Raw genomic sequence first — 121,896 nt, 5'->3', positions numbered from 1 at the left:
AAACAAACAGAATTATAAATATATTTGCAGTGGAGGAACTTAAAGGAAAAACTTGAAGGATAAGCAATGAACCAAATAAGTTGTTTTCTTTTTGTCTGATTATTGACAACAGTAGAGTAATAGTAAGTATTAATGTCCGCCTAATTCCATCAATTTGTCATCATCGAATTGCATGTCCTTGAATTAAAGCTCCAAGGTTCAAGGGAACTAATGACGAACATTAGCTTACCAAGAATAAAAAGACATAATCTACGATGTTTAATTAATTACTGGACTAAACAATGATTTAATATTGATGTAATAAATATATTTTGACGACAAGAAAGAAAAAAAAGAACCTAAGTCGAATCGAATGATCTGGAATCACAAGGGATTAGCTCATAGCAAAAGGTTTTGTTGGTAACTTGAACATACAATGTAAGAAACAAAGAAGCCGACTAATTTTGTTTGTTTTTATGTAACCACGTGTCCCCAGGTGATGGATAGGTAGACCAGCAAGAATTGAATCATGGGAATAGCCGATTTGGATGATATAGAGATTTTGGTTTATGCATGAGCTGTTTGTGATTAGAAAGATAAGAGAGAGTATGGAGGGCAAGCAGAAGAAAATAGAAAGGGGTCACGCGTATATAGGAGTTAGCACGCCTGCATGTATAATCTAAACAGACTACATATGTGTGATTGTAATAATGAGGAAGCTATTTTCACATGACGATGTTGTTTTGTTTTTGTACCATATTTTTCGCATCAACTTCCTTGGAACTAAACCACTCAAGGAACTCTTCATCCACAGTATAGTATACAGTAGCTAGTTGGATTTCAAGTCTTTGGCACAGTCCTAAAGATATTCTGTCCTTGGAAGGGTATTATAAAAATATTGTAAGAACCCGATCAGCTTTCAACTTAATACTAGTTATGAGGCTAAGTAATGAAAAGTTGTCTTTCTATATACGTTCAGTCATTCTTAGTTTATTGATTTTATGATAAAAAGGTGAAGCAATAGTCCAGTAATGAACAATGAGAGGACAATGGAAAAAAGCGAAATTGCAGCTACAACACAATGAAGTTGTCGTGCATGATTTTGGTCAGTAACAGTTGTCGATTTAGTTTAATTTTTTCACTTGGGAATTTAGAAGAACTTAATTAGCAAAAGCAAAACAGGCCATTTAATTTCTCATAAACATTTTCCTAGAAACCATATTTTGAGAGAGAGAAAGAAAGAAAGGTTAAAGATCCCATGTTTAGAGAGAGACAAAGAAAGAGTTGTATGGATTAGCAAAGACAAACATGAAAGTTTCGCAGGTTCTCGGACACTGGCCCCCCACCCATTGAGCCAAGTGAACAATATAAACAAAAGACAGCTATGGAAATACACCAAATTAGACAAAATCACTGATGCTCTGCTCACTTATACATACAATACTCAAATATCTAAACCTTTTTTTTTTTTTTTGGATATATATATTTGGTGGATTGCTAAAACAAAGTAGCTGGAGATAAGTCAATGAGCATCAAGTCCAAGATCCTTATGCTTGCTTGCTTCATTTCTCTACTCTTTTACCTTCAAATCATCTCCTTAATCATCAAATAACTTAATCGGCATCAACCCCTAGATGCCCTTGATTCCAGTGTTTTACCGGCTATTCATACTCTTTCATGTCTAATTACTTTTTTTTTTCAAACATTTATTCATTTTTATATTTCTAGATATATATATGTAAAATCAACAGTGTAGTATATAATTTTTCCACAGGGACTTTCTGATAAATTTTTTTCTCCTCCTACTTCATCATAGATCTGACTTTCTTCATGATCCATTATATGGGTCCATCAAATGAATCTCTCAATGATCCATTATATGGGTCTATCAAATGAATCTCTCAATATTCTGTTTAATCAAACGACCTGCAAAATAAGAAAAAATGGTCAAGGGTTTACCAGAAATACCCCGGTGGAGACCCTCCGACGTTTAAGTCAAATTTTATGAATTAGAGTAGTATATTTAGGCAAGAGTTGCAGAGAGAAAATAAAAATGGAGTCTAGGAAGAGAAGGAAGAAGAAGAGAAGAGACCCCAGAAGAGAGATTCCCCCACGTCTATAGTGCTATTTGTCTGTGTCCTTCAGGCCCGTACGTACGGACGTGTCAGGCCTCTTCTCCACGCAGGCGGCCATTTAATTCACCCTGGCACGCATGTGAACAGGGTTGGTGAGTGATTGGGCCTACTCCCCTATTGGGCTTGTGCTCGTATCTAATCCGGATTGTCCTGGATCGCTGGCTTAGGCTCGTGAAGTCGAGCCGTCTTTCGAGCGTATGATCTGATGGGTTTTGAATATGTGACTTTCTTTTGGATCCGACCTTATTTCTGGACTAAGAAAGATATGAAGGTTATCACTTTCAAATAATAAAAATATCAAAATTTAATACCCGTTTCAATTTGTATGACTATCAATTCATTTCAATTTTTACTTGTTTTTTTTTATAAATATGCGATAATATTATTATTTTTATAATATAATAATTTAATTAAAAATAAAGAAAAAAATCAAACCCATTAACCCAAATCTATTTAATATAGAAAGCACTAAAAGAAAGAAGGCAGACGAGCACTTTTCGAGGTAGAGCTTAGCATGCTTCACCTGCAATATCAATGACGAAAAAGAGACTTTAAATTTTCCTTTTTCTATTACAGTCCCCAACCTCTTAATAAAGTTATGGAAGACAAAGAATAAGGAAAATTAAAGTTTATAAAAAGAGAATTGAAAGGAAATCAAAATTTGAAAGAAAACGATGAGAATGAGAATGAAAAACGACAATCACATTGAACATATGTGCCAGTCACGGGGACAGAATGCATATGTCTAAGGCTGAGACCCACAATATCTTCCCTTCTCAACACTTTATCGAGATAATATATCTGATGATCAACACAAATTTATAGTCAGAGAGGCTAACGTAAAATTTATATTTAGCAATCAAATATTTTAGATAATTTTAATTTATAATCACTCAATTTTTAGTATATTTTTAATTTAATTATTTAATTTTAATTATTTTCTTAAAACTCTTCAAATTTTAATTTGCCTTCTATTAAACTCCCCCTTACTTATAATTATAAGTTTTTATATTAATACGAACTAAAAATTCTTTTTCCTCTCTCCCCTATTGTTTATCTTCTAACTTTGGTCTCTCCTTACCTATAAAAAAAATTACCGATTATTCTCTTTTCTTTTTTTCCCTTTCCAAGAATACACAATTTCATTTTCACAATATATAAGAAAATAAAAAAATTTATGTGAGTTATCTAAAATTATTAAAACTACACATATCAACAAAAGCGAAAAAAAAAAAAAAGGTAATCAGCGTAATTTTTTCTTTTATTCTTGAATTAATATATACTCTTTATATATTAATTAAAAAAATTAAAATTAATATCACATTTTCAATAATGATCAGTTATATTTTTTATCAAAGAAATATATATATATAACTTTGATGTGATCAAAATGAAACTGTCCTATAATTGATTATTCTGCAAGAAAGACAGTATGAGGTCGATGACGTCTATAGCAGCCATTACAACACTCAATTTAGTAAAATAAAGAAAATGTCAAATGTAAGTAATTGTTTAGAATTCAAGAGTAGTTGTATAAAAATGTGTGTTTTGATTTTTGTGACCATTAGTTTTTATACTGTAAGAAAATGAAGTTAATTATAACATTTCTTAAAAATTTGGCTGGCACCGGTTTGTTGATAGGGAATCACACTAACTAATTGATCGGTAATCCCGTGATTACAGGCGTAATAAGGATTTGCTAGATTATATATGCTAACGGTAATTTTATGTGAAGACTCGATCTATTTAGGAGAAAGCGAGTCTATATGAAAAATCAGGTGCTATAGTGTTCGGGTCTTTCTTTTCACGGTGGGACCGCGCATTGGTTTATTAGACTCTTGCTACGTGGCCATGTTTTATGGCTTACTTTAGGCGATTGTTGTGTTATATCAGAGGTCCTCCGCCGGTTTTCGATTCTTCAGATTTGAAGATGGCAGTTGTCTTCACAATCTTGGCCACGTGGCATATCTAGATTGGCTTTCTATACTCGCATTGCTATGCTTGCCTCTAATCATAAATGATGGTTATTTTGTTCTTCGAGTCACATTCAAAACATGCCATCGAAACCATCATATAAAAATTCTACTTCTCCTCTAAATATCACTTTTACTCATAATTGACTTCTTTTCTTAAGAAAAGATTCGACTATGCACACTTAAGCTAATTCCTATTCACTTTCACTTTCACTTTCATGGCAATGAATAGAAACACTTCTTCTTTTGCATCTAGTGGAAGTTCAACTCCAGCTCCTCGTCTGATGGCCCCATCTATGCTCTTGCTCCCGTTGTCCCACTGAGGGCGGTCCATGACCATGAAAACGTCCTGGTAAACGATACTCCTTCCATGCTAACTGAGAAGGATGTAGATTATCTCTACGACCAATACCAAATTTCTCGAGAAATCTTCCATGTCTTTGCTCCATCTCCGAGCATTCGCGTGGATAACTGAATCCTTGCAAAGGATACCATCATAATCTACGAGGAGCAGCTGAAGGTGGGTCTTCGATTTTCAGTAGACCCGTTCTTCATTAAAGTCCTTTATTTCCATAAGTTGGCAGTCGCCCAACTGCACCCCAACAGTTGGAGGATCTTGGTGGCTTTCTGCTTCCTCTGCTTCAATAACAGGATCGAGCCGAATGTTGCTCTATTCTCCCAATTGTACTAGCTAGGAACCCGAAAGAACGAAGAGTTCTCATACTTCAACGGGAGAAAATGTCAAACCCTTTTTGACCGGATACTCTCATCCCTCAAACACTAGAAAAATAAGTTTTTCATCCTATATCACCGAGTATTCAGAGATTTTGGATGGCTCCAAATTGACTAGAATCTATATGTGAAGTTTCGAAAGGATAGGGTCCAGCCACGCATGATGAGGAGGAGTCTTTGAACTTCCTCCAGATGATAGCCTCGACATAGAGGATTGATATCACCATCGCAGTGAGGAACGTCTTTCTGTCCTGGCAAACCCATACTTAGGCTGACCAAGCTCAGGCTACCTCACTAGCCTAGCCTTCCAACTAGCTGGAAAAGCACGTCACATGCTAGTGTGCATGATATATTTCTTTCTAACCCTTTTATTTTTGAAACTACCTTTCTTACTCACCTCGTATTTTATGTAGATATGGTTGGGTCACGAAACAAGTTTGTCGAGACAGCACGCGCCGCTCGTAAGGGCAAAGCAGTTACTGGAACGACCAGTCCACTTCCTAAATGAGCTTGTCATACCAAGGAGATTATCATGCTTCCTCCTCCTCCACCCCTCCTGTAATAGAAGAATCAGTCCCTATTTAGCCCAAGTCTTCTACAAGTGGTGACTTTGCAGCACTCTCTGTCTCTGTTGAGCCGACAGTCGAGAATGCTGGTGTTGAATTCCAATGGCCTTGTAGCATCCAACACCTGGCATTAACGCTAACTTAGATGACATCTTTTCTTGAGGAACCCCGCCTATTAGTCCCCATAGCCAAGAATGCTTTAAGGCCTAAGGACCGTCATCACCTGAACACAGTTAAAATAGATAGCCTCTTCGACAATATTATGCATTATGCCGTGGAGAGTGCCCATTGTGCATACATGGTTAAGGAGCTGAACAAGGCTCTAAGGTGAGAATTTGGGGCCCAAGAGTCAAATAAAGGTCTACTAAAAAAGGAATGCCTGAAGCTGAAGGCTTAGGTTGAGAAAGTAGGGGGTATGATGAAGGGGACACTAGAGTCGGTGGATAAGCTCCAGACGGACCTAGACCATGAAAATACTTCAAAATCAGCCCTTGAGAATCGGACAAAAGTAGCTGATGATCAAGTAGCCATGCTTCAGCGCCAAGTCCAGAAGTTTCAATCTCAAATTAAGAAGAACCTAGTCGCCTCTACCAAGATCGTTGAATTAGAAGCAGAACTTTAAGAGATGGTGGTCCGAGGAGGGGAAATGTTCGCCGAGGGTCAAGACTCGGTCAAGAGGAAATGGTGAAATGGTTTCCTTCATAAGACTTTACCTAGATAGACAATATCTTCCCGGAGAAAGAGAAGATTGAAGACACAGGCCGAGTCTCTGTAGAAAATGTAAGGGACGGAGAAAATACCAATGTAATAGAGACTCGAGAGGAGGAACCTGAAGATATCTCTCCTCCTATATAATCTTTTATGAACAAAATATTTTCTCTCATATCTTGTCACTATTTTCACAGTTTATATGCTTTGTCTCCATTCATAACTCTCATTCAACCATCGTCAGACAAGACGTAAATAATCTCTTTAAAAGAATATTTAAGGGGTTAACACCCGACTAAAGAACTTAGTAATCATTGCCTTCACCAAAGAATAACTAAAATTTGCTCATTAATTGGACATAACACCTGGCCACTAGCCTAACTAGTAGCCATAAAATAAATAACTTGAAAAATTTGCAGAACGGGACCAACACTCAATCACGTGGCTTGGCAAAACCCACTCTGTGGCCTGGCATAAGATATCTTATTTAGCGGTGCTAACACTCAAATTATGGCTTGGCGGAACCTGCCTTGTGGATTGGCATAAGATGCCTTGTTTAGCGGGACTAACACTCAGATTATGGCCTAGTGGAATCTGACTTGTGGCCTGGTATAAGATGACTTATTTAGCAAGACTAACATCTGGGTTATGGCCTAGTGGAACCTACCTTGTAGCCTTTTTGAAGGAGGCAACTTCATAGTTTCTTGTCATTGAATAACACAACACATGAAAAATACATCGTTAACTGGTATTGATAAAATTTTCTCAAATTATAAATATTCAAGGAGTGGAGAATGACTCGGCTATTTAACTTGGCCAGCTTATAAGAGTCTAGACAAATAACCTTTGAGACCCTAAACAGTCATTTTCAGTTTTCGCCTAACTTACTAAACCCGTCATTACCTCCTGTTACATCTATTCTTTTAAGAACTAAGTCTCATTCATTAAAGATATGTGACCTGATTCTACCGTTGAACATTCAGGATATCTTCTACGACTCGTTTATTTTTTTTCTTACCATCGTTGGGTCCTCCTGCAAGTACATGAACAGCCCTACAAGTTCACTGTCAAGGTGATTTTGCGAGTTGTTGCCTCAGGTTCATGTCTCCTCTTTTTCCTACTCTTTCTGGTAAACTTTCAAAGTGTGTCGTCCCTTATTAACCTCTCAATCTCATCTTTCAGTTGTCGGTACTCCTCCATTGTATGTTTGTGGTCTTTATGAAAGCGGCAGTATTTAATCCTGTCTCGCCTTTTAGCTCTCTCAGGGTTGAGTTTGGGAGGCCCCCTAACCTCCTTGTTATTTTTCCTGATCCACATTAGAATACATGTTTATGAGTCGTTCAATGGAGTATAGTTCTTATACTTACTTTGATCATCTCTTCTTCGGGAGACTGAGTAACTTCTGCGGTCTCCTTCATATCTTTACCTCTCTGGCTTTTAGTTTTGCTTTTGACTCATACTTTTGTCTTCTCTCAACGCTTAGAATTTTTCGTCCAACCTAATATACTTTTAAGATTTGTCTATTAGTTGTTGGTACATAGCGGCTGAATTCATTCCTTCACTCGCCCTCTCCTTGGCAAACCTTTCGCAAGTCAGAAGAGAGCTTTTTAGGAGGTGCACAAGTAATAAATTTGAATTTAAATAACATGGCGAATTGCGTAAAGTTCCGAATTAAACCTAGGCTTAGATGTTGATACCATTTCTAAGCCAAATCTGTGAGTGTTGACAGAAACACTTGGCACAATACAAAGTTATTGACATCCTGAATCTATATAGTCGTCCTAAAGATCGCCAGGTAATTTTTGGGATTTACTATCCCGTCATAATTGTCCAAACTCAGCAGCTTAAACTTGGTTGGAAAAGTTTCTACTAAGATCTCCTCTAATAGGGACGAGGCATCGCCCAAGCCATAGTCCTCCTCCTGCTCCTTCTGGTACCTTTGAACAGCCTGTACCAACTTTCCTTTGGACCTTGTCTGAATTGCCTCTTTTTGAGTCCTTGGGGGTATCAACGGAGGCATCCTCCTCTCCTCTGGGAGCCATAAATGATGCCTCCTCCCGAGTCTTGTATTGCTCGAGAGTAGCCTGCAACCTTTTGATATATTGAAACATTTGTTCGTTATTCAGATTGTTGAGATCTGCTTCATTGACTATAGAGGGTGCGTTTTGTCTACTGCCAAGAGTGGGAGAAATGATAGCGCACTCATTAGTGGCAACTTTAGCAGCAGCTCGTGAACTGTCAGCCATTTCGAGAGCAAGAAAAGAAATATTTTTTTTTAAGAGAACGGATAAGAGATCGGTTTAAATCCAAATGAACAGAGAGAATTCAATGAATTTCTAGGCTACAAAACTAAATAATGTGATCGAAACGCAGCTGTGTCGCCATTGGTTACTCTGCAAGAAAGAGAACATGAGTGGATAACAACTATAACGGCCACTCCAATATTTAAATCAATAAATTTATAAAAAAAGCGAATCTAAGGAATTGTTTAGAATTTAAAAATGATTGTATAAGAAAGCGTACTTTGATCTTTACAATCATTAGTTTTTATACTATAAAAAAATGGAGTTAATTATAATATTTTTAAAAATTCGATTGGTACTAGCTAATTAATTGGGGATCTCATGGAGATCTGCTAGAGTATACCTGTTGACGGTAACTTTATGTGAAATATCAGGTGTTATGACATCGGGATCTTTCTTTTCACATGTAGAACTGTATATCGACTTATTAAAATCTTGTCACATAACCCTATTTTATAATACCAGTAACTTATTTTGAACTGTTGTTGCAGTAGAACACTTTTATTTTACTTTCTTATAACTTATTATATGAAAGTATTTTTAAATTTTAAATATTAAAATTTTATTTAATATAAAATAGAATAATAATTATCAAAAATTTATTTTTACTGTAAATTAATATACATTAAATTGTAAATTATAATTTAAAATTTATTCATTAACAATTTAAAATAAAATGATAACTAATAAATAATTTTATTATTAACAAAAGTTTATATTTTTATTTTAAAAATAAAATTATTAAATTATATTTAAAATAAAACTAATATATAATATGCAGACACGTGGCATCAACTTTTCTTTTTTATTTATAATTTAATATTTAAAAGTATTTTCAAATTTTAAATACTAAAATTTTGTCTTATATAAAATATAATACTGATAGTTACCTAAAATTCCTTTCAATGTATACAATTATATAAATTACTTAAAGTTCGTTTTAATATATAAAATTATATAAATTAATATCTAAGAATTATTTATTAATATATAAAATAAAATTATATTTAATTAATATTTTAATTTTTTTAAATGAAAAGACTAAAAGCAACCGTCTATTAAAAATAAATTTATATTCACTGAAAATTAAAATTTCAAGTGGTGATGTCCCTATTAACACTTTTGATCACTAAATATAAAACTATTACATGCTGCGATTAAAGAAATTGTATTTTATTAGTGAGTGTAAAATTATTATTTTAATATTATTAAAATAACTTTTTATTATAATAAAATAATATATTTTAATAAATGACTTCTCTTATATGCAATGATATTATAATTTTAGATGTAATTTTTATCTATTGTAAAAAGTAAAATGTTATTTTTATGTTATAATAATAAAAATAAATATAATTATTCGAAAATTATTTACCTTGTATTTATAATATATAGCAGCAAATTCAAGCAGTAATTATGCATTGTAATTTATTAAGATGAATTTTAATTTGATTTTCAGAGTGAGAGATCTTAAACCCAATGTTTAGTGTAATTAATGGCAAAATGAAGAAATAAATAAAAAATAAAAAATATATTAAAATATTTTCAAAAAACGTTTTGAATATTTTTATATATTTTTTAAAATTAAAATGAATTTTTTTATATTATATGGACCAAAAGGAAATGAAGTGCTGCTATGAACTCCGCTTGGAGAGACCCTAAAAGGAAAAAATATATATATTTTTCATGTTGTTGAAGATCACCGCGAAGACGTGGAAGCATCGTGGGTTAAAGAAAGCGATGTTCACCTCAGCTTAGTTGGGTTTCTACATTTACAAAATTCAGTGCACAAACTTAAAGTAATAGGTCAAAATGGCCCTCGCATCGCATCTTCAAGAATTCACAACAGAATATCTTCTTTACATGGTTTCAGCTTTCTTGATTTTCTTTATATATAGCATTAATTAGGACATATACGTATCTTATGGCAAAAAGATTTTTGGAAGCCATGCAAACTACATTAACCTATCTGTATACTGCTTGTCTCGAGACCTGATGACAATGGGTGGCTTCTCCTTTTGGGCCCCACCGACAGTACTTCACTGTTGAACTGCCGGTGACCGGCGCCAGTTACGCCCTCTCTCGGAGACCAAACACACCCATGTGGGGTGATGTGTTAAGTTGGAATGAGGGACTTAACCTAAACTAATCCTTATTTATTTATATATTACACAACACATTGTGTTGGACTTGTGCGAATGCTTTTATTTATTTATTTTTTGGTTTGGGTGGTGAATGAGGTGTGGAATCCAAAAGGGTATATGGATTTTGAAAGATAGAGAGATTGTATATTAGGAAGTTTGTGAAACGAAATCATCTTAGCCTCAAAACGAGGGATTTGATTAAAGGACATGTTTTATTCTTTCTTTTTAATTAGATTAAGAGATTTTTTACAATCATTGGGTTTAAAAATCCAAAAAAACCATGAAAAATTCTTTCCCTGTCTTTATAAATTAGAAATTCAATTTTATTAAATTTTATATTTAGTTGTGTAGTTATTTTGATACATGATCTATTAATATAGGCTTCAAAAAGGCTAATGCTCTTCATCAGAATGAGATCTTTACTTCAATGATTAGTGATTAATTAGGATAATATTAACTAAATTAAAAGATTAATTATTAATCGAATATAGCAATGGCACAGCTAATTTGTGATTTTTCTCTTTTAATAGATTATTATTTATCAACTACATGAAAACTGAGATACCCTTAAGTTTTGTCCCTTGAAACTGAGATTAGGTTAAAGGGGTTAGGTTTATATTCTAATGAACCAGATTTCCAGGGACCATGCCCTCTCCACTCGTGGGCACGACCCATTTGCTTTTAATCTCTAGCTACATTTTAAACTTTATTAGATTTCTGTATAGGTGAAGATTTGACACGTGTAATTAATAATATTAATCTTCCTCTAATATATTTATATATAAAATAAACAATATAAACGACATGGGTCACCATGTCCTGTGGGATTTATTTAAAGCCAAGCAAAACACGTAAAGTTGGTTTTTTATGGGGAACAAGAACATAATAAATTGGAGTTTGAATACCTAGGCTTAGGCTAGGCAGTAGGCATCTCTCTCTCTCAGTTCTTGCCTTCTGGACTTAGCTCTTAACTTCAAGCTGACATATGGGCTTACACTAGATATGATATTATAATATTTAATAATATATTTTTTTATGTACGAAATTATTAATACATTTATATTCAACGTTATAATTAATATGGCTCCATGACCTATAAAATCTTGAGAATACAGATTATATGAGAATCAAATTTATTAATTTTATAATTTGTGAATTGAATTAATACTATTCAATTCGTTTTGATTTAAATATGAATAAAAATTTTAAAGATAATGATTAAATTTAATTAATTAATTAATAATGGGTTTTTTAACATATGTTTTTTTTATTAAAAGGAAATTGTCTAAAATTTATATTTAAATTGAAATATAGTTGACAAAATATAATGAGAAAAAATGTGTTAGCTTAATCATAAATATTGCAAAATGGAGTTATAATATTATTATTTTTTAAGAAGCTAATCTGGAGTGTTTTAGGAGTGGCAGTAGCCAGTGGTTTCATGTGACCTCAGAAAAGACCTAAGACTCATTCTCATAGGCCATGAGATTCTATACGGGGTCGTTTCGCATTCCACTATAGGCCCATTATCTCAAAGCTGTAGTCCACAGGCTCCCATATTCAACTCCCTTTTTATTCTAAAAAATTTTGAACCCAAATGAATTTTTTTAATAAACGAAATGATTTTGTTAACTTAGATGTAACTTTAAAGATCAAACATGTCAATGAACTTAAATACTGATATATTTTTTTAAATTATTTAGCACAACAAGAAAGATAATTATCATAAATTATTATTTGGATCAATTTGATTAACCAAGGTTTCTTAATAGAAATAAGTGTAAATCTGTCCTATATATATATTTTTTATCAAGGACATATAAATCCATTTTATTTTTTAATTAAATAAATTCATAACTTTAAATTTAAAGTCGAATGTATCCTAATATATTAAAATATTAAATTTTTAGTAATCAAAATTATTTTTTTTTAATTTTAAAAAATAAAATTTATATATTTTTTTAATTAAAATAAGTATAAAATATGGAAAATAAAAAAATCGCTGTCAAAAAAATCTTTTAAATATTAATATTTAAATATGCCAAAATGTATTTAGGCTTAAATTTAAAACTATGGGCCTATTTAACTTTGAGAATTAAAATTGGCTTATCCAACTCAATAGAAAATACAGGGATGAATGTAAACTTTATTCCCGTCTCTTAATTTTAAAACGTTAAGCCATACTACACCACAAATGGCATTTTTCCCCCTACACCCTCTAAGAGCTGAAACGCCTCAAAAAAATTTGCTGATTAAGGAAATCTCTATGAATAATGCCTCCTTTGAAATAAATTACATGAAAAAGAAAATCTAACAAATCACACTCTTTTAAAAATAAACTTTGAAGTTCAACAATTAATTTATTTCACTTATCATATTTCGAACATAACAATTAATTAAAAAAAATTAAAATTAAACACATTATAGGTTTCAAACAGAGAAATTCAAAATCAAAGCCTGTACCGTATGTTGATGCTCTGTTCTATCAATTTCAGTTCTTCTCTTTTTTCCTTTTTTCAATTATAAAATTTGTTGACAATCAATCGAAAAAAAGAGAAAATAATAAGCAAAGTTGGTCTCGCGTTTATGGTACCTACATGGCTTTGCCGATTTAGCGGACATCTGCCCATTTCAATAAGAGCTACTGTGCTCCATGGAACCGAAAACCCTAAATCAAATTGAAGATTTAGGAAATCCGGTTTCCCGATTCCTGATTTTACGAAATCTAACCATTAAGTTCTGACGAAAAAAAACAAAAAAAACGATTTGAGTTGGAGCAAACTGAAAATGTCTGATCTGATTCTAATCCGGTTCAAGAGGCAGGGAAAAAGTTCTGGGCCTGAACCTGCGAAGTCTAATGAGACCGAAGACAACAAACGTACCCAAATATCCCACACAAATGAACATCCATCCAGACTGGAGCAGGAGCACAAGTAGGTATTTTAAGCAACATAAGATGACATTTAATTGGAACACATAAAGCTTATGTTGAATGGACATATTGGCACAGTTCCACCGTAATAATATCCATACATCAATTTGAAAGCAACAAATATATGTTGCTCTTTTAACTAGGGTTTTGTTATGGACTTCTTTAGCCCATTTAGATTGGAGATAAGACAAGCATTGATACACAACAGATAGACAAAAATTAAAATGAATAGGACAAAGGACTTCTCCTCAATTGCACCAGAGAGCATTTAGCCCATGGCATACTTCTGGGTCCAGCTTCTTGCAGTTGTCTCATACTTATTTCTGTCTGTCTTGTACATATGAGCAATCTCTGGCACTAAAGGATCATCAGGATTGGGATCTGTCAACAATGAGCAGATTGAAAGCAACACCTGCAAAATGAAAACAAAATTTACAAATTGAAACCTAGACATCAACCAGACAAGAAGGTAAATTAGCATCCGCATTTAGTTAAAACATGTGCTTCACATTTAGTTAAAAAACATGTGCTCCACATTTACAAAAGTTGAACTAAGCTGGATTTAGAATGGTAAAAATAAAGCAGTGAATGTGATGACTCTTATATGCAAAAAATCATAAATATCAATGCTAAGATAACCAATGTCCTTTCCTTTGAAAGAGTAAATTTCTCTTTTAAAGGGAGGTGTCTTTTGTTAGCTTAAGGTTTCACTGAACATTGACCGAGTGAATGATAAGAATGAAAAAGGAAACTACATCTATATCAGTTCTATAGGTTGCAAGAATTATATAACTCACTTAAAAAATTTAAAAGATAAGCAGAATAAATCACTGGTCCCTTTGTCTGAAAAACTATTACGTCATCCATAAATGAAAGAACAATGTCTTTTTCTAAGTTCCAGATCAAAGATTTTGGAGTTGCAGAATAAGAACCTTGGATATGGTTAATGCAGGGCTCCACTGCTCCTTCAATATGTCTAGGCAAATGCTTCCATTGCTATTTATATTTGGGTGGAATACCTTTGTTCTGAAAGCTACCTGGGAGATACATTTATATAAAATCAATAAATGAGAGTGCACATTGATATAAGAGCAGATAATAAGGCTTCCTTTAAGTTTTAAAACAGCGCATTTCTTCTTCAATGTCAGAAAATAGTGGAACAATGTATCATTGATGAGGTCCCATTTTTTACGAAGACCATAGATGAGGCACAGACTATCATATATGCACTAAATTTTCTCTCAGATCACATTGTATATTGGGGGCAGACAGATAACAGGAGGAGATTATATCTAATCAGAGTACATTAAATACGTTGATTAAATGAGAAAAATCTCGCAATACAGGTGAAAGAAGAAATTTCCGACTATCTTAAAAAAATTTGAAAGTTACGTTGCAAGAAGAGTTCAAAAACATACCTTGGGAGGCTTAAATGGATAATCTGGAGGGAAATGGATAGTGACCAGGAAAACACCGCCAGCATATGGACTATCTGGAGGACCCATGATTGTTGCTTGCCAATGGAACATGTCTTCAGCAACAGGACCTAAAACATTTCCAGGAACGAGCCCCCAACCCAAAAAAAAGGGTAAGAAGAACAGCAAATGAAGATCTTAATAGCAGTCTTTGTACCAAAAGATAATGGGTCCTGACAAAGCGATTTTTTTTTTTTGAATTACATTCAAAAATAAACAAGAAAATTTTGTTTGAATTGAACATGAATTTGGAATATGCATAGAGAACATGTAATTTCAAATGAACTCTTAAAATATAATTGACCAGTTTGCTTTCAATATGTCATAACCACGGAACCACCCCAACCCAAAATAAAAATTTCAATTTATATCAGAAAAAAACTAATATCCCCACCATGATGAGCTATGACTAATATTCGATGGAAATAGGCTTAAACAATCAACACAACCAAGTTAATTCCCCATAAAAGAAGCAACACCATGGACAATAAATACTTTTCCATTCTACAATAACATACTGCTTTTTTCTATACTTGTTGACTCCAGAGGAAGGCCATGCTGCTAATTTATACGACCAAAACAACTAAGAATTTCTTTTTTTTGAGGAAAAAAATCCATAAAGACCCAAGCATAGAACTTGCAAAACCAATCAGGTATAACAGGAGGGATCAAGTCAAACAAAAGAAAATCGAAAAATAAATAACAATAGTAATACCAGCACTGCATGATGTAGGAGGATCTTTCTGCAAATCCTTGAGTTCCTTCAAGATCCGCTTGGAAGCCATCTCAAACTCTGCGATTAAACGCATAGATCACCACATATCAGAGATCGAAACAAAAGAGATACATATATAGAGAGAGGAAATGGAAGATAAAATACCTGAGATGAAATTGATCCTCCCTCGGGGATTGTGGTAGCTTCTGGATGGGTAGGAGGAGGAGGAGGAGGAGGAGGATTTTTATTCGAGAGGACGCGGAGAGAACAATCAGCAAAAGGAAGAAAAGGAAATTGGGGGAGGAATTTAGGATTGGGTGAGGTAATGACCTTTTATAAATTCCTGGGACCGCCTTCTGGTTCGATGGTTTCGACCATCGGATTGAGTTATTTTCTTCTGTATTTGGTGGTCCCCAACTTGGCGTTTTCTGTACGTAAAACCCATTTTTTCGCCGAAAGCGGCCGTCGAATCAATACTGTTTTTATTTTTTGGTGGTGGAAAATGAAAATTACACAATAATAATATTAATTACTCAATATTTAAAAAATTTGCATTATTTTGGTGGTGAAAATTGAAATGAGTTCATTGTCCATCCATGGAAGCAACGGTGTCGTTTTAATTTGGGAATCTGCAAGCGAATGCCGCGTTGTCGCTTGCTTTGTTTTAGCCTGGACGTCGTCAATTGGATGTTGCTTGATTCCGTTTGTTTGCTTCTCTTTTATAAGTAAAATGTCGTCATTTGACCATTTCTTTTTATTTTAAACGTGTTTGACCAACGAAATTAATAAGATGGGTGTTTCACGCGATTTATTATTAGATATATTTAAAATATTAACATAAAAAATAAAAAAATTAATAAATTTTATTTTCTTATTAATAATGATGTGAATTTAATAATTAATTTTTTTATTAATGTATTATGATACGATTAATTCGATATATTACAGTTATATTTTTAAAATATTCAATAATCTCTCATTTATTATTATTATTTTAATATTATTTAGTAATTTTGTAGATTAGTTCGTGAGATTTTTTTAAAATTTTTTTAAAATTAATTATTTAATTATTTTTTTAATGAATTGAATAAAAATATTCTTTGCGTTTTATAAATCAAATTATTACTTTTTTTTTCAAATAAAACACTATCATATTTATTTCTTAACTGAATTAGATATTATTAATAATTAAATTAATCCTTGGAAAAATAGTTAAATTATATTCATTGAATATTATATATATAATTAAAATTAAATATTAAACAATATAATTGTTTATTTGTAAAAATTTTGACTAATTTATTTGAGTAAAATAACTAAGGATTTTTATTTTTATAAAACATATAATATTTTAATTAAATAACTAATTTTTCATACGTTTTAAAGATTAAATAATAGTTTATTTTTTATAAATTCATTATCAAATTTGGTTTATATTAATAAATTATTTATATTTATTATAAATATTAAATAAGTATAAAAATATTATAAATAATAAAATTAGTTATAATGTTTATTTATAATATTCCATTATGTGATTATGAATATAATATATTGATTATTCCAATTCAAATTTGATCAAACTAATTTCAAATCAAAACCAGACGTGGGTTTTATAAGCTACCAAAACCATTATGATGCTTATTTTTTTTAACATAACTAATCAATTACTACTTAAAATTAATAATGTAATAAAATACTGACTTTATTTTGAAATATTTTTAATAAAGATGGAATTTAATTAATTCCCAATCATATTTTATCTATATATATATATTAAAAATTTTAAAATTAATAAAAAAAACCCTTTCATTTAACTTAAAAATTGATTATGAAGAAATTAATTAAATAAAATGGTCGTAAAATTCGCCCATATGCCAGACTGACACGCAGCCACGAAGAATCAACAATTGGGGACGGGCCTTGCCTATGCCAACCCAAACGTGGGACCCAATAATCTGATGGGCTGGTGCTAGAATCCAGATCAACCATATGGTGCGCAATGAACACGGCAGAGCACGTTAGCCGCCACCAACCGCAGTTTCACTTCCCAAAATTCCAACTCCCTCGGCCAGTCTCCGATTCAGAGACTCGCTCTATTGTCCAGTAATAATGAGCAAGTACAAGTCTAATCGGCGAGTCCAAATCGACGACTTGCAGTTGCCCAAGTACGACGATGTGGATGGCGATGAGGGAGATGACAGTAGAATGCGGTTGAAACCATCGGGAAGCAATGTGAGTGAAGACCAAGAGCCCTTCATGGGTATCAAGGTTCGAAGAAAAGCATCCCTGCATAGAGATGTAAAAGGAGACTACATAGACGTGCCTTCGAATCCATATTTGATGAAGACTTTGCAAAAGCTAGGTTAGATTGAATTGGGTAATTTGATGATTATATTTCTTGTTTTTTTCTCTTTTGTTTGATAATCGACTGTGGATTTTTTTTTCTTCCTTTAATTAGTTGCTTTGAGGTGGTATTTATTTTGGAGGACTTGTTAGTATTGAGTTGCTTGTTCAAGTTCACAAGATTAGGCTAAAAATGATGGCACTTGATGAGATCATCGAAATTATCCTTGCCATCAAAGTACATATGAATTGAAACGATTTAGGAAATTGGGGTCACAGGAATCGGATAATTTCATTGCTTTTATTTTAGAATGACCAACTCAAAGTTGAAACATTTAGGACTGTTGTGTGAATGAACTATGAAATTATGGGTCTAATGCTTATTGTATTTCTCGTGCTACACTTTAACGTGAAGTATCTGGTGCATAAGCTTTGGTCCTTCTCATTTAGTTGTCCTAGGGTTGTGTCTTTCTAGTTAATCGGTCATTATTATAAGATGAATTCATTGCTAGAATAATGGATTATGAATCCTAAAAGTGTTAAATATTGTTACATTCTATATATATATAATCGTTCTAATGTCTCAGTTGAGAAGGAACAATTTTCTATTACATTAAACATGATGAGAGTTCCCCTTTGGTTTAGATGAGGTCTCTGGAGAAATTTAATTTTGATCCTAATTATTCTATTTGTGTGAGAGAGGATGATGGAGAGGAAATAGTGGTTGAGTGGGTCTTGTGGGATCACTGTGCTTATCCTACCTTTCTTTCACAACGCAAATTGAAACAAAAGTCATGCCAGATTGAAAGGAAAATAAACATAAAAAATATTTGGATTTTTCCTCTGTGACAATCTAATGCATCTGTGGCGGTACTTAGTAGAAGATTCCAATTCCATCCTTAGTGAGGAAGTAGATTTCGTGGACAATCTGAATATTTTTCTAATGTTCTCCATTTGAATTTTGCAGGTGACAACCAAATTCTCTTTGCTGATAAAGTATTGAAATTCACTGCATCAGGGAAGATGAAACGGCGTATATTATTAATAACAGACTTTGCCGTTTATATTGTTGACCCAGAGACTGATGCACTTAAACGGCGTATAGGATTGGCAGCTGTAGAGAACATATTTTTGAGTGAATTAAGTGATAATTTCTTTGCAGTTGTCATTCCAACGGAGTATGATATGCTTATGGCTAGTACACGAAAGACGGAAATTGTCACAGTGTTAGCTGAAGCTACAAAGAGTGCATCTAACTATGAACTTGCGGTGGTTTTCTCCAATAGGTAAAAGAAATCTGTTGATGTCAGTTGCCATTCTTATGTTATTATTAGAGGTGTTACTTCTTAGGGTTTTCAGAAGGGGCTACTCAGTAGCTGCTTTTTGCAAGGGTAAGGCTAGGTTTAATAATTATGATCCTTATGAGAACATTACATTCATAAATTATTTGTTAGTGCATGATGTAGTTGCCTTAAGAGTATAGGAATATTTGGTGTAAGGTTTTATAGGAGGCCTCTGTCACTGACTTTGTAGCCAGTTTGTTACATGTATATGTGATGAGCCTGTGCAGAACAGAGAATTAGTTATGGTCAGAAAGGGATAGAAAGGTTTTCTAAGATAAAAGGAAGTGAAAATTGTTGGCTTCAGGATCAATAATTCTTTAGCCTCAAACCACAAGTAGAATTATGATTATCTTTCAATATTATTACTTACATCGTTGTTACTTTTTTAGGAGAGTTACTGTCTAAATTTTTCCTGTGGATTCTTACTTAATTGATAGTCACTTATCTTTACAGTTTCGAGTATCATGCAGCTGCTGAATTGGTGAAGGAAGTTCAATTTGAGGAAGTTGAAGGTCAGTTATGCTTTGTAAATTTATCCCTTTTTTGGACAGAATTACCGCCCCAACTATCAACTAGGACGTAACTTTAACTTGTGTTATTAATTTATCATGTCTTAATTTATGGGTTGCATATGTCATTTCTACTCCTGAAGCCTTATTTTCATTATTATCATCTCTCTTTTTCTCCCTCTCTGATTTCAGCTGGTGTTAAAACTAGAATTTTAAGGAAGTGAGGTGCAGCTTGTACATCCATTCATATGTTTGTAGACTACGTGGGGAGCAGCATCTTTCATTGTAAAGACACTGGATTATTAAGATTTGTTGCATTGCGACGTACTACTCAGCATCAAGGCATTCCATTGAAAATTTCGTGGTGGTGTTGTCGTGTTTGTTTTTTTTAGTTGGGTGCTGGGGGGTGGTGTGGGGTGTAATTCTTACGGTAAAAGAATGATTATTTTTTCAATACAAAACGAACTCTTTACAAATATATTAATTGAGATTGTTTGTATGTTCAAAAGTAATATAAGGGTTGGTCTGCATGTGGATCTCTGGAATTTCAGTTTGGTCCTAGAAATTTCCTGGGGACTCTTTTACTCTTTAACAGTTTCTTTTTTTCCCTCAAAGTTATAGTGGTTATCATCGAAAGGAAAAGGCCAATGGCCCAAAGTACAACCTAAACTAGATCTCTAACCGTAAAGAAAAGATCGGAAAGGAGCTTCTACACAGTTGATTGTAAGTGGAGTTGATATTCAAATTATATAGCCCGTCTGGAACATGCTAGCTGAGGTCCTTATAAATCAGGTCGAGAAGGGCAGTTTTCATGGTTTCGAATTGATTAGGTAGATGTTGGCAGGTAATCATAAAATCCTCGCCATTCTTCACGTGCACGTGCAGCAAGGCGCAAAACAAGTAAACTCTACATGCTTAACGATCAATTCCTGACTAGATGATACAATGGCGACCTTTTGACTCTATGCCCTAAAAAGGTTAAAGAAAGGGGAAAAAAAACCTTGGCTTTTGACTAGAGTTGGGTTAGGTAGTGAAGTAGCTAATCACAGTACCTACTTTGTCTCTGTAATAAAATGATATGCAAACAGCTCAATTAATTAATTATAACCACCAGCACAACCGAATATCTATTGAAACTACAAAAACAAAAAATTTACATCACCACAACTAATAGCAGGACACGAATCTCACCTTGGAGGCGGAGCAGAAGTGGAAGCTACGTCTGCAACCTATGGTGTTGGGTTTGAAACTGAGATTTCTAAATTAGTTTCAGAGGATGGTGGGTTTTCAGTACTCCCTCGTCGAACGTCCTCCACCATTCTCACTACATCAGTCATTTTTGGTCTCTGCTCTGGCATCCTCACCACACAACTCATTCCTATTTTTAACATCTCTACTATTTCCTCCTCAATATTAGGATACCTCAAAAGGTCAACATCAAATACTTCAGCAGTCCATTCCTCCCTTACCACAGAATGCACCCACCTCGCCAAGTGAACAACCTCATCACCACCTGTGGAATGTATAGGGGATTTTCCAGTCAGAAGCTCAAGCAGCAAGACCCCATAACTATAGACATCGGATGCATGAGTTGCTTTCCTAGAGTCTGTTATTTCTGGGGCACGGTACCCTGCAGCCCTCATTACTGATGGCGGCACTGGGCTCATTAGGGCAGCCAATCCAATATCAGATATGCAACCATATCCCTCAGAATTGAGAAAAATGTTTGAGGCTTTAATATTTCCATGGACTAGTTTGCCACCATTCTGTGTGTGTATATGAGCAATGCCCCTTGCTGCACCGATTGCAATTCTCAGCCTGGTTTCCCAGTCCAAAGGAATCCTGCCTTCCCCTATTGTATCTGCAAAATTTGATATGCATTTTCAATCAGTAAAATTTCTGCAACCTGCAGCTTAGGTAATTTATCTATCATTAGCAACGTTAAATTGCACATTGGACATAAAACAAAATTAATTCTAGAATTGAAGACATGCAAACGAGTTCAATGCAAGAAAGACATTTATAAAAGAAAATAGTTAAACCAGCAGAGAAAGATTAAAGAAAAAGAAGTCTTTTGACATACCATGTAGCATTGCAGAAACACTCCTTTGCTCATAGTAATCAATAATCGTAAGCTTCTCATCCTTTGAACAGTAATATGCCCTAAGCGCACATATATTTGGATGCCTAATGCTTCCAATCACTTCCATATGTTGCTCAAATTCTTTTACCACAGGCACTTCTTTCAATCTCTTCACCACCACTGCCGTTGCATCATCAAAAGCAGCCTTGTAAGTTGTGCCAAAAGTTCCCTTTCCAAGCACTTCAGCAGATGCTCTCAGTAAGTCTTCCAAGTCGAATGCAAGACTACAACCTTCAAAGAACACAAACCTGTTGCTTTTTTCTTGGCTTTTCAAAGTATTTTTCTTCGAAGATCCCTCTCTCTTTTGTGACTTCGTTGGTAATCCACCTCTCCTGTCTTTCTTCAAGTAGCAGCAAACCATCAAAAGAGCAATAACTGCAAATCCTAGAACGCAGCCGCCTAGTACAATCCCCAATATTGCGGGTTCACTTAGTTTCTTGTTTTTCCTTGGTGGCTCAGGTGGGAAGGCTGGAGGAAGGGCAGTTTCTGATGAAAGGTTGTTACCAGAAAATACCCGACTTGGAAATCTTAGAAGAGATCGAGGCACACTTCCAGTGAGATTATTGTTGGTTAAATTTAGAGATTGCAAACTAGGAATTTCAATATTAGGAATAAAACCCGAAAGCAAGTTGTTAGCGAGGTTCAGAGAAGTGAGGTGTGTCAAATTTGAAAATGAATTTGGAATGCTTCCGTTAAACCCATTATTGGAGAGATCAATAATTGAAAGATTCTTCCATTCTGAGAAATCTGAAGGCAATGGGCCTGAGAAGTTGTTGAATTGAAGATGAAGGTCGATCAAGTTTCCAAGTTTGGAGAAATCGGAAGGGAAAGAACCTGATATACCATTCGATCTGAGACTCAAGATTTGAACTGCCGATAGGCGACTAAGAGTGTTTGGTGGGATGGGGCCTTGAATTCCTTCTCCTTGCAACCTCAGGGCTATAACTCTAGACTGATCACCATTGCAGGTAACGCCTGTCCATTCCCTGCATACTGAAGAGCTCTGCTTCCAATTGAGAGAATTGGACTGATGAATATTATGAAGGAAATCGAGTAAAGCTTGTTTATCTTCAACTGGCTCTGCAATGGCGGGCAAAGAAACTACTCCAAAGAAGAGAATTACAGATAAAGTGAACAAGCAGTTCATTTTCAATGCTTGTTTCCTTCTCAGCCAGAATGAAAAACCCGGCAATGGAACCAAAACGGAGATTGAAGAGGCTGGTAGTATCTAATAAAATTCCTGGTTACATCTACATGAATTTGGGTAAAAGATGGATCAGAACTGGGAACGGATCGACAGAAAAAGAAAAAAGGATTGCAGTATGGTTTCTAAAACGTAGTGATTCCTTTGACTTTATTAGGTGCCCGTGGTCAAAATTAGCAACTTAACCTCATTAGTGATTACGCAACCTGGACAGTTAGTAATTCGTTGACTTTTAACTGAGGAATTATATACTAAAATAGTGTTACTGTATCATCCAAGCCAGTAACCAATGAATAAGTTAATTTATTAATACCGGAGTCGATCTCGAATTCGAATATAAGAATATAATTTTATACATATATAAATATTAAATAAATTTTTATAAAATCATAAATAATTTTAACTTATTTCAAAATGAATCGCAATACCTGTAATTTTATAAGAAAAAAAAACTTGTATTTCCATAGACAGAGATGACTGCTTGTGGATCTTTGAATTATTCTGCATTTCGCACGTAAGTAGATGTTCTGTGCACAACCCTCCTGTAATTAGTTTTGCTTCTTTTCGTTCTTGTATTTCGCTTTCTGTTTGGTTTCTGTGAAAATGAAAGAATACTGTTGATGACTCGTGAGTAGGATTGAATTTAATTTCTAATATAATATTAACCGCCACCTATCTCAGGTAGAATAATTTATATGAAAATGGAAATACAAGTTTTTTTTTCTTATAAAATTACAGGTATTGCGATTCATTTTTGGAGAAAAAAGCAATAACATTCTTGAAAGACCCAAAAAGGATAGAACAGTGAGAGAATGGAATGATCGTTGTTGACAATGATAAGAGATTATTATAAATGGTGATTGATATATGAGGTGCTTTTGCTTAGGAGAGCAACATCACATGCAATAAACTATTAGATAATCATTCAAAACGTCAAACAATACTTAAAGAAAAGAAGATTATCACAGCTAGCGCACGAAACAGGAGGATTGCATGCGGAGACAAAAGAGCGACTGATGCATGTTATCAAAGTTAATTAATCATTTTACGGGCTCTAAAATTTCAGTTAATTTTAACTATACAATTATAAAAAAAATAAAAAAATATAATTAATAAAATATAAGCATTAATAAAAAATAACGTAAAATCATAATTAATTCAAATTTTTTGTAAACATTAAAATAGATTATATGATTGTTGGCTTTTTCAAATGAATATTTAAATATATTAACTTTAAATATAATTGTTTCAATTTTTATTCTCTATAAAAAAAATAATTGTTATAAAATTTATAATAATAAAATATATAAAAATATAATTTATAATAAAATATAATATTTATTTTAAAATTAATTAATATTAATTTTTTAATTGATTGAATTTATTTTTAAATTACATAATCGAATCAATAATTTTGTTATTAAAATTATAAATTATCGATAAAAATAATTTATACATTGATTATTATTATTTTTTTATATTAATAAGATGATCTAAAATTTAGCTATAAAAAATAATTAATACTAATAAATTAAAATATTATGTTAATATGATTCTTTTAAATATATGTAAAACAGTACAACAGAAGAAAAAAAAATAAAAACTTAGCATCGATCGGGACTCTTTCCATATAGAACCGCGAAAACCGGCTTCTACTTCATCCTTTTCTCCTTTGTCCGAGAAGGTTTCTCTCTCCTTTTTCCTTTTCTCACATAGTTAATACCCTTATTTATTTATTTATTCATTTATCTAATATTAATGTTAATGTACACATTTTTTAAGGCATTAAGAAGGGAAAGATTGACTTTTTGAAGTCTACTTTCCTTAACGTTAGGAGTAATTATATATTGTTCCGTGATTGCTTACAAATATGTTATGGGATAGCAAATTAATATTTAATAAGGAGTATACTTCATGCGTTTTATAATTTTTTTTATATATTTTTTAATTATTATTTATTGTTTTATATTATAATAATATATAAATTAAATATTATAATTTTATTTTATTTTATTTTTAATAAACTTTTCAAAATATTTATAAATATTTAATAAAATTTAATATTTTTAAAATAAATATAATAAAAAATTAATTTTTTGAGTGGGGCGTTGTGAGTTAAGCATGTATATTAAGAAGGCTGTATCTGCTATAATTGGTTAGTAAAGTTAGGCAAAGGAATAAACTAAATGAATATGGTGATCAATATTATTGAAATTGCATCATTCATTAATCAAGATGTGAAGACTACATTTTTAATGAGATAAATAAAATATTAAATGATGTGTATAATATAATTAATTAATAAAATATATAAATTTAAATAAAATTTTTATTCTATAATATATTCTGTTTCTTCAAAACTAACAAATCAGAGTGGCGCAGCGGAAGCGTGGTGGGCCCATAACCCACAGGTCCCTGGATCGAAACCAGGCTCTGATATATCAGTGAAGCTTCCTCTATTTGTTTTTTCTCCCACCTACGAGGCGCAAACGACGTCGCTCCTCATTTCTTTCACTCGTCACCACGTGTCTATATATGAGTGGGCTGCAGTTGCGCGATATATCGCCAAAAGAAAAGAAATATAAAAACCAAAATGAAAATTAAAAAGAAAAAATCTGAGGACGAGAAAAGAGAGGAGAAGGAAGGACGACACAGCAGAGTAGAGAAGAGAAAACAAAACCCTAAACCAAAAGCTCCAAAATCTCGCGATAAATAAAGAAAAGAAACTCCCAAATCTGCGACCTCCGATTATCTCTCCGTCGAGAAGACCAAAGCTTCTCTCTCTGACTGTAAGCTCCTCAAGTTTCTCACTAATTCTCTTCTTTTTGTTTCTGGCTCCTTTTACTCCTCTCTTTTGTTTTTTTCTCCAACAAAATTTATTTTTTAGTATTATCCATTACATACCTCAATTCTTAGTTTCATGGATGTGGCTTTCTCGTGTTGAAGATTATTCCTCTGTTTGCTTACCGAGAAAATGAGTGAAATTTTGAAACTGTACAATGCAAACAAGTCCACTGTAGATTTTACTTTTGTAGAGTGGGAAGCTGAACTAGTTATGAGTATACTTTCCAAAATATTTTCCTTCGAAACAAATAGAACTGATTGGAACTGTGATCTATTGGAGGACAATTGAAGCATCAATAAACAGAACTTTTGCAATCTCCTTTTGAATTGTGGAGAGAAATAGATCAGGAGACATTTAATGTGTTGCTCGAAGTCCTGGGTGTTCTGCCCTAAATTATACACTTCACATTTAATTAACTGTGCTTTTTAAAGAATGTTTGTTTGATGATGGAAAAATGGATTAAAATCTATATTAATTCATTTTTTTAATTGTAAGTTGAACAAGTAAGATACGATAAAAAGTTGTGGATTCATCCAATACCTTGCAAACTGTTATCAGTAAACTTTTGGAATATGTACAAATGTTTCACTAGCACCTGCACACCACCACTACTACTTCAGCAGTTCAGCTTTCTAACAAATGTGTTTCTTTTATATAGGTCAACGTTCAGAACCACAAAAGATCTTAAAAATCAGTAAGTTCAATTTATTATTGTGTTATGGTTACTGCTTTTTTCTTTGTTTTTTTCCTGAGATCATAGTTTACGAGTAATCTGTACAGGATATTATATACAACTCTGCTGTTGATTGTTTTATGTTGTTTATTTGTTTATAGTAAACTTATTTTCCTACTTTATGATGAACGCGAACATTTTCTTTCTTCCCTTTAAAATGTTAATCCCTTTCTGTTTATCATTTATGTATTTGGTCTACCATCTATTTAATGTGTCTTGATGAAAGATTAGCAAGAAAGTAAAACAAGGCAAGTGTTACATATAAATGCGCTGATTGTATGTTTATCTACTTTCAGTGGTTCGAGAAAAAGATGTTTGTTGGGAATATGCTGAGAAATTGGATGGAAACAAGGTGAAATGCAAATTTTGCCTCAGGGTTTTGAATGGTGGCATTAGTAGGTTGAAGCATCATCTATCCAGGCTTCCAAGTAAAGGTGTAAATCCATGCAGCAAGGTGAGAGATGATGTCACTGACAGGGTAAGGGCCATAATATCATCAAAGGAGGACATCAAGGAACCATCTAGTGCTAAAAAACAGAGGCCTGCAGAAGCCAAATCTCCTGGAAATATATCTACAAGTAAAGCTCTCATGGGTGTGGAGGCAGTATCTCCAGTTGCTAAAGTTTATCCTATTGTTACATCAATAGCCCCTTCCTCCTTAAGTAACCAAGAAAATGCTGAAAGAAGCATTGCACTTTTCTTTTTTGAGAATAAGTTGGACTTTAGTGTTGCACGTTCACCATCCTATCAGTTAATGATTGATGCAATAGGAAAATGCGGTTCTGGATTTACAGGCCCTTCAGTAGAAACGTTGAAGACTATGTGGTTGGAAAGGATCAAGTCTGAAGTGAGCTTGCAATTGAAAGATATTGAGAAAGAGTGGGCTACCACTGGTTGTACTGTCATTGCTGACACATGGACTGACAACAAATCTAGAGCTTTGATTAACTTTTTTGTTTCCTCACCATCCAGGACCTTCTTCCACAAGTCTGTAGATGCATCATCATACTTTAAGAATACCAAGTGCCTTGCTGATCTATTTGATTCTGTTATTCAAGACTTTGGTGCTGAAAATGTTGTGCAGGTAATTATGGATAGTAGTTTCAACTATACTGGTATTGCCAACCATATACTACAGAACTACGGAACGATCTTTGTGTCTCCCTGTGCTTCTCAATGTCTGAATTTAATTTTGGAGGAGTTCTCAAAAGTTGATTGGGTAAACAGATGTATCTTGCAAGCACAAACATTATCAAAGTTTATATACAATAATGCCTCAATGCTTGATTTGATGAAGAAATTTACTGGAGGGCAGGATTTAATCAAAACTGGTATCACAAAGTCTGTATCCAATTTTCTATCACTACAATCAATGTTGAAGCAAAGATCAAGGTTGAAGCTAATGTTCAGCAGCAATGAGTATTCTACAAACTCATCATATGCAAGTAAACCACAAAACATAACTTGTATTACCATTGTGGAGGATGGAGATTTCTGGAGAGCAGTGGAAGAAAGTGTGGCCATCTCTGAGCCCTTTCTCAAAGTGTTGAGGGAAGTATCTGGCGGTAAGCCTGCTGTGGGGTCTATATATGAGTTGATGACCAGGGCCAAAGAATCAATAAGGACTTATTACATAATGGATGAGAGCAAATGCAAAACTTTTTTAGATATAGTGGACAGAAAGTGGCGAGATCAGCTCCATTCTCCTCTTCATTCAGCTGCCGCTTTTTTGAACCCAAGTGTCCAGTATAATCCAGAGATAAAGTTTCTCGTTTCTATTAAAGAAGACTTTTTCAAGGTTATTGAGAAGCTGCTTCCTACTCCTGAAATGAGACGTGACATCACCAATCAGATTTTTATTTTTACGAGGGCAAGTGGAATGTTCGGTTGCAATTTAGCAATGGAGGCACGAGACACAGTTGCACCTGGTATGTCTATGATTGTGTGTTGCTTACTATGTCTCTCTCTCTACGCTTGTGCACTAATCTGGAGTCTACGCGAAATGCTTTTAAAAGTCACTAGCAGCATGTCATTGGAATGTAGGATTTGAGGAGCATATTACGTCATAATATCATGAGAACCATTTGTGACCAGTATTGTGTGTGAAAAGTCCTCATTTCCAGATTAACTTTGAGCTACCCCTAGTTGGAAGCAATCTTTTTCTTTTTCTTTTTCCTTTCTTTCTTTCTTTCTTTCTTTTTTTTTCTTTTGATGAGATAGTTGCAAGCAATCTGTTGTTATTCTGTCATAATTTAAATCATACATGAGATGGACGAAGTTTTTTTAGTTTTTTTTTCAAAATTCAATAGTAGCTAGTGTTATTTTCCTTGATTTTGGGTACCACTTTTATTTTGAGGCAATTAAAAGAACATTTGGTCTAATGATTCCTGGCCTTTGAAATCCCTTGAGAAAACTGTGGTGGTTTGTCTGTATTCATAAATAATTTTGGGTATGTTTTTTCAACACAGAATTTTTAGTACTTGTCCCCTTAATCATGCTTTAAAGTTTTCTATTTCATACATGCACCCTCACATGGATAATTATATATCTCTGTGGCTCTGCAACTTATGCTTTGTACAATTTGATTTGTGTACTTCCCTCCCATCGATAATTTTGTGCTTTAGACAAGTTTTTATCAGTACCATTTATTTATTGGTCTTGTAGACTTACTGCTGACTTTATTGTAGGGCTGTGGTGGGAGCAATTTGGTGACTCTGCACCAGTATTGCAACGAGTTGCCATCAGAATCCTGAGCCAGGTTTGCAGCACTTTTACTTTCGAGAGACATTGGAACACATTTCAGCAAATTCACTCTGAAAAGCGAAATAAGATCGATAAAGAATCATTGAATGACCTTGTTTATATAAACTATAATCTTAAGTTGACCAGACAAATGAGAACTAAATCGTTAGAAAGTGATCCTATCCAATTTGATGACATTGATATGACCTCAGAATGGGTAGAGGAGAGTGATAATCCAAGCCCAACTCAGTGGCTTGATCGATTTGGTTCTGCATTAGATGGGAGTGACTTGAATACACGGCAATTCAATGCGGCCATATTTGGTGCTAATGACCATATATTTGGTTTATGATATTGTAACTCTTTGTACACTTACTCACCTGGAAAATTAGCTCTTGTTATTTTAGTGGACTACTTGCTTCTTCTTGTCTCTGTTTCAATAGATCAATCATTGAAATTTAGAGGTAGCTATGGTTATTTGTATCTGTTCTCATAGGTCCTCGCTGGTGATGCTCTACAACTCATCTTTAGAGCTTTTAAGGAAAGAGGAAGTTATATATTTACCAAAACAAGAGCATAACGGCACAATTTGACCAAAACGGATCATCTCATATACGAGGAATGAGATCAAGGCGCATGAGATCAATTCAAGTGCTTTCTCACCAATTCCACGCTGAGAACTGGAATTAGAATATAATATCTTCCTTGAAAAATAAGTAAGGAAATTAACTACTATATCCTCTTTTTCCCCCTTATATTTAAAGAACAATTAATTAAATTTAATAAAAATAACACTCTATCCTCATATTTTCATTCATCCAATTTAATTTAAAGAAAATATTTTAAATTAATTTAAAATTTTAAAAATGTAAATGCTTTTATATTTTCTTATTTTTCTCATTAATTTGAATTAAAAACTTTAAAAATGTAAATTCTTTTATATTTTCTTATTTTTCTCATTAGCTTCCAAACATACACGCGGTCTCCAGAATCTGGAAGTTTCCTTTTTTCCTACCTTTCTTATTCTTCTTCTCTCTTCCATTTTTCCTCCCTTGCTGCGAAATCCATACTACGAATTTAGGAACAGGGCAAGCTCACCGTACGATCAACAATTCCCTATGTACAGGACGTCCTCTTCGTCGTCGGCGCCCTCAAGCCACCCTATGTATGGACACTCTTTCTATCCGAGAATCGGTCAACAAGAGCAGACCGCTGTCCCTCCCGTACCCCGCAACTCCTTATATCACCAGACCTCTGCTCCTTCGCCCTCTTCCTGTAAGTTGATCCAAACTGTTTCTCTTTGTCTCCCGATACTTTACTGGAGTCTGATGAGTACTCAGTCGTGATCATTTCAATTATCAAAACTAGACGCAGTGTTTTTTCTTTTCATTAACTTGTATATGCTCAAGAGGGAATTTCCCAAACTTTACCCTATATTTGGATCCTTAATTAGGCAAGAGAATTAGAGAGAAAATGGAAGAGAGGAAATGACGAGAAAATAACTGAAATCAAATTTGATTTGGAAGCTAAATCAAATTTCTCTCAGAAAGGAGGGCCATTAAGTGTTTTCTACCTATTTCCCACCATTTTGGAGAGAAAAATTTTGGATCATTTGCAGCAGATTGGGAAATATAATTTCCCTTTTTTTCCAGTCTTTTCTCTGCATTTCTCCTCCCTAATTCATGTCCAAACAAGAAAATTTTGAGAAATTTCATTTCTTTTCGTTTCTCTTATGTTTATTTCCCTCAAACCAAAGGGGAGCTAATTAGCGATTGATGAGAGGATAATTATGAGTCGGTTAGCTTTTACTTTGATTGCCATCACAACGATTACTAGAGGTTTTAGACTTATTTGTTTTGCAAAAGACCTATAGCATGTTTGTATAATTTTACTAAATTCAAAATTTGTGATTACTTGCACAACCTCTGCAGCTGGATTAGGCATACGAGTTGCTTTAAAGCCAGAGTATCGGATCACTCCTCTGGTATGATTTGATTGTTTATATTGTTGTTCTTTTCAATTTCAAAGAATTTTCTAGTAATTGACGTGCATTTAGCTTTAAGTCATCCTGATTTTTTACTATGCTTTGCACGGATCATTAGTCTGTTTTTGGTTTATGGATTGTGTTCTAGGGATAACTAAACCTACTCTATGCCCACCTCATTACTCGCAGTAATACTTTATTTGACTTCAAGTTTTCAAATATTTATGGTATGAATGATCTCATGGTGGAAAATTAACAAAAAAAAAAGGTCACATCGGTTTTGTGTGTTCTATGAATTACAGCGCATGCATCCAATTCTGCAGATCCCACTATCTTAAAGTCTTATTCTGCTTTTCTTCATCACTCTATTTTCTGCCTCTTACATTTCACTAACTTGAGATGTGATCCTTTTACCATCTTATGTGCAAGGAAGATGATGTTATGATAATAATTATAGCAGTCTTTCTGATTCTTTTTTATTGTTTTTGAGACTCAATTTCAATGACAAAATTAACTTCTTTTCTATTGTATTGTTTGGCCACTTATTTTTGGTTCCTATGATAGCCAAGTGCATATTCAAGGGGTTGTGTTTTTTTCTGGTCTCTTGGTCTCAATTTGGATAGTCCAACCTGAATTTCATTATCTATAATTGCCCTTGATGTAGCCTCAATTGTCACCACAACTGGGAGATATCCCGCGGAGTAACTTCCAGTTTGATTTTGAGTTTGAGCGAAAAGTTTTAGCTGAAGCTGAGAAGGAAACCCCGAGCTGGAGCAAGCTTGGTTTGGAAAGTCTTCCTTCTAAAACAACGGAATCAACTTCTTCATTGGTATACTATTTATGTTTTTCCCATTTTGTTTGTTTTTTCAAGTTTACTTTGGGGATGGAGGTGGAATTGGTTATTGAACACATGGGGAGCATTTTTAGGCTTGGGTATTTGGTGATTGTGTGTCATAAGCAAGACAGTGTCTGTTGCTTGGTTATGTGATGATTTAAATCCCATGAGAGCCTCTTGATTTTAAGTAATTATTGTCACGCTTTTGTGAACATAGCGGATTATTGACTGATTTCTTCTTTTCAAGAAAGAAGTCTCTTTTCATTATCAGTTGATATCTTTATCTTCCTGCTGTTGAATTATGAAATGAACTTTGTTTTGCAAAATGCAAATGCAGGGTCCAACTGTAGATCCTGTAGTGAGCAGATATGTCGCATCAGGACTCAATCGAGAAGCTGTTAGTCTTGCTGTTGCTAACTATGGCGACAATCCAACTAAGGTATCTTCTTTAAGCTTTTTTACTTGTTTTAATAATGGGATAGTGGGGAATTGGTAGTTGCTATGTTAGCATTTGCTAATAATTGCTAGGATCATTTCCTCCTGTAGTATATATATATATATATATATATATATATATATCATAATTCAAAGCTCAATATAAAGCTTTGTTGTTTCCTTGAATTGATTAAATGCCTGGTATGTGCCTTGACGTCAGGTTCAAGCATTTGTCAATGGTTACACCCTTCTAAGAGAAATGGGATTTTCGTCGAACAAGGTAACTGAGGCTTTACTCATGTATGACAATGACACAGACAAGGCATTGGCACATTTTCTTAACAGCTCATCGTAAACATATCAGACACATATGGCTGAATGTTGTTTGGCTGTATGCTACTATACAACATTATTCTGGCCTTGTACCCATTGTAAAAATATGTTTAACGGACTTAATGTTTACAATTGGTTTTGTCAATTGATTTCAATATATGCTCGACCCTTGTGGCTTAGAAATAAGCAAGGGGTAGAAAATAGAACTTGCTAGATGCCGTCATACAATTGCTCTTCAGGATACTATAGTCTCCTACAACTGAGGGGCATAACTAACTCATATCATTATTTTAATTTTCTGTTCGCACAAATGAAAGAATTATCAACATATATGTTTGTTTGTATTCATCAAAACTCCCTGCTGTAGTTATCCAAATGTAACCAAACGATTTTCCAGAGATAGGCAAATCAACTATTGAAGCTAGTAGCTCATTCTTCGATGAAGTTCACATGAAGAAATCAGGAAATTCCAGCCGTTGAACGAGTAAAGCTGTTATATTTTTCTATTTGCTCGTCATAATTATTCAAAAGCTTAATGGTGATGATGATATCCCATTTGACCTCATATGGCAAACAGTGTACTTAGATGGTGTGTTTAACATTGAGTTTCAGGATTATATTTATGTGCTATTAGAAAAATAATGTAAAATGACGTTCCCAGTGATACGCAGCCGTCTTTAATAAATTTCAACAAGTGCAATATTGAACTTGGTAAAAAAAACAAAAAACCATATAATAAATACTGCACTGCAATGCCTCAAGTTATTTCCCACTAGTAGCCACAACATATAATTAGCCACAATATACAATTAAGGTCGAAATTAAATTTAATTGAATAAATTAAAAATTAAAAATTAAAAATTTATTTATATTTAAAATTAAATTAAATTAAATTAAATAACATATTTAATTGAATTAAATTAAAGTAAATTATTTCAATTTAATTTAATTCTTTAATTCACTGATATCTTCAATTAGATATCCTCTTTATTGACTTTTGTAATTTAAGTCATCGTCACTAAATCTCAAAACTTAATTTATATTCAATATCAACTCAATCATCCATATCTATAATAAAACTTAATTTATATTCAATATCAACTCAATCATCCATATCTATAATAAAACTTAATTTATATTCAATATCAACTCAATCATCCATATCTGTAATAAACAAAACAAGGATACAATTGAAAAAAAAAAATGACAGCAATATTACAGAGGAGTAAAATTTGAAAATGATGGTGGTGTTGGGAGACGAAGGCATGACGCGAATCAATGTTTAACAATGTATCGAGAGGTAATTGGTCAGGCCATCTCGAACCGCACCATTTTTTGCACCATTTTGGTGTAACACTAAAAAGAATATTTTATTTATATTCTTCTCTCTTTAATATTATATTATTTATTTTATCTTAATTTTATTTATATATTTCACTCAAAAAATTCATATAATTTTATATATTCACTCTAAATATTTATATATTTTATATTTTCATCCAATATTTAAATATTTAATTATTTTATAAATAAATAAATAAAAATATATTAATTATAAAATTATATTAATTAAATAATAATTATAAAAAAACATTACTTAAACATTAATTATAAACATACATTAATTAAACATTAATTAGCAAACTAAAAATAAAATAAACTCATAAATATTAAATTATCAATAAAAAATTACAAACTAATTTGTATGATCATTTGAATTTGTATATTGCTCCCACAAATAAACTCATACATATTTATTTATATTATTCTATATAATATGTTATAAATAAATAAATTTATTATAAATATTATTTATAATTATGAATATATTAATTTAAATTAATTTTCAATAATTATAAAAATATAAAATAAATTAAAAATATAAAAAATTATAAAAATGAAAAAAATTAAACTTAATTGAAAATATATATAAATTTTGAATTATATTATAATTTTAAAAAATAGAAAAAAAAATAAAATTTAAATTATATTATAAATTAAAAAAAAAAAAAAAGAAATAGCGCTGCTACAGTGTCACGCCATATTTGGCGTGACACTGTAGCGGTGCGCCAAAATCCCGTAGGATTTTGGCGTGCGTTGGAGGGCCATCTCCAACGCCAAAATAGAAATTGGCGCAGCGTTGGAGATGGCCTCATGCCAGCCGGACTTTTCAATTGACCAAACAGCACGGTCTTCCTTGCTCTGGTAAAACCCCAAATCCATAAGCCAAGCCTCAATGCAAGGCAAGCTATGAGAGTATAAAGGCCTTTTCTCGTCAGGAAGTCTCTTGAGCTGCTCGTCTTCCGTGGATGACAATTCCTCCTCAGCCTCGGAGGACTTAGAGGGAACTACTGTTAGGGTTCTTCTTCGAATGTGGCAGAGATGGTGGGGACACGAAGGAGTTCTTGGAAAAGGGGAAGGGCATGGGTAGGGAAGAAGAAGAAGAAGAATCCTGAAGAAGATGAGAAATGTATAGAATATAGAGGTAAACATAGAGGCAAAAATGGTGGTTAATGGTTGATCTTACTGGGGTTTTATTGGGTTCATTTTAATTCTTGTTCTTGATGAATTTGGGAAGAGAAATTGGCCGATGGAAAATTTCAGTACGTGAGTGCAAAGAATCATCATTATCTTCAATGTTCATCTCCGAGTTCGGATGTAATTTTGCAGTGTGAGAAAGCAGACGCTGTTCTCTATATGGCTAAATATTATTGGTTATCAAGGAAATTAGTCAAACGACAGTCCTTTGACCAGAAACATCCCGCCAAATAAACACCAATTTCGCATTCCCCGCCGTCTTCCCAAAATTAGATCAAAACGACAGCGTGTTGTTTTTGACTCTCCCGCTTTACCTTTCCCTCCGTCGTGTAGCCTCCAAAATCGTCTGCAACTCAAAACTCTCCTTTCTCAGGGATTTTTCTCTTCAATGGCTGCAATAGACTCAATCACAGACTATAGTAAAACCCAACGTGTAGTTCTCCTGATAGACCTGAACCCAGTTCTCCACCTCAAAGACCCAAACCCATATATCACCTCTCTCCTTTCCGCTGCTAAAACCCTTCTTTCTTTCCCTCCACTCTCTTCCTCTCTCTTCTCCTTTAAGCCATTTTTTTCTTCCCTTTCTCCGCTTCTCTGCTCTTCTAAGCTGTCCATCCCTTCTTTGTCTCTCTGTTTCGACCACCCAAATTCCACCCTTGAGTCTCTCACCCAGACCCTCACTTCCCTTCTCTCTACCATCGATAGAGCTTCGATTCCGTCCCTCTCACCTCGGGCTTTCCATCTTGCGGCGTCAATGCGTCAGCTTGTTCATGATTACGCGTGGGATTCGGTGATCTGCGATTCACTTGCGGGTACGCTTTCAAATTGCGGCTCATTTGTAAAATCGAATTTAGTTGTTTTGTTTTCCCCAATTATTTCGTCTTTGAAAGGCTTGTCAGAATTCTTAAGTGTGGACACGAATGATGAGTGCTTGAGAAATGTGGACGGGCTGATAAAGAAGTTCCGTGAGTCCTTTGAGAGTGTCAATGAGGCGTTTGTTAGTAGAGACATTCATTTCAGTTGGGTTGGTGTGAAGTATGAGACCGCGTGTGGTGCATATGATCAAGGTTTTGAAGAACCCGAGTTGGAATGTGGGTTTTTCGAGAATGGGATTGGGGATTTAGGCTGGGGGTATTGTTCCAGCGAGTGTATTGTTTTGGGTTCTGCACTTGTTCCTTTTGGATTGATTTATCCAAGAATTGGGATTTCGCCTAGATTGATGACTTGCGATAGTTGCCAGGCTATCAACGCGCAACTGAGTCTGGAGATACTAGATGTGAGTGAAAAACCTTTGGAATGTAAGTGTTGTGATGTAGAATTGGTTAATTTCAACGGGTTTTCTGAAATTAGCTCAAAGTTCGTGGGTCCGCAAACTTATAGATTTGAACAAGAGAAAATGGATTGGGGAAATCTTAGTCATGGAATGACAAAACTACATGTTAAAGCAGTTAAAAAACATGTTAAGTGTGTAAAATTGGAGCGGTTCTTGTCTGATCCCATTCTTGTGCGTGAGCTTTCACGGGATTCTGAGAAAGGTCAAAGTGACAGTTGCAGTGAACTTTTTGAAGACAGGGTTCTTGAAATTCTAAGGATGGAGAAAGACAATTTGGTGCCAAGAAAATCTGTACCCATTTGGGAAATTCTTTTCAGTTTTCTATATAGAGAAGGTTATTGGGCTTTTGTGTCTCTTTCAAATGGCAATGGCAATTCACTTACAGGAATCCTGAAGCCTTTCACAGTTTCTTTAGCTCTCCTTTCGATTATAAGAGATCACTCTATAATAAATGAATTTGAGGGTGCAGGTATAGGTCAATTTGTTAATAAGACAGACTCTGAGATTTGCAAATCCCAGTTTGATTTGAGCCAGTCCTTTGGACTCGTTGGTCCCCATTCTGGCCCTTCACCTTCAGAGAAGTCTGCTGAAGTTGGAGATGGTATAAGGAAGAAGAAGAAAAGTTTAAATATGCTTCGGGAACTAACCTGGAGTGCCTTCTGTCAGGCAGCAGTGGAACAGTTGCAAATAGATTTGGAAGATATTTACTTTTCCAGGGGATGCAGCAAGTCAAAGAAGTTAAAATTTCTGAAATGCTGGATGAAACAGGTTAAGAAATCTAGCACTTGCAGCTTGACCATGCATGAGAAATCGAAACCGCATCAGCCTGTCCCTAAAGAAATGGACAACAGATTAACCAAGTTGCCTCAGGAATGTGAACAGCCAATTCCTTCATGTTCATCGGTGGGAGAGGATTCTTTGACTGGGGCTTCCAGAATACAGGATGAAGTTGCTCTTGATTTTTGTTCAGATGCTTCGGAAAGTTTCTTTAATGATCTTCCATGTAAAATCCAGCTAGGAATTGAATCTGAAGAAGTAGAATTAGGGCCCTTGGCAAATCGACTTGTTAAATCATCTATATATTGGTTATATCAGAAGCATGAAAAGGAAACCGTGTCAGAGAGCCAAATGCATGTTGTGAGATCTGATGATCCTTCTGGTAGAATAGTTGCAGATGAGCTAACAAAACTTACACTTAAAGATCCTAAGGACTTGGCTGCTATGTACAGAAATAGAGATCTATCCTCTCAGGTGTCTAATCCAAGTGCTGCTGAAGTTACCTCAGGACATATTTTTAGAGAGTATCCTCTTTTTTCTATTTTCCCCTTCTCCTTTTCTTTTTTTTTTTTTTTTTTGTTGGTGGTATATTGGGGACAGGGGGAGCAGGGTGGTATTTTTTTTTTCTGTCTTTATTTTCTTCTGTTGATTGCTTTATCAGGTTCTCATTGTTGGCAAATTGAGAAAGGCACTTTCCTTAATCAGCCCAAGATATGAATTACAGATTTTGTTTCGCATGGAGATACTCCAATCAGATGTTGGAGCAGGTTTTGGGGAGTCTGCAAAACAAAAGTTTGTGAAGCAAATTTGTTCGCTTTTAGAGACAGTTCAGTGCCATCTGCAGGGAGGCTTTTTTGGTGATTGGAGCCTTGAAAAATATATGGAAAAGATAATAAAAGACAGGTAATTTTAGCTACTTGAAGTTGCACATTTTCCTCTGAAACTACTGTGTACCTGGGACCGTTAGGAATTTCTTAGTTTCCTTATTGAGCTCTAGGATACACTTGGCTGTCGTTGACCTTAGAACAGTTTAAAATGGATGTGAGGTGCCTAATATTCCACCACTTATTTTTTGTTCTGTAGTCTGCACCATTGCCAGTCTTTTATCCTTAACTGGCATAGGAATACGTACAGGATATCTGATTATGCATTCATGATACATCTCTTGTTTCAGAGCATGAAGTGTGCAGTTGTACTCATATTATATGCACCCTAGGTACTCAGTGCTTGAGATGACTGTAGCATACACAAATTCAACTCAAACTCTACTAAGCTTTAATCCTATTCTAGGCAGGTTGGCTTGCTTGCCTTTATGTATCTTCTTTCCTTCTGTCCTCTATTATTAGAGCTGCTTCCTTGGATGAACATTGTTCTGATTAATATTTAATTATATGATTATAGTATATTTGAATATTACATTTTATTTATTGAAGTTTGTATGTGAGCATCAGCATCCCATTTTTGCTTAAGAGGAAATAATGTGAGCATAGCTTAATTATCCATCAAGAATACCTAATTTTCAGGTACTGTCAGAGTCTTGGGGATGTGGTTCAGAGAATTTATGCAAAAATGGATATGTTGATGTTCGAGGATGAGGATGAATCCCCAAATCCTTTGCAGAATAGTGAGGACATTAATCAATTCCCGAAGAAACACAGGGGAGATGAAATTGATGAAAACTGTACAAACAACAATCCGGTCTGTGCAGAAGATAAGTCCTTTCAATTGGTGGGAAATGAGCATGAAAGCCCCCAAGGAATAAAGAGGGAGGAGCATGCTCGTAAATTAATTGAAGCTCAGGAAAGAAGACAAAGAGCTCGTAGATTTGCATCTTTCACTAGCTGGGTTCCTGACTTGCAAAAAGTTTGGGCACCAAAGCAGCCAAAGGCAATGAAAGTGAGGTCAGATCCTCTTCGGAAGTTATTTAAGAGAAAGGAACGAAAAAGGGTAAGCTATGACGCAGTATGTGAGACCCCAATCACTGGGAAGAAACGTTCACAAGGGGGAGACAGCAGCGGTGAGGAAGATCGCCAAGATAATGGGACCCCATTTTGTGGTTCTGTTTCTAAGGCCTTGTTTCAAGATTACTGACAATGCAAGTCAGAGCAACAGTTCTTAGTATGCCCAGATGAGGTTCTTCTCCGAAAGTAAAAAAATATTTTCTTGATGAGAAGTTGCAACACCCATGTAACATCACAATAAGAGGATAACTCCCCCCCCCCCCTCTTACATATCTAATATTTGTCAGCAATTGTAAGATTGTCATATAACTTAACTTGAAATTATTGTATTTCTGGACAATAATACATTTTACTGAATAAAAGTAACCTTTCATTGTTGTTTTTGTTTGGTTTATGGATACGTATCTAACACCAAGAGCAGTGGGTTTTTTTTTCCTTCACCAATCTCAACAGTCGTATGCCGCTAATAATATTTGCAAATCAACCTTAGTGCACTGAAATTAGGTTTAGTTCCTCAATACTTGGCCATATCAGCCTGAGAGTGAAAAAAGGGCTTTTTACGGTTTTGTGTATGTAGAGTTAAATTGAAGTATTTTTTGTTGGAAATTACATTTCTTTATTTTTGTTTAGTTTTTAATTTAAAATTTTGGGTGAGTGCGCTAACTTTTGTTATGGGTTTGTTATTTATTTATTTATTAGGAGGAGGGATAAAATTGGAAACGTAAATTTTCACCGAGCTTGGTTCTCTACTATGATAAAATATTAAAATTAGGCTCGCAATTCATGTGCCCGCCTGAGCTGAAGAGAAGCCAAGCTGGTTCAGATTTCTATCACGGCTGTTAGGGTGGGACAAGCCCGAAGAATCCCCAACTTTCAACAGCAAGAGACCCTAGGGTTTTTCTCTCGTCTTCATCGGGTCATTGTTCGGCTGATTGGAGATGTCAAAGTCTTGCAAGGGCTTGGCAATGGAACTAGTCAAGTGTCTAAGCGAATCCGATTGTATTAAGGTTGAGAAGCGATCGTATAGGGAATGCGCAGGAGAGAAGAGCCCCTGTATACCAAGTGAGTGCGTTGGACTTAGGGAAACTTACTTCAATTGCAAACGAGGCCAGCTCGACATGAGGGCTAGGATCCGCGGTAACAAGGGCTATTGAATTTGAAATCTGCTGATATTAGCTATTTAGATTTTGGAAGTGATTACTCTGTTTCTAGGACCTAATTTTCTATCTTTTTGAGGAATTGTGTTAGCGCTTTTTATTGTATTCCCCATTTGTAAGCAGGTCGTCATCTGCCCCAGTTTGTTTTTTGAAATAAAAGTTCAATTTTATCCCTAACATTTTAAAAAGCTAGCTGTTTAAGTCCTCAAACTTCAAAACCCCCATCAAAATCTGTTCATGAAAGCGATCACTGCTCCTCTTTCACGCTACTTTTCCACTGCAAAACAACTAAAAATCTTTGGTTCATCTATCCAACAGCATGAATTTGTCCCTCAAATTGCAGCTTTCACTGAAGACTTGTGTGCTAGCATTTTGGATCAATACCCTGATATCAAGACGCTCAAAAGACTTCACTGCAAGGTTTTAACTGATGATTATCTTCGCTGGAACTCGTCCCTTGGCATCAAGTTGATGAGAGCTTATGCTGCTTGCGGTGAACCCGGGATAACACGCCACATATTTGATGAAATTACTGACAAGAACGTCGTTTTCTTTAATGTCATGATTAGAAGCTATGTTAACAACAATTTATACCGTGATGCTTTCTTCGTTTATAAAACCATGTCTAGCCAAGGATTTGATCCCGATATGTACACTTTCGTTTGCATCTTAAAGGCATCTTCAGGGTCTGATAATTTGTGGGCCGGTTTGCAAATTCATGGTGCTATATTGAAATTCGGGATGGACTCGAATCTATTTGTTGGGAATGGACTAGTTGCCATGTATGGGAAGTGTAAGTGTTTGAAGGAGGCTCGACAAATGTTTGATGAGATGCCTTGTAGAGATGTGGTTTCTTGGAATTCAATGGTTGCTGGGTATGCACAGAATGAACGGTTCAATGAAGCATTGGAGCTTTGTAGGGAAATGGAGGGGTCAAAGTTAAAACCTAATGCCTGCACAATGGCTAGCCTCTTGCCAGCTGCAGGAAACACATCCTCTGATAATGTTTTGTATGTGAAAGAAATGTTTTTGAAGCTGGCAAAGACGAGTGTAATTTCATGGAATGTGATGATTGCTGTTTATGTGAACAATACAATGCCTAAAGAAGCAGTGGACCTATATTTGCAGATGGAAGCAAATGGCATTGAATCTGATGTAGTCTCTATTGTCAGTGTTCTCCCTGCTTGTGGAGATCTTTCAGCTGTGACACAAGGAAGGCGAATTCATGAATATGCTAAGAGGAAGAGGCTCCTTCCAAATTTACTTTTGGAGAATGCACTGATTGATATGTATGCAAAATGTGGATGTTTGAAGGACGCAAGGGCAGTGTTTGATCAAATGCAGTTTCGAGACATTGTGTCATGGACTTCTATGATATCTGCTTACGGGATGTGCGGCCAGGGTCGTGATGCTGTGGCAGTATTTTCAAAAATGCAGGAGTCAGGTTTGAGACCAGATTCTATTGCTTTTGTTTCTGTTTTAGCAGCCTGCAGTCATGCAGGATTATTAGATAAGGGGCGATACATCTTTAATCTGATGTCTGAATATGGGATAATTCCAAGGCTAGAACACTTTGCTTGCATGGTAGATCTACTAGGACGTGCTGGAAATATAGATGAAGCCTATGATATTATCAGAGAGATGCCTCTGGAACCTAATGAAAGAGTTTGGGGGGCTTTGTTGAGTGCTTGTCGGATTTATTCCAACATGGATATTGGGCTTCTGGCTGCTGATCAACTTTTCCAATTAGTTCCTGAGCAGTCAGGTTATTATGTGTTGTTGTCCAACATTTATGCAAAGGCTGGAAGATGGCAAGATGTTGCAGCCATCAGATCAATCCTGCAGAAAAAAGGACTGAGGAAAATACCTGGTATTAGCAATGTCGAGCTGAATGATCAAGTTCACACCTTTCTTGCTGGTGACCAGTTCCATCCACTGTCAAAGGAGATCTACGAGGAGCTGGATGTATTAGTGGGGAAAATGAAAGAGTTTGGTTATATGCCTGAGAGTGGCTCTGCCCTTCATGATGTAGAAGAGGAGGATAAGGAATGCCATTTAGCAGTTCATAGTGAGAAGTTAGCTATTGCCTTTGCTATTATAAACACCAAACCTGGCACTCCAATTAGAGTTACCAAGAATCTTCGTGTTTGTGGAGACTGCCATGTTGCAGCCAAGCTTATATCCAAGATTACTAAACGTGAAATTGTCATCCGCGATACTCATCGTTTTCACCATTTTCATGATGGAGCTTGCTCTTGTGGTGACTATTGGTGATTGATTTAAGCACTTGCAAAATTTGATATGCCGCTATAACTACTGTGTCAATCAAGAGATGCATGAAGCTTAGGAATATCCAAGATTGTTTTTGCTCATCACCGCTTCCTCATGTTTAACAGAAGCCCAATGGGACAGAGGTAGAAGCAAAAAGGAAGAGGAAAGAAAAGAAGATGATGGACTCTGTTTATTTGGTCATGCATCTTGTCCACTTTGCCCAAGTATAGCAAGTCTGATAAAAGTCTGGGACCAAATCAAATCCATTTGGTTCAAATGCTAGTACTCGCCAATCCATTCACCTGTCGCAACAAGAGCCTTGTAAGTTCGATTCTAATTTCTCTGTGAAGTCTGATTTCAATTCTAAATCAGCTCTTTGTTGAGTCATACGTCAATTTGAGGCTTGGGTCAACGCTCGCTTCCCGGCCCATGAAGCAAGGCGCAGTGGTGGGACTCCATGTGCACCCAAATGGTTGACTTCAATGGATTATAGAAATTAAATAAGATTATATAGATAATAATGGATTAGCATTGAAAATTTGTCATGTTCTTTTGCTTAAGACGTGCTTGAGCAAATAATATTAATACTGTAGTGCATTATTTAAGCCGTAAAATCAAAGTCTTCTATCAGAGCCAGCCCATGCTTAGTTCCACATCAACATCCATCTTCTAGTACTAAATTCTTTAAGCTGTTTAACTGAATAGGCCTGCACTTCACAATTAACTTAAATCAAATTGGAAATGTTCAAACTTGTTACATAATTAGTTCTAGTTGATCATCCAATGATAACTTATTGTAGAAAATATCTAAGTTATTCAAGCCTTTCTTCAACTTAAAATGGTTTCTTAATTTTATGAAATCCAGGAACCTAGTAAGGCATAATCGGAGAAATTATTTAGTACTTGTACATTAAATACTTTCTTTTTCACTTTTACGTAAATATATTTTTTTCACATTTTAAAGTGTAATTGAAATTTTATGAGCATAAAGTACACTGTTTTACTGAGTATAATATAAATTTTGGACATAGTTTCTGTTTTCTAAGGTCAGTTTCTGTAGCTTTTTTTTATTTATTTACTTATTTATTATTATACTTTTTTCTTAAGGATTGTTGATTGAAATTAATATGTTTATTCAACATCTTTGTTTATTAATTTTGCATCTCTCGCATCAAAAATATAAAATTGCATCTGGCCTGTGAACATCCTGTGCATTGTATGTATATGTAAAGGGGCAGAGCTTGACATAGAGAAGCAAAGGTACGTAAGAGCCAGCAAAAATGGGCACAAAATTTCAAGTCGCACCCTTATACGTCTGCCTAGCAACACTGACGCTGGTAAGGATCATTGAAGCCGGTGGAATCGCCATCTACTGGGGCCAAAACGGCTTCGAGGGAACCCTCAACCAAACATGCGACACCGGCAGATATTCCTACGTAAACATAGCCTTCCTCATCAAATTTGGCAATGGCCAAACCCCCGAAATCAACCTTGCAGGGCATTGCAATCCAGCAACCAATGGTTGCATCATTCTTGCCAGTGAAATTAAGCATTGCCAAGAGTTAGGAATTAAGGTGATGCTCTCCATTGGCGGTGGCGTCGGAAACTACTCCATAGCTTCTCGAAAGGATGCCAAGCGAGTAGCACGTTATCTGTGGAGCAACTTCTTGGGTGGACATTCATCTTCTCGTCCCCTAGGCGATGCAGTATTGGACGGCATTGACTTTGACATAGAGCTTGGCTCAACGCAACACTGGGAAGATCTTGCTCGTTATTTGTTGGGTTACAGCAAGCGAGGAAGAAGAAAGGTGTATCTAACAGCAGCTCCTCAATGCCCATTCCCTGACAGGTTTCTTGGGACTGCCCTTAACACAGGGCTCTTTGACTACGTTTGGGTGCAATTCTATAATAATGCACCTTGTCAATATAGTTCAGGGAATGCCACCAACCTCATAAATTCTTGGAACCGATGGATTACGTCAGTAAAGGCAAGGAAAATATTTTTGGGGTTACCGGCGGCTCCGGATGCTGCCGGAAGTGGGTATATTCCTCCTGATGTGTTGACTTCTGAAATCCTTCCGGTGATTAAGAGGTCGCCGAAGTATGGAGGAGTAATGCTTTGGTCCAAGTTTTACGACGATGAGAGTGGGTATAGTTCATCCATTAAGCCAAGCGTATGATGTTTAAGGAAACTGGGTATTAGATATGTTTTGATAATAAAGTGAAACGTATGTCTCCTTTCATTTCATGATTTTCTGATTAGAGGTTAATTGTTTTTTTAAGTTTTTCCCTTAACTGGCTTACGTATGTAATTGTGATATGTTTAAATTAATATATATTATAATTTATGCTCATTAAAGTTTTTTTTTTTTTTTTTTAGAATAAGAATATATATTGAGGTTAATTTTTTGGGTTTGTAATATAAGTGATGGGTTTTTTTTCACTTCTTTAAAATTAATTTTTGAACAACAAAATGTCTATCTTTCTTTAATTATAATTTCTCTTAACAAAATATAGAAGTGATTAGTATCAATTAAGATGCTTGTTAATACTTATTATATGTATTTATATTTATTATATTTTTATATAAAATAAATTTTAAATAATTATTGGTATTATAAAGAATAAAAAATAAAATTGATAAAAATATAAGTATTAATATAAAATAACGTAAAATTATAATTAATTTAAAAATTTTTTGTAAACAATAAAATAAATTATAGAATTGTTTATTTGTTTAAAATGAATATTTAAATATAATTACTTTAATTTTTATTTTTTTTATAAAATAAAATTATTTGCTATTAAATTTATTTTAATTTAACTTTACTTTAATTTAATTAAAGTAACGTAAAATTAACTTATTTGATTAAACTCGTCTAAAAAACAAATTATAGAATTGTTTATTTGTTTAAAATGAATTTGTATTTAATTGAATTTTATTAATTATTAATTTATGAGAATTCAATCACATTTAAATAAATAATAATTATTTTCTATTAAATTTATTATTTAGTAATAATTGTAAATTTAAAATATTAAAAAATTAATTTTTAAATATTATAATTATTACTTAATTTAATATTAAAATCTATTTATTTTTTTAAAAAAAAGTTAAGTTTACGTTTATAAAAATTAAAAACCTTCATTTTTTAGACTATTTTAAGTTTTTTAACAATGTTAATTATAATAAAAAATTAACTAAAATAATTTACATATAAATCTTATTGTAATATTTTTTTAAATTCAAATCTATAATTGCATTTGAATTAAAAATCACAATAAAATTATATCCATTAAAAATTTTAAAATTTGAAGTTAAAATAAGAAATTTATTTAAAATAAAAATAATAAAAATAATAAAAATCTTATTAATAAATTTAAATTTAAATAAAAAAGTCACTTAATCAAATATAATTTAAATGTTAAAAAATATTCTCAATTAATTTGAAATTAAATAGAAATACTAATATAATTAAATTAAAAATTTTTAAATAATAAAAATATTATAATTATCAAATATTAGTAAAAATATTTTAAAAATTTTCCATTATTCTCCTTTTTTATTTTTATTGTAGTATAGATAAAGGTAACTTAAACATTTAATAATTCATAAATGACATGCAGGTAAGGGTAGTTGTAATATTAATAAATTTATTATTATTTTTATTTGTTTCAAAATGAAGGTGATGAACGATTCTCCTTGCAACTGGGCCTTTTAGTGGGCCTATGCCCTCTATGAATCAACTAAAATTTGATGTTCTAATTCTTGTTAGATCACATTTCCTGTTCTTGATCAAAGTTTTTTTTTTTTTTTTTTCTGAAAAATATATTTTGAATTTCAATACCGAACGGAAACTTCCAGAGAATTAAGTTGTGTAAACGGACAAGGGGCGACTCAAAAATTTCTAATCATAATTATTTCAAGTACAAAAAAAATTAAGATTAAATCTGAATTAATTCTGGAAATTGAATTTTTAGTTAATTCCAATGTTTAATTTTCTTTTTTTTTGAATTTTCTTTTTGGTCAATATCGAATTAATGATTTCTCTTTTGGTCCATTATAATTTCAGCCTTTTTGAGAATTATAAAAGATTATATTTTTTTTTTATTTTATTTTATTTATAGCGTAGATTTTACGATCAAAGTATATTAAATTTTTGAAATTATTATGATTAAGAATTAGTGTATTCTTAATATTGTTTGTTTGTCGTAATAAATTTTGCATGTGAAACAATGACTAAAAATAGGATGTGTAGACAACTGGAAACTACACAGCTATTTCCCGGCAAAGACCTGTTGGAATTTATTTTCTACCCACATGCTACTTTTCATTTTCTGCTTACACATTGGCCAGCCATTTATACTTTACCCCTTTGGACACTCACATCACATGGTCCAGGGGAAATCCTTTTTAAATTTTAAAAAAAAAATCAAATTTATTATGATTTAATTTTAATAATTATTAACTCAATTTCCCAATTGATACGTTTGAAATTAGGCACAGGCCACAGCTATAAATTGGCATCCCCTCCGCCATTGTTGAGACATGTCCAACAAAATGGCCTACCGTTTCTCCCTACTTCTCTCCCTTTTAGTTCTTACCTTATGCAAGCCATCTACTGGGGCAGGTATTGCCATCTACTGGGGCCAAAATGGCAATGAAGGCACCTTGGCCGAAACTTGTGCCTCGGGAAATTATCAATACGTGAACATAGCTTTCTTGTCTACTTTTGGGAATGGCCAAACTCCAGTGCTGAACCTAGCAGGTCATTGTAATCCTAGTTCTAATGGTTGCACTGGTTTGAGCTCTGATATTGCAGCTTGCCAAGGTCAGGGCATCAAAGTCCTACTGTCCCTTGGAGGAGGTGCAGGTAGCTACTCTCTTTCATCGGCGGATGATGCAAACCAAGTCGCTAATTATCTTTGGAATAACTTCCTTGGTGGGACGTCCGATTCACGTCCACTAGGAAATGCCGTTTTGGATGGTATTGATTTTGATATTGAGGGAGGTTCAGACCAATTCTGGGATGATCTTGCTAAGGCCCTTAATGGGTTTAGCCAACAAAGAAAGGTATACTTGTCAGCGGCTCCACAATGTCCATTCCCTGATGCTCATCTAAGCAACGCAATTAACACTGGCCATTTCGATTACGTGTGGGTCCAATTCTATAACAATCCTCAATGTCAATACAGCGGGAGTGCTGACAATCTCTTGAGTGCATGGAATCAGTGGAGCACAGTCCAAGCGAGCCAAGTGTTTTTGGGACTTCCTGCGGCAGAAGAAGCAGCCCCTAGTGGTGGATTCATCCCGGCCGATGTGTTGACTTCTCAAGTTCTTCCATCTATCAAGAGTTCCTCCAAGTATGGAGGAGTGATGCTGTGGAGCAAGTTTTATGACAATGGATATAGCTCATCTATAAAGAGTGCAGTGTGATTAAGTTATAATTAGCCAATAAAACATGATCATATGCACTACTTAATTTATATCTATATAGAATTATATAACAAAACTGAATAATGAAATGTTCCAAGTGGTTTAATTTCTTTTTCTTTCTCTCTTGAGTTTTTCAAGTGACATTCTAACACTTAATCCAGGAATTGGATTTTCACTCACCATGCCTGCATCATTCATCAACTTATTCTAATATTCCTTTCCATTGAACTTTCCTTGTATTTTGAATATACTCAAGAGAAGAGAGCCTATGCCATTGAAGTAGGCAACAAGCTCAAGCAGTGTTTATTTCCGATAAAACGGCAGAGTTTTTTGTTGGACTAAGATGGCTCATTGAGATTTTTCAATATTGATGGCTTTACACGACTTATTAAGCTAAACTCATTTGTCCATATTTTTCCTAATTAATTATATAGAGTTTATTATTTTTTTAAAAAATAATAGATACACATAAATATAAACAACACTGTTTTTTTTTTTTAATTACCATAGCACTTTTATATGTCCATTTTATGATCCACATAAAATTTATCTATTTGAAGTCAGGTTTTTATTTATTTATTTATTTATTATTATTATTGAAGGTGAGATAAATTCATTAATGAGGCCTCAAAGTTCAATTATAAACAAAAGAGATTAGACTGACTCATAAGCTTAGCGTGGTGGTAAGTGTATCTGAATAAATATAAGAGATCTCAAATTCTACTCCCAAATCTCCGATCTCCAATACCCATTTTTTAAAAAAGGAAAAAAACATAAGAGGTTAAAAAGAAAAGGCCACCTGAGGCCCAACCCAAAAGAATACAGAAATGAAGCCCAGACCACAAAATGTAATATGCAGGCATGCAGCTCTATGGGAATGGGAGAGGAAATAATGAGAATGCTCAAAATGCCTATGGTTTAGTTTTTTTTTTTTTCTTTATTTTAATTGATTAAAATTATTAATACTTAAAAACTTTTAATTGGATTTATTTAGTTAGATTAGCTTCTTATTTAAATTGCAGTTTGTTATACCAAGAATATATTTTATTTAAGTTTTACAATTTATTAATATATTTTAAAATTCTTAATTTTATTTAAAGTTTAATTCTAATTAATTTTGTCATTGATTAAAAACAATATTAAGAAAAGAGTAAAACACTTTAAATTAAAAATTTTATTTCTAATTTCTAAAGATTTTAAATTATTTCTTATAAAAATTATTTGAATATAAGAACTTTGGAAAATTAAATTAAAAATCTGGTTTTTATAAAATATTAATCTAACAAATAATATATTGAACAAAGAATTTATGATATTACAATAATAGCTTTTAACTATAATTTATTTTACCTGTTAGTAATGTAAAATATTTAAAATTTTATTAATATTTATTTTATTTTTATTAATTTTATCATATGAATTTTTAATTAACATAAAAATAAAATTTTAAATTTGTAAATAATCTAATAATGAAAAAAATCTAAGTAAATGTTATATTAAGTACAACATTATAAAATTTATTATTTTCAGAATCTAATTGATGATTTGCAATACATGTTTGAAAATTTCCCGATGACTCCCAATACTTGGTGATAAAAGATAATTTATAATATGATATTGGAATAATAGTAAAAAAATTTTAAAATTATTTATGTTTTAACACATGTATTTTCAACTAATAATTTAAATTTATTTATACTCTATTATTAAATTTGACCGTTCATAAATATTATATTATTATTTTAATTAATATAAAAAATTAATATTTTAATATAATCTAAATATATAATTATAAAAAAATTTCAAATTTTATCAATAAGTATACCGTCAATATTTTTAATAAATATATTCCAAATTAATTTTTAATTTATTTAAATTTTAATTTTAATTCGACTTACTTATTATTTTAAATAACATATTTTTAATGGTCAATAATTTTTTTTATTATTTTTTACATCAATAAATATAATATTTTACGCAATTATCAGTTATAAGTATTATACTAATAATACTATCAGTAAATTAAGAATCATCATTATCTGAAAATTAATTATATTTATTATATCTATTTTAATAAAATTAAAAGTAAACCATCATCTAATTAATAAAAAATTATAATGAAATTTTAATTTATAACTATATTTTATATATTATCTAATAAATTTATCTATTTTAAATTTATCAATTAAGATTATTGTCTTACAACATAATCAAAGTAAATATAATAAATATAATTAATTTTTTTAAATTAAGAGAATCATTATTTTTAATTTACTAGAATTAATGTTATTACAACCTTTATAACTTATAACTATATAAAAATTATATTTGTCTATATAAAAAAATTAAAATACAAATTATCGGATCAACGTATATCGTCCCAAATTATCAATAAATTAAATTAAAATTAACAATTAAATGAAATTAAAATATTAATTTGGGATATATTTATTAAAAAGAAAGTTTATGATATAATTATTAAAATTGATAAATTTTAAATGTTTTTAATAATTATTAATTATATTAAATTAATATAAATAAATATATCTTATTAGTTTAGAATATATTAGTTAATTTTTATAATTTGGAATATATTTATTAAAACACAAAAAAAAAATTTACGATATTTAAAATATAATAAATTTTATAATTAAGTCTCTAATATTTTAATAAAAAATTATTTTTATTTTTTAAAATGTTGTTTATAAAATACTCTTTCCTTAAAGCTTCATTGTTAAGACTATCACAGTTTAATCATTTAAATATTATTGATCCATTTAATTTTAATAATTTAATCATATTAAGCTTAATATTTATTTAATGTAATTCATTTAGATTCAATAAAAATTAATGTAATTCATTTAATTTAAGTTAATTTTTTTAATTAACTATTAATAGTAATAAATTTAAGAAAAAATATTTTATTAATAAAATAAAAATTTAAAGATAAAATTATTTAATATTAAAAGAGCAGTACCAAATTGCAAGTTCCAGTAATTTATCCAAAACAAAAAACAGCAAACACAATTAAAATATTTTATGTCGCCATTAACGTTTTAAATATGAATTTTTACTAAAATATTTTGTGAAATTATTAATTAAAATATCTAAAGTTAAAATATTTTATAAATCACTTTTCCTGTTTTTTAATCCTTTTTACAAAAAAGAAAATGATTAAAAATAGAAATTCATAATTCTAGTAAAAATTTATGGCTACTTAATATAGTAAGAATTAAAAATCTTTGTTATCTATTAAATATAAAAAATAAACTATATATTATTTAGTTAGATATTGCTTTTAATAATTATTAACTAATTAGTTAAGTTTACTTTAATAATTAATTTATAATATTTTATTGCATATTTTAAAATAATACTTTCAATTATTATGTAATTTAAAGAATTATTAAAGAACATATATCGTATAAATTTAATTATGAATTATATTAAATATTAAGTATTTTAATATAAATTAAATATCAAATATTAACTAAAATCATAAATTTTAAATTTAATTTTAATTATATATAATATGAAAATAGTACATAATTTTATTAAATATTATTAAAAATTAAAATAAATTATTTGTGAAAATATATATACACACAATAATATTAAAGTTAATTAATTGAAAAAATGTTAATATTTATATCATTTTACATTTTAATTCAAATATTTAAATTTTGAATAAATATTAACTTAACATTATATTTTGATATAATTTTAGTTAATTTTTAAAAATTAAAATATTAGAATATAAAAGACACGTCACATATAATATTTTATTTTTTAATATAAATTATTAATTCATATTTAATTATAATTAATTAATATATTTAATTATAAAAATAATAGTAATTTAACAACTGCTTTTTTAATAATAGATAAATTTTATAAAGATTTTATAATAAAAATATTATTTTTGATTATTTTATATAAACAACTATCTTAGATTAAATAATATATTTGTTATAAAATATTTATAATTATTATTGTAAAATAAAATTTATTTTGAAGGTATAAATTATATATTTAATAATTAATTATTTATTTTTAATTTTAATTTTAATTTTAAAAATTATTAAAATTACACTAAAATCAAACGTTAGGTTAAACATCTAAATTAAAATATAAAATGATGAAAACATTGAAATTTTTTCAGTGAATTGATTTACTATTAAAATTTTTGAGAATTATTAAATTACACATCCAAATTAATATTAGATCATTCAGAAAAGGATTATTAAAAATAATGATTATAATATGTTTAACGTGGATGATAATTCAATAGATAATTGTTATAATATTAAATTATTAGATTGTAATTTCTTTATCACAAGATATGGGGATGATGATATGTTTCAATAATATTTTTTCTAATTTCTTATAAATTTAGTTTATTAATCGTAATAAAGTTAAAATATATAAATATTTTAAACCATTGTTTTTAGTTATATTATTATAACAATAAAAAAATTTAAACAATAGAGGACCCAGAATAGAAAGCCAAAATTGAAATTTATTATGATTTAATTTCAATAATTATTAACACAATTTCCCAAAATGGTACGTTTGAAAGGCACAGGACAGGACAGGGCTCAACTATAAATTGGCTTCCACTCCGCCATTGTGGAGACATCGATCAAGGATGGCCTACCACTATTCACAGCCTCTCTCCCTACTTGTCTCCCTTTTAGATATTGCCTTATGGGAGCCCTCTTCTGGAGGAGGTATTGCCATCTACTGGGGCCAAAATGGCAATGAAGGCACCTTGGCCGAAACTTGTGCCTCGGGAAATTATCAATACGTGAACATAGCTTTCTTGTCTACTTTTGGGAATGGCCAAACTCCTATGTTGAACCTAGCAGGCCATTGTGATCCTACATCTTATGGTTGTACTGGTTTAAGCATTGATATTACAGCTTGCCAAAGTCGGGGCATCAAAGTCCTACTGTCCCTTGGAGGAGATGTAGGCAGCTACTCTCTTTCATCGGCTGATGATGCAAACCAAGTCGCTGATTATCTTTGGAACAACTTCCTTGGTGGGACGTCCGATTCACGTCCACTAGGAGATGCCATTTTGGATGGTATTGATTTTGATATTGAGAGCGGTTCAGGCCAATACTGGGATGATCTTGCCAAGGCCCTTAGTGAGTTTAGCCAAGAAAGTAATAAGGTATACTTGTCGGCAGCTCCTCAGTGTCCATTCCCTGATTATTATCTAGACAAGGCAATTCACACTGGCCTATTCGATTACTTGTGGGTTCAATTCTATAACAATCCTCCATGTCAATATAACGGTGATGATGTTGACAATCTCTTGAGGGCATGGAATGAATGGATAACTGTCCCAGCGGGCCACGTGTTTATGGGACTTCCCGCAGCAGTGGGGGCAGCCCCTAGTGGTGGATACATACCGTCCAATGTGCTTATTGATCAGGTTCTTCCAGTTATCAAGAGTTCCCCCAAGTATGGAGGAGTGATGCTCTGGAACAAGTTCTACGATAATGGATATAGTTCAGCTATAAAGGATGCAGTGTGATTAAGTTATTAATTAGCCAATAAGACATGATCATATGTCCTACTTAAATCATATGCATATAGAATTATCTAATAATGAAATGGATTAATAAAATATAAATAATCCATTATATCTTCCAAGTGGTTTAATTTCTCTTTAGCTTTTCTTTTTCAAGTGGCATTCTAATACTTTGGATTACAGGAAAACATTGTAGAATCAATTTACATTACTAATTCAAATCTTAAAATTATGTTCTACAATTAAATAATTTCTTCTGATCTCATAATTAAAAAATATATACTATTTCGATAAACTAAAAAACAAAAACAAAAAGAAAGAGCGAAGGCTGATTAAGCACTACAAAGTCTTGATTGAATTGGTCCAATATCTAGTCCCACTCCTAAATCAGCGGGGGAAAATTCAACCTTTGGACCTGACTTTGGGATTTCATACGTGAAGGTTTACTTGGTTACTTAAACTTGTTATCATTGGCAAGTTCTGTTTATTAGAGCTGGTGGATATGAGCTTAAGCTCCGTTGGAACAAATTTGACTCGGCGTACAACTCAGTAAATATAAGTTGAATATTTCTCGATAGAAATCAATTCCACCAACTATCATTCATTATTTTAAATTAATAATATTTTCAGTAAACCTCTCAATTTTAACTCTTTGTTAAATAATATTCTCTCATTCAATTTTATTCAAACTGAAATTGTATAATATAAATATGTAAAATTTTATATACACCATTATCGTTTTACATTATAAATTTATATAAATTCAATTTTTTGATAATTTTTTTTACAATATTTTTAAAATTTATAATAAATTTAAACTAGTCGGCCACTAAATTTCAAATATCATGTCTTGACCAGCAAGTCATCCTCCATCCTGATTCCTTTGTAGAAAAGTCGAAACCTATTGCTTGGCGGTGTTAAGATAATCATTACAACTCCTATTGGTCAACGCCAATGTCAAGCAAATCAAACCCTGTCTTCGTGGTTCCACACATATCCACAATCTAATTGCGCATTACATCACCATTAATTTCAAATTGACAATTTGCGTTGCTATTTTTCTCAAAGCAAATAATCTAAGTCAGCTAAAGCTATCAAAAGGAATCACAACTCAGTCCATTGCCTATTTTTTGCATTTATTTTTTTGGGTTTTGGTCGGTGATACTTTTATTTAATTTTCCCATACTACTCTATATAATGGACCTGGACAATCCATCTGCACCATAGCGCATAGAACCAATAACTAGTGTTCATTTGCTTGGCAATAATGTCCACAAAACCCCTAGCCGTTCTTCTCCCTCTCCTGCTAATCTCACTGTTTATACCCTCCTATGCCGGTGGGATTGCCATATACTGGGGCCAAAACGGCAATGAAGGAACTCTAGCAGAAACTTGTGCCACTGGGAAATATTCCTATGTGAACATAGCCTTCCTCAACAAATTTGGCAATGGTCAAACCCCTGAAATCAATCTTGCCGGTCATTGCAACCCAGCTACTAATGGTTGCACCACCGTCAGCAACGGCATCAAGAGTTGCCAAAAGCAAGGAATTAAGGTGCTGCTTTCTCTTGGCGGTGGCATTGGGAGCTACACCTTGGCCTCTCAAGCTGATGCAAGAAATGTAGCAGACTATTTGTGGAATAATTTCTTGGGTGGGAAATCGTCTTCACGTCCCTTAGGTGATGCTGTATTGGATGGTATTGATTTTGACATAGAGCAGGGTTCGACGCTGTACTGGGAGGATCTTGCACGCTACTTATCAGCATACAGCAAGCCAGGCAAGAAGGTGTATTTGGCTGCAGCTCCTCAATGTCCATTTCCTGACAGTAACTTAGGAACTGCCCTTAACACAGGTCTTTTTGACTATGTCTGGGTTCAGTTTTATAATAATCCTCCATGCCAATATAGCTCAGGTAACATTAACAACATTGTTAACTCGTGGAATCGATGGACCACATCAGTAAATGCGGGGAGAATATTCCTTGGGTTGCCGGCAGCTCCTGAGGCAGCCGGAAGCGGGTACGTTCCACCGAATGTGCTGACTTCTCAAATTCTTCCAGAAATAAAGAAGTCACCTAAGTATGGAGGTATCATGCTCTGGTCAAAGTTCTGGGATGATAAGAATGGATATAGTTCTTCAGTTCTGAGAAGCGTGTGAAATGCATGAAAAATTGCTTCACTTGTTCTAAGTTGTCGTCTTAAAGCAAACAATATGAAAACGATGTAACCATTAAAGAATTTGCTCGACAAATTCAATAAATTTCGTGCTCGTGTCTTTTTCCTATACCATTTCCTTTTTCTAATTCTTTTTTAATGATGAGGAATTCAATTATATAACCATCACAAGCTTCAAATAACTTTTAATTTCAATAAATATAAATGACTTTTTTATTTTAAATAATTCATTTAAATTATTTTAGGATAAGCTTTAGCATATACACATTATACAGAATTATGCTATTTCTAAATCATCAAATGGTATATTGAAAATAATATAATTTTAAAATTCAATGAGATATATATCATATCATTAGTGCTTAAGAGGAGAGAGAGAGATGTTAATTGAAATGGAGAAATTGGTGCTTAATTTGTCATTTTCATATTAATTTGTTAACTTATTATACTGGTTATTTATTGATTTATTCTAATATTATAATTTAATATTTATTTTTATATTTTAAGTTTCAAATTATACAATAAAACCTTGTTAATAATAAAATTTGTACGCATGCCATAATTTAAATTATAAAAATAAGTTTAAAGTAGTTTACAATTTAATATTTGTTTTTAGTAAGTTTAATATTTATTTTTGAGATATATAATATAAAGAACAAAATTTTATAGCATTCACATTTTAAATTAGAGGTTTTTAAAATTTCTAATACATATAACATAAATCGTTTTAAATAACTAATTCTCACATAAAAAAATATATTTTGATAGTTGAAAATTTTTTTTTAAAAAAAAAGTGTTTATATAAAATTAACTATTAATAAATTAAATTATTTTTAAATAAAAATATAAGAAAAGAATAAAAGAAATTTGTCATGCTGCTATTTTTAGAACACCCTTATTGAATCAAGTGACAAAATCTAGTAAAGCTTTTATACAAGATAAGATTTAAATTATATTCCATTTTGAGATATAAAAAATAAATAATTTCTAAAACTAATCTAAAATTAGCAAAAAGATAAAAAAAAAAAGTTAATTATAAAAAAGTTAAAAAAGTAAAATTTTCAACACAAATCTAAAAGTTGTATAAAACTGCAAAAAAAAATTATAACTATATAATATAAAATGATATTTTAAGGATTGAAAAATCATATAAAAAAATTTTATGCAGTTATAAAAATTAAATTATATTATTAAAATAACTAACAAATAATTTGTGCAATATATATGAGTAATAGTGAATGTATGCTATGATTGCAACAAATTTTTTGCAGCTGCGACTTTGTTATATAGCATCCTACAACACGTGGCTATCAGGAAAAAGAGAAGGCAAAATAAACCATTAACAAATTGTCCGGTTAAAACCTACGAAGCAGACACGGCGAGTGAATGATGCAAAATCTCACAACGGAAAGTCAATTTAGTGCTCAGATAAAAACTCCATATATTATCCTAATCTGAGAACATTCAATATGCTTATCATCTTTCTTCGACTCTACACTTTCCGGACCTGAATATTGTGCGTAGATTGGAACCGCCAGATTGGTTGTCTGCCACTCTGAACAAGAGCAACTTCCTCTCCTTCCTTCACCATCCCTTGATTCTGTAAATGGAAACCCAGAAAAAGAAATTAAGGAAAAAAAATCATTAGCCCAACAGATAAGCTGATAATTACACCTCAATTCCCAGCTAATTAAAAAGATTTTGATGGACTTTGCCCTTAACCTTGAGCACTGATAAAGCATTTGCAAAGGTTTCTTCTGCATCATCTGAAAACTGCATGTATATGGAACATACTCCTTGGTACAAAGCCAATCTCTGCTGTATTCTCTTCCTGCATGGTCATTAAAATCATGTGAGTAGTCAAACTCTAAAAACAGCTATAGCCTGTAAATGGCTGATCTGTGCAGTCCTAACAAATTCACAGCAGCAACTCATTAAGTCAGTAGTTTAATATATTTATGGGGGCTGAATATCAAAACTCAAATCCTATTATGTTTATTTTCATGCCATTAGTCCAAGATAAATGAGAAGATCATCAAAAGCACCATTGTTGATGTTTACACCTTAAGATCCAATATCAGTGTATCTTTAACTCAGGTAAGAGCCAGAGAAATTGAATGGTGACAAATTTGAAATCTAGGGGTATAAGAAACTAACTCGTTTGTGAAGGCAAAAATAGTGCCAGAAGGTCGATAGTGGCTCAGTAATATAGACATGAAACCAGTCCTGGTGAAGACAACAATTGAGGTTCCAAGAGTGTTTGACATCATGGTCGCATGATATGCAAACATCTCGCTCATGTGGTTCTGCAAGAAACAGCAAGTTATTAGTATTCAGGTTGAGCATCAAAAGGAACAAAAGAAATGACAAACATAAAATACAACAGACTTAATTCAGGTACCTTGAAAGCTTGACCAAGATTTGGTGGCATTGTACCACCAGCTATGGTTGCTTCAGTTCGTAAAGCAACTGTGTGCATCACTTTCACAGCTTTCAATGGGAATCTGCAAAGACATGAAATTTCTTCAATGAGAATTTCTTTTTCACATATAGTTTCATTGACAATGTACGCAATTGAAAAAAAATACTCACTTTCCATGAGCAGTTTCTCCAGAAAGCATTACTGCATCAGCACCCTCACGAACTGCAATGGCAATATCAGACACCTCCGCTCTGGTTGGAGTTGGATGGACAATCATGCTTTCCAGCATATTTGTTGCCACAATAACAGCTTTCCCCATGCTTCGGCACAGTCTGATTATTTCTTCCTATAATTTAAATAGAAAATCACTCAATTCCATGTCCATACTAATAAGTTAGCACCAATTATGATCCTGTCATCACTCTTGAAGAAACAGAATTACCTGCAAAAGAGGAACCTCCTCAATGGGGAGCTCTGCACCAAGGTCTCCTCTTGCAACCATTGCCTGTATAAGATGAGTACATACTACATTTAGAACATAAATTATGGAAGATTTACAGTGTTCCATATCCAAGCTGACCAAAAAGTACTTCGATATCAACATTGGACTAAGTGCATTCTTCAAAGCATCCATCTAGAAATGTCAGGTTCTTCTAAAAACACAAATCAAACTGTCATGCATAAACACACCAGGTATATAAATTATGTAATATTATGATACCATGTTGTCCTGAGCAGCAATAGCAAAAAGAAAACTTTCTTGTTCCTTATTCGCTTTCACTAATATGAGGGTTTAAAATATTTTTTTTTTTGGGTTAATTTGGCTCACACCAGGGTTCAAACTTGAGAACTCACTGAGCTAAAGCTAATTAAAACTGTTAAATTCCACACATACAAGGGACACCAAGCTCAATATTAAAACACTACTATTCACAAAATCAGCTTATAACTAAATTTGGAAGTTGTACTAGCAGCTAAAAGATGCTATGCAAAGATTCAGGTTGTTACCCCATCAGATGCTGTGATTATTGAATGCAAATTTGGGATAGAATCTGCACTTTCAATTTTTACAATCACATGTATATCTGCCCCACAGCCTGCCAAGATAACAAGAAAGCATCATGCATGTTAAACTTTGCTTGATTATCATGCAACTTAATTAACATTGTAATATAGCATGCAAATAGATTTTACTTTGAAGATAGTTCTTCAATTCATGAACTACTTGTGCATCTTTAACAAAAGAAACAGCATAGAAGTCAACTTTGTTGTCCACCCCAAATTTTATGTCATCCCAGTCCTTTTCTGCAAGAAAATATCATAAAAGTAAGTCCATGAGCAAAAACAACATTCCCTTCCTGGGGCCTAAAATGGAACTAAGAAGGTAAAGCTTCAAGGAATAAATGAATTGAAGCAGAGGTATTGATATCAAAGGCATTCAAGTCCCAACCAGTGATGGAAGGCAGTGTTGCGCTTTTTCCTCTAACATTTAGATGACGTCTAGACTTAAGTTCTCCACCATCAACAACTTCACATTTCACAGAGTCATCTGTCTTGGACTTCACCAATAGTGACATCATACCACCTACATCATGGATCAAGAGTAAGAAGATCATATAATTCACCACCAAAAAAGTATACATTTTGGAAAATCCAAACCCAAAGCACAAGGTAAGAAGCTAAGCTTTCCTTGATGATAGAAAAGTCGCATACCATCAACAAGAAGCATGTCACCAACTTCTACATCATTAACAAAGTCATCATAGTTAACACTGACACAGTCAGCAGTGCCAACTCCCCTACGAATTGTAAAAGTAAATTCCTGGCCGGGTGTTAACATGATTGGCTGAGGCAAGTCACCACTCCTAACTTCAGGACCCTGATAACAACAAAATTCAAATGAGCAAGAGAAGTACCAGTTACAAGAAAGAGAACATGTTATGTTGAAAGTTTGTTTCATATAATTTCATTTACTGAATATTTGCACATTTAAGTGTGTGTGTGTGCCTGTGTCATGTATTTAACTACAACATATTGAACACAATTTTAATAGTTGGGAGATTGCAGACCTGCATTTTGTATATAACAAATTTTCACCATTGTGATACCATGGCAAATATAGAAGCTTATTACTGCTTTTGCTTGCCAGGTCACTTATATAAAAGGATAGGTATGGCCACGACCTTCAACAGCTTCACAGACATGAGCATATGAGACACATGTAGCATCGATGTGTTCAAGACACAGGAAAAATTACTAGTAGTAATAGAAGGTTCACTATTCAAAAACAGGTGAATACTAATCACATTGACAGTTAATTCAGAGTAATGCTACTGGTAAGTGCCTAAGTGGCAACTCTATTTAAAGAAATGTTCCAAATGTCTGGTATATCACCAAGTAGAGCAAATTGCCAACTAAAGCAAAGACATATAGCCGTTCAAATATGAATCACAAAATTAATATGAAATGAACCTGCCTTGGTGTCAAGCATGATTGCAATGACATTGTCTTTGGACTGTGCATTATATTCTTTAACTAAATCAATAACTTTCTGGTGAGATGCATGGTCTCCATGAGACATATTCAATCGGGCAACATTCATTCCAGCCTCAGCCAGCTTCCAGATCATCTCCTTTGTGTTGGTTGAAGGACCAATAGTGCAAACAATCTTTGTCTTTCGTCTAACTGTGGGCTTGGACCACACACCCACTGATGTGTCGCCTAATTGCTGTAAATTCAAAACTTGCTCTTCTCTCTAAAAAAACAGGTGGTAAGCTAATTCATGAGTGACAGTTTCCAATCAAATTCTCACAAAGGAAAAAGAAAAAAAAAAAAAAAAAACTTAAGCACTTTTATTGTGAGAAAAAAAAATATAGACGCACACTATATATATGGCTGCGTGCCACTGGTAAACTGAGAATATATAGCAGTTACGCATTGTGAAAATTTACGCTGCTACAGAACAATCCTGGAAAACTCAGAGAAAACTCTCAGTCCCAGGTTATGTCGAAGGATTCGTTCCCATGTGCAAATGACTATTTGAAAAAGAAAAAAGTATATACTCAACATCACTTCTTTCTTTTCCTCCGTATACTCAGCGATGAAAGCAATTTGATCAATTGAGCTTATTATTATGCTTCCTCGGTTACCAGATGACGAAAAACATGGGAAATCTAGATCTCAACAAAAACAATGGAAATGATCAAGTGGTACAGATAATATGGACCTGCGGTACATCCTCGGGAGAGACAGGAATAACTTCAGGCTCAGCACGCACGGATCTCTTAGCAGCCGCTATTTGAGTACTTCTAGGGGCAATTCTGAGGCAGTTCTTCTCCCTCTTTTTCTCATCACTTGCCAATACTTTCGAAGCAAAACCTGAAGGCTTTAGCTTATCAACTCGCTCTTGTAGGGATCCAGAGCTAGGGCACAACAATGAACCATGGATCGATCCGGTAGCCACAACTTGGGCCATTGTGAAGACAGTACTCTAGAAATAAGTTTCCAAAGGGAGCTCTGGTGAGGGAGAGAATTCACTTATGAGGTTTAAAGGTCACAGGGAGGCTGTGTTAAAGAGGTTGGAGAAGTCGCCGCCAAATTTGGCGGAAATGGCAAAGGCTGAATTAGAGAGAAGAGAAGCGAGGCGAGGTAGAGAGCTTAGACTTGTTTATATCGAAGAAATGCAATGGGTTTTTCATTTCACTATTTGCGCTAAACATTTCTTATTTCAAAACAGTTTGCAATGTTATGATTAATTGACTACACTGGGAAGTGGCGTCGTTTCGGTAGCACAGTTTTAATTTTCTGCTTTTATTTTCATGGGAAACACATTCCTATCTAACTATTAACTACTCCCTCCTTAACTGCTTGCTTGTCGCTTCCTTTAATTCTTTTTTCTTCAAAGGCCTCCCTTAACTATTATTGATTAGTCATTTTATGGGCAATTTTTATCTAAAACTATATCAATATGAATGCTAAAAAATAAATATATAGATCGCCTTTATATAAAGAGTAAATGAAATCCACACGAATTTACATAAATGTGTATTATTTTCATGATGTAAAGTCTTTTCTTTTTTATTAAAATAAAAGAGATCTATTATTTAATTTTTAAATATTTTTATTATTAACAAAGTAAATTATTTATTTTTAAAATTTTATTAAAATATTTTTATATTTTTTTACTATTAATAAAATAATTATTTTTATTAAAAATAAATAAAAAATAAAAAAATAAACTCGTTGTTTAATCTCTAAATATTATCATTATTAATAAGTCAATTTCTATTTTTTTATTTTTTCACTCCATTAATAAAATAGTTTCAATTTTTTTTATTTTTCTCTTTAAAAAAGAATAATAAAAAAAAATAAAAAAAGGAAGAATGAGTAATTTAGTTTTTTTGCTATATTTTTTGTTAATAAAAATAAAAAATAATTACATTTTAATAAATTTTTTAAAATTGAAAAACTAATTTATTAATAATTACAATACTTAAAAGACTAAACAGTAAATATAGTATAGCCTAATTAATTAAATTATAAATTATATTAAAATATTTTTATCATTTATTTTCTTAGATGATGTTGCTTTATTTTGGACTATGGTGGATAATCTACCGTACCTACTACTAATTAAATCAGACATGGTCTTTATAGTCAATAAACTTATACAATTTACCTCTCGACTAATAGTAAATCGTTATTCTGCTGTGAAACAGTTGCTTTGTATCTCAATGGTATCTATGATATAGGTATGTTCTTGAAAAAAATATTCTTGTTATGTACTACATGCTTTTTCTATGCTGACTAGATTGACAATCAAAATGATTGGATATCAACTAGTGCACACATCATATTTTTGGATTGTAATCCTGTTGCATGATCGTCTAATAAGAAAAAGCAATGGCCAAATCCTTGATCGAGGCTAAATACCGCTCGATTGCATTAACATCTACCGAGTTATCTTGGGTATAAAACTTACTTTAGGAAATTCATGTCAAATATTTTGCCGCCCCAATCATTTATTGCGACAACTTAAGTGCCACATATGTTGCAGCAAATCTTGTGTTTCATTCGCAAATGAAACACATATACGTGGGCTATCACTTTATTTGTATTGAAAATCAAAATAGCAATTTTCCGATTGCACATGTCTTGTTCAAAGAATAACTTACAGATCTTTTAACAAAAACACTCTCTACTAAATACTTTGAACTTGGGAAGATTTTTTAACAAAAACACTCTCTACTCAATGCTTTGAACGTGAGAAGACCAAAATTGATATCTCTTGTTGATGGGTATTTAAAGAGATAAAATCTCGGCTTTTTAACGGTAAATAACTTGTAATTATCTCCTATAATTTAGTCATAAATTAGGTTTATATTAGTTATAGTTATTAATTAACCATAGCTTTTGTGTATATAAATATTGATGTAACCATTCTCAAAATAATAAAATTTCATTCTCTCAAAACATCACTAATAATGGCGAATATCATGATTTGTAGTTTTTACTATCGTTGTATATAATATTAGGTTTTGTCATCAGTATGATGATTTTTTACCTTGCCCATAAATTGTGTGAAGTCAATAGTAAGACAAACATTACTCTACAAGAGGAATCATTCAATATAATTGTCATTCAATTGATAAAAGGAAACAAAGATTTTAGCAGTAATTAAGATTCAGTCAAACAGCCTGTAATGGAACTTGAAGGTTCCAATGATATGTGTTTAAATTTGCAATTGAAGTTAGACCTCTTCATTTGGAATCTCAACACTCCTAATAGGTCCCTTGAACCATTTTCTTACATCTAATACCCACCAGAGCATTATCAAACTCAAAACAATTCGAACAGCCACGCGTGCATAGTTGAAAGTATCTTAAGAAATTGGGCAATAATTGGCAAAAGAAAATAAGAACAGGTATAACAAATCCACTAAAAGGCAATGAAGCATATTAGCATTCTGCTTTGCCCAAATAAAATGGCCCAGCTTTGAAATTTTTCTCAGCCATTACCATTCTAGAGAAAATTGGAACTGTATACTAATATAATTATACACTAATATGTAAAATAATAAAAATATAATAATATAAAAAGAAATAATATATAATAGTAGATAAATATAATAAATATAAAATAATAATAAAAAAAAAATTATCGCTACTTTCTTGCAAGTCTCCCCTCATGGTTTGACTTCCAAATGTTCTCCGAAGTTGTTTCTTTTGGGCTTCTATGACGCTTTCTACTTATCCATATAATTTTCCTTGCCGATGCATGCACTGTTACAACATGGACCTGATCCTAGCTGCTCATGAGAAGTTATTTTATTTAGTTCTTTTGAGTAATCGGAGGCTTGTGTATCTTCACAGTTCATTGCTCAAAGAACCATGCGATTTTTTTTGTCTCTCTTGGTTGCTTAGCGTCGCAAGTGATCTCCAATTGAGTCTTCTGTTATGGGTCAAGTACCCTTTTCCTTTTTAGAGTCGGTGTTGATTTGGTCCTTACTTTGGGCATGGATTTTTAATTTTAAATGTATTGGGCACATATAGTTATATCTCTTGATCTTTTGAACTTGTACCATCTTTATTGTAATGAATTTTTTTTTATAAAAGAAAATCGGAATAAATTATTGTGTGGAACCGCATACCTTTCTTTATATAGTGTCGAAAAATAAAAAACTTTTAATATGTACTAAACTCTATATATAATCAGCAAATATAAAATTATTAATTTAAATTTAAATATATAATTCACCATAATTTTAATAATATATTGTATATTTATTGACATGTTATATGTATTTGAATAAATGAGTGTAAAAATAAAAATAGATTATATATTTATGATGCAATTTTAAGATGGTAAATATGGTGTTTTTAGAATGGGATTGCCATGAGTTAGTTTTGTAGATGGGTTTTATTTAAATTGTGATTTTGTGGTGTTATCCAAATTTTGCCAAAAAGGAACCTTTAATACTTTTGCCACATTATGCTTATATGTGAAACAAATTACCCGAGAACATCAAGTTTGATTAAGTGTTATTGACAGAATCAGGAATGTGGTGGAAGAGTTCCATGCTATGATTAGTGTTCAATCAATAGAGGGTAGAATGGATGTTGAGCATGTCACCGGAGATGGCACGTTGAAGTGGTGTTTAGGGAAAGTGATCGACATTTTTGCTGGAACATCCATAATAACTTGTTTTTTGTTGTTGTTGTGAAAAGGTGAGATGTGAATGTGGCAGAATCTCAAAATTCGGAATATGGGTTAAGGCTATGTTTACTTATTCTCCGCTGTTCATTAATGATCAGATGCCCATCGAGTGATGTGTAAGTTAAGAATTTGGGAGCTGGTTGGAAACTGTAGGTATGGCCCTTACTAATTGTGTTTTTCATAAACAGAGGTTGTAGGCTTGTTGCGGAGTGAATGGTCCTTTTGTTTCCAGAGGTAGAAAAATTGTTACGCATGAAATGACAATGTTTATGGGGACCAGGTTGGTGAGTGTGTATGAGTTGAGGAGATCCCGGGTTTTGTTTATGCTATTGTTTAGTTTGAAGAGCAAGAGACATTCAAATTTGTTGTATTTATTTTTGTATGAGGAAAATTATTTATTTGTGTATTAATCTTCAGATACAGACAAATATTTTTTAGTTTGACAAAAATTTATTAATGCTAATAAATGTATTTATTTATTTTTTCAAACAAATAAATCACACAAATTATTATTCAATGTAAATATCAATTCATTTCAAAATAAAAAATTTATTTATGGAACTTATTACAACAAAATCAATGAAATTCTTTATTTAATACTATGTTATTAATTTACTATAATTATTTATAAATTAAATTTCCAATAAACAATTTTGTTTCATTGACTACTATAATTTTTTGAAATCACATATTTCACAATAATTAAATTAAATTTATTTATTTTCTAATAAATTTATTTTTTTAACTTATTAAATTTTTATTTAAAAAATAAAATAATTATTAAAGTTTATTTAAAATTATTTTTCACAAAAATAAATCATCGGAGATAAAAGGCAGCATCCAAGAAACTCGGGTTTTCTATGCACTTTTCTTTTTTCCTCAAAGGTTTTCTATGTATTTTTTTTCTTAAAATTTTTTATCAAAGTTTCTATGTACTTGAGTAAGCCAGATATCGTTTAGAATTCACAGACCGCCCAAGCCCTAAATTACATGCTCGCTAATTGTATTCTGCCACATCACAGGTTGCAACAATTGTTATCATATCCATAGCACCAAACCGCCGCCCCCCCCCCCCCCCCCCTTCTGCGGGTCCCAAAGGCGCCGAATTCACACTCACAAAGCGCGGGAAAAAAATTTTCATATCGATTCGCGCCAACGAAGCCCTAATCACATTCCTCAGCTGTTCACTCCCCCTCTCTCTCTCTCCCTCTCTGATTTCATCTTGCAGCAAGTCTAATTTCAGATCTGAATCCATCAAGTCTCTCGTTTCTACACTATTCGAAAGCCATACTCGAAGCCTACTCTAAACTCTGACGTTCACTCAAATTGGACATGGAAGACCTGTCGCTTGTCTGCGCTGGTCTTGGCGTCGCCGAAGAGGAAGAAACCGGCAACCGCATCGGCTACTCCAAGGGCGACAACTGCCTAGGTAAATATCAGCCACAGATCTCCATAATCAACTAATCATTTGTTTGGTTGGCGGGAAAAGAAATCCAGTATGAGCTGTAAATTAATTGGAACTTGGGAAGTTTTAACACCTTCGCTAATCGAAATTGTTTAAGATGTTCGCAGATAATCTAAGGGATTTGCTGAGATTTTTAAGGCGTGATGATCCACAAACGCGAGAAGTGTTTAAGGAAGTATGCAAATGGAAGATCGTGTCCAAGGATTTGATTCCGATTATTCAATTTTGCCGAGATGAGCGTAACTTGGTCTTAAATGCAGGTTAATGCGGCTTCTGTTCTTATTATACATACTTCGTTTTGTGTGTTTTTTTTTTCTTGGGTCTTGATGATTTCTTCATTTCAAATGTTTCAGTGAAGGTGTTGGTGTTTCTTACTATGCCAATTGAGCCTTCATCAGTTGATATCCCTCAGCAGATAGAGTACCTATGGGACTTGAAGTCTGCGATCACAAGTAGTGACACTGTTGGAGTGATTGTTTCGCTGCTTGAAGGCCCGCTTGAAAATTTGGAATGGTGAGAAGTTCCATAAGCATCACTGCGTGCTACTGTCAGTTCTCCATTTACTCGGAAAAGCCACTGGATTTTTCTATTATCCTTTTCCGTTTTGCTTGGTCTGAGTGTTTCCAATATTATATTCTCATATTTTCATCACACTTTTAATTTGCAGTTTCCACTGCACTGTTGCATATATGTTTTCTAATCATTTTATTATCAACAAACACCCTTTGATACAGTGAATCATTCACTGAGGATGACTGGAAATTGGTTCAGCTGGTACTCACACTATTTCGAAACGTTCTTGCCATCCAAGACATTTCATTGCCACAGAAAGTTGGGGGATCTGCTTGCCATCTTTTGTCACTAAGAGATAGATTTCTGGAACTTCTGTTCCGTGAGAATGTAATGGACCTAATTCTAATTATAACTCAGCATGTTCGTGTTTCTCACGGTTATCTTCGTCAGGATAACTTGCTTTTGTTAGAGATATTCCATTACATTTTTTTGGGTCAAGAGCCAGAGTTGATTGCCAAAGCACACCAAAATGATTTCCAGGTTGGTGTCTTCATTTTCTTTTTAATCATCATTATCTGATCGCAGTAAGTAGAGAAGTCCTTGAAAGAAACTTAAGCAGAGAGGGAAAATATGAAATTAGGTCAAGTACTAAAACTTTACTTTTTCTTATATATGATACTGTATCAATGAAATTATGGCGAATGACATCCTTTTAAATGAATGGCATGGTATCTATAGATGCTAAATTAGCAGTTTTACTAATCTTTTAATTTTCTTTTTTTTGAATTGTTAACCATATAGCCCCCCCCCCTCCCCCAATGTCTTTGTTTAGCTATTCTCTTGTTCAATACACAGTAATCAATGTATTATATGTTAATATGGTAGGTGAGCGGAGACACGAAGGCTTCTCTTGATAGTCTTAAGTCGATTATGGAAGAGGAAGAAGAGAAAAGAAAGCTTTCCAGAAATGTTGCACGTCATTCACAATTTAGTGGAACATTTACAAGGCTTACTATGGTAGGTAGTTGCAGTACAGGTGATGCTGTTGAAGGGTTTCATACTCTTTTCTATGACACTAATTGAGTAGTTATTCAACAGGATGGTTCTAAAGCAGTATGCAAAGGAAACCCTAGATCTGCTTCTCAGAATATCCTGCCCAAACCTCATAAAATTCAAAGGAGTTCGACTAAAAAGATTGTGTGGGATTATGGGAGATTTCCTTCAATGAAGGATAACATTTTGGTGTTGCTGCATGATTTTCTGAACCAGTTCTTATCAGGAGGTTACAATGGTATATTTTCTGAATTTAATGTGTTGTTTTATATATATATTTTTTGTTTTTATTTTTTTTTACTACACCATTAATATTTAACATCAATCAAATGCATATCAGTTCTGATGCAGACAATTTGTGAGGACATTGAAAAGGAGCATCATGCAATCCAGAAGAGTGACATTGTTGTTTTCTTCCAGGTTGCTCAGTTTGTTACTTCTTTCCAATATCACAAGTTTTTGACTTACGAGGTGAGATAGGGAGGCACTTATCTCTATTTGTGTAATAAACTATTGATATCCTCTATTCTCTGATGGACATTATGACTTCCTGCAATCACGCTGTATTTCCTTAACATGTTGTCCATGGATCATATATATACTGCTGTTTTGATACACATATATAGTCATCTCTTTATCAATTATATTAATCTGAATATTTCATCCATATTTTTGTTTAATTATAAGAGATTTTAAAGATTTTACCTGCACTTAACGTATTTGGTAATCTAAAAACACTGGTTAGCGGTACTGAACGTGTGAGCATAGAGTTGCTATGCACTTCACCTAGTGCATGATTAAGATTCTAGTACTCATGCAACAATGTGATTGATGGCTACTGCTAATATTTGGTTTATATTTCTCTCCATCTATTGCCATCTGGTAAATACTTGGTGTTGTAGTTGCTTATTTTGTTTTAATACATTTAGCTTCAATAAAATAATATTTGTTTGTCTCAATCTTGAATCAAACGAAATGGTGGTTTGATTGTTTAATAATTAACACTGGACATGAAAGGAAAAGAATTGGGCAAAAATTCAGAATCACGTACTTCTTATTTAGTCCAAAAGCTGAAATGCCTATGATATGGTGGCATAACCTCATATATTGGAATAGTAGAAGATGCATCAGATTGCTTTTCTTCTAGAGAGCCTGCCATGAAGGATTCAATGTAATTTCACTGAGATATATGTGTAGTTCAGCTCCAAAGAATTCATGCAATTGCTCAAAATGAAAAATTTATTAACAAAAGACTAATATTAAATTCTTTAAAATGGTGTTATTGGATCATTCTGAAAAAGCCAGTCCAAGTAATCATCTTTTTTTTCCATGAAAGCCTACATATGGTTTTCTATTCAAAGTTTTATAGTTTTTGTTTTTGCGCACAGTTCTACAGTCTTGATTACTATTGCTAGCTTGTCATTTTTCTCGTTCAAAAACTAGTTCATTTCATCACTCTTTCTCTCTTTTTCATTCTTTTTAGATCTTTTTGTTTCCATCTTAAACTATTTGCGGATGTTTTCTCATTAACAGCCGAACATGGAAAGGGACAATTCTCACAGCTTGTCCAATGAACTCGCTGATAGCACAATATTCAAGGGCGATATTTGTGGACCAATTGCAGCAACAATGAGCGAATCAATGTTTCTAATTGTCATTTCAAGGTGGCGCAATGCCTTTGATGGCTTGAAGGAAACAAACGACTATAAATTTCTATCAGCGGCGGGCTCACTTATGAAAATTATGGTAGACTATACTTATTGACTCTATCAGATGAATGCTTGTCATTTCCATGTGCTTTTTTCCTAAAAAAGGAGAGCTTATTTTCTGGAAATAATTCTAGACGCTTCTCAGATTTGAGAAGAAATTTTAAATGCTGTCTAAGAGTATGGTAGCATGAGCTTATCTATGAATAAAGCAAAGATTCCCAACAAAACCTTTTGGATTAGAGAGTTGATTGACAATGAGTAAAGGAGAAGGAAGAGATCAACTTATGATGCAAGATAGATTCTGAATCTCTCTGTAACACATGGCTTTTTCTGTAGTTGATTTACATATTGGAGTTGAAGATGTGTTTCATTTGCAGATGATAATTTCTGTTAAGACATCCAAATCCAAATTCTAAACATGGTAATGATTGAAAAGCTTTAGGTTCTCTCAAGTTAGTGCCTCTTCGTGGGCATAAAATTTTGGTGATATTATGGTTGTATCTTCTCTAAATCTCCTCTTCTATGCTAGATTTTAATGTTGCATAGTTGCTTAAGTTGTTGCTTTTCTTTCATGCAGATCCGCATTTTAGACTTGGTTCTTAAGTTATTGCCTGAAGATTCTAGGGAGCCTCAAACAGCTCGCATCCTGCTTTACAAGTTATTCTATGATCAAACTGATCTAGGAATGACCCAGTTCCTTTTGGGCCTGATCAAATCATTTAACATTCACAAACAATCCAAAAGGTTTTTCCCTTACAAACCCAAGAATATTTCCTCATGATAGCATGCATATTTTCTCTTTTTTGTGGCTCATTTCTATGCTACTATGTTTGCTCTCTACATTTATCTTAAAAGTCCATTTTTCACTAGATATGTAAAGGAAGCATATCTTTGACATCAATCATTAGTAAATGCATCTTTTAATCAAGCTTATCAATGAAATTGATTTATTTCATCTTTTTGCCTGAATCTCTATTAATGATTTATGTGATTTTTTCAAGATCTTGCTACTTGTATCATATTTTTTTTTTTCTTGTCAGTGATCTTGCAGATTTGGTGGAAACTATTCATGTAATTGTAAGACTGATGGAGAATCTCCAATCTCGTGGCACATTAAGGGTAAGAAAGGTCATCTCTGCCCTATTGTATTAGACCTGAATTCAATCAACGCATTATGCAGATCAGATGCAAAGAATGTTATCTTAGTAAAATAGATCCTATTAGAAGTGGACTAATTCATTCTTATGCATTAGAATTTTTTTTTTTTCAATTTTTCGTTATGCTACTCATTATGACTAAAATGTAGTAATGTATACAGCCACTGTAATTTAACAGGTACTTACTGTTGCAATATCAGCAATACTATTCTGCACGTATTTGTGAATAGATATATGCTTCTCCCGTGAACTCGAGCCTGTTCTTTTTGGAAAACAATTTTTATATTTTTATTTGATTCTTTATTGGAAAATGCCATTAGTCAGCACTGGACTTCATGCTTATATACCTTTTTTTTCCGCTGCTGCTTGAGATGTGATCCGTTTCATTGCATCTATGGTCTTCTAATTTAGAATTTAATATTTTTTGCTTCACCTTTTTCTATTATAGCGATCAATAGTAAAAATTTTGTTTCATGATTAAGGTTTCGAAGAAATCAAGGAAGGTTAGAAAGAAGAAAGTGTTGAGTGACAAGATGGAAACTAAAAATGAAATGTCTCGAGATGAAGTCACCAATCAGGATCTGAACCTTTCTTCTAATACTGAAGAACCAGCTGATTTGAGCACATTGCAAGAGAAAAGCCAAGGAAACGTGACTTCTGATAATCAAGAAAACATCTGCAATGCTATTCAGGTTGATAAGCCTGAAATAGTTTCACCAGAGATGGCGAATCTGCCTCCAGTGGGTAACAGAAAGAGTGATCACAAGGATTATAATCTTTCTTGCAGCTCTGATGATTCTTCTGGTGATGAGCTGCCTGCTGCAAATTATGAAGTTGACTTTAAGGTATCTACCTTCGTATCAGCTTTCGCAAACCACAACATCATTCAGAATTTGTGCTGGTTGCTTCGGTTCTACAAGAGTAATTCCATCAGTACAAATCACTACATCATATGCATGTTGCAGAAAATCACTGATGACCTGGATCTTTCTCCAATGCTTTATCAGGTTAGTCTAGAAGTCCGTTCATCCTCAAGATTTTCATATTGTAGCATACGATCCTCACATATGTAGAATCATGTTTGACAAATTTGTGCAGTTATCACTACTCACAACATTTTATGACATTCTGGATGAGCAAAAGACACGTCCGTGCAAGGAATATGCAAATATTGTTAATTTCCTGGCAAGTTTCATTAGAAGAATGTTAAGAAAAATGAAAAGTCAACCGCTTCTATTTGTGGAAGTTCTCTTTTGGAAGTCCCGCAAAGAGTGCCATTACATTAATGCTGAATACTTGTTACATGAGCTTGGCCATATAAGGAAGGAAACTAGTAGTTGGGGAGTCTTTGAAAAGGGAGAAATTGGGTCTTCACAGGCAAAAGGATGGGTTCCAAGAAACATAGCAGATGCATTGGGTGAGGATGAAGCAGATGTTGTGATCTCGCACGAGCCATATCAGAAGTGAGACATTTTTATTATCCCCTCCTCCACTATGACAATAAACAGTAATAGGAAGTTAAGAAATTTTTACCTTAGTTATTAAGAAATTTTTTATTTTGGTGCTTTTGAAATTTAATTTAAATTTTTAGGCAATTATCAGTAAGTCTTTTTGGAAAAGTGGCATCTTCTTCACTATATTGAGAATTTTTCTTGATTGGATGGAGTTGCTGACATCTTAATTGTGAGATTTATGTTGCCTTCTTTTGTCTAGGTTGAAAGAAAATTTTGGTGAAGTGCGGAGAGACATCTCACCTAATTCAAAGAGCAGCGACGATGGGAAAGGAAATTCTGAGTAGTACGATGTCCTGGAACAACCCCTATTTGTGATTTTAAGTTTTAGCTTTCCTAATCTTACTTTGTGCATTTGGCTGGTGCAGTGCAGAAAATACCATGGAACATGAAACTGAAGGGATTTCCAAAAGAAAGAGGAGATTTGTTCTCACTGATGAGTTGGAAATGCAAATAAGAGATCTCTATGAGAAGTAAGTGTTGCTTGGCAAAACTGAAAGAATTACAAGCATTTCCTTGCAAGAGTACATGATATGCATTCATAAGAGGTGCAGCAATGCATTATCGTTGGTCATGGTTCTTTTATGATGGATTGATTATGTAATTTTTTTCCTTCCCCATGAAGGCTGAGACATGATTGTCTTGTACACTTTTTTGGTTCATTAAATCTGTTTTAACTGATTGGATTTCTGCAGATTCAAGGACGATGGGAACTGTAGCCGTCTGATTGCAGAATCTCTAGATCCCACTTGTCATATTTCACCTGCACAAGTTTTCAACAAGCTCAAGCAACTAGGATTAAAAGTGGCATCAAAGAGAAGGATGAGAGGTGTTGATAAAACATCTTCTATTTCTAATCAACCTGGGGAGAAAGGAAGGACAACAGAAAAAGAAAGTGATCTTCGCAACTCAATTGATTTTGAAGGGACCATGCCGAGGCAAGCTTTGTAAGTATTGTTTGAGCATCCTGCTTTTGAACTTTCATAGTTCACAGATTTTGTTTTATTCAAGGTTTCAAATATCTTTATTTGCAAAACTGAGTTTTTTTACTCTGAAAGCAGTTCAAAACTTGGAAGGGCATGATACGAAGCATATGCTAATGCATGTTCTAAAATATGGATTGAAGTTTTGGTAAAAACTGTCAGTCTTTTTATTCAGGTTGATGTGCTTATCCTTCCTTTCAACAGGGCCACCAGGAAAAGAGTGCGTGCCTTTGACAAAGATCAGGAGGAAATGATTAGAGCTTTATTTGAGCAGTAAGTACTGATTCCGTAGTTATAGTTCATATAATATAGGTTTAGTCCTGTTTATTCTATACATGATATGCACTTTAATTTTATTTCCACCCTGTAAGATGTTAAATTTGCAATAAAAAACAATTGCTGCTCTATTCTTTGTAATTGTATACTGTGCTCAGGTTCAAAGAGCATAAAAGATGCAGTTATATGATTGCAAATGCAATGCCTGCTGGTAATTCTTTCACAGCTGCACAAATTTCTCAAAAACTCAAGCAACTTGGCTTGCGTCTTCCTCAGCAAGAGAGGTCTGAGGCAAAATTGCATCTAATAGATGATGAACCGAGTAGCCTTTCAACTGGAGGACATGATTCTGATGACGAAACATTGTTATCATTGAGGAGGAATAGGTACCTAATATCTCAAGTTTGGAATACGTCAGTGCTTCTGAGTATTTATCTTATAATTCATGCAATCTAGATTCCTTGTTTTGTATTAGTTATGTGTTTGGTGCTTGGCTTTGTATCTATTGAAAGCTGGAGTCTCTCGCTCATGAATGTTATAATAGGCATACAGATCTTGGCACATGTATTCACACTATCATTGTGTAAGAGAGAGGGAAGAATGGGCACAAGATTTATGTGGTTTTAACATAAGATTTATATTCACGGGTAAGATAGAGATGCTATTATTATAATGAAAAGAATAAGGTACAATCTTTTGGAACTTTCAGACCCTAATCCTATTGAGTTTCTTGAAAATCTCACATTAAGGCACAAACTACAATGTTTATATATGCTTAAGCCCTCTCTTACTACCATAACCTCACAAAATATTTTTTCTGATGGTTGTGTAGAACTTTTGAGTTGAGTTACAATTCGACCTATGAAAAATCATATCCAAATTCAAAACACAAAATAACAATGAAAATTTTCCCATATGGCAATGTGGAACTGAGTTAAATGGAAAATTCATAAGTCCAGTACGTGCACTTAAGATGTATTCTTAATGAAACTTGGCTGATCCCTTTACAATATTCAAAGCTTTATAATCATGTATTTTGTATCTAAGTGACATTTTAGGTTATTTCTCATGCTTCAGTTAATGCAGATTTCTGCATCTTCCTTGAAACTAAGCAGCCTGTTTTTTGAACTCATAAAATTGTCGGCCAATCTGTTTCATGATCTTCGCAAGGCTCTGGCTTTTGTGGCTGACTGCAACCGCTAAGATTTTTTGTGTAATGCTAATGTTGCAAAGCCATGTGCATCTTGATAATGACTGGTTATTATCTTTCAATTGTAGGAGTAGAAACAAGGATGGTGGCAGATTTTTAAATGAGTCGTCTACACGGAACAGAGAAAAGTTTTCTGATGATTCTGATGATGAATTCCTAAGTTCTATTCTCAAGTATCTCTTTCTTTCTCTCACTCTGTCAACATATAAATGTAGAACCAGCTGCTGTTTAACGTGGCCTATTCTTTATAATGCTCGTCTGTTTCTTATGGTTGTTATTCTTTATAATGCTTTTTTTTTAATTTACGGTTGTTACTGAAAATTCAATTCCTTTCACTACGAAGTAGCAGATTGGCTTACTGTGACGTTTCCTTCTTTTTTCAACTTCTGGGTTTCTTTTAAAAGTTTTTTCAGATTATTTTTATTTTTCAATTAATATTTGCTCGTCTATAAATGACTCCCCCACCCCAATTGTCAGGCACAAAAGCAAGGATGGTGATAGATTGTTTGGGGAGGCACAGAGTACAGAGGCAGGGTTACCTGATGACGAAATTTTGGCCTCTGCTCTTAAGTAAGTCTCTCCTTTTGTGTAAAAGCACAATTTTGGATGCTTAAGTAGTTGTGCCCAGATATATGTTTATTTTGACTATTAGCATTTCATTCTTTTTGTCAAATTTTAACAAGAAGATATGCAATATCAACAATTTTTTATTTTAGTACATCTCGTTGCCCCTTGTTGCATTTGATCTGTAACAGGCTTCATGTAAATTCTTTTATTCTTAACATTGCTGTTGTGATGTGAAAGAGAAGTCCTTACATTGCTAAATCACTCCTTTAATGTAATTTGGCAAAATATTTTAGGACTGCTTTGTTTTATTTCTTCTTCTCCTTTTCTCTGTTTCCTTTTACATTTAAATTTGGTCGGCAGTGTATTTTAAAAACATGTTTGTGCTTTTGTTAATGGAAGTTCTTAATGTAACCAGTGTTATTAGAATCATGAGTAATACAATTCATAATGAAAAACTAGTCTAACGATATGAATTTAATGGGTGAATTGTAAATAGCTAAAAATCAGTAAGAATCGCAGTAATTGCAATAATCGAAGGTGAATCACTAGAATTGTTAGATTCATCATTCATCTATTCATAAGGAAAAGGGCAACAAATGGCTAAACTCAAAAGGTGGGAGACAGAAAACTGAAGAGGACAGCAAATTTAATGCAAAATAAGTGGCAACTGATGCAAGATAGTTCTAGTAATTTTTGTTTCAAACTTTTAACTTTCTTGTTTGATACTTTCAGCTGCCCATAGCAAAGTTATTAAGTTCTCTTTGATTTTATATTCATTACATGATTTGCAATTAAAATTTGTATATGGACGTGATTCACGATTAAATGTTCTATGTGTTTTGATAAAATTAATAGAAAATATATCTATATCTCTATATATATTATTTTCAATTGAGTATTAAAAAATTGTACCGAGTGTTATGATTCAATTCTGAATTATTGATTCAAGATGACGATTTTGATACTTGATTTGACAACTATTATGTTAAGTATGTTATAATCATGCCTGGTAGCCTTTTATTTATCCGTTTCTGTTTTGTTATTCTTCTTGATTTATCTTTCGGACACAGTAAAACACGAAAGCCAAAAGCAAAAAGGAGAAAGCTCACTACAACTTCTGTTGAGAGGAAAGTAACTGATGAAAACTTGGGCGATGGAGATTCTAAAGATGTTGCACAAAGGTATATTCTTAAGCCGATTCTTTACCAAAAGCTTGCCTTCTCCATATAGTGATGAAGATTTGATAAGCAGTGTGTATAGCTTCATCTAGGGCTGATAAGTTCTCTTCGTTCGGTCTGTTGGCTGTTGCTGTTTGATCATAATCTTTCTTTGTTGGAATTATCTATTGCTGTTCAGCAAGTTAAAAATGAGTTGACCTAAAAACCCTTTTCTTATCAAGGGATGAAGAAGGGATTCACGAGGATGATGCTCTCAACATTAATCAGAAAGATGCTTCAGAACCTGAAGCAATTGGCAGTGTCAGTAGAAGTCCAGTTGTTTCGGTAGTCAATGACAAGGATGATTTAGCAGATCGACAAATGGATGATGACGATCATGCTGATTCTGGCTCGTCAATAAAAACTGCCCAACTTAGGAGGAAGTTGAGGATGGTAGTCGACTTTGATGATGATGATTAAGATGTTACAATGGGGAATTGGTTATTTTTAGTTTGTTGTGATAGGCGTTTTGCGTACTTGCATAGTATGATCATTTGCTATGGTAATCTTTCAACCCCTCTCCCTTTTTCCTGGCAGCATGTCTGTTAATATTTTGTATATATAGAAAATGTAGGCAGTTTAGTGATCAATTGTGGAGGTAGCTCTATGGTCTACAAATTTATTTATAAAGTCAGAATTGGTATTTATCAATTTTGTGCTTAGGTTAAATGGAATCTAATTTATATTATAATTTAGTAAAATTCATAATTTAGTCCTCGTTTATTTAATAGTAACTAATCTAATTTTTAAAATTTTATTTTATTAATAAAATAGTTTTTCTTTTAATTTTATTATTAATTAACAGCTAATTGCATATTTTAATTTAAATTAAAAAGATTAAATTATTATAAATTATTAAAATTAAAAAAATTAAATTGTTATAAAAAGTGAATTCAAAAAATTAAATTGTTATGTTTTAATTTTTAATAGAAAGATTATTTTATTAATATAAAAAATATAAAAAATTATATTATTTATTATTAAAATAATAAAAATTAAATTATAAATTTTACTAAATTTCAAAGAGATTGGTATAAATTACTTAATTATAAATTAGACTCATGGTGTATTGCTTGATATCACAAGCTTTTTGTTCCTTGGAAAGAACCTGCTGCCTGTAAACATCGCATTGAATGGATCTTTTCCAGATAGCTTCAGCCAATTAATGGCGTTTTCTTTATTGGGGTTTGCCTAATGTTTGACAATTAAACCTGGTGGTGGTTGGTAAATGAAAGGTATTTGTATAGTGTTAAAATTAGGCTATAATTTATTTTTTCATTTCAAGGCCAAAAAAAAATCTTAAACTAGGCTTTATTTTTGTTTCATTAAACTTTTATAAAATTAAAAACTAAATGTTTGAATTTAATTTTCTCAAATTAGAATACTAGTGACATTTAAAACAACATTAATTACTTAAATATTTAGCATCTGTTATTTAAAACAGATTAAAGATATACAAAATAAAAATTTACAGATTTTAAATATAAATCTAATTCAATTGTTTTTTAATTTATACAATTTACTATACGTTTTGAAAAATGAAGTTTAAATATATTATACATATATTTTGAGTGTCAAGCTTATTATATTTTTTAATATTTTAATAAAATTTAATTAAATTATATTAAAATATGAGATGTATTTATTTTAATATATTTTAATATTTAAGGGTAATAAAAAATAAAATAAATCTAATTAAATTACTGTATAATAATCGAATAAAACCACAATTAAGTCTCATATACTTTTGCTTAAGAATCAAATTTAATAATAAATATTTTTAATAAAATATTATTTTTATATAATATAATTTCATTTTTATAATTTTCAAAATTATTTATTATTTTTATATATTTTTAATTTTTATATTAATTAAAATATTAAATTTTGTTATTTTAAATTATAAAAAATAAAATTATATTGGATAAAGATTTACTTAACCGTTAATAAAAATATACAAGTTTAATTAGTAAATTGATTTTTTTTACACTGAGTTTAAAATATAAACCTTAATTTAATTTAGGTAAATTATACTTTAATTTCTGAGTTATACTATAATTAATAAATTAATTTTTATATTTTTAAAATTAAATATTTAAACTCTACCGCCCTCTCATTTATTTTTTTGTTAGTTTAAAGAAAAACAGCCGATCAAATCTATGAAAATTATTTTTTCTCTCATAATATTCTTATTTGACCGTATAACACATAAAAAGAAAATTTACATTTAAAAATTTAAATTCTCCTTTTTTATATATACTAAATCAAAATAATTTAAAATTTTCTAATTTATACCATTTAAAAAAATAAATTTTAAATAATTATAAATATTTAAAGTTTTTAACTTTTATATATTAAAACAGATGGATTTTGTATTTAAAATCTACTATTTTTTTAAATTTTATTATTTTTAATTTTTAATATAAAATAAATAAAAATATAATATTAATTATTTTCATTGTATATACAAACACAAAATAATTTAAAACTTTTAGTTTAATATCATTTTATAAATTTTTAGAATATAAAATTTAAGTAATTATAAATATTTAAATTATTTAATTTTTATATGTTAAAACAAGTTGTTATCTAATTCAAAATTTACAGTTTTATTAAAATTTTTATTATTTTCGATTCTTCTTAAAATCTAGATTCGATTGGTTGAAGTAGATATTTATTAACTTATTATTTATTCTTAAAGGAGAGAATGAAAAAGAAAAAGAAAATTTAGATTTTTAAATAAAAATTTTTTTACATATATTATATAGTGTAATAAAAATGTTATGGGAAGAAGAAATAATTTTTAAAAATTTAAATAACCATTTATTTTTGAAATGAAAAAATGAATGGAGAATCTTGTATTTAGATGGATTAAAAATATAAAAATTTAAATATTTAATTTAAAAAATATAAAAAATAATTTATTAATTTTAATATAATTTAAAATTAAAATATAATGTACTTTTTTAATTTATTCTAAAAAAAGTACTTGTTCAGAAAACAGTTTCGGTTTCACAGGGAAGTGGATGGTTCGAGGAAAATGTCCTTTCCGTTCCGAGACTGGAAATTCATTCTCCCTCGTAGTTGCTCGGTTGACTTGACCACTTGTCAATTGTAGCAGTCTCATTGGTCCTTCCTACGTTTTTTTTATTTGGTCTTTTTTTAAAATAATTCTAAATTGAATAAACTTATAAAAAATTAAAGAGTATTAAAAAATAATTTTATCATAATAAATAGGCTTTAGCATGTTGATGTTAAAAATCATTTCAAAAAAGTTGATTATGAAGATAAAAACACAATTGATGCTTTTTTTATTTTAAAAAAATTTCTTATTATGATATAAAGAAATATGACTTCCAGAAATATGAAATAATTAAAATAAAAAATTATTATTATAGAATTTAACAAATTTATTATTATTATTAGTATTAAAAGAAATTAGTAAAGGAATAATTTCCACGTTGAAGAATTCCTATTATTATTAAAAGAAATTAGTAAGGAATATTTCGGATATTAAATATATATAAAAAATTAAATTTCAATTAATTAAAAAAAAAAAATGAACTATAAACTAGATGTTTTTTTTTTCCAAAAACCTGTTAGTGGGATAAATTTGATGGGAAATTTCGTGTCCTTAAATAGTAAGGCGGTCTGAATTCATCTGAAAGATGTCTGAACCAATCGACTTGTCAATAATCTCCCATCGGCTTGGATTATTATCACTTGACCAACACGCGTTAGCATTTTGGTCCAAATACGAAACAGTGAGGACGCGTTCATACATATTTATTGGTTAAACATGGCTACGATTTTATTTGAATTTAAAATTAATTTAATCAAAATGCTGTTAATCTTTGTTGATTTAATTAAAACTGATATTCATTTAGATAGAAACTAGCTAATCTGCTTGTGAAATCAAAATCAAATCGGACCAAACCCACAACATAAAATTTGAAACTTCAACCGGGTAGGTCCCATGAAGCAATCAGCCAGAATTTGCAGCTAGGTCTCGGAGTTATAAATATATCTGAATGCCTCGAAAACTTATGACTTGTCTTGAGCTTCCCCTTGCTGATTGGTGCTGTTTCTTACCATTTGGCTTGATTGTTTTCGTCATGATCATAACACATATGTGGTCTTTTTTCGTATTCGTCCTGCTTGTAGATCCCACGTTACCAGCTCTTGGGTTCAACCTAGGAGTTGGAGAAGGTCATATTCAGTGCAGAGATAGCGAGAGACAAGCACTTCTCAATTTCAAACAAGGCCTTGTAGACAACGACGATCGTCTTTCTTCTTGGGGGAGTGAAGAAGGCAAGAGAAATTGTTGCCAATGGACAGGGATCCAGTGCAGCCGCCAAACTGGTCATGTCACCATGCTTGATCTCCATGTCTCCGACTCCGAGCTTGGTGACAATAACAAGCCCCTGAGAGGTAAAATTAATCATTCATTGCTTGAGTTGCAACATCTTAATTATTTGGACTTGAGTTACAATGACTTCCAGGGGATACTGCTCCCTGATTTCAATGGTTCCCTGAGCAAATTAAGATACCTCAACTTCTCTAATGTTGGTTTCACTGGAACCCTCTCATATCAGCTTAGGAACCTGTCGAGCTTGCAGTCCCTTGATCTCAGCTACAACAAGTTTACTAAAGTTGAAAAACTTGATTGGCTTTCTCATCTTTCTTATTTAGAGACCCTGGATTTAAGTGGGAATAGCCTCGGTGATGGCAGCGACTGGGCACGTATAGTTACCAAGTTCCCATATCTAACAAAATTGCAGCTGAGATCTTGTGGTATTGCAACTATCATTCCGCTGTCTAATTTCCATGCAAATTCTTCCACTTCTCTTTCAGTTCTTGATCTCTCTTCCAACTATTTATCTTCTTCAGTATTCCAATGGGTGTTTAGCTTGAATAGCAGCCTTGTTCATGTTAATATATCCTTTAATCAACTTGAAGGCACAATTCCAAGCCTTTTTGGAAATTTCTGTAGGTTACGTACACTAGACCTGGCTGGGAACAAGCTCACTGGACCACTTCCTGTGGTTTTGGAGCATTTGTCTGCATGTGCAGAGAGTTCATTGGAGATTCTGAAATTAGAAATGAATCGGCTTCATGGTTCGCTGCCTGATTTCACAGGATTTTCGTCCTTGAGAGAACTGATTGTCTTTAGTAATCAACTAAACGGCTCTTTTCCAAAAAGCTTCAGCCAAAATTCTGGTCTTATTGTATTGGATGTGGGTGGCAACCAACTGACAGGATCATTACCTGATCTTACAATGTTCCCATCATTGAGGATATTATGCATTGCTAGGAATAGATTAAATGGGACTTTTACTGAAAGCATTGGAGGCCTATCTGAGCTTGAGCTTTTGTATGCTTCTCATAATTTTTTCCAAGGAGAGATTACTGAAGCTCATTTTTCGAATCTCTCCCGATTGCAGGAATTATACTTTAATGACAATCCTCTGGCTTTGGAATTCAACTCTGATTGGCTTCCTCCTTTTCAGTTGGATGTAATAGGTCTTATGTCCTGCAAGCTGGGGCCTCGTTTCCCGGCCTGGCTTCAAACTCAGAAAAACTTCTCCGTGCTGGATATCTCAGATGCTGAAATTTCAGGTTCTGTTCCTAAGTGGTTTTGGAACCTACCTCCCAGATTGTTTTTTCTGAATATCTCTTTCAACAAATTGAGCGGCGTGGTGCCAGATTTATCCTCAAAATTCATTGGTAGTCCAGGAGTAGATTTGAGTTCAAATCTCTTTGAAGGCCCTTTGCCCCTCCTTCCTTCCAATGCTTTATCCTTGAATCTTGCTAAAAATAAGTTTATGGGCTCAATCTCTCCCGTATGTAAAGTTATAGGCTGGGCTTTGAATTTCCTGGACCTCTCAGATAATTTATTATCCGGTGTCCTTGCTGATGATTGTTTCAGGAATGGGCAACAACTAATTGTCCTAAACTTGGCTGATAACAACTTCTCAGGAAACATTCCAACTTCTGTGGGATCTCTGTCTATGCTTCAAACATTCGGTTTGCGTAATAATAGCTTCTCTGGAGAAATACCTTTGTCCTTAAAGAATTGCAGTCGGCTGCGATTTTTGGACCTTAGTTATAATAGACTATCTGGAGAAATACCTGCATGGATCGGCGAAAGCCAGCTACAATTGGTCTTTTTCAGTTTACAATCTAACGAGTTCCATGGAAATATACCACTTCAGCTGTGTCGATTACAGAATATTCTTCTGTTGGACCTCTCCATGAATAATATTTCAGGAGCCGTACCCAATTGCCTCAAGAATTTCACCCACATGTCAAGAAATCAGTTAGACAACAACAACAACACTTATGTTTATACGTTTTCTACATCTTCTGGAGAAGGTAATGGGTTTGTAGGGAACTATGTGGATAGGGCCCTGATTGGATGGAAAGGAAGATCATACACGTTTGACAAAAATCTTCCGCTCCTGAGGATCATTAATCTTGCAGAAAATAAATTGTCAGGTGAAATTCCAAGGGAAATAACAAGTCTTCTAGCTGTGGGTGGATTGAACTTATCAAGAAACTATTTGACTGGGATTATTCCTCAGGAGATTGGCCAATTGAAGCAGTTGCAGTGGCTTGATTTATCCAGAAATCGCTTATCAGGTGACATTCCTGGCAGTATGGCTGAGCTAAATTTTTTGAGTTATGCGGACCTTTCCTACAATAACTTGTCAGGGAGAATTCCAACGAGCACTCAGCTTCAAAGCTTAGATGCTTCTGCATTTGCTGGTAATGTGAATCTCTGCGGCCTACCGCTTATACGAAATTGTCCCGCAGATGAGGAGAGGCCTCAAGTTGGACAGAAAAATGATGATGACCAAGACAACCAAGAAGATGATGACGAATTCAGGAATTGGCTTTTTGGTGGTCTGGGATGTGGATTTTTTGTTGGATTTTGGGGAGTTCTGGGCTTTTTAGTGCAACGGCCTTCTTGGAGACTGGGGTCGGGCCATTAGTTAACCTTTGGCAGTCAAGTTTCATAGTGAGACTCGGTAGATAATACAAAGATCCATAGAAAACTGTGCCTCCCATCTCACAAATTTTATTTGAATTGATGTTTATTTTTCTAGTCAACAGTGTAACTAAAATTTCAAATTTACAACATTCATAAACTTTAACTAATACATTTGTCATATTCAACGTTATAAAATTCCATATCCATGTTTAATTAGAATTAAAATGTCAATTATTAAACTCCGTTTCTGATAATCCCAACGCTGCAGAGCAAGAAAATTCAAGTTACCGGCTTAAAAAGACCACCGAGTACATTTTCTACTTTCCAGCCCACAAAAGGACTTGGACTCTGCCTTGGTTAATGTGCGTTGTCAAGCAAAAATTTTCATGGAATACGCAATCCTGCAGGCTATCTAGGCGACATTGTTGAATAACTGCAAGTGGCACGAGATGATGGATCATGACTAGTGATGGTGAAGGAGCTAAACTGGTTTAATTCTCTTTTCATGGCTTTGTATACTTGATCTAATCCTTCCTCTATTAGTTCCAAAACAGTCTGTGGCATTGGTGGTGTGTTGATCCCCATTGATCCTTCTAACATCTTCACCACTTCTCCCATTGATGGTCTCATGATCACTTCATCTTGAATGCACCAGAAGGCAACTTTCAGTGCTCTCATCAGTTCTTCTTCTTTAACTGCGCCTTCCAGTCTTCTATCCGCTGCTTTCAATGGCGTCCCATTTGTCATCTCCTGTACAGTTTTAAATCAATTTTCACATTCATTAATACAAAGTGATAGAGTTAACCAAGATTGTTTCGGGTTTCTGATGTTTAACCTTAAAAGCCCATCCGGGGTAGAAGAAGTCCTCTGCATCGAAAGACATGTCGAGGTTTCTCCGACCACCGATTACCTCCAGGAGTAGCATTCCGTAGCTGTAAACATCGGCCTTTACAGTTATAGGCCTGTTACTAACCCACTCTGGAGCTAAATACCCTCTAGTTCCTCTTACCATAGTAACAACATGTGAGTGTTCTCTTCCCATCAACTTGGCTAATCCAAAATCTGATACTTTGGGACAGAAATTCTCATCTAATAAGATGTTCTCCGGTTTGATATCGCAGTGTATTATCCGGTTTCTGCACTGCTCGTGGAAGTATGCGATTCCTTGTGCAGTAGCAATGGCTATGTGGTAACGAGTTGACCAATCCAGCAATCTGCTCCGGCAATTATAGGAGGGAAATATCCATTTGTCCAAGGACCCATTTTTCATGAACTCATAAACAAGAAGACTGACAAAAGCAAACAAGAATTGCACAGATATAATAGTCTCAGTCATTTTAAGATTATACAGAGCTTTAGAAGAACAGCTCGAGTGATTGCTTAGATATATGTTGCTTACCGGTGAGATCCTTCGGAGCAGTACCCGCATAGACGAACCAAGTTCATGTGGTGCATGGAGCCAATTGTGTTCACTTCAGTTATAAATTCCTTCTCTCCATGGGGTAAAACTTTGTCAAGTTTCTTTACAGCAATCAAAGTCCCATCAGCAAGGATTCCTTTGTACACACTCCCAAATCCTCCTACAAAACCAAAGTAATTGTAATTTGTAACTTATCTGAAACAACTTCCCCTGCTTCAGTTCCTCTGTTTCAATGGCAAAGAGAAAAGACGTTGTTGGAACCACTACTTACCTGTTCCAAGCAGCTGCGAGAAATTGGAGGTACGAATCTGCAAGTCCCGGTAGCTAAAATTTATTGGAGCCCCAGAAAGAATCAAAGCACTCTCCATAGCTCTTTTTAAAGATCTCCTTCTATGAACATTGTAATATAACAATAGGGAGAGGAGGCCCATAAGAAATGTCATGCTGAGAACTATAGGCAGAACCAAGACCTTCCCCTTGTTTTCCTCAGATCCCCTTTTATCTCCTGCTGGACTTATGGAACCATTCGACCTGACCTTGACGAACAAGGTGGAGCCAGGGTCCTCATATCCACCAAAGTCCAAGCTCCTCAACAGCCAACAGTAAGGCTTCTCATCGTCAAGCCCATAAACAGAGGCCATACACTCACAATCCACTAAACAAGCATCGCCGCACTTGGACACTGTGGGAATATCGCTGTAATTAGTTATCACTGAAAATTCAGGGAAATAGTAATTGGTTTGCTGCATCGCAGCGATCCTAAACTCAGAAGTGTGATTTAGGTTTGCCGCCTCACATTTTCCGACCAATGATGAGTTCTCTGAGCATATACCTTTGCCTACCTTAGAAGTCCCAGGCAAGCATGTACAAGAAGCATTAGTCTTGCTCTTGTCCAAATTACATATCCCATTACCACAAACACCAGCAATATCACAGGGATTCGACACTGCTGCCCACTCAGGCACCCACTGGCGAGAACCATTAACATCATTGTCCCATCTATACAAACGTAAATTCCCATTAGTCTCAAGTATCAATCTTCGAAGAACTGATAAACGAGTTGATTGATTTGTAGCAGAAGACAAACCATTATAGTCGCCATCATTTTTATACACGTAAACTGCTCCATTGGATGACTCGCCATACACAATTCCAAAGCTTCCAGCTTCATCTAAGACTGCAACAACATCCCCAGTAACATTGGAAATGTCGGGTCCAGGCCAGTAGGAATAGTTGGCGTAAGCTTCAGGGGAAGCATCATAAGATTCAGGCAAGTTATATGTCAATGCGAGGCTTAGCGAGGTGGGCTGCTGTAGCATTTTAAGAGAGTAATACCCGCCATGTAAAGGTGATTTTGGAGATGTTAGCTCAAGATTTACTGTTAAAGGTTGGTTTGGGAGGAGAGTATCTGATGGGTGTGCAAAACTTTGCCAAGCAGTGTCGTTGGTGCTTGTGTAGAGGATGAAGTTGCCGGATTCTGTCATGGATGCTGTTTCGACGCCGGCACCTGAGGTGTTTGACATCCATATGGTGGTATCTCCATCAATGAGGACGAGGTTGCCAGTGGTATCCAGCTCCAAGGAAGCGTCTTTGGTGACCGGGGAGTTTCTATATATTATTAGACGATCATTGAGCAAAAATCAAAGTGTTGGCATAAAGTCACTAATCATCATATTACCTGCAAAAGCTTTTGTAAAGGCTAAAGATCCAATTATTTACTTTAGCTACTAGTGATAAACTTAAGACTGCTTAGGAGTTGGGAGTGAGCACTATGCAAAAGCTTCATCTGTAATTAACTATTGTCATGACTTATGCAACATCGCAATTGTTACTAACAGTATCATAATTTTTTTTTTTCAAAAAACAAAAATTCTATAATTTCTCACTTTGTTCATTTCAGTTTTTATGATTACACTTTTAACTCGAGTAATCATGTTATTAACACGAGCTATTTTAATTAAGAACTATTTATATAGATTCTAGAGATGACTTTATATAAAGAGAAATGTATATAATCTTTTGAAAAAGTAGTATAAAAAATATTCAAGAGGTTATTCACGTACCTATTAGCTGACCAGATTACGGTTCGATCTCCTGGAAGATTTGCGAACCAAATTGCGAGTTGAAATTGTTCACGATTACTGTCTGCTCCAGTGAACCCAAATGCAAAGGTGCCATTATCCGAAATCCATGCTTGATCTTCTTTGGCCAGCAGTCTTGAACCCAAACCAATCTGGCTGGCCATACAAAACTCAAGCGCACCTAAAACCAACAATAAAAAGACCAAAGAAGATACTGAAACAGCCATGGTCAGCCAAGTGCGAGGCCAGCGAGTGAAGGGCTAACTTGTCTAGCCAAATGCTAAAGCTAAAACAGAACATCAATAGCCATGCATGCTGAATATTTAAACTTATGAAGAGAGTAAAGAGTCTTACGAAGGGAAGGAAAAATGAAAAAAATGATAACACGTACCCTGTGGTGGGTGAGCTAAACTTTGACAAAGCTCAGAAATCAAATGGTCGGCTTATGGATAAAAGTGGATCTTTATGGCACGTGTTGATTGCTTTGTGGTTTCCAAACTGCAGGGTCTGCGAGGCTGTGGCCAAACCTAAAGAACCTAATGCGTAATTCAGATTCTTGAACTTGTGAAATTAGCGTTTTGTGGACTTGGTGATCAATAATTAGCATGCTATTTTCCATGTGTAACATCACATTGTTATGCAGCCGCACACATATGATGAAGTTGTATTATAGACGCTACTCCAATTTGACAACAAATTAAAGAAGAGAGAGCTCCATCAAACAAAATTGACATATAACTCTTTTTTCAAGAAGTGGCACCAAGAAAATGACCTGTTGAAACATGGCTAGCTACTTGTAAATGATAATGCATGATTGCAGGGGACCATATATGCCATTAAATCACATTTATAAATTTAACATTTTTAATCATAAAAATCAAAAAAAAAAATTAAATACTAAAATAAACTCTGGAAGGAAACGGCGCCGTTGTTAACGTTCCCGCGAAAAAGGAACCCACCTCGTGGCCGTTGTACTTGTGATATCGGACTACAACGACGTCGTATCTGCTCGCCGTTTTTCGTCAGGTCAAATGCATCTTCTACTTTGGGGAAAAAAAGTACATCTTCAAGATTGTAATCTCTTCATCGTATTTGGAAAAAAAAAAAAAAACGAAAAAAAATCTTCGTCTTTCTCAATCCTAACACTTCACAGCTACACCTTTTTTTGGATCTAAGGATTTCAGCCAATCAATCTCCGTTACGTCCACCATGCTTTCTGTCTCTCCGGCGTCCCTGCTCTGTACCTTGCTTCCTATTGTCGATCTTAGGGCTTTGAATCTACAAGAACACCATTTTCACTTAATGGAAGCTCTTACGCCACTAGTTCTCTATCTAGTTCTCCAAATAAGGTGCTTCCTTATAGATAAATCATTATATTGATTTTTATAAATGGATAGCTAATATATATTTCTAATTCCGATTATGGCTAATTTCAGCAGAATTTTGCGACTTTCCCTTGTCAATTTATAAAATTATAAAACTTAGAAAAGAATGGTATCGGAGGAGAAATCCTACAAACTTAATAGAAATGATTTTTATGTTCTTGCTTTCTTGTAGAAGTCTGGATCTTTATACTTTTTGAAGCGAGAGACTTCACCAGAAAGTCTGAGTCTGAGTTTACGGATGATTGGCCATTGGAAGAGTCGGTGATGAACCAAGTCTTCTAAAGGTGAGATTTAGTTTCTTTATACAATTGGTACTTTCATATTCAGTGTATAGGCGAATATTGTTTGCGGAGATATTTGTACTTTTACGTGGATAATTTTGATCTGGGATCTTGAAACTGTTCTTAGGAAAGTGAGATGTATGAATATTTTGTCGGTTTATTGTTTCAGGTTAGTGATGTATTTTTCAGTGCGGAACCCTGGACAGTCCCATGGACAGCAAAGACTATTTTGGTGGTGGAATATTTCTGATGCTGATGTGCACCTTGCAATTTGACTGGTTAATGTTTTTCCCCAAGTTCCTCTCATGATTAGTAAATGTTCTTCTTGGTCTAGCGGTCTAATCAAGCGGCACCTTTGAAATGGTCCACATTATCCTTTTATGTGCAAAGAGGATGTAACAGTGAGGCCAATCGACGTGAGTATAAATTTAAATGATATTTTTACATGCTGAAAGTGTTATAATAAACATAAAAATTATTAGTTTTGGTGGTAGAAGGGAGAGGGAGAAAGGAGAAAGAGAGAGGGACAAAAAGGTGGGGGGGGAGAGAGAGAGAGAGGGAAAACAAAACCTCAGACTACACTTGGATACAACTAAATAATTAAGTTTACGGGAAACAATGCTTGCACAAAATATTCTGTTGGTTTTCTTGATGAATAAACTGTAAAGGTTAATATAGTAGTAAAAGATTGTAGCTAGGTTTTCTCTTTCTTACCTACTTTCCCCTTCTTTTGGCAGGATTAAAAAGTGATCAACTTTATAATTTTAACATTGGTATGTATCCTGCTTATAACATGTCATTAGTTGTCCAATGAAAGAGCTAATTTGAAATTAGTCAAAATCTATTAACATTGAGTTTGAAAGGAAAACAATGAATATAAATTGCATCCTCTGAGAGTTTTCATGTGCAACAGAAGCTGTACTTTTTGAACTTGGTGAGCATGCACTGGCCAATAAATGAAACTTCCAATAACCAAAAAAAGCCTGCTTAGTGTTTGCATTCCTCACAGTACTTGGATAAATTTGATAGGTAAGGTTGTTTCTGTCATTACAGCTTCTGTGTTATTCTGCAATTTCTTAAGAAATAAAATTGAAATCCAATTTTTTTTCTCTTTATCATAAATACAGTTTCAATTTGGTTCCCAGATTTCATTTCAAAAGTTTTCCAATGGGGCAAATGCTTAATGCATATTTTGTGGTATTGCATTTGCAAGATACATGCAAGGTATAAATTTTACATTTAACTTGTTTAGTCTACATGAATGCTACTTTTATATGGAGTTTTGTTTTTAAGTTGGTTTTCTAGTTATCAATTATTATGCCTAAAAGTTGATAAGCATATTTTTTAGTGTTCCAGGTTATTAGCAGGATTCCATTCTTACTTCACACAGCTGGGTTCAGAAAGGAATCCTTGACATACAGTGGTCAAGCACTGTACAGCCTCTTGACTGATGTGGCTGAAGTTCTAGCTGGGACGGCAACCCTTCGTTGCTCCTTACAAGATTTTATCTCCTTCTTCCTGACTGGTTCAAGTTTAGCCTTGAAGGAAAGTGGCAACTGGATGTTGCTTTGGGGTGCCTCGTGTTTCCCTGGTCAGTGGACTCTATCAGATGAAACTCAACTTATGGCCACCACTTCCAGATGAACTTCAACCTGTGGCCACCACTTCCATCCGCACCTGTCACTGTCTCAAGCTTTGAACAATCAATTGCTGCATGAGGACCTATGCCTATGATCCTATATGCTGTTGCAGTTTCAGTCTGTGCCCCCATTTGGCTGGAGATTATATTCCGTGGGTTCCTTCTCCCTTCTTTGACCAGATATATTCATGCATGGTTGAGCTCTGTAGCTTTTGCCATGTTTACTTCAATATGCAGAGGATGAAACCACTTTTGTTGCTTGGAGCATTGATGGGTGTAGTATTTGTTCAGTCAAGGAACCTGTTTTGCACCAATGCTATTTCACAGCAGCACAGCCTATGAAATTTCTATGTATTCTTTGATCTCATGAAATGATAAATTACACTGTGTATCTTGTTCTGAATCAGGTACACTCAAATTGTCTTTCCTGCCATGTATACAATACACGTGATTGTTTATAGGCTTTTATCAGGTCCATGTTGATAGATTTTTCCATTTACCATGGGCTACTAGGAATTCTTATTCTAAAGAAGTTCACAAAGACCAAATAATCTGTTGATAATCAGGTGACTCATCTACGTGGAGGATACCTAGGTAGATTTAGATCGATACCAAAGAGTCTGTTTGGTGAGAAATATGTCATCGCTTCATTCCCAAAAAGGTACTTCTTGGGACAAAACCAAGCTCTATAGTTTGGTGTGTATCAGTCTCCAATTTTCCTTCTCCGCTAATGACAAATCTAACTGCATTTATATTCTAGATCAGATACCTTAGTCGCTTTTATGCCATAGACTCATAGCCACTCAAGTATATGGTGGTTTTTCACAATTCTTTGTTTTTTACATGACAAAAGCCATAACCATAAGAGGTGTTCTGTTCAAAAACTAGCTGCAATTTTTCCAATTGGTAATATACTGTGTTAGTTTGGCCAAAAGTAAAGTATGATATTGTAAGGACTCGGGGATCGGACCGCTAGTGGTGCTAGGATTCATATTTATTTAAAGTCGCCGGAATCTATAGCAAGCCTACTATACATTCTGCTACACCTGATATAATCTCATACATAATCACACGAACAATAAAAACAAAATCATAATTGAATCAAGACTCGACCTGTGCATGCATCATATCTGAAAACGTAAAACACATACTAGAACTCTCATCAAATGTTCTAGTATGGTCAACATAACATGCCTCAAGTTCGGTTCAAATATAAACTTATATTTAAAAACTTTTACATAAAAAGATCATAAAACAGGGATTACAAGGAAGAATACGGGCAAAACACAATTTTAATCTATAAATTAATACATGTCCACAACTATAATATTACAACAGATTATACCAGTAACTCAGTCAACTTCCCGAGCTAACTCTGATCCTACAAATCTGGGATTAAGGGAAAAGGATAAACTACAAGAGTCTAGGGAGCAGAATATAAAAAAAAAGTTCAATAAAATATATGATCATATGAATGCGTCACAACACAACAATTCACATCAAAATGGACTTGTCACCAATAACGCTTTCCAGATTCCAATAGTGTTAGCCCACGATTAGTGCTCTTCAAGACTTCCTCTTAAACATAATATATCCATAAACATAACATAATATATCCATAGTGCCAGGAGCGTAGAATGGGTCTCGATCTGAACTTTCTCTTACATATTGCCAGGAGCGTAGAATGGGTCTCGATCTGAACTTTCTCTTACATATTGCCAATGGCGTAGAATGGGTCTCGACTTGGACTTCCGTATCCATCATAACATATTCGAGGGCTAATGCATCATCCAACATTCATCCACAACAATAATAAATTATGCAATACATCATATTCATGAATTCTAATGCAAAACAACCTAATTGTATATATATGGCATTCGTGATGCATGAGCATGTTTAAAAAGTTTGATTTCTTTAAATAATGATTCAGTTTAGTTCTACTCATCTCTAGCTGACGCTCGCCTAATACTGAAGCAATCATCTCACTGCAAGACTCTTTGGTCTTCCAAGTTCGATTTTGCACAGATGGACCAAACATAACTTTTACAACGCTTAAAACAACCTCCAAAAAACCCCTATAAACACACAAGAACACACGGAGGAAACGAGCTGAAAAGGCTGGGCAGGGGACTTTCGCAGCAGGTTCGGCGGCCGAAGGTCTCTCATAGATCCGAAGATCAAAACCTTCAGAGGCAAGTTTGGCAGCCTAAAAGTTGCCTCCACAGGCAGGTTTGGTGGCCGAACATTGATTCGGCGGCCGAACCTGGGTTCTCCAGCAAGGCAGAACCCGATTCTACCCTAAACATACAACCCCAAAATGGTTTCCAAACATACATGCAGAAGTTTAAAACAACCATACACACTTAACATGCAATAGGAACACCTAAAATTGACCTAAACTCAACATGCATCAATCAACAACACAAGAAGAATCCTTTGTCACTCAATAACAAAATTTCAAACTCAAAAGCATAGAAAAGGTCTTACATGCATCAACAACCCCTTAAACACCTACAAAACTTGCTGAAAACTTTTAGAAAACAGAAGAAAAGCAAGGATTGAACTTACCTCTTGAAGAACACGAAAATGACAGCAAGCAAGGGAGGGTTTAGGAGATGGAGAGATGAGCTCCGAAGGTCCCAAAAGCTAGAACTTTGAAATACAACTCAATCTTCAAAACAAAAGTAGAAACTCGTGAATTCTTTAAGAGATTTAAAAAAAACTCCACAAAAATATCAAAGATAGTGCATGGACTCACCTCTGCCCGGAAATGGAGAAAGAGTTAGGTGGCTGGAGAAGCCACCTTCGGCGATCGAACTTGAAGGTTCGGCGGCCGAACCTTAAAACCTTTATAAAACTCTTTTTTGTTTATTTATTAAAACACATCAAGAAAAACTTAAAATTCATTTTATAAAAACCCTATTTTACCCTTCTAAGAATTTCAGTTTTGAGATTCTGGATTCCGATGGAGATTCTATCAGAAACTAAAAATTTCGACGCTAGAGTTTAGCCATATATACAAATATTAGATAGATTTGTCTGTAAATTTAACATTTGTCCCCGTGAGGAATATGTTAAGCTTCTTTTGGAGTGAGAAGTTTTATAGAATTCAATAGCAAATTAGCAGTACGTGTTCCTCTGATGTAGTAAACTGAGACTTGCTTTTCCTAGGTTATAACAGAATCTTTCTCTAGAAGCATCTGTTTAAAATTCAACTACTCTCTTCTTGAAAGCCGGATGCTTTAACAATTGTCCAATGTCCTTGAGGAGATGCTACTGGGGGACCAATCGGTTTCAAGTCATTTTCTGTTTAGGCTTTTGTCCCACAAACCTTGGTCATTGTCTATTTCATTCTCCGACATCCCTGGGGGACCCTTGTCTGCTATTTTTGTTTTTTCAAGGTTGTACATAAACAATTATAAGTTATGGTTTGAATGAAAAGGACATTACTTTCGAAAAGGACCAAAGCATTTAAGTTTTGAGAAGATTCCAATTCACCACCACTCGGACTGTTAGTGGATGGAAAAGCCTGAAATTTCTACACCAGAAGAACTTAGTGATATTTTTCTTTTCCTTCATTTTTCTCTGAGATTTTGAATGCATCTGATTAACTTATTCAAGGACAAAAATGTTGCTACGTATGGGTATAGGTATCATTTGATATTGTCTATTTTCTGTACCGAGGAGTGCATAATGGAATTTATATCTGGTATCCAAATGAATTTGTCTTGGTGTTGTAGTGAATGAATGAAGACTGTAAATACTGTTTTCTTGAATGAATTTTGTTAATATTATTGATATTACATTTTCTTTTGTTTAACCCAAGCTTTCTTCCTCCCTAGAAAGAATGTAAGATCTGGCACACATTCTGAGTCTTAATTTCCCACATAAATCGTTTTATTAGGTGGAATTTACATCTGGAATTTCCAATCCATTATGAAATTTGAAAATCTGGAATTTAAACCTTCATCCCGTAGCTCAGAAAATTATTAGATGTTTTATGACTGTATGAAATGGATAGACTCTTGGGACATATTGTCTCTCTGATTTCTTTTTTCATGCTGTTGGTGGGCACTATTTTTATCTTTCAGATTTAGGGTCTCAATAGGATATTAAAACCATATAGAAACCTGCTCATAGTTGTTAATTTTATCTACTTGCACTTGATAGAGTATTATTATGTTATTAAAAACATAAAGAAACCTGCTCACATTTGTTAATCTTATCTATTTGTAGAGGAGGCTTGCACATTTTATTATCTTCAAATAAAGTACTTTATCATTTAATTTGAATCTTGTGCTGTTTGTTGCAGTTAGGATGTATGCATCAGAATCATGATTTATGTAAAGATGGGGACAAAATTAAAGCAACCCAAGTGAGATCAACAATTTTGTCTAGAATGTGTAGAATACGTGAAGTTCATGAGAAACATTCAAAAGTATTAGATTGGATGTACTCCCTTTGTTCTAGCTTCAGCAGCATCTTGGTTAAACAATAGGGTGCATGAACCTGCTTCCCCTATATGCTGATTGTCCACCAATTGCTTTAATTCCCATTTCTGGAAGATGGGCTCGTTAGACATTTAAAAACATAGGACTTTGGCTGCTTTATTTTATTTAGTTTCCTCTCTTTCGGTCTCTGTTCGTTATTTTGTTCAAACAATGGAATATGCATGAACCTTTTCCTTAACTTTTATTTTTTGTTATTGCATTGTAAAGAGAATTCATCTTCTCTGTGAAGTTTGGAAAATATATACATGAATAAGCGACAAGTGGGGTAAAAGGGTGATGCAACAATACATAATGGGTGATTGTGGGGGCAAATATTTCTGTTTCTTTTCCCCTTTTTCTCTATTTCAAATATTAAAATCCATTCTCTTGTGAAATAGCCACATACCCAATTGTTAGAAAGAGGACATATATTGTGGTATATATATGTGCTTTAGAGATATTCTCTAGGTGGAGGGCCTTTGCTAATCCATTCTCTGTATCTCTCTCTCTCTCTCATTTTTGTTTTAATCTTGTCTTTTTTCTTCCCTTACATATCTTGCTGGAGTATCTTCCATGGAAACTTCCCAGCCTCTTTCTATTGAGAGCTTTTCATATAGCTGGCTAGTAAATCTGAAACCATCTCTTGAAAGCCTGGACAATTCCCTTAGGGCCTCTCTTGATGCATCCGATGATGCTTCCTTCATTGAGATGGACCCAAAAATGCCTCCCTCTAAAAGATTCTTTAGAAATTCTCAGGACTTCAAATTTGATTTCCCCATTTCACAATCTCCTCTTACTGTTGTTCATGCTGATGAGCTTTTTTCCAATGGATATGTCATGCCTCTTTTTGTTGATCCATTGAAAATTGAGAATTGTGAGGTCTCAGATTCAAGCTCAGACTTTCCAGCCTCTTCACATGCACCAGAAGTTGCAGTTTCAGCTATGAAAGCTCGTTGTCCTTCATTGAGAAGGTGCCGGACATTATCAAAGCGAATATTTCACAAGTACTTTGATTTTCTCAGGCCATTGTATAGAAGAATTCGAGGTCACAGGTCAAGTTCTAGAGCTGAAAATGATAAGAAAGTGCAGGTAGCGAAGAGTTGGTTATATTCATCAGAAACATCTCCAAGAATAAGCGTAGCTTACTCTGTTGATGACTGGCGGAGGTCCTGTGACTCTGAGAGCTCAATTTATGAAGCAGTTCTTCATTGCAAAAGATCCATTGGCAAGTATATCTTCTCTTAATTACTTATGTTTCATCAAAATGATATACTCAATCCATTTATCACTGTTTTAATTATAGTGATTTTGTACAAGCTATCAGCTTCTGATAATCTTTATTGCTGTGTGATTTTCAGGAAAATAAATTGAGAGTTTTGAGACAATTATACAAAAAGAAGAAGAGAAAAGAAATGAGAAATGTCCATAATCACATGGGAAGACAGAAGACGAGAGGAATAAAGAAAGATCAGAAGCCACTTTTCCTTTTCCTTCTCTTTTTCTGTGAGGATAATTTTAAGTTAGGTTGATGATGTGAGATGCAACTGTGTGGATGGTCGGCCATGGAAATTGTTGCCAGCTGAGGGAGAAAAAGAATTGAAGACAAATTAAATTTTGCTTTTGTCTTTTTCTTTTGGAGAGGAAAAGGTATTAACTACAAAGATTCTCTCCCTTATATCTGTAAAGCTTTATTAATGAGATCAAGATCATTTTATCCACAGCATCTCCATTATTTTCTACTATTGTTACAGAGTTCCTTAGGTCATCTTTTTTTTTTAAAAAAAAAAATTCAACTATTAAAACTTGTAATTGATGGAAATTCTAATCAGTTTCCTTAACCACTAGAAAAGATACTTAGAAATTCTTCATCCTGTTAAGTCCTGGTAGCCAACTCGTTGAAAATGGCAATGGCTTGGAGAAATCCCTCCCTTTTTTTGAGCAATTAATTAATCCTACATTTTCTGAGCTGTACTAAATTGGTGAAATTGATTTCGCATTGGCTGTACTGTTCTGTAACTTATGGAAAGTAACTGATTATAAAATTTGAATGAAAACAAATATTATTTGATATATTCAGGAAATTACTTAAATTTTCATATGAAAAATATATAAAACTACCTGCCCTATGGTACATATCAATTCAACTAGTACGCTACCGTTTAACTCTGACTATGAATAATTTAAAACGCAATTCTTAATTTAAATATTACCCAGTAGTTCTCCTTTTACCTGTAATTTTTGGAGGCACCAGATAGGGCCGATTTTGGGTTGAAATGATTCTGATAAAAAATTCAAGAGGGGTTGAAAATCGAAAATGCAAGGTCCCTTCAATTTTGATTTAATTAATTCCAGTTCTGTTGGAATTTGTCAATCCTTTTTTACTTTAAAATGACAAAAGAAAAAGAAATGGAATCATTCGGTTTTTGTGTAATTATAGGCTGATTTTAGTTAAAATAATTTCATCTGCTTCAATTCAATTCTAATTTTAAATTGCACCACTTATTTCAAACTCAATCATGGCCAAGTCTAATGTAACTATTGGGAAGGTAATAAAACTTCTTTTATTTCTCACACACCAGTCTTTCCTTGTTTTTTTCTTTTTCTTTTTTTTTTTTTTTTATAAATAAACAATTGAAATCATATCACATGCTGTTTCTCAACAATTTGTTATACTAAGGGAAGTTAGGTATCTGTTTACTTAGTCAAAGACTGATGACAACTGGTCTGGTTCTTTGCATGTACATTATTATCAAAACATTTAGGCAAAGTACTTGATTCCCTCTGAGAAGACACGGAAGTATTTTGGATGAGAAACTTATCCACACCAAGTATTTGATAAAATGTCCCTGCAAGCAGGTTATCTAACAATGGAATGGAACAAGTTGATACAACTAATAAAAAATACTCATCTTCACGTCTCATTTATTCAGCTAATTTCTTAGCTTCCTTTTTTTTTTTTAATTAATTTTTTCCCACCAATGATAAACAGAGAGATTCATTTCTTTTATTCTAATTATCCATTTGGCTAAAATGCAGCTGCTAGGAGTTCTGAAAGCTTCCATTCTTTTCTTGTGTATTGTCAGAGTATGAACTGAGTAAAGAAACTTACAGTGAAAGCGAACAATTAGAGTTTTTGACTTATTGCACTCATGCGGCACAGGGCCAGACCCCTTCGAGATTATAACCCGCAAAGTTCAGCTTATTGAGTAATCTTGCTACGCTGACTGGTTTTGCCTAGATTTGAGCTCATCAAGGGAGAGGCTTCTGCTGCCGACCAGTATATACAGAAATGATAATTTCACACACAAGGATCCTTTCGAGCACTCCCCACCCAATCTTCACGACAACATCTTCCCCAGCATGGTGTTGCACATCCCTAAATTTATGGACGTGATAGCTCTTCTCCACACAAATCATACTCACCCTCGAGCATGTTAGCATTTAAGCGCTTTGATCTTAGTATTATTTCTCCGAAGTGACTCTCCTCCACTCAAGCTACAAGCGCAATGAGTCAAAGGAGACGTCCCATTCCCATCGGAATGCAAACTTTCATGGCTTTGCTCCACCTTTAAGGCACCCGAGGAACCCGATCCTCACTCATACATCTGCCCCGCAACTTGCTCTGGATACTACATTCACTCAATGAGTCCGATATAACACCTTAGTGCATGCACAATCAATCCTTGCTCCACTCTACCAACGAAACTCAACTCAATTACTTACGTAGTTATTTTGCTGGGTCACCCACACTAGGAAAGACAACTCTTCCAACTCCTCTATTTTTCCAGGATTAGCAATGTGTGTCATGCGGAAGCCCACCTTCACTTTGATATCATGTGTCACGCTACAAGACTTTTTAGTTCGTCGACGTACGGCACTTGCGAGGTTGATCTCTCCCAAAACTAACACAAGTAAACCTAAACGACCAAACTGTAACACAAGGGACGAATTAGGAAAATCACACACTTGCAATAAAGAAGAGAAGTACACAAAGAGAAAGTATATTTCACTAGAAGATTGGCAGTACATATTACAAGAGCTTTTCAATATAATTAGACTTTTAGTTGTCACATCAATAAATGTTAAAGATGTGCAACACTATATTGGGGAAGATGTTGTCGTGAAGATTGAGTGAGGACTACTCGCAAGGGCCTTTGTGGATGGAATTATCATATCTGCATACATTGGTCGAGGGCTGGAGCCGCTCCCCTAATGAGCTCAAGATAGGGTGAAACCAATCAGCGTGGCAAGACTACTCAATAGGTTGAACTTGGCAGACTATAATCTAGTAGGGGTCTGGTCAAGTGCCATATGAGCGCAGTGAATCAAAATCGGCTGTGACAATATGATTCAATTCTGGGAAACTCAAACTCCATGGTGCTTTGGGAAATGAAGAAAAATTAAGAGCAGAAATGAAGAAAAAAGAATAGAATGAACATTTAATTTAATTTACTTTGTTTGGATAAACTCTTAAGATAAGGGAGAAATGCAATTTCTCTCTTAGACAAAAGTACGTTAAATGACTATTATACACTTACAAGTTAAAAGAAAAAAAAAAAGAGAGCTTTAGAAGAGAGTATTTAAGCATTTTAAATCTATTAACATTCATATCTCTTCATTTCTCCCCAATTCCCACCAAATTGGGGATAAATATTTTAGATTAAAAATAAAGAGTCGAGAAATATCTATTCCCCTCATTTCACTCCATTTCCCTCTTTTCTCTCCTCTATTTAATGTCCAAACAAGAAAATTGAAATTAAATTTATTTTCTTTTCTCCTTCTCTCCATTTCCCTCCACCCAAACAAAACAACTGTATGCTTTGGCCGTACTTTCATGAGTATTCGTTGTATGGTAGACCCCTCAAGCATTTCACATACTAAAATTCTCAGATTTTAAGAACATAATCATGGTTTTCAACTCGTTTTGTTCCCCTATCTTTGCAGCAGTTGTAGCGTACGGTTGACTGCTGTGTTCTATGATTAGCCTGCTTTTCTTTTTATATCGTTTTATAATCAACCAAAGCTAGGAGTTAGATGCTTGGACTGATAATTATTGAATGTTGGGAATTATCAAGGAAAACCCGAACTCACACTAATAGGTAGACAGGAATCGCAGGGACATGATTTTGCTACGTACGAGTCTGTCTCTCTTTCTGAATTTCACTGCCATGAGTGGCTGCTGATTACATCTACAAGTCTAAAAGTGTAACTTGATTATTACAGTTTTCAGTCCATCCAATACAAAGGAAGAAGAGGGAATTTTCCTGGTCCCCTCAGAATGGGGTCCAAAATTAAAGGGTTTTCCAAGAAACGTAAACCAAGCATGGGTGGCCAAATTTAAGCCATTGAAGAAGGAAGATCAGAAATGGCTCAGAATGAGAAGTTAATCACATGCGAAAAAGCAGGATAAGGAGACAGTGATAAACTGTGCTAGGAGAAGTGCCAAAGTAAGATGACATTGAGTTTGTGTTTATATTTACAGACTTTTTGTCTTCCTCGTTGGTATTTTTCGTGTTTCTCCACAGAAGCAGCAATAACCAAGTGTAGCTTTTATGGGTTTTGTTTTCCTTTTGTAGCTATCTATATCTAGTTGTGGGGGACCGTAACCTCATTCATGCTGCTTGTCGCTACTATGGATTCTTCAATCACTGTAGCACTCCATGTCATTGCTTGGAGAAGCTTCAGGATGAGGATATAGGTGTGTGCTTTCCAGCTTCTGCAATTATGTCCTCATAATATTTAGGAAACAAGGATTTTGATCTGGAAACTCATCATATCAAGCTTAGGGTTCATCAGTAACTTGTTCCTTGCAAATGAGACAAAATGTCCGACCAAAGTAAAAAAGAAACAACACGTACACAAGACATGGAATTTAGTAACTGATTTAAAAAGAACTCATCTCGATAATCATGATGGAAACTTCAGGACCAAGTAAAAGGGTTTGGAGGATTATGTGGAACAAGTCAAGAACTGATTGAAACAAACAGAGGAGTAGGGGGACCGAGGCCTCATTTCATGCCGTATGTCGGATGAATTCAGACTTAGGTCACTGTTAAAAGCTTCAGGAAAATGGATGCTTCATATCAACTTTTGCCATTCTACACACGTACTGATTAGGTGGAGGGCGGGGTCCATATCAGCCGAGTTGTTCGGTTTTCAACAATTTTCTATTTTTTAACAAAAGCATGCTTCTTAGTAAATGATACCTTTTATACTTGTCTAATTACTACTAGGAAATAAAAGCTACGATGCTATTGGGTCGGCCATGAATGAGCCTCGACGCTCAGCCTTATTGTCCTTGTGAATCAGACTCTCAGTTGGGTCTCCTCTCGCAACGGGAGGTAATTCAATAGCAACGACAAGTCGTTTAAAAGCGAAGCGATTGATCGTAAACGAGGAGGCAAAGATAGACTCATAGACCCTTTTGATTTGAAGTCCGAATCTGGTCTACAGACCGAGCCCATTTTGGTCATGTTTAGATAAGGATTTGAGGCTCGATTTAGTCCGGCCCATTTATTGAACAGCTTTAAAAACCTACGATATTTTTAATCAAAATCTGGTTCGACAACCAGATCTGTAGTCGTTTAGCTGCAATCCGGCTGTCGTTTCTGTGTGTATATGTATATATTACACATAAATATTAATAAATTCTAGAATATTAAAATATAAATATTTTGAAATTAAGTGCGTGTTAAATATAATTAACAAGTTTTTGAATGAATATTTTTAATAATTATAAAGTTTTTAATATATGATACTATCAAATTTTACATTATTTAAGAGATAATTAATAATCTTTTAGTGGGTATATTAGATAAATTTTAGTGGAGTTAATTTTAAAAAAGGAAAAAAAAAGGTGAGATAATTTTTGGGAAGTTGGAGGTCTTTGTTTAGGCTATAAGCTATAGAGAAAATTTATGAGTATAATTTGTTTATTTATTTTTCACACTGATACAATATACGCAGCCTCACCAAGTAAATCTTCAGTTCCTGTAAACACATGCTCACTGGAACTCTCCTAGGTTAATTTCGTGTTCCTCGCATGCATAGGGCTAGGGAGCTAGCCTGAAGATTCAGAAACAATGGCAAGGACTTCCTCATAACACATTCTTTGCTTATTTACTACCATCTGAGCTAGGAGGGTTTATAGAAGCTTCTATGTCTGAGGTTGCATACTTCAAGTAATTTTCTATCTCTTTATTCTCCAAGCTTCCAAGTCTTCGATGGAACCACTTCTTGTTATGATGATGATGATGATGATGATGTTTTGTTCTCCTCTCGCTAATGGCAATGGCTATGTCATTGGGGAAGAGGTCTCGGAGCACAAAGGCATGCAGTATTGTGGTTACAAGCAGAGCTGTGACTATGAATGTGGAAATGACACAGAGTATAACAGCAAGAGTTTGAGTTACTATGTTGGTGACTTCATTTGAGTACTTAATAGTTGCAATGGCTGCTCCAGTCATTGGGAAAGTGTAAGCCCACCAAGCCAATGAGAACCTGTAAAGCATGAGTGGTGAGAGTAAGACTCCTACAGAAGAGGATAGTTAATAAATGGATAGGAAAACAGCTTCAAACGTCAGAAACTTACTTAAATCCTCGGAAAAAATTAATACGAACTGCCTGAAGAATTACACAACAGAGAAACATGATTAGCAAACAGATCCAATGGTTTTCAAATGGTGAAGTTTAATTTAAGCGGCGGAGACTAACCAGTGAGAAGTAAAGAAACACGGCAATGAAGTAAGCAATCCGCGAGCCATAATCAAAGGAGCCTTGAATTTTTGCCCAAGCCATGGAAGCAACACTCGGAGCTGCAACAAACAGAAAGAATACTGGATGGAGCTCCTTTGGAAGAGTTTCATTGGTTGGAAGTCTCTGGTAGAGGGTTACAAATAGGACTGTGTAGTGAGCCAACCCAACAGCAAAGAAGAAAATAGGTCCTTCTTTTAGCCCCATTGATGCACCCAACAATGCGCCGACAAAATTCCCTACAACTGACAGATGATTCGAAGGATTTGCTACTCTTGAAAGCCTCCTTTGTCCTCCAGACATCCATTGTCCATAGATCTTAAGCTCAAGACAGAGGATTGGAGTCATGAGAATGTACCAAAGGACACTGTTCAGGTTGTTGGCAAGTGAAGGAGGAACTCCAAGTGCTAAGAACAGAAGGGCTATCCATGGAGCAAAGAAGAAATTGACACGGATTGGATGGTAGTATTCACGACGAACTGCTTCAAAGTAGAGAATTAATTTGAGAAGATAGACGGAAGCTACAATGGCTACAAGAGCAAGAGAGATGCACCATAGTACAAGATTTACATTCTGGCTAATGTGGAGAAATTTTATGGATGCAGAGGTGGCCAGAGTTTTCCACATGATTGCTTGGCTGCTAATGCCAAGACAAATACCAAATGATGAGATAGGATAACGAAGAAGAAACGGCCATTTCTTGTCATCTGGGAGCACTATTTCTTCTGAGGCCTATGGAATTAGCAACAGAAATGATAATTCAATGTCAGAAAAATAAAAAGTTACATTCGGATCGAACAAAAATCACATGAAAAAGATCGGAGGAAGCTAAGCACTTACTCTAAGGTTCTCCAACTCAGGCCCTTCCAATGCATCATAGTATCGATCCACAGGTAAAGCATCCTTATCAACTCTATGCTCCACAGAATTCTCTGGTGAAGGTTCTTGTGGCTTCCCTCGTAAGTGCGATATCTGCCTCTCAAGTTTCCCAGACCATGTTTTGAAGGAATCATATCTTTTATCCTTCAATTTTTGATTGTGATGAGAGTTTGTAACATTGACGCCCAACTCAACTGCACATCCCTTTGGCATTGGCTGAGAATGGAACTTTATTTGTTTGTTTTGCGACCTGGCAGCCATAGATTCAGCAGAAGAAACCGAAATCCCATTGCCGAAACTTGTTTCTTCATTATCTTCAAAACGAGCTTTTTCATTGATCTCTGAGCTGCTTCCCCTTGGAGAAGTTGGCATGCTGATGGAAACAGAACAAGTCCTTAGATCGTTGATGGGTTGAAATTTGACAGAGCTGTTCTCAGAAGCAATAGTTTCAAGTCCCTGTTTTGAATAAGATAAGTGTTATGCTTTAACAAATTATAGGATTTTTTTTTTTTTCTAATTTCTTGCCAATGGAGAAGAAATTTAACACAAACGCACGAGCATTTCATCCAGAATCGGACTAAGTTCACTTAATCTATTGCAGAAGGACGATGATGAATGTACAAGAAAACATACCACAGCTGATGAAGTGATAGGATGAGAATCACTGCCACTTGGTTGGCTGTGATGAGTATTAAAGCTACTGCTGCTATCAATGCTATCGAAGCCGCTCACTTCTTTTGATGATATGTATTTGATGAGTGTTGGAATGGATTCTTCGTGCTTTGCTAATTCTAGGATTTCCATTCTAAAACAGCTTTACCTGAAGGTGAGTTGGTGAAGTTTCACAATTAGCAAAGTTTCACAATCATAATTGCTTATCTTTTTCCATCCCAGATTGTCAAATTCCTTAATGTTCTTCTCCATAATCACATAAAAATTAGCCAGCATCGCAAGTCGCAAATGAAAAATGAAAGAAAGAATTGCAGAGTCGAAACATTATTATTCAAAACTGAAAGATCGTTCCCCTTCATAACTGAAAAATAATAAATGGGGATGTCTTGAGTCATCTAGTGACTAAGACCACCTTATTGGCACAGGAAGAAGACTATCAGATTGTACTATGAACCAAGGCATTTTCAACCATAAAACTTGAAAAATGACAGAAATCAAAAAAAGAAAAATGAAGAATTAATGTAAACTCACCTCCGACTTAATAAATCTCTTACAGCTGATGAAGGCAAGATTTGTAAGCACTGATAGGAGATTAATTTCTCAAGCAAACAGAAGGTAATTAACACAAAAGCAGTGTTTAAGCAGAGCTCCAAAACAAAGAAAGTCTATGTATTTCTCCTCTTAGTTCTGAGTTCTGGCCCTCCTGAAAACTCAGAACCAGATCACACTGACAAGAAAGGTCAAATAAGTAAGTACAACTAACACACGTCTTTGGGCGATAGGAAGCAATGTCGACGGCGGGCATTTAACCATCAAGTCAACTGACCTTTGTGTGATATAAGCAACGCTGCTTTTTTTATGAGGATGATAATATATAATATATGACATTTTCATGCAGAAAACAAATTAAACAATCAGAAGGAAAGAGAAAACAAAATAAAATGCAAATTCCAGCTAACGTTGCGACATTGTCGGAATTTCAAATTCATTTATAAACGACAAACCAGCAAATGGCGGCCCACGTGTGAAACATACAGTAGAAGCAACAACTTAAATATATATTTAAGGAAAATAACTATAACATTTATATGGACATTTCAAAAAGCAAAGTACCACCTTTTTAAGTCAAATTATTTTTTGTCGATCCTTTTTAGGCAATTATAAAATATATTTTTATGCAATAAAATAATATATAATGCTAAAAATTTTATATTTTCTCCTTGAATTATTGAAGAATAAAATTTATATGATTATGAATGATGTTACATATGTACAAAGAGAACTCTCCTCTTAATTAAAATATAATTTTTTTTCTATATAAAAAAAAACGTAAATATTCTTTTTAGCATGCAAAGCATGAAATTTGAGTAAAAGAATAAATTATTGTAGAAAATAAAATATCAGGTTAATTTGATATCATTCTTAAAGTTATTATGAAATAATTAATTTTTTTTATTCTTTTTTTTTATAGAAAAATAGTTTTTTTTATCCTCTTTATAAAAATTTAAAATAATTAAATATCTTTCGTTAAATTATTTTTTTATATGTAATTTCTTCCAACCTCAAGTCTCTCACCTTTGTCAATTAAATGAATAAAATGTCAAAAAACACATATGACGATTTAATATATTTTTTTAAAATAAAAATTAGAGATTATGAGAGTAAAACTTGAAAATTTTCAAATTTAAGTATTTAAATTTAAAGTATTCAAATTAAATCTGTAAATGCTGATAATTTAATATTTAAAAGTAATAAATATACTGTCAAAAATTACATTTAACTGATGTATTTTAGAATTGGAAAAGTTATATTTTCATCTTGAATTTCAAAACTGGAAATTCTATAGTTACAGCAAAAAAACAGAAAAGCTAAAACACAGTGATCACTACCGCCACTTCTTGCTCAACAGAAAAATAAAAATAAAATATCTTGCTAAAAAATAGCTAAAGACTAGGACAATGGAAAGACCAAGTTTATTGTGGAAAAGGTCCTGATACATCTGCCAACATTCTCCTCCTGGATCAGGAACTGCAAACTCCCAGCTTCTCCCTAAGAAGCTCAAATCTGTTAACATGAAGTGCCTTCGTAAATATATCTGCAATCTGACTTTCTGTGTTGCAGTGCACCAACATCACTTCACCATTCTTCTGGACCTCTCTTAAGTAATAAAACTTAATATTAAAATGCTTGGTTCTCCCATGAAACACTGGATTTTGAGATATAGCTATGGCAGCCTGATTATCTACAAAAATCACAGTGCTGTCAACTTCTTTCAGCTGCAAATCTACCACAATCTTCCTAAGCCACAGTGCTTGATTAGCCGCAGTCGTTACTGCTACAAACTCAGCTTCTGCTGTTGATTGTGCCACAATCTCTTGTTTCTTGGAACACCACGAAAAACACCCTGACCCAAAGGTAAAACAGTAACCAGAGGTGCTTTTCATATCATCAAAGGACCTTGTCCAATCACTGTCAGAAAATCCATGAAGCTTAAAATTCTGACTTTTGCTGAACTTTACGCCATAACTTTGAGTTCCTTTGAGATATCTAACCATACGTTTAGCTGCCATCATGTGTATTTTGCTGGCACAATTCAGAAACCTTGATAAGACACTTACAGGATACAAGATGTCAGGTCTTGTTGCTGTAAGATACATTAAACATCCGATCAAGCTTCTATACACCCCTTCATCAACACGTTCAGCTCCATCTTCTTTCTGCAACTTCTCTTTTTGATTCATCGGAGTATTCACACTTTTGCACTCATCCATTCTGAAACGCTTCAGAATTTCCTTCAAGTATTTCTGTTGGCATATAAAAACTTCGTTCTGGGCTTGTTTTACTTCCATTCCGAGAAAGTAATTCATCTCTCCAAGATCTGTCATATCAAAGACCTTCATCATCTCCTGCTTGAATTCTTGAATCTTCACAACAAAGTTACCTGTTACAAGTAAATCATCTGCATAGAGAGAGATGATTACAATTTCAGAACCAGCTTTTTTAACATACAAAGTTGATTCACTCAAACTTTTTTCAAAGCCCAAATACAGCAAATAATCATCTATTCTGTTGTACCAAGCTCGTGGAGCTTGTTTTAGCCCGTAAAGAGCTTTCTTTAACAAGCAAACCTTCTCCTCATGTCCCGGCACAGTGAAACCATCTGGCTGTTCAACAAAAAATTTTCCTACAATGTACCATTCAAAAAAGCCGACTTCACGTCAAGCTGGAAAAGTTTCCAACCTTGTTGCGCTGCTAGCGCCAACAAAATTCTGATTGTGTCCAGCCTTGCGACTGGAGCAAAAGTTTCAGAGAAGTCTACTCCCCAAATTTGTGCATAGCCCTTCACCACTAGCCTCGCTTTATGCTTGTTCAATAAGCCATCAGGATTTAATTTTGTTCTGAATACCCATTTCACCCCAATCACTTTTCTATCTTGAGGTCTTTCGACTAGCACCCAAGTTTGATTTTTTTCAATCATAGCCAGCTCCTCCTCCATTGCTTTCACCCAATTTTTGTCGGCTTTTGCTTCCTCATAACTTGCTGGTTTAAAAACAGCAACGTTGCATCTTTGATAAACATTTGAAAGTGTTCTCGTTCCTCTTACAGGTACATCATCAATTGATTCATCAGGAACAAGAGGTGCAATCTGCTCTTCAGTTGGAGAGCTCTCATTCCAGTCCCACTGTTCATGTTTAAGAAACTGAACATCTCTGCTTGTTACAACCTTCCCTGTGTGAGGTTGAAAAATTCTGTAGGCTTTAGAAACTGAACTATAGCCAATAAAAATTCCTTGTTCAGCTTTCTCATCTAGTTTGTCTCTTTTAACCTATGGAACATGCGAAAAACAAAGAGAACCAAAAATTTTAAGATTAGTCAAATCTGGTTTGACACCATGCCAAGCTTCATACAGAGTCTTCTTTCCCACTGCTCTTGTAGGCAGCCTATTCAGCAAGAAAACAGCAGTATTTGCTGCTTCTGCCCAGAATTTTTTTGGAAGATTCTTCTCATGTAACAAACACCGAGCCATCTCCATAATAGTTCTGTTCTTCCTCTCACTGACTCCGTTTTGTTGTGGAGAATAAGGAACCGTAAGCTGGTGCTCAATTCCAGCTTCTTCGCAAAATAAATTGAATTTCTTTGAAGTATATTCAGTGCCATTATTAGATCTAATGACCTGAATCCTGCAACTGCTTTGATTTTCAATCCAATTTTTAAATTTCATGAAAATCCCAGCAACCTCCGATTTAAACTTCATGAAGTATATCCAACACATTCTTGTTAAATCATCAATAAACACTATGTAATACCTGCTGCCATTCAGCGAAGGAGTTGATTGTGGGCCACATAAATCAGTATGGATTAGCTGTAACCTCTTGGTAGCTCTCCATATAGATGTTCTGAAAGGAAATATGATTTGCTTCCCAAGCATACACGTCTTGCAGCTTGTAAAATGTTTCCCCAGATTCGGCATACCTCGAACAAGATCATTTCGCTGCATGAACAGCAAGGCTTGATGATGAAAGTGCCCCAATCGTTTATGCCAAGTATCTGAAATAGTGAGCTGACACGAAAAAGCCATTTGCTCCTCCTCCAAAGGATTCAAAGAAAAACTTCTCTGCCGCATCTTGATTCTGAAAAGTTCTTGACCACTTGGATCGAAAATCAGACATATACTATCTTCTAACAAAAGTTTGAACCCTTTCTCCAGTAACTGTCCCACACTTAGCAAATTATGGTCAATTTCAAGAACATACAGAACTTTAGAAATTATTTTTATACCTGTAGGGCTTTCAATGGCAACCGTCCCCTCTCCTTCAGCTGTGATGAATTCTCCATTCCCAATTTTGACCCTTGAGCTTGCTGATTTGTCAAGCTCTCTGAACAGCTCCTCACAATTGGTCATGTGGTTTGTACAACCACTATCAACAAGCCAATTTTTGCTTGATGTTTTTGACGCAAAACATGAAGCAACAAAGAGTTGTTCTGGCTCTTGTTGAGTTACAACTTGTGCATCACCTTGCTGCTGAGACTCCTTCTCTTTGCAAATTATCTCTGCGTGCCCAAGTTTGTTACATCTTCTACACCTCATGTCAGGCTTTCTCCAACACTTGTAATGAGGATGATTTTTCCTGCCACAGTGTTGACAAGGAGAATATTTACCTCCTTTGTTCGTGTTGGAGTTTTCCCCGGCAGCTGCCTTTTCTGAACCTCCTGCTGCTCCTTTCTTTCCTTTCCACTTTTTGTTTTTGTCTCCAGAATTTTGCTGCCATTTGGCTTGCAAAACTCCTTCAGTAGATCCTTCTTGTCGCATCATTCTCCTCTGTTCTTGTGCCTGCAGTGAACTTACTAACTCTGCCAAGCTGATTTTAGTAAGATCTTTAGTATTTTCTAATGAAGCAATGGTCGCCTCATATCTTTCAGGCAAGGATACAAGAATTTTTTGAACTATTTTGTTGTAATACCCGGCTAGACTCCGGTATCGGAATCCCTACCGTCCGGTGGGACCACGGATGTCGGAAACCTCTAGAAGGGTAAAACTATGATTTTATGAAATGTTTTCATGTATTTCATGTTTTTAAGTAAGAAATTAAATGAGTTTTTGCATGAATGTAGCTTAAAGGAAAACCCAGGTTCGGCCGCCGAACTTGACTTTCGGCCGCCGAACATGCATGTGATTAGGAGGCACGTTAGGCCCCCGAAAGCATGAGTGAGGGAAGTGCAGGTTCGGCCGCCGAACCTTATGTTCGGCCGCCGAACGTTGCATGGATACGGAGGCACATTCGGCCCCCGAACGTGGCCTGGCCAGCCACATATAAAAGGGTCCCTTTGGTCCGCACGGGTGAGCTTTTTCTCTCCCATTGTCGGCCAAGGTGAGTCTCCGCCGCTCCTCCCTCAATCTTGAATGTTTTCCCTAGATCTTTCATGGTTTTCACGAGTTTTAACTTCCTTTTTGAAGATCTGTGAGCTAAGAGCAAGTTTTGGGTACTTGGAGGTTCAAAGAGCTCAATCTCTCCATCTCCAAGCTAGGATCGCCTTTCCTCTCGTTTCTTCAAGAGGTAAGCTTCGATCTATGCTTCTCTTATGCTTTATGAAAGTTTTATGCAAGTTGATGGGGTAGAATGCATGTTTAAGCTTATTGATGAATTTATGGGTTTTGATGCTTTGATGAACAATGTATGTTGATGTTTGTGTGTTTGAAGTGTTGTAGTTGGGGTATATCATAGTTTGAGACCCCTAAGTGTGTTGTATGATGTGTATGCATGTTTAGAAACAAGTTTATGCATGTTTTGAGGCATTTTGGAGGCTGTGGACACAAGGGAGCCGAGTTTCTGCCCTTCGGCAGAAACTCAGGTTCGGCCGCCGAAGTGACTTTCGGCCGCCGAACCCCCTTGTGGAGGCAGTTTCGGCTGCCGAAGCCTGCCCCCGAAACTCAAGGTTCGTCTCTGTCTGGGAGGTTCGGCCGCCGAAAGTGCCGCCGAACCTGCATGACTTTCGGCTGCACAGGGACTTTCGGCCGCCGAACCTGCCGCCGAAAGTGCCCTGTTCAGCCCTTTCTTGCATGTTTTCATGTGATGTTTTCAGGATGTTTTAGGGGGTTTTTGGGGAGTATTTTAGAGTCATGTTCATGTATGTTTGGTCCCTCATTTGAGTCCACCTGTGTAGGTTCGGACCTGAGGAACCGAGACCCCCAGCAGTGAACCAGCTGCTTCAGAGTCTCTTCAGAGCTAGCCAGAGGTGAGTGGAATAAACTTTAAGTTTTAAAGCAAATTAATGAAATGTTTTAGCATGATTCACGCATCATGAATGCCATGAGATATATCAGGTTGATTGCATTAGAATTCACGAATATGTTGCATTGCATACTTTGTTGTTGATGTGGATGAATGTTGAATGATCCATTAGCCCTTTTATGTCATGATAGCTTATGTGAGTCCAGGTGTGCCTGCTACGGCTCTACGCCCCTGGCACTATGACTGATTATGGTAGTCCGGGTGTGCCTGCTACGGCTCTACGCCCCCGGCATGTATAAGTAAGGAAGATAGGGGCTAAATGGTGACAAGTTCATCCTTGATGTGAAATGTTTGTGTTATGGCGCATACATGAAAGCATGATTTAAATTGATGTTTTATTATTCTGCTCACTGGGCTCTAGTAGCTCATCCCACTCCCTTTATCCCCAGAGTTGCAGGTACAGGATAGATCGGGAAGTCGGCTAGAGTGAAGTAAAGTCATGTATGATGTAATAGATAGTAGTGGACATGAATATGATGTAATGAGTATTTATGACTATGTTAATGTAATGAAAGAGTAATGTATAGTTATGTAATGATGAGGATGATTGAGGACTAGTATGTGCTTGACCCTATGGTTATGGTTATCCCCTTGACACATGATCTATAGAAATGTTTTTATGATGTATTTGATAGTCCAAGCTTATCGAATGATGAAATACCCCATTGGAGCATTTGATGAGGACTCCAGTGGTGGTTATGTTATTAGATGTGCACATGTTCAGGTTAAGCTTGGAAAAAGAAAGAAAAAGTTTACAGTTTTATGTATGTTGTTGATCATGTATGGGATATTACAGGTTACAGGAGGTATGTTTGGCTTGCTACGGGTCCCGGCGGCCTTAAGCCGATCTGGATCCTAGCGCCGGTAACGGGTCGGATTTCCGGGTCGTTACAGAGTGGTATCAGAGCCCTAGGTTCATATGGTCGGACCTAGAGTGTCGGGCTCATAGATGTTCTAGAAGGTCAAGCACACTAGGAAAATCATGTCCACTAGGATAGGATGTAGAGTCCTGTCTATATGATGATATGATATGCCATGATGATATGCATGTGCATAAATGCTATGATGTGATGCTATGTATATGATAAGGGTTCATGTGTTTCCACATGAACCATATGATGCTGATGATTGTTTATGCTATGTGCTGTTTTTCAGAAGATAGAATGAGAGGAACTCGTCGATCTGCACGATTGACTGGAGTGCCACCTCAGGACGAGGGCGCTGATGCCCGTCCTTCAGCGTTGCCAAGGGCAATGTCCAGTAGGTCCAATAGAGACAGAGTAGCTAGAGACCCTAGAAGGTCTTTGGATCTGGGTAGAAGCAGATCAGTAAGGGGAACAGTGCAGGGAGGAATGTCTGAGGATGTGGAGGTAGATCAGAGGAGGGATGGCAACCTTGGTGTGAGCATGCCGGAAGAGGGCATGGGAGAATCAGAGGGAGGCGCTCAGGCCTCGAGTTATGTCCAGCCACATCACTACCCACCCTATTCACACCATCCAGGGTATTCGATGGGAGGTACATCGGATAACCCCAGTTTTAGCCCTTATCCTCCACATATGCCATACCCACCTTACTACCCACCATACTCTCAGTACCCCATGTACCCACCTCCACCTCCCTATACCGGTACAGCAAACCCTACCCCAGGGGATGTTGCACCTCCACCACCACCAGTACCTACTGTCCCGGAAACACAAGTACCCAAACCTACCTCATCTGGAGGGAGCAAGGTCAAGATGACCGATTACATGAAGTTGGGTGCTCCTCAGTACAGAACAGGTGATGACCCATTTGAGTATCTGAGCAGGGTCAAGACTATTACAGATGAGATAGGGGCTGATGACAGTAGAGCCATTCAGATGGCTGGGTTCACACTGGAGTGCAAGAAGGCACGTGGTTGGTTTAAGAACTATGTGAACCCGAGAGCGGACAGTATGTCCTGGGAGGAGTTCGCAAATGAGTTTGCAGGATGGGCTTTCCCTGAGAGCTCCAGAGAGCAGAAGATAATAGAATTCGAGCAGTTGAGGCAGACTGATCAGATGAGTGTGGAGGAGTACACAGACAGGTTCCTGGAGTTGTTGCCATATGCTGGGCAGAATTTGGACACGGATCAAAAGAAGTCAAGTAGATATATCATGAGGCTGCACTCCAGGTATTCCTCTTTGATACAGTCAGCAGAGAGGGAGAGTTTCCATGCCATAGTGGATATGGCTAGGAGAATGGAGGCTTGTGCCATCGTTCAGGGGAAGGTAAAACAGTCAGTGGCACAGTCTTCTGGTTCCAAGACCCCAGGTGGGGAAAGGTTAGACTCTTCTTCTCTGAGTGCAGCAGTTGCAAGCAGTAAGAAGTGGGACAGAGGCCACAGAAAATCTAAGAAGAATAAGTTCTGGAACAAGATCAAGTCAGGTCTGGGTTTAGGCAGTGGCTCAAGCTCTGGCGCAGAGGTTACAGCATGTATGAGATGTGGGAGACCACACAAAGGAGTATGTCTGGCGGGGACAAACACATGTTTCAGATGCGGACAGGCGGGTCATTTGGCTCGAGACTGTCCTAGAGCAGCCTTTGCAGCACCGTCTCAGCAGACAGCCTCCGGCAGTGTGGTGCAGCCAGTAGCTCCAGCCGCAACACAGGCCAGTGGCAGAGGCAGAGGGAGAGGGTCAGCCTCTTCATCAGCAGGATACAGAGGTGAAGGTCCATCAGCTCCGGCACGGATCTTCACTATGACTCAGCAGGAGGCCAATACATCCAACACCGTGGTGGCAGGTAATCTCATCATTGGTTGTTCTGATGTGTATGCCTTAATGGACCCGGGTGCATCTCATTCTTTTGTTGCTCCGAGAGTCGTGGAGAGGGTAGGATTGATGGTCTCTGGGTTAGAGTGTCCCCTATGGGTCAGTGGACCCAAGTGTGACCCGTCAGTGGCAGAGGCAGTCTGCCAATGTAGTCCAGTTTTCATAGAGGGAAGATGCCTTTCCGCCGACCTTGTGGTTCTAGATTTGACAGATTTTGACGTCATTCTAGGGATGGATTGGTTATCGACCCATGGTGCTACCTTGGACTGTAGAGACAAGGTAGTCAGATTCAGAGATCAGGATGGGTCAGAGGTCGTCTTCAGAGGAGACAAGAGGGGTACACCTAGAGGTCTGATCTCAGCTCTTCAGGCTCGTAGGTTGCTTAGGAGGGGATGTCAGGGGTTTCTAGCTCATGTGAGGGAGTTAGATAGTCATGTCAGAGTGCCCGCCTCAGTGCCTGTGGTGAGTGAGTTCTTAGATGTTTTCCCAGACGAGCTGCCAGGGTTACCACCTGCTAGGGAGATAGAGTTCGAGATCGAGTTAATGCCTGGTACCAGACCGATCTCTATCCCTCCCTACAGGATGGCACCAGCTGAATTGAAAGAACTGAAGGAACAGTTGCAAGAGCTGGTAGATAAGGGTTTCATCCGACCGAGTACTTCACCTTGGGGTGCTCCGGTTTTGTTTGTGAGGAAGAAGGATGGATCCCTCAGACTTTGTATCGACTACAGACAGTTGAACAAGGTCACTACCAAGAACAAGTACCCTTTACCGAGGATCGACGATCTATTCGACCAGCTAGCAGGAGCAGGTTGTTTCTCCAAAATAGATCTGAGATCAGGGTACCATCAGTTGAGGATAAGGAATGAAGATGTACCGAAGACAGCTTTCAGGACCAGGTATGGGCACTATGAGTTCCTTGTAATGCCGTTTGGGCTGACCAACGCCCCTGCAGCATTCATGGACCTCATGAACAGAGTATTCAGTCAGTATCTGGATCACTTCGTTATTGTCTTCATAGATGATATCTTAGTGTATTCCAGAAATGCGGAGGAGCATGCCCATCACCTGAGGACAGTTTTGCAGACCTTGAGAGAGCATGGCTTGTATGCCAAGTTCTCCAAGTGTGAGTTTTGGCTTAGGAGCATATCATTCTTGGGGCACATTGTGTCAGAACAGGGTATTGAAGTAGACCCCAAGAAGGTAGAGGCTGTAGCTAACTGGCCTAGACCCACCACAGTGACCGAGATCAAGAGTTTTCTGGGTTTAGCAGGTTACTACAGGAGGTTCGTTCAGGACTTCTCAAAGATTGCTGCTCCTATGACCAAATTGACAAAGAAGAATCAGAAGTTTATATGGACCGATCAGTGCGAGGAAAGCTTTGAGGAGCTTAAGAGGAGGTTGACTTCAGCACCGGTGTTAGCTCTGCCAAAAAGTGATGATGACTTCTCAGTATATTGTGATGCGTCCCGTGTGGGACTGGGTTGTGTGCTAATGCAAAATGAGAGGGTGATCGCCTATGCTTCTAGGCAACTGAAGAAGCATGAGCTGAATTACCCCACACATGACCTAGAGATGGCAGCAGTAATCTTTGCACTCAAGATGTGGAGGCACTACCTCTATGGGGTAAAATGTGAGATCTTCACAGATCATAAGAGCCTGCAGTACATCCTGAGTCAGAGAGAACTGAACATGAGGCAGAGGAGATGGGTAGAGCTGTTGAGTGACTATGATTGCAAGATTCAATACCATCCGGGTAAGGCGAATGTTGTGGCAGACGCCTTAAGCCGGAAATCACTCGGCAGTCTATCCCACATTTCAGCAGAGAGGAGGCCGGTGGTGAAGGAGTTCCACAGACTTATGAGTGAGGGATTACAGTTGGAGTTGTCTGGCACAGGTGCCTTAGTGGCTCAGATGAGAGTGACACCCGTGTTTCTGGAGCAGGTAGCTCAGAAACAGCATGAGGACCCAGAGTTGGTCAGGATAGCCAGAACGGTTCAGTCAGGCCAGAGTAATGAGTTCAGATTTGATGATAAGGGGATCCTCCGCTACGGGAACAGATTATGTGTGCCAGATGACATTGGTCTGAAGGGAGATATTATGGGGGAAGCCCATAATACCAAGTATAGTGTTCACCCTGGAGCCACCAAGATGTATCAGGATCTGAAGAGAGTGTATTGGTGGCCAGCTATGAAGAAGGACGTGGCACTGTTCGTGTCAGCCTGCGATGTATGTCAGAGGGTGAAACTAGAGCATCAGAAGCCGGCTGGAATGTTGAATCCACTACCGATTCCAGAATGGAAATGGGAGAACATAGCTATGGACTTCGTAGTGGGGTTACCGGCGACGTCCAACAGATTAGACTCCATATGGGTGATTGTGGACAGACTCACCAAATCTGCTCACTTCATCCCTGTCAGGAGTGGCTACTCTGTGGATAAGTTGGCGCAAGTGTATGTAGATGAGATTGTCAGACTGCATGGGGTCCCGGTATCTATAGTGTCAGATAGAGGGCCCCAGTTCACCTCCAGGTTTTGGCGGAGTCTGCAGAACGCTATGGGTACCAGATTAGACTTCAGTACTGCCTTCCACCCACAGACAGACGGACAGTCAGAGAGGACCATCCAGACAATAGAGGATATGCTCAGAATGTGTGTGCTAGATTTTGGCGGTTCTTGGAGGCAGCATCTACCTTTGGTGGAGTTTGCCTACAATAACAGCTATCATGCTAGCATAGGGATGGCTCCATATGAAGCTTTGTATGGGAGGAAGTGCAGATCACCTATCTGCTGGGAGGAAGTAGGAGAGAGGACTCTTGCGGGTCCGGAGTTAGTAGAGCTTACCAGCAGGGTGGTACCCATAATCAGAGAAAGGATCAAGACTGCTGCTAGTCGGCAGAAGAGTTATGCAGATATCCGCAGAAGACAGCTAGAGTTTCAGGAGGGGGATTTGGTTTTGCTCAAGGTGTCTCCTATGAAAGGAGTGGTTCGGTTCGGGAAGAAGGGTAAGTTAGCTCCACGGTACATCGGTCCTTTCGAGGTGCTTCAGAGGGTCGGTAATGTGTCGTACAAGCTAGACTTGCCTGCTTCGATGGAGAGAATCCATCCGGTTTTCCATGTTTCTCTGTTACGGAAGTACGTGTCGGATCCTGGAAAGGTTCTTAGTGAGCCTGATGTAGAGATCCAAGAGGATCTCACCTATGTAGAGCAGCCAGTGCGGATCCTCGACACTCAGATCAGAAAGCTGAGGAACAAGGAAATCCCGATGGTGAAAGTCCTTTGGAACCACCACAATATTGAAGAATGCACCTGGGAGACACGGGAGTCTATGCTCCAGCAATACCCCCATCTGTTTTGAGGTGAGTGTCAGTTATGCTATGTGTTGCATGTATGATATATTGTATGTTATGATTGATGCCATGCTTTGTATGTTAGTTGAGGAACATTCGGGGACGAATGTTCTTAAGGGGGGGAGAATGTAATACCCGGCTAGACTCCGGTATCGGAATCCCTACCGTCCGGTGGGACCACGGATGTCGAAAACCTCTAGAAGGGTAAAACTATGATTTTATGAAATGTTTTCATGTATTTCATGTTTTTAAGTAAGAAATTAAATGAGTTTTTGCATGAATGTAGCTTAAAGGAAAACCCAGGTTCGGCCGCCGAACTTGACTTTCGGCCGCCGAACATGCATGTGATTAGGAGGCACGTTAGGCCCCCGAAAGCATGAGTGAGGGAAGTGCAGGTTCGGCCGCCGAACCTTATGTTCGGCCGCCGAACGTTGCATGGATACGGAGGCACATTCGGCCCCCGAACGTGGCCTGGCCAGCCACATATAAAAGGGTCCCTTTGGTCCGCACGGGTGAGCTTTTTCTCTCCCATTGTCGGCCAAGGTGAGTCTCCGCCGCTCCTCCCTCAATCTTGAATGTTTTCCCTAGATCTTTCATGGTTTTCACGAGTTTTAACTTCCTTTTTGAAGATCTGTGAGCTAAGAGCAAGTTTTGGGTACTTGGAGGTTCAAAGAGCTCAATCTCTCCATCTCCAAGCTAGGATCGCCTTTCCTCTCGTTTCTTCAAGAGGTAAGCTTCGATCTATGCTTCTCTTATGCTTTATGAAAGTTTTATGCAAGTTGATGGGGTAGAATGCATGTTTAAGCTTATTGATGAATTTATGGGTTTTGATGCTTTGATGAACAATGTATGTTGATGTTTGTGTGTTTGAAGTGTTGTAGTTGGGGTATATCATAGTTTGAGACCCCTAAGTGTGTTGTATGATGTGTATGCATGTTTAGAAACAAGTTTATGCATGTTTTGAGGCATTTTGGAGGCTGTGGACACAAGGGAGCCGAGTTTCTGCCCTTCGGCAGAAACTCAGGTTCGGCCGCCGAAGTGACTTTCGGCCGCCGAACCCCCTTGTGGAGGCAGTTTCGGCTGCCGAAGCCTGCCCCCGAAACTCAAGGTTCGTCTCTGTCTGGGAGGTTCGGCCGCCGAAAGTGCCGCCGAACCTGCATGACTTTCGGCTGCACAGGGACTTTCGGCCGCCGAACCTGCCGCCGAAAGTGCCCTGTTCAGCCCTTTCTTGCATGTTTTCATGTGATGTTTTCAGGATGTTTTAGGGGGTTTTTGGGGAGTATTTTAGAGTCATGTTCATGTATGTTTGGTCCCTCATTTGAGTCCACCTGTGTAGGTTCGGACCTGAGGAACCGAGACCCCCAGCAGTGAACCAGCTGCTTCAGAGTCTCTTCAGAGCTAGCCAGAGGTGAGTGGAATAAACTTTAAGTTTTAAAGCAAATTAATGAAATGTTTTAGCATGATTCACGCATCATGAATGCCATGAGATATATCAGGTTGATTGCATTAGAATTCACGAATATGTTGCATTGCATACTTTGTTGTTGATGTGGATGAATGTTGAATGATCCATTAGCCCTTTTATGTCATGATAGCTTATGTGAGTCCAGGTGTGCCTGCTACGGCTCTACGCCCCTGGCACTATGACTGATTATGGTAGTCCGGGTGTGCCTGCTACGGCTCTACGCCCCCGGCATGTATAAGTAAGGAAGATAGGGGCTAAATGGTGACAAGTTCATCCTTGATGTGAAATGTTTGTGTTATGGCGCATACATGAAAGCATGATTTAAATTGATGTTTTATTATTCTGCTCACTGGGCTCTAGTAGCTCATCCCACTCCCTTTATCCCCAGAGTTGCAGGTACAGGATAGATCGGGAAGTCGGCTAGAGTGAAGTAAAGTCATGTATGATGTAATAGATAGTAGTGGACATGAATATGATGTAATGAGTATTTATGACTATGTTAATGTAATGAAAGAGTAATGTATAGTTATGTAATGATGAGGATGATTGAGGACTAGTATGTGCTTGACCCTATGGTTATGGTTATCCCCTTGACACATGATCTATAGAAATGTTTTTATGATGTATTTGATAGTCCAAGCTTATCGAATGATGAAATACCCCATTGGAGCATTTGATGAGGACTCCAGTGGTGGTTATGTTATTAGATGTGCACATGTTCAGGTTAAGCTTGGAAAAAGAAAGAAAAAGTTTACAGTTTTATGTATGTTGTTGATCATGTATGGGATATTACAGGTTACAGGAGGTATGTTTGGCTTGCTACGGGTCCCGGCGGCCTTAAGCCGATCTGGATCCTAGCGCCGGTAACGGGTCGGATTTCCGGGTCGTTACATTTGTTATCGGTAAGTTCTGCACCAAGTATCCTTACCTTATTTGCAATGCCAGACAGCCTGTCAACATACGCCTTTACCATTTCCGATTCCTTCATATGCTGCATCTCAAACTCTCGAACCAGGTTCAAAACTTTCATTCCTTTGATTCGTTCATCTCCCTTATACTCATCCTTGAGAAAATCCCAAATAGCTTTAGCTGAGCCAAGGGACATAATCTTACTGAAAATGGTAGAAGAAACTGCAGCAAACAAGCAGTTTTTTGCTCTGGATTTTTTCGTCTTTCTCTCCTTGTGAACTTTGATCTGAGCCATGGTTGGATTGCCTGGCATGGGAGGTACCTCGTAATCCTCATCTACAGCTTCCCACAAATCACACGCATCCAAATATGCTTCCATTCTTACTGCCCAAACTTGATAGTCTTCTCCATCAAACACAGGTGGAGTAGCTATCGAAAAAGAACTTTCACCTTCCATTAAAGAAGTCTTACAGCAGCAGAATTATAAACTGCGTTTTTTTTTTAAAAAAACACTCAGTAAAAAAACTCACAAGTCTCTCACAGATCCCGTAAGATAAAAGGGCTCTGATACCACTGATGTATTTTAGAATTGGAAAAGTTATATTTTCATCTTGAATTTCAAAGCTGGAAATTTTATAGTTACAGCAAAAAAACAGAAAAGCTAAAAAACAGTGACCACTACTGCCACTTCTTGCTCAATAGAAAAATAAAAATAAAATATCTTGCTAAAAAATAGCTAAAGACTAGGACAACGTGAAGACCAAGTTTATTGTGGAAAATGTCCTGATACATCTGCCAACATTAACAAATACATGACTAACGATATTATTCAAAGTTTGAGGTTAGGAAAATGACCACATACTTAATTAATCACCATAGTTATGACTGCAACCAAATCTCTGGATTAAAGAATTAATAAGAAAGCAGACCCACTGCATCATTTATCAACATGAAAAGCTTTACACAACCCACAAGGTTCCTTTTTCCATGAGCCTAATTTTATTTTATTTTTCTTTTTATTCCACAAGCTCTTGTTTATTAAAAAATAGAAAAGAAAAAACAAGTTGTAGCTTTTTTTAGATTTTCTTTTTTAAATTATGATTTGAATTTGAGATCTTTAATTCCTTGGAATTTTCATATCTCTGCTTCCATTACATGGTAGTTTAAAGAAAAACAAAAGAAGAAAAAGTACAAAGGTGTTGTAAAGGACCAAATTTGAAGGAAAAGCCTAACCTAAAATCTTTGGCAAACAAGGCAAGGTGCCATTAGCATGGTGTCCGACATCAGCATGTCCGTACACCACACCTCGGACGGCTTTAAATTGAGATGGATCCATTCTGCTAACTACCCATTTCAAAATACATATATATCTTCTATCTCTATTATTCTCCTTT

At 34.9% G+C, this 121,896-nt stretch overlaps 18 protein-coding genes, 1 long non-coding RNA gene, 1 other non-coding gene and 1 pseudogene across 24 annotated transcripts; 15 read left to right on the top strand and 6 right to left on the bottom strand.

The window, feature by feature from the left end:
• Positions 1-13,478: 13,478 nt before the first annotated feature.
• On the bottom strand, positions 13,479-16,022 carry LOC110618045 (ubiquitin-conjugating enzyme E2 10). The gene is made up of 5 exons (XM_021761061.2): positions 15,828-16,022; positions 15,663-15,740; positions 14,891-15,018; positions 14,405-14,509; positions 13,479-13,884 (listed from the first exon to the last, which is right to left on the bottom strand). Exons 2-5 carry the CDS (start codon positions 15,730-15,732, stop codon positions 13,741-13,743), a joined length of 447 nt encoding a protein of 148 aa, XP_021616753.1. The 5' UTR covers positions 15,733-15,740; positions 15,828-16,022; the 3' UTR covers positions 13,479-13,740.
• Positions 16,023-17,656: 1,634 nt separating this feature from the next.
• LOC110617933 (myosin IB heavy chain) lies at positions 17,657-20,338 on the top strand. The gene is made up of 4 exons (XM_021760931.2): positions 17,657-18,027; positions 18,976-19,294; positions 19,805-19,863; positions 20,053-20,338. Exons 1-4 carry the CDS (start codon positions 17,775-17,777, stop codon positions 20,082-20,084), a joined length of 663 nt encoding a protein of 220 aa, XP_021616623.1. The 5' UTR covers positions 17,657-17,774; the 3' UTR covers positions 20,085-20,338.
• LOC110617932 (probable inactive receptor kinase At4g23740) lies at positions 18,186-23,435 on the bottom strand. The gene is made up of 2 exons (XM_021760930.2): positions 21,944-23,435; positions 18,186-21,721 (listed from the first exon to the last, which is right to left on the bottom strand). Exons 1-2 carry the CDS (start codon positions 23,148-23,150, stop codon positions 21,090-21,092), a joined length of 1,839 nt encoding a protein of 612 aa, XP_021616622.1. The 5' UTR covers positions 23,151-23,435; the 3' UTR covers positions 18,186-21,089.
• A 2,139-nt stretch (positions 23,436-25,574) lies between these two features.
• Positions 25,575-25,646, top strand: TRNAM-CAU. Its single transcript has one exon. It is a non-coding gene; the product is annotated as a tRNA-Met (tRNA).
• A 145-nt stretch (positions 25,647-25,791) lies between these two features.
• Positions 25,792-32,272, top strand: LOC110616668. 4 transcript variants are annotated; one of them, XM_043957584.1, is made up of 5 exons: positions 26,003-26,746; positions 27,082-28,713; positions 29,473-29,543; positions 31,459-31,511; positions 32,176-32,272. In XM_043957584.1, the coding sequence occupies exons 1-4, from the start codon at positions 26,692-26,694 to the stop codon at positions 31,465-31,467; spliced, it is 1,767 nt and encodes a 588-aa protein (XP_043813519.1). In that variant the 5' UTR covers positions 26,003-26,691; the 3' UTR covers positions 31,468-31,511; positions 32,176-32,272. The 4 variants fall into 4 exon arrangements, with proteins under 4 accessions (XP_021614805.1, XP_043813519.1, XP_021614806.1 ...); XM_021759113.2 differs by lacking the exons at positions 31,459-31,511; positions 32,176-32,272 and adding an exon at positions 25,792-25,996 and having other exon boundaries at positions 26,711-26,746; positions 29,473-29,941; XM_021759114.2 differs by lacking the exons at positions 31,459-31,511; positions 32,176-32,272 and adding an exon at positions 30,024-30,360.
• LOC110616558 lies at positions 31,679-33,136 on the top strand. Its single transcript, XM_043957804.1, has 5 exons — positions 31,679-31,738; positions 32,176-32,340; positions 32,383-32,451; positions 32,684-32,785; positions 33,002-33,136. The coding sequence occupies exons 1-5, from the start codon at positions 31,679-31,681 to the stop codon at positions 33,134-33,136; spliced, it is 531 nt and encodes a 176-aa protein (XP_043813739.1).
• Positions 33,137-35,267: 2,131 nt separating this feature from the next.
• LOC110617259 lies at positions 35,268-41,059 on the top strand. The gene is made up of 3 exons (XM_021759933.2): positions 35,268-38,286; positions 38,474-38,665; positions 39,286-41,059. The coding sequence occupies exons 1-3, from the start codon at positions 36,041-36,043 to the stop codon at positions 39,851-39,853; spliced, it is 3,006 nt and encodes a 1,001-aa protein (XP_021615625.1). The 5' UTR covers positions 35,268-36,040; the 3' UTR covers positions 39,854-41,059.
• On the top strand, positions 40,459-41,059 carry LOC110617262 (mitochondrial protein pet191 homolog). Its single transcript, XM_021759937.2, has one exon. The coding sequence runs from the start codon at positions 40,662-40,664 to the stop codon at positions 40,875-40,877; it is 216 nt and encodes a 71-aa protein (XP_021615629.1). The 5' UTR covers positions 40,459-40,661; the 3' UTR covers positions 40,878-41,059.
• A 58-nt stretch (positions 41,060-41,117) lies between these two features.
• On the top strand, positions 41,118-43,781 carry LOC110617260 (putative pentatricopeptide repeat-containing protein At3g49142). Its single transcript, XM_021759934.2, has one exon. It carries the CDS (start codon positions 41,118-41,120, stop codon positions 43,152-43,154), a length of 2,037 nt encoding a protein of 678 aa, XP_021615626.1. The 3' UTR covers positions 43,155-43,781.
• On the top strand, positions 43,345-45,503 carry LOC110617261 (hevamine-A). Its single transcript, XM_021759935.2, has 2 exons — positions 43,345-43,472; positions 44,384-45,503. The coding sequence occupies exon 2, from the start codon at positions 44,432-44,434 to the stop codon at positions 45,329-45,331; it is 900 nt and encodes a 299-aa protein (XP_021615627.1). The 5' UTR covers positions 43,345-43,472; positions 44,384-44,431; the 3' UTR covers positions 45,332-45,503.
• Positions 45,504-47,685: 2,182 nt separating this feature from the next.
• Positions 47,686-48,699, top strand: LOC110616733 (acidic endochitinase). The gene has a single exon (XM_021759210.2). It carries the CDS (start codon positions 47,701-47,703, stop codon positions 48,586-48,588), a length of 888 nt encoding a protein of 295 aa, XP_021614902.1. The 5' UTR covers positions 47,686-47,700; the 3' UTR covers positions 48,589-48,699.
• Positions 48,700-53,233: 4,534 nt separating this feature from the next.
• Positions 53,234-54,247, top strand: LOC110618119 (acidic endochitinase). The gene has a single exon (XM_021761173.2). The coding sequence runs from the start codon at positions 53,237-53,239 to the stop codon at positions 54,128-54,130; it is 894 nt and encodes a 297-aa protein (XP_021616865.1). The 5' UTR covers positions 53,234-53,236; the 3' UTR covers positions 54,131-54,247.
• Positions 54,248-55,319: 1,072 nt separating this feature from the next.
• Positions 55,320-56,411, top strand: LOC110616639 (hevamine-A). Its single transcript, XM_021759072.2, has one exon. The coding sequence runs from the start codon at positions 55,395-55,397 to the stop codon at positions 56,283-56,285; it is 891 nt and encodes a 296-aa protein (XP_021614764.1). The 5' UTR covers positions 55,320-55,394; the 3' UTR covers positions 56,286-56,411.
• Positions 56,412-57,525: 1,114 nt separating this feature from the next.
• LOC110617587 (plastidial pyruvate kinase 2) lies at positions 57,526-62,421 on the bottom strand. The gene is made up of 12 exons (XM_021760485.2): positions 61,951-62,421; positions 61,201-61,479; positions 60,438-60,603; positions 60,175-60,309; positions 59,919-60,029; positions 59,733-59,821; positions 59,167-59,229; positions 58,895-59,070; positions 58,704-58,806; positions 58,460-58,608; positions 58,025-58,133; positions 57,526-57,902 (listed from the first exon to the last, which is right to left on the bottom strand). Exons 1-12 carry the CDS (start codon positions 62,197-62,199, stop codon positions 57,795-57,797), a joined length of 1,737 nt encoding a protein of 578 aa, XP_021616177.1. The 5' UTR covers positions 62,200-62,421; the 3' UTR covers positions 57,526-57,794.
• Positions 62,422-67,054: 4,633 nt separating this feature from the next.
• LOC110616641 (protein timeless homolog) lies at positions 67,055-78,190 on the top strand. Its single transcript, XM_021759074.2, has 21 exons — positions 67,055-67,368; positions 67,512-67,664; positions 67,758-67,917; positions 68,139-68,457; positions 68,803-68,934; positions 69,016-69,208; positions 69,311-69,441; positions 70,504-70,716; positions 71,257-71,423; positions 71,720-71,798; positions 72,319-72,843; positions 72,935-73,299; positions 73,550-73,633; positions 73,716-73,820; positions 74,043-74,294; positions 74,535-74,603; positions 74,765-74,992; positions 75,885-75,989; positions 76,294-76,386; positions 77,454-77,564; positions 77,783-78,190. The coding sequence occupies exons 1-21, from the start codon at positions 67,272-67,274 to the stop codon at positions 78,018-78,020; spliced, it is 3,819 nt and encodes a 1,272-aa protein (XP_021614766.1). The 5' UTR covers positions 67,055-67,271; the 3' UTR covers positions 78,021-78,190.
• A 3,456-nt stretch (positions 78,191-81,646) lies between these two features.
• Positions 81,647-84,595, top strand: LOC110618308 (receptor-like protein EIX1). The gene has a single exon (XM_021761464.2). It carries the CDS (start codon positions 81,647-81,649, stop codon positions 84,593-84,595), a length of 2,949 nt encoding a protein of 982 aa, XP_021617156.2.
• A 325-nt stretch (positions 84,596-84,920) lies between these two features.
• Positions 84,921-88,739, bottom strand: LOC110618309 (G-type lectin S-receptor-like serine/threonine-protein kinase At5g24080). Its single transcript, XM_021761465.2, has 5 exons — positions 88,078-88,739; positions 86,286-87,622; positions 85,994-86,174; positions 85,430-85,883; positions 84,921-85,344 (listed from the first exon to the last, which is right to left on the bottom strand). Exons 1-5 carry the CDS (start codon positions 88,320-88,322, stop codon positions 85,003-85,005), a joined length of 2,559 nt encoding a protein of 852 aa, XP_021617157.1. The 5' UTR covers positions 88,323-88,739; the 3' UTR covers positions 84,921-85,002.
• Positions 88,740-89,000: 261 nt separating this feature from the next.
• LOC110616928 lies at positions 89,001-92,105 on the top strand (annotated as a pseudogene).
• Positions 92,106-92,873: 768 nt separating this feature from the next.
• LOC122723822 lies at positions 92,874-94,528 on the bottom strand. Its single transcript, XR_006351021.1, has 3 exons — positions 94,162-94,528; positions 93,972-94,074; positions 92,874-93,178 (listed from the first exon to the last, which is right to left on the bottom strand). It is a non-coding gene; the product is annotated as an uncharacterized LOC122723822 (long non-coding RNA).
• Positions 94,529-94,938: 410 nt separating this feature from the next.
• LOC110617098 (probable membrane-associated kinase regulator 6) lies at positions 94,939-97,611 on the top strand. 2 transcript variants are annotated; one of them, XM_021759706.2, is made up of 2 exons: positions 94,939-97,122; positions 97,252-97,611. In XM_021759706.2, the coding sequence occupies exons 1-2, from the start codon at positions 96,467-96,469 to the stop codon at positions 97,262-97,264; spliced, it is 669 nt and encodes a 222-aa protein (XP_021615398.1). In that variant the 5' UTR covers positions 94,939-96,466; the 3' UTR covers positions 97,265-97,611. The 2 variants fall into 2 exon arrangements, with proteins under 2 accessions (XP_021615398.1, XP_021615399.1); XM_021759707.2 differs by having other exon boundaries at positions 94,962-97,118.
• A 5,203-nt stretch (positions 97,612-102,814) lies between these two features.
• Positions 102,815-106,193, bottom strand: LOC110617114 (S-type anion channel SLAH2). The gene is made up of 6 exons (XM_021759724.2): positions 105,728-106,193; positions 105,158-105,344; positions 104,486-104,980; positions 103,607-104,377; positions 103,485-103,516; positions 102,815-103,393 (listed from the first exon to the last, which is right to left on the bottom strand). Exons 2-6 carry the CDS (start codon positions 105,326-105,328, stop codon positions 103,009-103,011), a joined length of 1,854 nt encoding a protein of 617 aa, XP_021615416.1. The 5' UTR covers positions 105,329-105,344; positions 105,728-106,193; the 3' UTR covers positions 102,815-103,008.
• Positions 106,194-121,896: the final 15,703 nt, after the last annotated feature.

The sequence above is a fragment of the Manihot esculenta genome, chromosome 6 (assembly GCF_001659605.2).
Source record: "Manihot esculenta cultivar AM560-2 chromosome 6, M.esculenta_v8, whole genome shotgun sequence".
Classification (NCBI taxonomy): domain Eukaryota; kingdom Viridiplantae; phylum Streptophyta; class Magnoliopsida; order Malpighiales; family Euphorbiaceae; genus Manihot; species Manihot esculenta.
Note: the sequence above shows the minus strand (reverse complement) of the source record. Positions and strands in the feature narration are given on the sequence as shown.

What these genes read in the sequence shown, in the direction of transcription:
- LOC110618045 (XM_021761061.2), bottom strand. Translation starts at nt 15,732, where the DNA reads ATGGCTTCCAAGCGGATCTTGAAGGAACTCAAGGATTTGCAGAAAGAT. An exon ending in ATCCATTTAAGCCTCCCAAG is followed by an intron (nt 14,510 to 14,890) that starts GTATGTTTTTGA and finishes TGTATCTCCCAG; the next exon opens with GTAGCTTTCAGAACAAAGGT. An exon ending in CTGCATTAACCATATCCAAG is followed by an intron (nt 13,885 to 14,404) that starts GTTCTTATTCTG and finishes TTCATTTTGCAG; the next exon opens with GTGTTGCTTTCAATCTGCTC.
- LOC110617933 (XM_021760931.2), top strand. Translation starts at nt 17,775, where the DNA reads ATGAGCAAGTACAAGTCTAATCGGCGAGTCCAAATCGACGACTTGCAG. An exon ending in GCGGTGGTTTTCTCCAATAG is followed by an intron (nt 19,295 to 19,804) that starts GTAAAAGAAATC and finishes TTATCTTTACAG; the next exon opens with TTTCGAGTATCATGCAGCTG. An exon ending in TCAATTTGAGGAAGTTGAAG is followed by an intron (nt 19,864 to 20,052) that starts GTCAGTTATGCT and finishes CTCTGATTTCAG; the next exon opens with CTGGTGTTAAAACTAGAATT.
- LOC110617932 (XM_021760930.2), bottom strand. Translation starts at nt 23,150, where the DNA reads ATGAACTGCTTGTTCACTTTATCTGTAATTCTCTTCTTTGGAGTAGTT. An exon ending in TGTTTCTGCAATGCTACATG is followed by an intron (nt 21,722 to 21,943) that starts GTATGTCAAAAG and finishes CAAATTTTGCAG; the next exon opens with ATACAATAGGGGAAGGCAGG.
- LOC110616668 (XM_021759112.2), top strand. Translation starts at nt 26,692, where the DNA reads ATGTGTTTCTTTTATATAGGTCAACGTTCAGAACCACAAAAGATCTTA. An exon ending in ACAAAAGATCTTAAAAATCA is followed by an intron (nt 26,747 to 27,081) that starts GTAAGTTCAATT and finishes ATCTACTTTCAG; the next exon opens with TGGTTCGAGAAAAAGATGTT. An exon ending in ACGAGACACAGTTGCACCTG is followed by an intron (nt 28,714 to 29,472) that starts GTATGTCTATGA and finishes ACTTTATTGTAG; the next exon opens with GGCTGTGGTGGGAGCAATTT.
- LOC110616558 (XM_043957804.1), top strand. Translation starts at nt 31,679, where the DNA reads ATGCCCACCTCATTACTCGCAGTAATACTTTATTTGACTTCAAGTTTT. An exon ending in CAAGTTTTCAAATATTTATG is followed by an intron (nt 31,739 to 32,175) that starts GTATGAATGATC and finishes CCCTTGATGTAG; the next exon opens with CCTCAATTGTCACCACAACT. An exon ending in ATGGCGACAATCCAACTAAG is followed by an intron (nt 32,786 to 33,001) that starts GTATCTTCTTTA and finishes CCTTGACGTCAG; the next exon opens with GTTCAAGCATTTGTCAATGG.
- LOC110617259 (XM_021759933.2), top strand. Translation starts at nt 36,041, where the DNA reads ATGGCTGCAATAGACTCAATCACAGACTATAGTAAAACCCAACGTGTA. An exon ending in TCAGGACATATTTTTAGAGA is followed by an intron (nt 38,287 to 38,473) that starts GTATCCTCTTTT and finishes AATCAGCCCAAG; the next exon opens with ATATGAATTACAGATTTTGT. An exon ending in GAAAAGATAATAAAAGACAG is followed by an intron (nt 38,666 to 39,285) that starts GTAATTTTAGCT and finishes CCTAATTTTCAG; the next exon opens with GTACTGTCAGAGTCTTGGGG.
- LOC110617262 (XM_021759937.2), top strand. Translation starts at nt 40,662, where the DNA reads ATGTCAAAGTCTTGCAAGGGCTTGGCAATGGAACTAGTCAAGTGTCTA.
- LOC110617260 (XM_021759934.2), top strand. Translation starts at nt 41,118, where the DNA reads ATGAAAGCGATCACTGCTCCTCTTTCACGCTACTTTTCCACTGCAAAA.
- LOC110617261 (XM_021759935.2), top strand. Translation starts at nt 44,432, where the DNA reads ATGGGCACAAAATTTCAAGTCGCACCCTTATACGTCTGCCTAGCAACA.
- LOC110616733 (XM_021759210.2), top strand. Translation starts at nt 47,701, where the DNA reads ATGTCCAACAAAATGGCCTACCGTTTCTCCCTACTTCTCTCCCTTTTA.
- LOC110618119 (XM_021761173.2), top strand. Translation starts at nt 53,237, where the DNA reads ATGGCCTACCACTATTCACAGCCTCTCTCCCTACTTGTCTCCCTTTTA.
- LOC110616639 (XM_021759072.2), top strand. Translation starts at nt 55,395, where the DNA reads ATGTCCACAAAACCCCTAGCCGTTCTTCTCCCTCTCCTGCTAATCTCA.
- LOC110617587 (XM_021760485.2), bottom strand. Translation starts at nt 62,199, where the DNA reads ATGGCCCAAGTTGTGGCTACCGGATCGATCCATGGTTCATTGTTGTGC. An exon ending in AGGAGGTTCCTCTTTTGCAG is followed by an intron (nt 59,071 to 59,166) that starts GTAATTCTGTTT and finishes TTTAAATTATAG; the next exon opens with GAAGAAATAATCAGACTGTG. An exon ending in GGAGAAACTGCTCATGGAAA is followed by an intron (nt 58,807 to 58,894) that starts GTGAGTATTTTT and finishes ATGTCTTTGCAG; the next exon opens with ATTCCCATTGAAAGCTGTGA.
- LOC110616641 (XM_021759074.2), top strand. Translation starts at nt 67,272, where the DNA reads ATGGAAGACCTGTCGCTTGTCTGCGCTGGTCTTGGCGTCGCCGAAGAG. An exon ending in TAACTTGGTCTTAAATGCAG is followed by an intron (nt 67,665 to 67,757) that starts GTTAATGCGGCT and finishes CAAATGTTTCAG; the next exon opens with TGAAGGTGTTGGTGTTTCTT. An exon ending in ATTCACAAACAATCCAAAAG is followed by an intron (nt 71,424 to 71,719) that starts GTTTTTCCCTTA and finishes TTTTCTTGTCAG; the next exon opens with TGATCTTGCAGATTTGGTGG.
- LOC110618308 (XM_021761464.2), top strand. Translation starts at nt 81,647, where the DNA reads ATGACTTGTCTTGAGCTTCCCCTTGCTGATTGGTGCTGTTTCTTACCA.
- LOC110618309 (XM_021761465.2), bottom strand. Translation starts at nt 88,322, where the DNA reads ATGGCTGTTTCAGTATCTTCTTTGGTCTTTTTATTGTTGGTTTTAGGT. An exon ending in GTAATCTGGTCAGCTAATAG is followed by an intron (nt 87,623 to 88,077) that starts GTACGTGAATAA and finishes AATAATATATAG; the next exon opens with AAACTCCCCGGTCACCAAAG. An exon ending in TGCTCCGAAGGATCTCACCG is followed by an intron (nt 85,884 to 85,993) that starts GTAAGCAACATA and finishes TGCTTTTGTCAG; the next exon opens with TCTTCTTGTTTATGAGTTCA.
- LOC110617098 (XM_021759706.2), top strand. Translation starts at nt 96,467, where the DNA reads ATGGAAACTTCCCAGCCTCTTTCTATTGAGAGCTTTTCATATAGCTGG.
- LOC110617114 (XM_021759724.2), bottom strand. Translation starts at nt 105,328, where the DNA reads ATGGAAATCCTAGAATTAGCAAAGCACGAAGAATCCATTCCAACACTC. An exon ending in CTATCACTTCATCAGCTGTG is followed by an intron (nt 104,981 to 105,157) that starts GTATGTTTTCTT and finishes TATTCAAAACAG; the next exon opens with GGACTTGAAACTATTGCTTC. An exon ending in AATTTTTTCCGAGGATTTAA is followed by an intron (nt 103,394 to 103,484) that starts GTAAGTTTCTGA and finishes CATGCTTTACAG; the next exon opens with GTTCTCATTGGCTTGGTGGG.